This window comes from Delphinus delphis, chromosome 15 (genome assembly GCF_949987515.2).
Source record: "Delphinus delphis chromosome 15, mDelDel1.2, whole genome shotgun sequence".
NCBI classification, from domain to species: Eukaryota; Metazoa; Chordata; class Mammalia; order Artiodactyla; family Delphinidae; genus Delphinus; species Delphinus delphis.
The window spans coordinates 4189009-4331605 of NC_082697.1; the positions used below are offsets into that span (position 1 = coordinate 4189009).

The 142597-nt window shown below is 49.5% G+C and overlaps 2 protein-coding genes across 18 annotated transcripts; both read right to left on the minus strand.

The window, feature by feature from the left end:
- Positions 1 to 25509: 25509 nt before the first annotated feature.
- Positions 25510 to 79712, minus strand: GNAS (GNAS complex locus). Of its 17 annotated transcripts, none has more exons than XM_060033327.1 (14): positions 77831 to 79712; positions 40028 to 40100; positions 37032 to 37076; positions 33884 to 33886; positions 32815 to 32869; positions 32609 to 32728; positions 30791 to 30888; positions 27529 to 27583; positions 27318 to 27391; positions 27125 to 27183; positions 26896 to 27016; positions 26601 to 26731; positions 26311 to 26378; positions 25510 to 26034 (listed from the first exon to the last, which is right to left on the minus strand). In XM_060033327.1, the coding sequence occupies exons 1-14, from the start codon at positions 79710 to 79712 to the stop codon at positions 25888 to 25890; spliced, it is 2931 nt and encodes a 976-aa protein (XP_059889310.1). In that variant the 3' UTR covers positions 25510 to 25887. The 17 variants fall into 17 exon arrangements, with proteins under 17 accessions (XP_059889310.1, XP_059889319.1, XP_059889321.1 ...); XM_060033336.1 differs by lacking the exons at positions 33884 to 33886; positions 77831 to 79712 and adding exons at positions 46124 to 46147; positions 46325 to 46359 and having other exon boundaries at positions 32815 to 32872; XM_060033338.1 differs by lacking the exons at positions 33884 to 33886; positions 77831 to 79712 and adding exons at positions 46124 to 46147; positions 46325 to 46355.
- A 12020-nt stretch (positions 79713 to 91732) lies between these two features.
- LOC132438430 (neuroendocrine secretory protein 55-like) lies at positions 91733 to 92711 on the minus strand. Its single transcript, XM_060032639.1, has one exon. It carries the CDS (start codon positions 92666 to 92668, stop codon positions 91943 to 91945), a length of 726 nt encoding a protein of 241 aa, XP_059888622.1. The 5' UTR covers positions 92669 to 92711; the 3' UTR covers positions 91733 to 91942.
- Positions 92712 to 142597: the final 49886 nt, after the last annotated feature.

Here is a 142597-nt window from a genome sequence, read left to right on the forward strand (position 1 = left end):
CTAATTCTTTCAATCACCAATATTGTATTCTTTTTTTTTTTTTTTTTGTGGTATGCAGGCCTCTCACTGTTGTGGCCCCTCCCGTTGCGGAGCACAGGCTCTGGACGCGCAGGCTCAGCGGCCATGGCTCACGGGCCCAGCCGCTCCGTGGCATGTGGGATCTTCCCAGACCGGGGCACGAACCCGTGTCCCCTGCATCGGCAGGCGGACTCTCAACCACTGCGCCACCAGGGAAGCCCACCAATATTGTATTCTTGTTCTCCTGTGGTTTCTTCCCCCACCATCCCATATCCTTGTCCATATGGAATCCATCCTTGATGTAAGGAATGAGGCAGGGATCTGGCCTGGATCTGGCATTTCTGGGTTCTGCTTGTCCAGCATGTCTTCTCTCTCCTTCTGGCAAGCACCCCTCTTTCCTGTGGGGCACCCTCTCATTGAGTCTAAAGTGGCCCATCCACCACCCATCCTTGACCCGTGTCTGACCAATCAGATGACTCCATCCCTCTGGCCACAGTGATTCATTCAGAAAAGGGCATGTCTTGTAGGTTGGACCAATCAGAATTCTTCCCTAGGACTTTTTTCTACCATAAAGGTTAGGAAAGAACCAGGTTTTTTAGGCTTCAGTTGTTAAGGTACTATGTGAGTTTGGCTATTGGTGGCCACCATGCCCACCTTAGAGAGAGCTTATTGGAGAAATAGAGACAAAGATGGAGACCTGTTGATATTTTTGGGCACCTACATCCAGCTCTCCTACCCATTGGACTTTTGAGGTACATTGGACTTTTGAGGTACTTGAATGTATTTAAAAAATACCTTCCTTTTTAAAAAATTTTAATTAATTAATTAATTTATTTATAATACATTCCTTTTTTAAAACTTAGTTTCAGTTGAGTTTCTGTCTCTTGCAAACAAAAGAATCCTGATGGATACATGACCTTATTTTTTACATCAAATGCTAAGCCAGGGATCATCTATTGCTTTGTCTGCCCAGAAGAGCATCCCTTTCTCCCTCCCTCCCCCTGCAAACTCCCCATTTATACTGGGAAATCTTTTTCTTCTGTTCCAGCTTTGTGGTTTAAACAGAAGCTGTCATTGTATAGGCCCACCTTCCCAGTCACCTTTGATTGGCCCAGGAATGGCTTCTGATTCAAGCCTAGTCTATCTTCCTTTCTTTAATTTTTTTTTTTCCCCAAAGAGTTAGGAGATGAGATGCAATCCATTAAAATAATATATAACTTTCTGGGAGATCAGGAGTATATTCACATTCATATTGTTTAACATCCAAAAGATATTAAAGACTATAGAGTAAAAATTTCTACCAGAAACTCATAAAAATCAACAAGAAAACTATAGTAACGCTAATATGAAAAAATATAAGAAGATATGAACAGGCACTTTACAGAAGAAGACATGTGAAAGGCTGATAAGTATATGAAGAGATAATTAAACTCATTAGAAATCATAGACTACAATTTAGAACAATAACAGCTATCACTTTATACCTACTGGACTGGCAAAATTTTAAAAGGTGGTTATTCCGCAATGAAGACCTGGCGCTGCCTAAATAAATAAATAGATAAATATTTAAAAATAAATAAATAAAACGTGGTTATTGCCAAGCATTGGAAGGATGTGAGGATATACACACCTTTGTGCCTGCTTATAGCTCAGACTGGAACAGGCACTCCTTAGTGAAATGAAATATACGCTCTACTGCCCAGAAATCCCACTCCTGGGTGTATGTCCCAAGCAGTGGCTACATGGGCCTGTAGGGGACGCATATAGGTATGTTCATCACGCCATCGTTTGGGGGAACATGGAGTTGAAGGCAGCCTGGGTGTCCATGGTGGTCACTAAGACTGTCTACAAATATTCCAGCTTTCTCTTTCCACAACCACGTGGTGAGAGTGAACTTCTCTGCCACGTAAGGTAGGGGGGACCATGTGAAGTACTTTTGCCATCAGAATGTGGGCAGGAGGGATGTGTGTCACTTGCAGATGGAAATCAAGAGTCAGCGCGTGCTTTGCTACATTCTTTTGTCTACAGTGGACATGCAGCGTCTGTGAGAAATAAGCCTTAGTGATTTTAAACCATTATACAGACATACCTCAGATGCTGCAGTTTTGGTTCCAAGCCGTAGCGATATAGCAAGTCACATGAATTTTTTTCGTTTCCCAGAGCATATAAAAGTATGTTTATAAGTGTGCAATATCATTGTAGTCTATTAAGTGTGCAATATCATTATGTTTAAAAAAACAATATATGTACCTTAATTTTAAAATACCTTATTGCTAAAAAATGCTAATATCATCTGACAAGGCAGGATTGCCACAAACCTTCAATTTGTTTAAAAAAAAAGCAGTATCTGCAAAGTGCAATAAAGCAAAATGTAATAAAACAAGGTATGTCTGTAATCTGGGGAGTATTTGTTACTGCAGTGTAACCTACTCTGTCTGACTGATACAGAGGCCACAAGTAGACATGGGAAACCATGGAGGAGGCACATACACAGCATTGTGGATAGATATTAAAAACAGTGCTGGATGACTATTCACAATAGCCAAGACATGGAAACAACCTAAATGTCCATCAACAGATGAATGGCTAAAGAAGATGTGGTGTATATATATATATATATATATATATATATATATATATATATATACACACACACACACACAATGGAATACTACTCAGCCATTAAAAAGAACGAAATAATGCCATTTGCAGCAACATGGATGGACCTAGAGCTTATCATGCTAAATGAAGTAAGTCAGAAAGAGAAAGACAAATACCATATGATATCACTTATATGTGGAATCTAAAATATGACACAAAGGAACCTACCTACGAAACAGAAACAGACTCACAGACATAGAGAACAGACTTGTGGTTGCCAAGGGGGAGGGATGGGTTGGGAGTTTGGGATTAGCAGATGCAAACTATTATATATAGAATGGATAAACAACAAGGTCCTACTGTATAGCACAGGGAACTGTATGTAATATCCTGAGATAAAGCATAATGGAAAAGAATATGAAAGAGAATATCTATCAATCTATCTATCTATCTATATATATATATAACTGGATCACTTTGGTATACAGCGGAAATTCACACAACATTGTAAATCAACTGTACTTCAATAAAATGAATTTTAAAAATTGCTGGATGGGAAAAAATACTGAAGGAAGTCTATACCATCACACCATTTATATCAATTAAAAATAATGTACCCCATGTTGCTGAGTGGGGTCAGAAGCAGGAATGATTGTCACATCCTTATATCAATATGTCAAGGGCAGGGACTTCCCTGGTGGTCCAATGGTTAAGAATCTGCCTTCCAATGCAGGGGATGCGAGTTTGATCCCTGGTCAGGGAACTAAGATCCCACATGCTGAGGGGCAACTAAGCCCGTGTGCTACAACTACTGAGCCCGTGCACCACAACTAAAGAGAAGCCTGCGCTGCAGCTACTGAGCCCACACACCACTAGACAGCCCGTGCGCTCTGGAGCCCACGTGTCACAACTAGAAAGAAGCCCATATGCCACATCGAAGATCCCGCACGCTGCAACGAAAGACACTGTGTGCTGCAACTAAGACCCAACGCAGCCATAAATAAATAAATAAATATTTTAAAAAATATGTCAAGGGCAGTTGTGGATACAGAATTCAGAGAGGGCAGTTCTGAAAAGCTCTTGCTGCAAAAATATTTGATAAACTATTCTTGGTTTGATGTGGTGAAAGTTCTGTTGAAGATTCCTGGAGATAAATATGAAAAATGGAATTTAAATATTGTAACTGCTGCTTCTCAGCAGAGCAACCAACTTGCTTCTCTGATGAACAAAATTGAATGACTGAAGGGAATGATACTTGATATTTTGTAATAACCTATAAGGGAGAAGAATCTGAAAATTTATATATATATATATATATATACACACACACATGTATAACTGAATCACTTTTCAGTACATCTGAAACTAACACAACATTGTGTATTAACTATACTTCAAAAAAATCCTAAAAATTAAAAATCTGGCCAAATCTGTTTTTAAAAATTGAATGCCTGAAGGTAGGCAAGCAGAGCTCACTGGGATTATTGGAAACTGGTGCACAGTATACTGTAACCCCCGAAGGAGGTTAAAAGAGCAATAAGAGAGGGTTGAAAGTAAAATTTGAAGGTCTAATGAGTGGTGGGTGAAGTCTGGTATGTGTCTGTGTCTAGTTTGGTGGTTAATCTGAATCCAAGTTTGTTGGTGCTGGTTGATCATCTAATTATTTAGGGACTAATGAGATACCATAAAAGTACCCAGCACAGTAACTAACACATATTTAATCCTAAATACATCATTTCGCTTGTTGTTGGCATACATTTTTTCACTTATTCTTAGAATTATCACATTTGTCAAATCCAAAGTTATAAACTCACTGGACAAATACAAATACTGATTAAATGCATGTGATCTCTTCAAAATATTGAAATCATATCTGTATGTTAAGAAGAAACATGTTCAGGGCTTCCCTGGTGGTGCAGTGGTTGAGAATCCACCTGCCAGTGCAGGAGACATAGGTTCGATCCCTGGTCCGGGAAGATCCCGCATGCCGCGGAGCAACTAAACCCGTGTGCCACAACTACTGAGCCCACGTGCCACAACTACTGAAGCCTGTGCGCCTAGAGCCCATGCTCCACAACAAGAGAAGCCACCAGAATGAGAAGCCCACAAACCGCAACAAAGAGTAGCCCCCGCTCACTGCAACCAGAGAAAAGCCCGCGTGCAGCAACGAAGACCCAACGCATCCAGAAACAATAAATAAATAGAATAAAATAATAAAATAAATTTTTTAAGAAAAAAAAAGAAACGTGTTCAATATTAAATTCACATGCAAATTCAAAATAGGTAATGACATCTGATATGTCTTTTTCTGTGATTGTACTGTTTTAATATATAAACTTGTTTTAATTTAAAAAAAAATGTGCCCCAGGGACTTCCTGGCAGTCCAGTGGTTAAGACTCTGCGTGTCCACCGCAGGGGGTGTAGGTTGGATCCCTGGTTGGGGAACTGAGATCCCGCATGCTGTGAGGTGCAGCCAAAAAAAATAAAAAGAATAGGTAAAAATGTGCCCGGAACAATCTACACATTTTCCCAAGGACACATACACACAGAAGGATACACATCAAACATACTGGAATTGCCATCAATGGTGGGAAGGGAATTGCAGCTAAAAGGGAATAAGTAGATCAGTAAAACAAGAGGCACCTTGCACAGACCAGTGACGGCCTGGCTGCAACCTGGGGACCATCGTTAACTCTTTTCCTGAGGTCCAGTAAGGGGAAAAAGATTCTCGCCTTGTACCTCCTCCCTAGAGGCATCCAATAATAGCTGTTTACTATGTATCCTGCTGGGGTGGGTTAAACATATGCAAACAAATATATGTGCTTCCCCCAACACCACACACGCATGCAGCCTTTTTATACAAACGGAAGCACGCCAAAGGGTACACTGCTTGGCCCGTTGCTTGTTTCTCAGTCCATTTTTGATGGTGAAGTTGGAAGAGCTGGGGCATGGGACAGGGTTGTCACTATATGAGAAAAAAAACCTGGGAGAATAAATCCATGATGCAGATATCCACCCTTGATCTTTCTAGAGTGTTATGAATCTCCATTCAACCCCCCTTTTGCTTAAGCTATTTCACATTGAGTTTCTGTTACATGTAACCAAATGAATCTTGATCAATACAATCAAATGCCACTTGGATCGTATGTTAGATTTCCATACTCTTGGGCCTCTTTTCTGGATTTCCCGTTTCGTTCCAATGCTCTGTTTATAACATGTTTATAATATTTAGAATGTGTTTTATAGCTTTTGTTCCAATGCTCTGTTTATAACATGTTTATAATATTTAGAATGTGTTTTATAGCTAGTCAAGCAAGTCTGTCCACAACCTCCATTTTCAGAATTTCATCTGCTTTTCTTTTATATGATTCATTCTCCCAGATGAACTATAGCATAATTTTGCAGCTTTCAAAAAATCAGGGGAGGGAATTCCCTGGTGGTCCAGTGGTTAGGACTCTGCCCTTCCACTGCAGGGGGCATGGGTTCGATCCCTGGTTGGGGAACTAAGATCCCACAAGCTGTCTGGTGCGGCCAAAAAAATAAAAAATAAAAATAAAAAACCGGTACTCTGAGGTTGCATTACGTTTAGAGGTTGGTTTAGAGAGAATTGTCATCTTTAAATGTGGAGTCCTCCTAGCCAAGGAGAGATTTTTTTTTCATTTATTCTAATTTTCCTTTCTGTATTTCAGTAAACTTTGTTTGTTTGTTTGTTTTTACTTTATTAATTTTTGGCTGCGTTGGGTCTTCATTGCTGCGCGTAGGCTTTCTCTAGTTGCGGTGAGCCGGGGCTACTCTTCGTTGCGGTGCGTGGGCTTCTCATTGCGGTGGCTTCTCTTGTTGTGGAGCACGGGCTGTAGGTGTGCGGGCTTCAGTAGTTGTGGCTCACAGGCTCAGTAGTTGAGGTTCGGCGGCTCCAGAGGGCAGGCTCAGTAGTTGTGGCGCACAGGCTTAGTTGCTCCGTGGCATGTGGGATCTTCCCGGACCAGGGCTCGAACCTTTGTCCCCTTCCTTGGCAGGCGGATTCTTAGCCACTGTGCCGCCAGGGAAGTTCCAACTTAGTTTTTATCTAATAAAATCCTGCACTTGTTACGTTTATTCTTAAGTATTTTATAATTTTTCTTGCTGTTGTGACTGGTGTCTTTTTCCAGTTTTACTTTGTAAGAGGTTTTTGTTAGTATATATGCTGTAGGCTCGGAGTGTATTTATTCTGTACCTAGTCCATCAAGTGGGTTTAGGGTGGGTCTAATTGTTGCAAGAAATGGAGACTCCCTCAAAGTAATCAAAGTGTGTGTGTGTGTGTGTGTGTGTGTGTGTGTGTGTGTGTGTGTGTGTGTGTGTGTGTGTCGGGTGTCGGGGAAATTGAGTGGTGGCCGAGGGGAATCCAGGTAAGGAGTGAGGCCGACCGCAGAGGCACGGGACCTGGGAGGCGGGTGAGAACCGAGAAGCTGCTTGCTCGCCCTTCCTGCTGGAGATCCTCTGCTCTCTCCTCACGGCTCCTCTGCTTACCTGCCTATCAGCTCCGTTCTACCAGCTCCGCCATCTGGCTCCTCCAACGGGCTCCTGGTTACGATTTCAGCTCCACAGTGGTCCAGCTGCCCCTACCTGGGTCCCCTGTAATGCTTCCTCTGCAGCATCCATTACCCGGTGGCTGCTTCAGTTGGTTCTTTCCTCACATCCCTGAGGGAAGAAATCTGATGGCATCACCTCCCGTTTCTGTGCCCGCAGGTGCCCTGCGTCTCCACCTGTTCCTCCCTCCTTCAGTCCCCTGTAGCTGGGAGAATGGGACCATTTGGACTTTTTAAATCACACACAGACACACACAGACACGCTCATGGAGCTTTTGGCCGTCAGCAGTGTTGAAAACAACACACTTGCTTTTTTCAAGGCGCGGAGGGGGCAGAGCAGGCAAAGCTTCCCACAGCCGACGGAGAGCTCCGCCGGTTCCAGAGAGGGTGGAGAGGCGAGGTTAAGAGCAGGGATTCTGGGGACCTCCCTGGCCCAGTTGTTAGGACTGGGAGCTTCCTCTGCAGGGGGCACGGGTTCGATCCCTGGTCGGGGAACGAAGATCCTGCACACCGTGCAGTGGGGCCAGAAATAAAAGAGCAGGGATTCTGGAACCAGAGTGGGATGGGAGCTCCAGGAGCCTCATAACCTCAGCCAGGCGACACCTCCCTGTGCCTGTTTCATTCTCCATAGATGGTGGCATTAAAACATAATGTAATGTAGTATAATGTAATTTAGTTCACGTAATTTAATGTGTGATATTATGCCCCATCATACACATGTAATTATGATATAAAATATATAGATATGTAGTAATGTAACATGTCAATAGATATTAATCTATATCATAAAATATTGTGGTATAATAAATTATATATAACTGGTAATATACCACCTTATACATGTGTAATTATAATGTGAAAAGTTATATCAGTATGTAGTAATATAAAAAAATAACCATTACTAATAATCTGTAATAAAATAAAATTTATAATGTACAATATAAATTATATATAATTTAATGTATAATAGTATCTAATATGTAAAATTCACCTATAGGTGTGATTATAATGTAAACTATATTATATAAATATATCTAGTAATATATTGTTAAGAATCTAAGTATCTTATGACACAAATAGGATTTAAAGCCTCTTACAATTGTTACAAGTATTGAAGTATTTTGACAAGGCCTAGCCCATAATCAGCACTCAGTTAGTATAAAATTTTATGGTTATAGTCGTATAGTTTATGAGTAGCAAAGTACTAAACAGTGCCTGGCCCATGGTGACTACTCCATTGATGCTAGCTTTTACTGGTATATAGTAGGTGAGTATTAAATCAGTGCCCAGTGCTCGTGTTAATTTTATATTATACTGCACTTAGTAAGTTTTCTTTGAGATTTTCTTAAGCTATACAATCATGTCATCCACACATAATGACAATATTACCTTCTACTTTCTTGTGCTTTTAATTCCAATTATTATTATTATTTTGTCTAATTGTACTAGAAGTGCAACCTTTCAGAGCAATATTAAATAACAGTGATGAGAGTAGATTGTTTTGTTGTTCCCAGCTTCAAGAATGTTAAGAGTATTGCTAGCTGTTGGATCCATTCTCACAAACAATGATATTAAGGAAGTGTCCTTTTATTACTAGTCTTCCAAAGCCTTAAAAAACAAACAAACAAACAAACAAACAATCAAACAAAGCAACCAGGAAGGGACCCAATGCTCTCAAATGCCTTTTCAGTCCCCAACGAGCTACTGAAGGTATCTTCTCTTTTGACCTGTTAAGTGGGAATCATATTGACCAATTTTGTGATACTCATCTTTGCATTCTGTCCCTAAACCCATCTTGCTCTGGTCTGAATCCTGGTTGCTATGATTCAGTTCATCTCTCACTTTGTAAAATACATCAAGCACCAGGGTCAGGAGGCAAAGGATCCATATCATTCTGGGGAAGAACCAAGGGAGCCAGAACCAAACCCAACATGACAACGTTCCCCTAAATCCTGTCAACTGGTGGAACCAGCTTTGACAAACCCAAAGCAAACTCTGTCATAATTGCTTATTTTGAGGACAAGGGCAGAGACTAACTCTCAAGGCTCATTTGAATTTAAACTCTTACAGTGAAGGTTAGAGTTTCAGAAGACACACTAAGTTGTACCTGGAAAAGCTCTTGATCAGATGTGAGTATGAGTTAATTCTATGTCTGAATTTAAAACTACTAATTGAAAAAACAAAAAGTGACATCAGTTAAATTTTTATTTGCGGTACATAGGTGTAAAACAAATCCTTTTTTTTTTTTTTTTTTTTTTTTTGTGGGTACGCGGGCCTCTCACTGTTGTGGCCTCTCCCGTTGCGGAGCACAGGCTCCGGACGTGCAGGCTCAGCAGTCATGGCTCACGGGCCCAGCCGCTCCGCGGCATGTAGGATCTTCCCGGACCAGGACACGAACCCACGTCCCCTGCATCGGCAGGCGGGCTCTCAACCACTGCGCCACCAGGGAAGCCCAACAAATCCTTTTTTACAGAGAAAGAAATAGAAGACAGTTTTACTTTGTTTCGGTTTTTTTGTTTGTTTAATTTTATTGGAGTATAGTTGATTTACAATGTTGTGTTAGTTTCAAGTGTACAGCAAAGTGATTCCGTTATACATAGACATATATTCATTCTTTTTCAGATTCTTTACCCATATAGGTTATTGCAGAATATTGAGTAGAGTTCCCTGCGCTATACAGTAGGTCCTTGTTAGTTATCTATTTTATATATAATAGTGTGTGTATGTTAATCCCAAGCTCCTAATTTATGTCTCCCCACCCACCCGCCGCCCACGTTTCCCCTTTGGTAAACACAGGTAAGACAGTTTTACTTTGAGCCCACGACAGGTTTCATTGAGGATTGAACCTTCATTGATTGAACTTGTTGCAGGCACACAGCAGGGACCTCATGGTGTCTCAGCTACTATTACTACTCAATAAAAGTAAAAGCCTTAAGACAAATGATAAACTACTATTATGACTTCAATTAATTGCTGAAACTGTTATAAGAATATTTGAACCTCTATATGATGATAATGGAAATGTTTATAGTTGTGGATAGAAGCAGTTATGGAATTCTTTGTGGGGTAATTTGTCAACTGATTGTACAATGAGCTATAATTTTATGGGTAAAGGTTGAATGCTTTGCTAGCATGTGCTGTCGCTTGAATTTAACCTGGCTTACCTGCTGATTTTTAGATTTTCCAGTTACTAATTAAGGAAAGGCCTCTTCGCTTTTGTGAAATGTATTCATTTCTTCCTTCGATTCTGGTTCCTAGAGACAAATAAGAATGATTCTAGCTGTTTCCGTGACAATAATTCTGTTTTTCTGAGAAGGCTAGAAAATTTGAATTTTTCCTTAAAACCAGTCTGATTTCTCCCTCACCTTTTTACCGTTTTTTTCTTTAGGGCCCCTATTTTTCTGATCTACAGCTTTTTAGTGGCCATTCTATTTGCGATCTGATACTAAAAGAGGTTTTGGTTTGAAATTAAGAGAAAAAACGTAGCGTCAAATCACACGAATGAAACTACGTAAAGGGTTCATCAAACCTAAGGAATCTAAGACCTTACAGTCTTGAGAGCCATCAGAAAAATGTTGTCACTGTGGACTCTGCCACCAAAGGCTACTTGATAATTGGGAAAGAAAGAAAGAGGGAGAAATATTGAATAACTAAAGATTTACGAAATGCAATGGGATTTAAAATGGGTCTTCAGATGTTTGCTAAACACTAAAACATCATAAAACCCCAAGAACATAATTTAGAATGCCCCCGCTGATCAGTTACTACGGTATCCCCAGTTTGCCAATCTATAAAATTCTAAAGCAAATGCCAGATGATCAGGGAATAAATGATGAGCATACACAAAAGCATTCTTAACCTTTGCTTCGGGGGCTGTTCAGTAATCCCAACCCTCTGTGTGGTTTTCCATTCCTCAAAGACCTTGTTCCCTGAAACCCAACTCAATAGAGACTGTCTTTCCTTCGAGGTACCCCGACCTTGGGGAACAGGGTCACAGTACATTTTTCGTTAGCTATTTCTCTCCTCTTGGAAAAAGAGCAGAACCAATTCTTGTTACTGGTCCACAGATCCTCATTTCTAGCAGCTGATCTCAGTTATTCTCAGACCTGAACTTCATCTCTGAAGCAGCAAAGTGGAGGAACAGTATTGGTAGCTGGGGTCAGGGGGCTCCTACACTCACCTTCCTATTATTGGAGGAGCCATATTGATGAGCTTGTCGATTTCAAGAGAAAATGGACGCAAACGCCCTCCTGTCTCTCCAGGTGTTTCATCCCCAAACTCATGACTTCGTGCCAGGTGCTCTTCTGGGCTCTGTGGTGAGGCCATTGATTCCAGATTCTGATATGTGAGTCTTTCCATCTTTCACTCTCTTCCTAACCCCAACCCCAAGTCCGACCTCCTCTCGGCCAGAATCTTAGCTCTTCGTGTGTATTTCTGTAGAACCTCACTTAGGAAAGGAAGGAATCTGGGATGCAAGGCCATAGTAAGTCCCCAAAGACCCTCATTACAAAAGCGCATTTGTGTCTCAAAATGTGTGCTTGAAAGACATGGAGGGCACTCAGCCTTCCTTGGGGGTGTGCCCAGCGGCTTGAGCTCCTTCCTCAGACGCTCACACTCTTCTTACCCTTCAGGTCTCGGTTCCAGTGTCACCTCCTCCAAGAAGCCTTCCCCGACCACATCTTTCTAAGCAACTCCACCAGCGCATCACATCCTGTCACTTTACATAGACCTTGTGACCCTCTGACTCACCTCGATTATTTATTAGGTTACCATTACTGTCTCAGTCTCTAGAATGACAGAGCTTTCCCACTCTGTTCACTCCTGTCACTCTGGAGCCCAGCACAGCGTTTGGGGGATAGTAAGTGTTCAATAAACATCTGCTGAGTGGATAAAATAGTCTGTGCTGTGACAGAGAGAAAGTTACTCTCAACAGATTTATGCAGAGAAACTACCAGAACAGCATGGCGATAAAAAGCGAACCCAGGAATTTATATTAGCAATGCCCCTGCCCCGGCCCCATTGAGCCCCATGTCAACGAAATCCCCATTTTGGAAATGCACTTTGCCTCTCGGTAGAGAAGTACTCCGTGGGAACAGGGGCCAATCTGCCTGGTCGCCATCAGCAGGTCCAGCACTGGTCTACTGGAGGCATTGGGCGAATCAGTGATGGGGAAAGCGTTTCCTAGATGGCGGATTGTCTATCATTCAGCAATATCACTGAGTTTATTTCCAATACGACAATTTTGGGTGTTTTTTTTGAAGCAAGAGTCTTGGGTAAGAGTTTAAAATCGCAGGCTCTTGAGTCCCATTATCTGGGTTTGAATCCCAGCTCTGCCACTTACGGCCGTGTGATTGTCGACCAAGGAAGTTGTTCAGCTTTCTACTCCTTGAGTTCCTGTAAAACACAGATAATAGTAGCCCCTCGAGTTATTCCTTGTAAAGCACTAAACCAGGTCAAGCAGGTAGTAGGCACTCAACATTGTAGCTCTTCCTTTTGTCATTAATTTACTTTGGCATGTCTCTCGTGGACCACTGATGTGATTACATCTAGTTCTTTGTTTAAAAGGATATTTATTTATTTATATATTTGGCTGTATCGGGTTTTAGTTGTGGCATCCGATCTTTCATTGTGGCATGGGCTTAGTTGTCCCACGGGCGTGTGGGATCTTAGCTCCCGGACCAGGGATTGAACCTGTATCCCCTGCATTGGAAGGCAGATTCTTAACCACTGGACCACCAGGAAAGTCCCTACATGTAATTCTTGTTCATCATTCTTTGCAGTGGACACTCGTAACACTGGAAGTTTTTAAAAATTTAATCTTGAGAATTAGGATTTTTTTTTCCTTGTTCTAAAATTTCTGTTACAAAATTAGCACATTCAAAATTAGATGGGTGTCATGTACAGCATGGTGACTGTAGTTAATAAGACAGTATTGTCTATTTGAAAGTTGCTAAGAGAGCAGATCTTAAAAGTTCTCATCGCAAGAAAAAAAATTTTGTAACTGTGGCAATGGATGTTAACTTATTGTGGTAATTATTTTGTAATATATACATGAATCAAATCATTATGTTGTACACCTAAAGCGAATACAATGTTATATGTCAATTACATCTCAATTAAAAAAATTAGGAGAGTATAATGAACCCCCATGGACTCATCCTCCAGGTTCAACCAGTATCAACTCACAGCCAATCTTGTTTCGCCTCTGCCGCCTCTCAATGTTGTCCTGGAACTGGCTTGCTCTGCCTGCCAAGACCTGATTTTCTTCCCAATTCCATGTTCAGTGACACACTGCTGGGAGTTTGCAACCAACTGTGATGGGAGTATTTACATCATGGAAATTGGCAAATACTACAAATCAAGCCTTCCTTCTCTCTGCCACCTTCGGGCGGGAGAGCCTGTTGTTAAGGAATTACCAGACTATCCACTGCTCCCACTCCCACCCCACTGGATTCTTTTGGAACCTCATATTACTTTGTTTCAGTGGGTACACCTAAAATACTAGAATTCCGTAAAAATTATCACTATAATTCCCCTGTCACGTACTAAAAAATTGACACCAATTTTTAAAATATTGTCAAATACCCATTGTTCAGATTTTCCTGACAATTTCATTTTTTAATTTTTTTCATAATTTTAAAAAGTAGTTGATTTGTTCAAATAAGAATTCCAAATAGGTCTATACTATGGGATGCAATCAGCAAAATCTAAACTATGGAAAACTGTAGAGGACAATAACCGTTTTCCTTCAACAGCTAAATTGTAAAATGTAAAAGAAAAAAGAGAGGGAGAAACCTACAAATTAAACAAGATTTAAGAGTCATATAGGGGCTTCCCTGGTGGCGCAGTGGTTAAGAATCCACCTGCCAATGCAGGGGACACAGGTTCGAGCCCTGGTCCGGGAAGATCCCGCATGCCACGGAGCAGCTGAGCCCGTGCACCACAACTACTGATCCTGCGCTCTAGAGCCTGAGAGCCACAACTACTGAAGCCTGTGTATCTGGAGCCCGTGCTTCACAACAGGAGAAGCCACCGCAGTGAGAAGCCGCCCACCACAACAAAGAGTAGCCCCCGCTCACCGCAATTAAAGAAAGCCCACACGCAGCAATAAAGACCCAACACAGCCAAAAATAAATAAATAAATATTTTTTTAAAAAAAGAGTCATATAAACCAACTTCCCTGGTGGTCCAGTGGCTAGGATTCTGTGCTCCCAATGCAGGGGGCTTCCCTGGTGGTCCAGTGGCTAGGATTCTGTGCTCCCAATGCAGGGGGCCCAGGTTCGATCCTTGGTCAGGGAACTAGATCCCACATGCCGCAACTAAGATGCAGTGCAGCCAAATTTAATTAATTTTTTAAAAAACAACACAAATACGACATGTGGGCCATATCCAAGCAGTAGTTTTCTACGCTTTCTCCTAAAAACTTTATTGTTCTACCTTTCACATGCTGATTTCCCCCATCTTTATTGAGGTATAATCGACAACGGAAAATGTATATATTTAAGTAGTACAGGTTGATGTTTTGATATATCACCACATTACCCTCATGAACATATCCATCGCTTCACATAGATAGCATTTTCTTTTTCTTTTTTTTTCTTTGTAGTGAGAACACTTAAGATCTACTCTCCTAGCAAATTTCAAGCATACAACACAGTATTAACAAAAGTCACATTGTCTTCATCAGATCCCCAGAACTTATTCATTTGCGTAACTGAAACTTTACCTCCTGAACAATATCCCCTCCCCCCCCGCCCCCCCATCACCCCAGCCCCTGGTAACCACCGTCCTAACTCTCTGCTTCTATGAGTTTGACTCTGTTAGATTCCACACATAAGGGACATCACACAATACTTGTCTTTCTGTGTCTGGCTTATTTCACTTAGCATAATGTCATCCAGGTTCATTCATATTATTGTAAACGACAGGATTTACTTCTTTTTTAAGGCTGAATAATATTCCATTGTATATACAGTATTTTCTTTATGCCTCTGTCCATAGACAGATTTAGGCAGTTTGCATATCTTGGCATTTGTGACTGATGCTGCAATGAACAGGAGAGGAGGGATGCTTGAGATGCTGATTGCATTTCCTTTGGCAGATACCCAGAAGTAGGATTGCTGGATCATATGGTATCTCTATATTTAATTTTTTGAAGAACCTCCATACTGTTTTCCATAATGGCTGCACTAACTTACATCCCACCAATAATGTACAAGGGTTCCCTATTCTCCACATCCTCACCAACACTTATATTTTGCCTTTTTGATAATAGCCATTATAACAGGTGTGAGGCAATATCTCATTGTAGTTTTGATTTGCATTTCCCTGATGATTAATGGTAGAGTGCCTTTTTATATACCTGTTGGCCATTTGTATGTCTTCTTTTGAGAAATATCTATTCATGTCCTTTGCCTATTTTATCATCAGGTTTTTTACATTTTTTGCTCTTGAGTTGTGTGAGTTCCTTACATATTTTGGATATTAACCCCTTATCAGATACATGGTTTGCACAGATATTCTTCTATTCCATACATTGCCTTTTCACTCTGTTGATTGTTTCCGTTGCTGTGCTGAAGCTTTTGGGTTTAATGCAATCCTACTTGTCTATTTTTACCTTTGTTGCCTGTGCTTTCAGTGTCATATCCAAAAAATCATCACCCAGACCAATGTCCAAAAGCTTTTTTCCTATGTTTTCTTATTTTAGTTTTATGACTTCAGGTCTTTATTTAATCCTTTTTTTTTTTTTTTTTTTTTTTGCGGTACGTGGGCCTCTCACTGTTGTGGCCTCTCCCGTTGCGGAGCACAGGCTCCAGATGCGCAGACTCAGCAGCCATGGCTCACGGGCCTAGCTGCTCCGTGGCATGTGGGATCTTCCCGGACCGGGGCACGAACCCGTGTCCCCTGCATCGGCAGGCGGACTGTCAACCACTGTGCCACCAGAGAAGCCCAATTTAATCCATTTTGAGTTTCTTTTTTCTTTTTTTTTAGCCATTCTTTAAAAATTGAAGTATAGGGGGCTTCCCTGGTGACTCAGTGGTTAAGAATCCACCTGCCATAGCAGGGGACACAGGTTCGAGCCCTGGTCTGGGAAGATCCCACATGCTGCGGAGCAGCTAAGCCCATGCACCACAACTACTGAGCCTGTGCTCTAGAGCCCACGAGCCACAACTACTGGAGCCTGTGTGCATAGAGCCAGTGCTCCGCAGCAAGAGAAGCCACCACATGAGAAGTCCACACACCACAACAAAGAGTAGCCCCCGCTCGCCACAACTAGAGAAAGCCCACGCACAGCAACGGAGACCCAACGCAGCCAAAAATAAATAAAATAAATTCATTTTTAAATATTTAAGTGTAGTTAATTTGCAATGTGTTAGTTTCAGGTGTACAGTGAAGTGATTCATTCTTCTGCTTGTGGATATCCAGTTTTCCGTATACCATTTAACCAAGAGACTGTCCTTTCCTCATTGGTAATCTTGTCAATAGTCAGTTGACCATAGGTGTATGGATTTATTTCTGGGCTCTCTATTCTGTTCCATTTTTCCTTATGTCCATTTTTATGCCAGTACCATACTGTTTTGATTACTGTAGCTTTGTAATGTATTTTTAAATAAGGACGTGTGTTGCCCCCAGCTTTGTTGTTCTTGTTCAAGATTGTTTTGGCTATTTGGTATCTTTTGTTGTTCCATGCTAATTTTAGGATTTTTTTTTTCTATTTCTGTAAACAGTGCCTTTGGGATTTTGATAGAGATTGCGTGGAATCTATCGATCATTTTGGGTAGAATAGATGTTTTAACAATATTCTTCCAATCCATGAACATAGGATGTCTTTCCATTCTCCTATGTTTTCTTTAATTTCCTTCATCAGTGTTTTATCATTTTTAGTGTACCAGTGTTTCACCTCTTTGGTTAAGTTTATTTCTAAGTATTTTATTATTTTTCTTGCTTTTGTGATGGAACTGTTTTCTCAACTTCCTTTTAGGATAATTTGTTTTCTGCATAGAATTGTGACTCATTTTTGTAGATTTTTTTAATCCTGCAACTTTACTGAATTCATTTACTAATTCTAACAGTTTTTTTGGTTGTTGTTGAGTCTTGAGAGTTTTCTACATATATGATCATGTCATCTACAAAGAGAACTAATTTTACTACTTCCTTTCCAATTTAGATGCCTTTTATTTCTTTTTCTTGTCTAATTGCTCTAGCTGCAACTTCTAGTACTATGCTGAACAACAGATGAGAGTGGGCATGTTTGCTTTGTACTGAATCTTAGAGGAAAAGCTTTCAGTTTTTCCCCATTGATTATTGTGTTAGAAGTAGGCTTTTCATATGTGGCCTTATTGTGTTAAGTTTCTTCTACACTGATTTTGTTGAGAGTTTTTATCATGAATGGATGTTAAACTTTGTCAAATGTTTTTCTGCATTGATTGAGATGATCATGTGATTTTAACCCTTCATTAATATGGTGTATCACATTGATTGATTTGCACATGTAGAACTATCTTTGCATCCCAGGGATAAATCCCACTGGTTCATGGTATATGAACTTTTTAATGTGTTATTAAATTTGGTTTGTTAGTATTTTATTGAGGATTTTTGCATCTGTGTTCATCAGGGATATTGGCCTGTGGCTTTCTTTTCTTATCTTTGCCTGGCTTTGGTATTAGGGTGATGCCTACCTCATAAAATGAGTTTGGAAGCACTCCCTCTTCTATTATTTTGGAAGAGTTTAAGAAGAATTGGTATAAATTCTTCTATGAATGTTTGGTAAAAGTTACCCAAGAAGCCATCTGGTCCTGGGCTTTTCTTTGTTGGGAAGGATTTGCTTACTAATTCAATCTCCTTATTTGTTATTAGTCTGTTCAGGATTTCTGTTTCTTCTTAAGTTTTGGCAGGTTGTATGTTTCTAGGAATTTATCTATTTTATCTAGGTTATCCAGTTTGTTGGCATATAATTGTTCATAATAATCCCTTATGATCTTTTTTATTTATGAGGCATCTGTCATAATGGCTCTTCTTTCATTTCTGATTTGTAAAATTTGAGTCTTCTCTCTTTTTTTCTGCCAGCCTAGCTAAGGGTTTGTTGGTTTTGTTTATATTTTCATAAAACCAACTCCTGTTTTTTTTCCTATTGTTTTTCTGTTCTCTATTTGATTTACTTTTGCTCTAATCTTTATTATCTCCTTCCTTTCACTAGCTTTCGGTTTAGTTTGTTCTTCTTTTTCTAGTTTTTTGAGATGTAAAGTTATATTGTTTATTTGAGGTCTTTCCTCTTTTTTAATGTAGGAGTTTATCACTGTAAACATCCCTCTTAGTGCTGCTTTTGCTGCATCCCATAAGTTTTGGCATGTTATAGTTTCAATTTTGTTTATCTCAAAAAACTTTTTTTTTTTTTTTTTTTTTTTTTTTTTGCATTACGCGGGCCTCTCACTGTTGTGGCCTCTCCCGTTGCGGAGCACAGGCTCCAGACGCGCAGGCTCAGCGGCCATGGCTCACGGGCCCAGCCGCTCCGTGGCATGTGGGATCTTCCCGAACCAGGGCACGAACCCGTGTCCCCTGCATCGGCAGGCGGACTCTCAACCACTGCGCCACCAGGGAAGCCCTCAAAAAACTTTTTTAAAATAAATTTATTTATTTATTTTTGGCTGAGTTTGGGTCTTTGTTGCTGCGTGCGGGCTTTCTCTAGTTGCAGCAAGTGGGGGCTACTCTTCGTTGTGGTGTGCGGGTTTCTCATTGCGGTGGCTTCTCTTGTTGCGGAGCATGGACTCTAAGCGTGTGGGCTTCAGTAGTTGTGGCTCGTGGGCTCTAGAGCGCAGGCTCGGTAGTTGTGGCGCACAGGCTTAGTTGCTCCACAGCATGTGGGATCTTCCCGGACCAGGGCTCGAACCTGTGTCCCCTGCATTGGCAGGTGGATTCTTAACCACTGTGCCACCAGGGAAGCCCTCAAAATACTTTTAAAATTTCCTTTTTTAAAAATTTCCTCTGTGACCTAATAATCGTTCAAAAATGTGTTATTTACTTTCCACATGTTTGTGAATTTTCTCATTTTCTTAGTGTTTTGATTTCTAGTTTCATTCCATGTTAGATGGGAAAGATACTTGGAATGATTTTGATCTTCTTAAATTTGTTAAGATTTGTTTTGTGACCTAACACATGATTTATCCTAGAGAATATTTCATATGCATTTGAGGATAAGGTTTATTCAGTAGTATATATCTGTTAGGTCTTTGTGTCTATGTGGTCTATTGTGTTGTTCAAGTCAGCTGTTGGATAGAACATCCAGAAAGAAAATCAGTTATTAAAAGGCTATGGATTTTTGTATGTTGATCTTATAAACCTATTCTTTTCTAAATTCTCATTTTTTAGTAACTGTTTTTCTGTGAATTCTTTTTGGGGGGGACTTATGGTATTTAATTATATCATTTGCAATAAAGAATAGTTTTACTTCTTTCTTTCCGACTCTCAGACCTCTGATTGCTTTCTTTTGTCTAATTGAATTGGCTTATATTTTCGATAAAATGATAACTATAGTATGGCAATGTGAGGCATCCTTGTCTTTTTTGATTCTTGTTCCTGACATTGGTGGAAAAGCTTTTAGATATTCTTCATTAAGTAAAATGTTGTGTTCTGTAGAAAAATATATTTTATATATGTATCATACATATATAATTTATATATATAACATTTATATAATATATGCTACATAGACTTATATTAAGGGAGCATCCACTAATCACGATTTTATTGGATTTTAAAAAACATAAATGGGTGTTAAACTTGGCAAATCTTACTATGTTGCCAATATTGAACCAGGTTTGAATTCACAGAATAAATCTTACCTAGACGTGATGTTTCATTTTTTTAAACTAATATTGGATTCTACTTGCTTATATTTTAAGATTTTATGATTGATATTCATAAATGAGATTGGTCTGTAATTTTATTTTTGGATGCAATGTTTGGCATGTTTCAGAGTCAGTGTTATACTTCACAAAAATACTTTTGAAAGTTTCCTTTCATTATATGCTGGAATAATTTTAAGTAGTATTGGAATTATTTGACCTTTAAAGGTTTAGTAGAATTCTCCTATAGAATTACCTGGGTCTGGTGCCTTTTTCCTTTTCCTCATTATAAAAAAAAAATTTTTCCCTCCTCCCCTCCATCCTAAAATTTTTTTTCAGTATACATACTGAAAAAAATAATCAAATCATAGGTGTACAGTTCAGCGGATTTTCTCAAATAGAGTATATTTGTTTAATCAGCATTTAGAGCAAGAAGCAGACCCTGGTGCCCCATAAGCCTCCTTCACGTTTCCTTCCACTCACTAGCTTCCCACAAGAGCCGGAAGCCCTTTTGTCATGGTGCTCTCTAGGCTCTGTATTTTTTCCCCCTATGTTAAGCGGTCTGCTTAGATTTTTTTGTCTCCAGTCAGTTTTGATAAACAGTATTTTTCTGGACAATTAACTATTTCATCTAGGCTTTCAAACTGATTTATATATAATTATGCAAATGAGTCCTTTATGATGTGAATGTTTTTACCTGTTATATTCCCTAATCCTTAAAAACTACAGGTTCTGGGTTGTATCTTTCTAAAGTTCCATCATGGTCCATGGGACAAAAAATTATAAATCTCTGTGTGTGTGTTTGTAATAGTGTTATTGCTCGCATACTTTTCTGTCTTGTCTAGCTAGCTAGCTATTTATCTCGCCATCTAACTATTTATCTTGCTATCCTGGTATCTGTGTATACTTCACATGGTAGAGAGAACAAAGGGCATCTACAAAGCATTTGCATTCCTGATGAGAGAATTGATTGGGCTGTCCTTTTCTTCTCCTTTCTGCCTTAGGCTAAGACATGGTACCATGTTGCAACAACAGGAGAGAAGCCAAGAGAACTGTGGAGGCATAGGCTCTGCCATTGATGAGCTGCTGAGATAACACCAGGAAACACCTACCTCCAGAATTCTTGGTAAGTAAGAGGTATAAGCCTCTGTTTGTGCTGCTCCAAGTCAGGGTTCCATTATTTGCAGCTGAATACATTCCGAACTGATAGAGGAAGTAAGATTTTTAGGCGAAACCAGACAGTTTTAGTTGTTCATAGTATGTAAATGTTTATATACAGAAAAATTATTGTAGAGACACCAAATTCGCCAACTCTAAGTTAGGAACTGGAGTAGCAATTTCACAAATTAAGTGCATATCGCATGGCCTTTTTAGTGTAACCATTGTTAAAAGCATGATTTGCATAAATTATTCACAATGTTTTAGATGTATTTTACCTTTTTCATTTTTGTACAATGGGATACAGATTGGTTACATCTTGTACAGATGATAGGGTATATCCTCCTAGGGTTTCAAAATGATTAAATGAGATAATCCATATAAAGGGCCTAGGACAGTGCCTGGCACATGGTAAAGTGCTCCATAAATGTTAATTATAATGTTTTAATAAGGAATATTGATTAAAGAATAGTGATGTTTGCTACTCATACTTAGATGACTAGCTCCTTGTCATCCTTTGCATTCCCATAAGAAAAGTCACCTCCTCTGAGAGGCCCTCCCTGGCTATTCTATCTCAAGTGGAATCCCTCCCCAAATAGCTCCCATTCCCCATCACCACCATCCTGTTTATTAGCCCAGAGACCTTTTCATCATTTGTAATTCTTTCAGTTATTTATTTGGTAAATGCATGTCTCCCCTGATAGAACTTACCCATGAGAGCAGAACTCCCAGTGGCTGGCATAGGTTCTGTACTCTCTATATATTTGTTGAGTAAAAAGATCACCAAAAATGTCCAAGAAACCATTATCATAAGAGAATACCATTTGACATAGAAAGGCTGTTCTGAGGTGGTCATTTCTTTGGGAATAATTTTGCCTACATTTAAATAAAAGTGAAGGTGGGTAAAATTTCTGCCCCATTCTAGACCCTCCTCAAACTAAATAAACCCTCAGGGGGCTTAGTGGTTTATTATTATTATTTTTTTTAATCTCAAAAAGATCAGAGAATAGGTATTTTTAATATTTGGCCTCTACAGCTTTATAAAGTGGAGCACAAATTGTTACTTTTAGAAAAATATGTTGTTTTGCATTTGAGTAGGGATTAAGATTAAGTAAGATTCAGCTAACAATTAAAAAACTAATGGTTTATTGTCATCAAATATTTAGATGAAATTCTTCATGATGTTTTGGAATTCTGAAGATCCTAGAATTTAGATTTTAAAATAGCCCTATAAGAGTTACGGTTTGGTACCAAGTCAAAGGGAAAACGAAAATGAAATTGTTTTAGTAGAAGGGATAAATCCCGAGGAGGAGAAGGGACCCTGAAACACATCTGAGTGACTGGAGGTGGCCCCATGGCAAACCTCTGAACTGGGGGTAAGGCAGGAGTGTGTCCAGTGCCATTCTCTGAGGGATGAGGATGTCCCTCTCCCCTCCCCGACCTGCTCACGACCCCCCACCCCACCCCACCATCACCACTGGATATGGAATCAATGGAGACATGCAGGATTTCCCCTTGGGGTCATGGGTCCTGGGCTCCTGGCAGCTGGCATCCAGGAGAGAAGAGCAGCAGACCTTCTCTTTTTTTCTACATCTTTTAGAACTACAGGATATTGTAGTAGCCAATGGGCTTTGGCTACCTGAGTTTGAAGCCCATTTTCCCTGCTTAACTCTTGGGGCAAGTTACCTTGGCCTCTCTAGGCCTCGTAAAATGGCAGTAATAGCTGAACGGGTCTCATTGGGCAGTGATTTAATTGGCACATAGTAGGTGGTGGATAACCGTGACTTTTATTACCCTCTTTCTGGACGTCATCACAAAGTCTCTGCCAGTTTTGACCAGCAAGGGCTGGGGGTTCTGGGATATCGTTTTCTATGTATAAATGTTCTATAGCCTGAGAATTTGCTTCCTAATTGTGATGGCTCTGTGGCTAGCACTATGACAATCTTACGTGAATTATTCAGAGAAGGCTCTAGAATTTCTGTGTGGGCGGGGCATACAGGCGGCCATATTGGAAGAGAGGCTTTGGGACTTTATTCGCAGCCAGCACTTTACCTGGATGGGTGTTTGTATGGTGGGCTGGTCTTGTACTTGTTGCCTAGGGTTTAGTTAATTGTGTTTATTTGGAGTACTTTGGACGATTATGGGAATTTGGGGACTGGTCTTCTGGCTATATTTGCATAGCAAGCACTCGTGTAGATTATATGTTAATTTGGGGGGGCGGTTTGAGGGTCATTTTGTAACGAAATCTACCTAGTAGGCCAACAATTTTTACGTGAGTGAATGTTACATAGGAAGCTTTGGGAAGGTTTATGGACATGGGGTATTTGCTACTTTTTCTGCCCCCGTGGGGCATGCTTTGCTCACCTCTGGTATACTCTGCTTGAGGATTAATTGGCTGGGATTAATTTGACCTAGAAAATGGAACAGGAAGTAGGTTTTTGGCCTGAATTACAGAGTCAACTTGATTAATGTCCCATTCGGCCAGTTTCAGAGGGTGCAATGATTGATGCTGGGGGCAAACTGGTCTCTCCCTCCCACCCCTCCAGGAAGCCACACCATGGGTGACCGTGAACTTAAGGGATGAGCCTGGGGGGGTGAAGGACTAGGGAGCCCAAGTGGACCTCAGGTCCAAGCCATAACCCACCAAGGATTCAGAGTTTGATGTGGGGCCCATGAGTGCTGGCGGCCACCCCCTCCCCCAACAGTGGTGGAATATTGTTTTATTTGTATTTCACTTCATTATGAGTGAGGTTGCATGGTTTCCCCAATGTTAATTAGTTATTTGTACCTTTTTAAAAAAGTAAAATTGCTTGTTCATGTACCTTGCCCATTTTTGCGAGAGGTGCTTGCTTATTAATTCTTCAGAGCTCTTTGCTTATTAGGGAAACTAACCCTTTGTTACAGATTTTTACCCAGTCTCCACCCCCCACCCCATTCATATTTGATATTAATTTTTGTATGGTCATCTCCCACCCCTTTATGTTTTTTTATAGCCTCAGGTCATGCTTAGAGATGCTTCTATAAACCAAGATTTTAATCATAAAAATTGCCATTTTTAAAGTAACTTTTTGTACTTAAACGTATGTGTTTGACCCACGTTGAGTTCATTCGTGTATGGAACAAGGTAGGGATAATTAGTTATTTGTACCTTTTTAAAGAGTAAAATTGCTTGTTCATGTACCTTGCCCATTTTTGCGAGAGGTGCTTGCTTATTAATTCTTCAGAGCTCTTTGCGTATTAGGGAAATTAACCCTTTGTTACAGGTTTTTACCCAGTCTCCACTCCCACCCCCATTCATATTTGATTTTAATTTTCGTATGGTCCTCCCCCACCCCAGCGCCTTGTTTTTTAAATCTTAGGTCATGCTTAGAGAGGCCTTCTATAAACCAAGATTTTAATTGTAAAAATTGCCTTTTAAAAGAATTAATTATTATTACTATTTTTTTGCGGTACACGGGCCTCTCATTGTTGGGGCCCCTCCCGTTGTGGAGCACAGGCTCTGGACGCGCAGGCTCAGCGGCCACGGCTCATGGGCCTAGCCGCTCCGTGGCATGTGGGATCCTCCCGGACCGGGGCACGAACCCGCATCCCCTGCATCGGCAGGCGGACTCTCAACCACTGCGCCACCAGGGAAGCCCTAAAAATGACCTTTTTAAAAGTAACTTGTATTTCAACATATGTGTTTGACCCACACTGAGTTCATTTGTGTATGGAATGAGGTAGGGATCGAGTTTTTTTCCCCAAGTCGCTATACCACTTCTTTCTCAACCCCCACCTCCCGCCTTTACTGAGATACAACTGACAAAATTTTAAGATATTTAAGGTGTAAAACGTGATGATTTAATATACATTGTACACCATTCCTTGAATAACTCTTTTCCCGATTGTAAACTGCATTCCTAAATTCCTCCCACCCAGCTGAGTCCCTGTCTTAATGCAGGACAGACAGCTGAAATTCAAACACCTCTTTGGGGAGACCAGATAAGCAGGCACACTGTGAGACAATACGTAAGGGTATAAGTCGATAGACTCTTTGGATAGGGCAGCAGTGATCAAAGCATAGAACCTTTTTGACGGGGCTTAGTGGTTTTCTATGGGGCATGGGTTCGAGAGGAGGACAAAGTGGACATTTTGTATCGTCTGCAAATTGTTTTCAGAAACCCAAGGTTCGGTCAACAAAAACATAGAGTGGCGATATTTTATACCCACTTATAACCCTGGGGCCTTGTCACCTCACCACGGGGGCCTCCCAACTTTTGATGCAGTCAAAACCCTGGACAATGGGTGTCTGCTCGAAACCACAAATAATTCACGGGAGTCACATCCTTTGCTCACATTTAATTTTTATTTTGATTTTTTTAATGCTGCACAACACAATATTTATTTCATTTGTTTCATTTATGTCATTTATTCTTTTATTTCTTTATTTCTGTTTGCTGCTGTTATTTTACTTACTTAAAGAGAGAGGGAACGTTTGTGGCCTTTTTTTCTTTTATCTTTTTCTGTAGGCCGCCTTAAGCTTTCTAAATTTGGAATATTTAAGCAAGCTGAAGGGTAAAGGGGGTTTCGCAAAATCACTTGAGGGAAAGGAAAGGTTGCTTTGTTAATCATGCCCTATGGTGGGTGATCAACTGCGTGTACAATTACGTTTCACTTTTAATTAATTGTGCTTAAGGCCTTAATTAAATTTGTAAGTTCCCTTCTTAGAGCAGCTCATACTGACGGAGGTGCATGCGCTGGATGATGTCACGGCAGTCGTTGAATACACGGCGAATGTTCTCTGTGTCCACAGCGCAGGTGAAGTGAGGGTAGCAGTAGTGGCGCCCGTCTCCACTAGCAGTGCTGATTCTCTGTGGGCAAAGAAGGAAACTCGGTCAGTGCCGCCTCTCCAGTAAGTCCCCCTGTCGGCAGTGGGGTCACCTACCAAGGACTGCCCACCAGTCACTGACGTTATGTTAAAACAAACCCAAGTCGAGGGGCACAAAGGCTAAATTCATACTGACTATTGGTGAAATAACACTGAGGAACTGGATGGTTTGATCCCCAAATTTAGAAGTAAGGAAACTTACGCCCCTAAGGATAAGAGAACAAGCAGAGAGAGGGAACCAAAGACAGTCTCTACTCACCAGAAATTCATCTCGAATGAAGTACTTGGCCCGGGTCACGCGTGGGTCCTCTCCGGGCTCGGGAGTCGCTGCAAAGAATATAAATATTTTGTTACTTAAGTGATTAAAAAAATAAGGTTCTTTGGCTCCTCCCTACAGATCCCTTATAGTGTGGTGGTGGTTGAGGGAGCGGGGGGTTCCATTCTTAGAGGATGTTCATTTTAAAAATCCAGAACAGAAATTTTTAACATATGCAAGACACCCCGTAGGACCAAGGGGGCACTAATCAACTTGCAGAAGGCCACACATACCATCCTCAGGAGTCGTGTAGCGAGCAAATTCTGGAAAGTAGTCCTCAATCTTCGATTTTCCAGCAAGGACTTTCTCAGCGAGCAGATCTTGCTTGTTGAGGAACAGAATCACAGAGATGGTGCGCAGCCATCTGAGAGAGAGAGACACAGGTTTAATGCTCAGGAAAAGAAAGGATTCTTTCTGCAAGGGGTTCGAGATGCTTGCCCAAGAACTCGCACAAGATTCTTTTCTACCAGCCACGCAAATACAGGGCCTTGAGATCAGTGGGGAGGAGACCGGGGGTCACGCCCAAACCTGTTGTTCCAGATGCTCTTGAAGAGGTTCAGCGCCTCCTGCAGGCGGTTGGTCTGGTTGTCCTCCCGGATGACCATGTTGTAGCTGCTGCTGGCAACCACGAAGATGATGGCAGTCACATCTTCGGCACAAGAAAGCAAAAGCAGTGCACGTTAGAAGAGAAAATGATCCTTGACGATGAAAAAACCAAAATGTCCTTAAAGAGCAGAGAAGCCCATGGCTTCCGTACCATTGAAGCACTGGATCCATTTGCGGCGTTCATCACGCTGGCCGCCCACGTCGAACATGCTGCAGGAGAGAAATGACACCTGGTCACTCCAAGGGCCAACACTGGTCCACCATTCTCCCTGCCAGAGGGAACGTCAAGAAATCTCTCTCTTTCTCTCTTTTTTTTTTTTTTTTAAAGGGAGCCATTTACTTACTGGAAGTTGACTTTATCCACCTGGAACTTGGTCTCAAAGATTCCAGAAGTCAGGACGCGGCAGCGCAGCAGGTCCTAAAACAAAATCTTAGGTCAAGGGATTTCACCCAAACCAACCAAAACATTATTAATAAATGACAGTCTGGAGCAAAATTCTTGACTAGTTCGGAAAGAGGGCTCTGCGTCCTCTGCTTGTGAGACCGTGTGCATACCTGGTCGCTGGGCACATAGTCAGCCTGCTTGATGACGTCAATCTTGTCCAGGAAGCTGGGAGGGAAAGAAGAATGCACAGGGGTGAGCACACACTCACGCCACTTCGCCCACTATTCCTGCCTCTCTGCCAAGTCCAGCTAAATGGAAATGATCACCCCACAGTTACCTGGCATTAAGTCAATGCGGAGGTTGCTTGTGTTCATTATGAGTCCAAGCTTATGCCTTAGAAAAGGTTAGAGCAAACAGAATTTAAGATAAATGTACCTGGCTGACCAGTAGGTCTAGGAACCAGGAACTAGGGGTGGGCTCTCAGGACCCCTGGCCTACAGGTACAGCACAGGCCAGTGCAGAGCTCTGGTCTTGCTTTAATTTTAAAAGGCTGGTTCTGTGCATGTCAATTAACTGAAGGCCCAAAATCAGGTCTGATTTTGTGCCATTTGATAGAGACTGAGTAAAATATTCAGATTTTCAAATTGTTTGCCTTTGACTAAAATGGCGAGTAGTTTGAAAACTGTACCCTTCCACGTCACAGTTTTTTTTTTTTAAATGAAAAAGATGGCATACTTTAAAGAAACAAGGATTCCCCCCGCCCCCCCTCCCCAGCGAGGGACTAATGAAAATAAGATTGAGTTACTCAGAAAGGGTATCCCTTCCTTCTACTTTTAAGAAGGGGCCCTTTTGGCCCTTACCACAGTGAACAGGAAACAGACACAAAGTTCCCTTCCGTTCCACTTGGTCCATGAAATAGGACAGTCCAGATATTAAACTTTGAGTTTTCAAAAAACCTCACGGCCATCCAGGTTAGGGGCCCTTATCTGGGCAGGGAGCAAGTACAGTGGAGGGGCGGGGGCGGTCTCAGGGGCCATCATTAGTGATGCAAAAGCTTTAGGGGGAAAAGCAGTGTTTTCTATCTCCCGCTCCACAGCCATAACTGTTCCCAAGGTAAAAAGTATCTTGCTTGTGTTGCCTGACTAGATACACTGTTAGGAAAAATAACTTCTAAAAGACTGGACTAATTTAATTACTGTGAAAAGTTAATATTAAAACCAGCTTTTTGGGGGGCAGGGGTCTGGATTGTTGTAAAGTGGGCTAATCAGGAAAAAATCACAAAGAGAGAAAAGTCTATTTAAAGAAATTCTATAAGGTTCCCCCCCCCCCCCCCCCCCCCCCCCCCGCCCCTTCCTTTTTACCAGTTTAAAGTTAGTCTGGCTTAGAGGATATACCGACTTGCCCAATCAGTCTTACATTACAGCACCGGGCCAGAAATAGCTCCCCAGCCGCCCTGGCCTGCAGCACGTTGCCATGGCAACAGAACCACAGTTCTATAAATAGATCATCAGCACCAAATCTTGTGAGAGAGACATCTGGAGTAAGGCCAGCCAAACCCCAGCTCAACAAATAAAAATAGGCACCTTAAGGAACGGGCAAGGTACCAGGAGCTCAACTTTAACATAAAGGCCGTTAAACCAGAAACACGTTGGTCACTGCAAAGGCAGGGCTACTGTAATCATCGGGCTGGGGAAGACATTTTCTAAGACTCAAGCTATGTTCCCTTTTTCCCTGGAGTTCCCTTGAAACTTTCCATAAATTGTGTAAATGTTGCCATTTTCAGATAAAGTTGCAGGAGTAACTGAATTTTGCCTTAAAAAAACAACTTTTAAATGGTGTGAGATTCAAAAAAAAAAAAAAACAAAAACTGGCTAACTGTTCATCAATGAAGTTGTTACACCCTCCCCACTTCCAGAGCGCTCAAAACTGGGACGGTTAAACCCTCCTAATCTTGTACCTGTACTTCTGACTTGGATCCAAAATACAAAAGGCAAACAATTCCAGGATTTCCATTTGTTTTGCGTTACTATAATTAGCACTTCCAGCTTTAAGCTCAAACTTTTGAGAAAATCAGGGGCTTTGTTGAAGAAGGGGTGGGGGTGGGAGGGTCACAGGGACCGGCCCAGATGGACTGTTTTTCTGCTCCTTGAAAAAATATACAGATTTGCTTGTATATTAAAAAAAAAAAAAAAAAAAAAATCACAAAATAGCTACAGGTGTGACAACTGAAAAGAATCAAATGCATTTTCGACGGGAAAGCAGGGCCAGGGAAAGATAAACTGATAGGTTTCACAGCCCCTAACATCAGCTTGTGTGATGTGTCTCTAACAGGATTCTGGGGAGCTTGCTTTGCGTTTGCTGTTTGAGCGCTGTCACCTCTTCCTCCCTCCCGTTTATTCGAGTGGTTTTCACAATAAGGTCCTCCGGCGTGGGGCTCCTACGTCATGCGATTTTAGCTTGTTCTGAGCCAGCCGGGGTACCTTGGTCCTGGTTACTTAATATTTTCAATAGCAAAACTGTTTGTGAGTTTCAGTTACTTACATGAGAGAGGCTAAGACATCACAAATCTCTCTTGCCCTTCCCCCGGTCATAAAAGACAATCCAACTTGAGAAAATGATAACTGAGCCCACTTAGTACATATGTGCAACGTCAGCAAACAAACGACACGTTTAAAATATTTTTGATGGCTCTGAACCTCACGTATTTGCTATGTTATGTACAGGATAAGGAGGGTCATAAACTATTTAAAAGGCAACTTTCCAGCTGTGTTATCACATCCACTGGAAGGCAGCCCATGAAAGGACAGAGCAAGGACCCCATGGGGGGAGCATCCTTGAATTAAGGCCCAGTGTGAATGAATAAATAAGGATAGGAAGTGGAATTCAACACAGTCCCCAACTCTAGATGAACCAGAAACATGGCACTCTGGCAGCTACTGTAGTCACCTACCTGATAGCAGAAATAGCAAAGCAACTTATCAGTCACCCAGGAGGAGGAGGCATATTTTTGTCCTCACTGTTCCTCTTTGTCAGGTTTTTACATTACAGCAATAAAATAGAATATTTCTACCTGATGCAAAGTGTGAGAGCTGCCCTATCTCCCTGAACGCTTGGAGGTCAATTCAATTAATTACTTCAAGCTCATTAATTATGAATGTCACTTTATTGCAGGTAATTATCATTTTGCTCTAACAGGCATTAATTGTTTGTATAAAAATAATGTCACCGCACTAAAAAGTGCAATTAAGGGCTTTATAAAACAAATGAATCAGACTAGAACTTTCTAACCGCAGGTGGGAATAACCGGCTGGCTTCTATGAAAAGAACTCATTTACAAGTAACTTGAAAAGTGGGAGTCGAGGTTTGTAAGGTTCTCTCCGTGCGCCCGTGTGTGCCTCTCTCACACGCGGATGTGGAGACGGGGTTACTCACTACTGGGCGCAGTCGATGAGCTGGTACTCGTTGGAGCGCTCGTAGCAGGCACGCACCCCCTCGTCCTCCCACAGAGCCTTGGCGTGCTCGTAGAATTCCTGAAAGTGAACACGAGAGGGAAGGTTTAGACGCGGGAGCTGCTCCAAGTCAATGAGACCGGAGTTCACTCTGCCACCAACCCTGGGCGCGATTATTCCCAATTTCGGGGCGAACGAAGGAATGGGCGTTCATAAAGACTTTCAGTGTGCTAAACGTATTCAGAAATTGAATCCAGCTGTCCTCTTATTGCGAATTACTGTTCTTGGGTAGTTTTCAGCCTATATTTTTTGGAGTGGGGGGCGGGGCCAGAGTAGACTACTGAATAAGTTTGTTCACCCAACGGCTCATCTAGGAGAACTTTTAAAAACTCATTAGGAGGCGCCGCCAATGTATGATTCCATGTCGTGGAAACAAGACGTTTTCATTTGTGAAGATGTGGTGGGATCGAAATTTTCCTTCCAGGAAAATTTGAATTTTAGAAAAAAAATATTATGGTTGGGACTTGCTGGCAAATCCGACCTTGTCCATCAATGCCTGTCGATCAAACGAGCAAGTGACCTCGGCGTGGTTTTAAACTGCAGCAGGTCATGATTCACATTTCATTTGAACAGAATAACATTTTTAATTGTATCGGGGCAATTCGTCCCTTACAAGGAAAGAGGAGGTTCTTCTGCAATGTGAATGCAGCAAGAAAAGGGTCAAAAGTAGGCAGGAACGTGAAGTTCAGCTAACAGAAGACCCTCTTAAGAGGTCACCGTCCTGGTGTATTTTTAACGGGCTGCCTTTTTTCTCCTATTAGAAACACAGAATCACGTCTCATGAAAGAGTCTGTGTCTGGCATTATGTGTGCTGTGTTTACTGCTCGACTTCTTTTCCATTTAAAAGAATTTACCTGGCCGTACTTACTAATACTGCTTCCTTGCTAGGAGAAGTTTGCAGCCAAACCCATTTAAAATACACAAACACAAATTCCCACGAAAGCCTGACAAAAGGCAACAATAAGTCATTGTTTTTGCTGTAGACAAGTCTTTTCCTTCTGGGCCTTATAAACTTGCCCATCTTTCCATCTTGTTTCCTGTTCCCCTCTTATAAACTATTCTTCCCCCACAAAGGGGTCAAAACATATATGCTCGGGCCACAGGCAATCTTGTGTTCCCTAAAAATAGTTCTTTATGGAGCAGACAGATCTTTGTAAGCAGTGTCCACGCCAGCCAGGGTGCATAGAGGACGGTGCCTGGGTTATGATTTATTTAGGTGAAGGTCTTTTCTTTCCTTTTTCTGAATAATGAGAAAAGACTTCATTTGCCCCAAGACAAGGACTGACTTTAGAAAAACCTTAATAAAGGTTAAATGGCAAATTGTTTCAAATGAGAAGACCTTCCGTTTATAAAACTCAGAGCTGGCTCCTCATTTCTGCATTCCTTGTATCTTAGGATATCTTCGATTAGCCAGACAATTAGCATTTGTGTGTCATACGTAACAGTTTGTCACAAGATGTGTATAAGGGAATAATTAAGGCTGCCACTCAGGACTTTTTCTCATAAAGATTTACAGTCTAATACAGCGAGAGCTGTAGTACTGAACTGTGATGTTTACTTGTGGGGACGGGCGAGCCAAGACTCACGAGGGGCGACAGAAAGTCGCTCATCCATCTTGACCAAAGCTCTAACGATGATTTTTCCTATCAATATCACAGAAATGGGTTTTGCTGGCAGCGTGCCTGTGCGGGGGACAGCCCAGGGGGTGTGTGGGGTGGGAAGGGGCACGGGCTTAGCTTACGGGAGGGAAGTCAAAGTCTGGCACGTTCATCACGCTCAGAATGTAGTCCACTCTGAACTGGTTCTCGGGGTTGGCCAGCTCCACAGGGGGCACCAGGTTGCTCATGGCGGCCACGATGGTCTGAAAATAACGGAGCAAAGCGGTCAGGGGAACAGCGCTGTCTGACAGGGAGGCTAAAAGAATGACAAAAAGGACCAGGCACGTACTTCAATGGCCTCTTTCAGGTTGTTTTTGATGTCCTGCACTTTGGTTGCCTTCTCACTACAGTGGGATTGAAAAGGAAAAAAAAAATCATATTGCATCACGCTGACTCACAGTGTCGCTTCAATCACGATTTTCCAACTAAAATAGTATTCTGTTCTTGAAGGAGTGGTGGGTTTAGATTGGTGCAGAGGTTGGAGAATAAAGGTGGTTTCAAATGATAACCTCCCAGACTGTGTCCTGAGGACACGCCCAATTGGGGCAGATTACCAAGTCGGCATCTAGATAAGGATCAAGGCTACTGTACCAGAAGTGGGGGCTGGCTCCTCACTATTCAGGGGTGCTTCCATTTTCTTGAGGCCCACACCGCACACCAGCACTTCCGAAAAGGTTCCTACTGGCCCTTGCTAGCATCCCTGCTTTGGGGGTGGGGTTGGGAGGGGGAAAAGTTCAAGGTGTGCCTTGGGGCTTCCCCAGTCACTGGATTAGCACACGGACAACCAGTGGATGAAATGCAGGTGGTGGTGTTAATTACAGATTTGAGGGCTTTGGGGCCCTATTTATTTTTGTTTATTTCAATAGTCACTGCAGCCAGCAGCAGTGGATGACATTCCTAGTTGATGATGTTAATATAGATCGATCCCTCGATGTGAATAAGGTAAAATAACATTCTGCCCCCGGAAGGCTTTATGATCTGGGGTTTATTGGGGGGAGGGGAGGGAGGCGGTGTGGCTCTTGTCCCTCCGTTAAGTAGAGGTTAGCGTTTGTTGCTTATTAACTTGGGCGCCTGGGACGGCCTGTGTGTAGATGTGGAACCATCTACGTTCAGGGTCCCTGGGACCACAGATAAAGGCCACGCCCTTTGGCTCTGTGGTCCCCTGACGTTGCTTGTCCCCCTGTGTCTTTCAGACACTGTCCTTCATCACAGGCACAGCCAGGGAACATTCTCGGATTTGTGTTTTTAGGGGTTAAGGACCTCTTGCTCAGGGTGTAAATCTTGCCACTCTACTGCCCAGGCGTCACCTCTTGGTTTGGGGGGTGGGATGGGGTACTGAACCCACAGCCATGACACACCTACTGCGTATTGGGCCCTGGGACGCGACAGCACCGTCACGAGGACCTAACGTGCTGTCCTCACAGAGGAGGGACCTGAGGCTGAGGGAGGGAGGGTCTGAGTGACAGAGGCAGGACGACAGAGGGGGAGACAGAGTTTACGTTCTTCTTGCCGGGATTTTTAAAGAAATGTCTTTAAAGAGAGTCCCAATTTTTGACGTATTCACGGGGTTAATTGCCCAAGAGTCGTGGGATGGAGGTAGAAATTAAACACGTAGCCCCTCAAGGCACAACACGACAGGACATTAATGCGGAGGACACGCGGGGTGGGGGGGGGGGGAGGGGGGCGGGTAACAGCAAAGTGCAGCCCACGGGGGAGGTCAGCATGTGACGTGGGAAGGCGGCTCTCGGGTCGGGGGACCACGGCGGTGGGGGATGGGGGATGTCACGTGCTCTCCTGCAAGAGAGCCCCGTCCCTCGAGAACCTGGCCTTTCCTTGCATATTCGTTTGAGGGGTGGGCCCTCGTTTTCTGAATGATCTCATCGCATTTCATCCCTACCCCAGGGGCAAACTAGCCTTTGAGACCCCGCCCCTCTCACACCGGAATCAGGAGCTGGTTTAGAGGTGCTGTGCTCATCAGGGGCTGAGGGTGTGGGGGTGACAGATGGTACCAGGAACCCCCTCATGGTCGGGAGAACTCCAGGCACGGATATGAAAGCTGTGCTGCCAACCAGGAGAGTGGGATCCGTGCCCCAAGCCCCCAGACTCTTAACGCAACGACCCTAGGCTTAAAGGGCGAGTGTCCCGACCCCTCTCTGTGGGGCTATTCTGCTTCGTACGTTTCTGAAAATTACTAATTGTGTCCAGACTTGGTGCTACAGTCTGAATCAGGTATTTAAGACGTTGGAGTTTTAAAAGGACACGTGTTTGTCCCTAACGTTCACCCAGGAATTCAAAGTCAAAACCCCATAGGACAAATCCATTCCCATTCATTAGATACAAGCTCCACTTTCATGGTACTGAGAGCCTTTAACCTGTTTTTATGGTCCCACCAGAGTTAAAATTAGATATGTCCGGGTATTTAATACCCAGATGAACAAAGAGCAAGAGCAAAGTTATTTCCAGAAACCTGATTCTTTCATTCAGTTTGATATTTTGGTCTAAGTAGTAGTATGATAATTGGAAAACTTCCAGTCTTAAATACGGATATTCTGAGAACGTGTTCAGTATTCATCTACGTATGTGAATAGGTGTGGGAGTATATCAAGTATAAAACAGCTAAAATAGAAATCTAAAATCTAATTCGGGCGTGTAATACTAAAACATAAAAATTCCTCCATTGAAGCAGTTACTCTGTAGATGGAGCTATGATTCTGGGGGCTGGCAGGTTTATCATAATTTTTACTATCGCTTAATGAACTTAATGTTGATTGTGACATTCGGAGAAAATTCCTCAGATGTCTCTAAGCTACTTAACAAAGCCAAATTGTATATCAATTGCTAGAATTCTGATGGACTGAAAAATGGGGGCTGGAAGTACTTATAGGATATTGTAGCTTCTCCCCCTCCCCCCCACGTATAAAGCAGATCAGGGCTGCTTTCTATGCTAGGTTTGAATTCTAAGAGCTGCCCACCCCGCTCCCCGCTTCAGCTAAGTATTAGGGGAAGGCTATGTCGTACTAAGTTCTATACCATTTTTATCTTTATGCCTTTCTTTTTTCCCTTTGGTGGGAAAAGACAGAAGACAGACGCAAGATACAGGGATTGCTGAGACATGCAGATAATTTTTATTTATCACATATGTTAATACTTATTTCTACTTGTAGAACAGAGTCACAGATAGACGAGCAGGCTGTTAGTAGGTATTAGAAGGGTTCAGGGGTCTAGCATAGCATCTAGTACACAGTAGGTGGCTCAGTAAAGATGTGTCGTAGCTCTCAAATGCCAACTTTTGGTACAGTAAACTGTCAATCACTTTTTATGTAGATGCCTTGGATAGTTGATACACTACATTTTTGTCAATTAGGGATTCTTTTTTTTTTTTTTTTGTTTTTTTTTTTTTTTTGTTATCTTTAGAGGTTAGGTGGTAGGGCCCCCTCCCCGCTCCCCAACAGAATAGTATTCTTATTAGAAGTTCCTAAGACGGGCAATTCCAGCATGCAAAGTGTGATAGGACATAGCCGGGAAGATGAGACACTGAAGCCATCATCTAGGGGTAATGTTGTCTAAAAAAAACAGATGAACAAACATGTGTCAGTTACTTGGTCCCGACCCCCCGTATCCTTTGCCCCTCCCCTCCCAGGCCACAGAAGCTATTTCTTTCAGATGCCCTAGACTAGGTCAGTCGGCTCTGCAAGTTCTCAGGAGAAATAGCTGCTCCCCCACTGCAAGCTGAATAAGCAAAGCAGTGCTCAGAGGGTTACCTGGCATGCGTGTGTGTGCGTGTGCGCGCGCGCACGGGCGTGATGGGCAGTGTGGATGCAGGAAGTGAAGAAAAAAAATAATTTGATAATGAATGGAAAAAGATGGAGGCCATCATTAATTTCCTGTCCACTAGCTAGCATAAAGTGCCTTGGGTTAAAATAAAGTTGACAATTTTAAAAAGACCAGAGGCTTTTCGAGATCATTCTCAACAATGACCTCCCCTCCTCCTCGGCATTCTGTTTTCCCAAAATTAAGGACAGTGGCACCACGTATTTTAATAGAGGTAAAAAAAAAAATCCCCCCCCCCCGGGGGTCTGAAATTTTACAATCAGACCAACCACTGGGTAGATGGAATTTAGTAGTTTTAAAAACAAGCAGCCAGTTTTAAAAGCAAGTAGCCAATTCAGATGGTGAGCTGGGGGGTTGGGGGGAGGATAGAAACCATATGGAAAAACATCAATTGTAGAGAAACCCTAAACTGATCGTCTGAAGTTGAGATCTATAGCCTCCCCCCAGGTGGATCTAATTATACTTTAAGGTTGGCCAAAAAAAATTGTTTTGCACTTCACTTGCTCTGAAATGTTAAGAAATGATGCTGTTTGCAGACATACACCAAGATGGCTGATGGCCCTTAAATGATTTTGGTTTTCTTCCCGGGTCTCTGTGTCCTCAGTTTCCCAGTATGACCCTCGTGTGTGTCAAATGTGCGTGTGAAGAAGTTTCTCTGGTTTTGAATGTGCCTACCCATCGCTGTTGCTCCTTGCGGCCTGCGGGTCCTCTTCGCCGCCCCTTTTAAAGAGAGATTGAAAGCTCACCTAATCTGCAAGGCACCGCAATTTCACAAAAACCCCACACAGCCTCTCTACATTCCTAAACAAATGGCCACCATCCTCCCGTTAATTCTTAGGTCGCCTTTCTGGCTAAATTGGAATGTCTACTGAGACTGCAGGCCGTAGAGGGAAGAATTCCACACCTTCGCTGCAGTATTAGCAGAGTCCTCTGGGGACTCCCGTCGGGTACAGAAGAGACGGATAATTATTTTCTTGTGCTTTCACTAAAGGTACGTGCATCAGGGAGCTAAAGCAGTGATTTATCTCACAATTCTTTGGAGAATACAGCAGCGCAAACGGCCCCTGATTGTCCCAGACCTCAATCTTCACCATGTTGCATCTGAACACAGACATGGGTGCTTTTGGCCCATGATTTCCTGGTGCCAATATTAATTTCCTCCCTTTTTGTAGTCGGGAAACTACCTATGTTATTTCGATATAATTGCTCCCCATAAACTGTCATCAATTAAAAGTGTGCCTGGACCATAAGGCAACGAAAAATAAAAAGAATAAAACCCACCCACTACCACCAACCCTCCCCACCCCCCAAAACCCAATCTTCATGAATGGTAGGAAATCCTCCTCGAAGGTGGGACGGGCAAGATGGCTTAAGCTGTCTACGTGGGTTTGTACTTGATTAGCTTAGTAGCTCAACCAGTGTTAACGGCACTTTTTTTTTTTTAATGTAAGATAGAGAGTTAGCGTTGAGTTAGGAAAATCCGCACTTGACCTCTGTATTTCTGAAGGTCAGATTAATGACATGTTACTCTGCAGATGTACTTGGCACAGCAGTCTGCGGACAGTTAAGGCAAATGTAATAGCTCAGCCCAGCCCTGACAAAGCGCACATTTATGGAGGAAGGAGGGAGAGACCCTGCACCACACAGAACACCCTTTCGTGGACGGATGTCCCCACTTCACAGGGGATTCCTAGTGGAGAAGGAAACCGCTTTTGTTGCAATACCACAGCGAGGAAAAAGAAAAAAGGAGGCTCAGTTGGACAAGATAAAAATAAGGTTTCTAAACTCACGTAAAGAATTCCCCTGTATGTCACTTTCACGGGCTAAATTTAACGTCCTCGGAGATTACCTATGGCTTCCTCTACAAAGCAGGCAAACTGGGAATGTCGCTTCCTCTTTTGAAAAAATAGAAAAGAGAAGTTCTGGTTTAAATGCCTCGTCTGCATTACAAACGGGCTCACTTAGGGAGGAGAATCCTTTCCCTAAAAAAAAATTTTAGGGCAATCTGCAGAGTAATAAAAAAACTTTAAGTGAATTATGTCAAGGATGTCCTATCTTCTATTGGACTCGAGCTAAGGTAAACAGTGGCTGCTGCATCCTTTTAAAAAATTCGAGCCATGTCCAGTTTTAATCAAAATATTTATCTAGAGGGTACATGGTCAAATTATTTTTGCTTAACTAGCCTCATGAAGAAGCTCTCCCCAGCAAGTTGCAGGGGGGAAAATTATGCAAGATTTTTCTTTAGATTACAAAATCATAGCAAGGAGCCTATTTCAGGTTTTTTGTTTTAATTGACGGATGGCAACTCTGGTGGCAAGGCTTTAGAAATTAAGAATTTCAGAACTGGTTTGTGACAAGTCAACTGACTAACAGCATGTATGTGCGTATCGGTAACTCACCAGGAGCCATTCATAAAATTAATAGTCCATCCCTCTGAATTTTAAAGCTTAAAGCATCCTAAACTAAAATGTCCATTTGTATGGGTGATGTCATCCTTTTCTCCACCCCCCCTTATTTGGTCTAAGAAATTCTAGAATTTTCCATAAAGAGCCTGTTTTCCATAAACTGCCTTCAGCTCAGCTCTTTTACCTCTGAAAGGTGATAAAATTCATCTTTGTCATGTCCCCCCCCCCCCCCGCCCCGCCCTTAGTAGGCGACAGTAACTTTTTTTTTAACTGGTTTGTTCTGGGTGCACAACTTAATTAAACTATGCCCCTTTGACTCAATCTTCCCTTTTGAAACCAAGGGGGAAGGCAACTTTCAACTGAATCCAGGTTTAAGAAAGGGAATAGGATTGCTAACCAACTACTAACTGCAGACTAGTGGCTTCAGGTGTTTGTAATCTAGTGAGGTTAACTGCTCTCACCCCCGTGAAAACAGAGGCTGGGTCTGGGGAGACTTGTGCCCCTTATTTGCATCCTTCCTGGCAAGTAGAACGCCATGCCCGTCTTTCACATCCCTGATATAGGCACTCTCTCGTTTCATCTTTATTCTCACTGCGGTATTGTCACATTGTCCTATAGCAAAATGCCCTGAAGGACTTTTCAAAGGCAAAAGTACCTCTTGGTCTGGCCGGAAGTGCCCAACTCCCAGCCTTTCCATCATTTAAACGTCTCCTTTTTCTTTTCTTTAGGCAAGACCATCGATTTTTAAAAAGGGAAACAATGATCTACCCATGATAATTCCAAAGGGGGTGAGGGGTGGGGAATGAGGAATTATGAACAAGGGCTGACTCTTCCAACTTAGTTCTATGTGAGAATATTATTGAAACCATGTTTCCCTAGTAGTTTACAACATCCTGCACTGGTGCATTGCGCTGAAATGTGCCTGGGGGCGGGGGGCGTCTCTGCAGTGGTCAGCGTCACCAGGCAAAAGGGTGGCCACGGCCAGAGTCAGCTATGTCTGAGACCCACTGCACCAAAATCTGCCGCAGACCCGTCACAGGGCCAACACTGGGGCTTTATTATTATTACTGTCTCGTTGCTGCACCAAAGAGTAAAAGGAGGGAGAGGAGAACAACCCCTAAAGAGCTCTTCCCTGGATTTTCTAACATGTAGGCTGAAAAAATTCAAGCGGACGTTGCCCAGCCCCCAAAAGCTACCTGAACTTCCTAAAGGTTAGCATCCAATGTGCTACTCTGCCTGTGCCCTTGCCACAGATTTGACACTTACTCTCCATTAAACCCATTAACATGCAGGATCCTCATTTGCTTCACGATGGTGCTTTTACCAGATTCTCCAGCACCTAGAAAATGAAAGTAAGTCTCAGGTTAAGAGGGAGGCATTTTACACACTTTGGGCAGGGAGGAGAGAGAAGGAGGACTGCCGTTTTCTCCATAGAAGCAACACACAAAAAACAAACAAGAGACTTGCAATTTTCCTTGACATTTCGACGCAGAGAAAATGAAATAAACATCCAACTTTGTGTGTACCTGCAGTATTCCACCGTCAGAACAACAAACAAGAATGAAAGGTTTTGGTTTGTTTAGGTGTTTTGTTTTCTTCTTTTTATTTTTCCTTTTGGTTGCCTTAAGATTTGTGGGGTGGGCAAAGGGGCAAAGAAAGAATGACGCAATTCTGTCATGGGGGGGGGTCAAGAAAATTGCTGTTAAAGCCATGAAACTGGATGTTTGAACTATGAGCGTTCACTGGTAAAAATGTACACATTAATGTATACGGCCACATAGTTCACTGCTTGTCAGATATTTCATGGTTAAAATACCCCAGTATTCACAAAACAATGCCCCGGCCCTGCAGGCGCCCCCAGATCACGTACTGACGCAGCGACTGCCTCTTCAACATTTTCTCAAGGCTGCTGCCTTCTCTGCAGGGTTCTCGCCCCCCGGGCTACTTAAAAATCAACCCCTAAGCCCCATACTATTACATTTTATCCACTTCTCCACACCCCTCCCCCTTTTCCTGCTAACTTTGTTTTTCTAAAGATAAACTCTGGATACAACAACCATGGTGGGGGGGACACCATTGATTTGCTGTCACCTTCTCGAAAAACATTTAAGTATTAAATACAGGGCTTGAGAACTACCCTATTAGCATGTTAAAAGGGCAGGACTTTAATCAGAAGGGAAAATATTCCTGGGAACCACTGAATTTTCAAAGATTCCAAGCCCTTCCCAACGAACAGAGCTTAGAAGGGGCACATGCCCCCATTTTAAACCACCTTTCATTTGTAAAAACATATATTTTATGGAAAAAACACAGTTCCACCAAGCTAGAAGGAGGATTGCTGGTTTCTCATTTTCTGTTTTTGCAAATGGATACTCTCTCCAACAGCTAACCCTGAGGGGACAATTTCTGTCCTCCTCAAGCACAAGCCTGTTTGGTTTTTTAGTCCTCTTTTTCACTTTTAATTTTATTAATTGTTTTGTTTTACTGCCCAGAGAGCAAAGCATTCCTCCTTCTCCTGCCTTTTCACAAGGCTGTAATCAATATCTGTAAAAAGTTAAAATCAGTTTCCACAGAAACATTGATTTCAAAGCAAACATTCTATCTTAATGAGCCTAACTCTCATAAATTAAAATATTAAAGGTACGATTAAGAGATTCCATGAAGAGTATACATAGTGTTAATCAGAATCTCCAACACTCTCGTGTTAAAGTGTGTATCACCTCTCTTTAGGGCACAAACAGGTCCGTGCCTCAGTTTCCACATTTAGGAAATTGGAGAATCGGACTGAAAAATTACTGCCAGATCTTTTGTGATACTGTAATTCACTCAGATTTCATATCATTAAATTAAAAAAGAGGATTCTGGGCATCACTACTTTTCCTCTTTTGCGTGGGGGGGCATCATTTGGTGAGAATCACGATTTAAAGATGCAAAATGTGTGGCACTGCCTTGGGCTGCAGACCCCCACATGCCAGACCCTTCAATAAATTATGGCAATAGGGCTAAGACACCTGGGAAAGGTTAGGCCAGTGATGCCAGGTGTGTTCAGAGCAACAGTCTCAAGTGAAGACTTTGTGATGTCCGTGCAAGGCTGTTAGAAATTTAAGGTACCATTAACATCACACTTGTTTTAAATTAGTATTCAGATAGCAGGAGTGTTCCTAGGAAAGATTCTAGACTTTTCTAGGCTTATACTTTGAAATCAAATTACATGGCACATTAATATTCACATAGCATAGTTCCACCTTTGTAAGTTTTTGACGACACCTCAACATACGTACCATTTAATTACTGTAATTGCAAATGCATAAACACACACCAAAGGGACTTATTTTCACTTAATAATTTTCTGCTTTACATAAATCTGGACCCAGGAGAACAAAGACGTGACCCATCCAAAAAAAAAAAAAGCAAAGCAGACGCCACCACAAAGAAAAAACAGCCCTTTACATTTTATTCTTCATAATCAAGCTGTTCTGTTGATATGTGACCATGAACTAGGTCTTAACCTAGCAAATTCACAAATTAACTCAGATAGCCAAATTACTAAGGAAGTGGAAAACTTCCATACTAATTAATGCTTGTGTAATTCTTCTGGTTATTTCAACAATTTCTTTTATGCTTTTGTTTGATTTATTTTCCCAAAGCAGCACCTTTAAGACAAAAGGGGAAAAGGCCATCTCCTTAGAGTTCACACACACCCCCACCCGCGTTTTTTTTTTTTTTTGGCCAAAGAGGAAAAACCGCAATCAAAAGAGAAAACCCCAAGCCAAACAACCAAATGTCACTTGACAAACAACTAACGTAGTCTCATCTCCTTCCACCTGGAAAAAAAGTCTTTTCCTTAAAGCATTCTCAATCCCCCTCCCACCTTGAAAAGGACAAAAAAAACCACGCCATTTCCAGACCAAGAAGCCATTTACAGACAAATGTCATTTTCCAGTTCTGATCTGTGCATGTCTTTTTTTTTTTCCTTTCCATTTTTTTCACAAAGCACTCTCAATGTGGCCGACTAACAGGAAAGTGTGTGTGTGTGTGTTAATGGTTTGGGGGGGCGGCAGCTGCTACAGTTAATTCTCTTCTTTGCTTTTCAAAGAGCCTGCATATCTGGAAGGGGAAAAAAGGTCATACTGTAAAATGACGTGTCATTTGGCTTCACTGGGCACTTAGAGTACTAACTCCATTTTTTTTTTTTTCGGCCTTATTTTATTCGATTCTCCTTCTCTTCCTTCCACGGCCCGGCCCGGCCCGGGACACGTCTGCTCCGCGCACACAGTGTGTCCTGCCCGCAACGCACCAAGTCGCGCCCAGCGGCCGCCGCGCTCCCTCCTCCGCCCGCCCCCCCACTCCGGCGCCACGACTCGCCCGCGCCCCCTCCCCCTCGCTGCACCACCTTTACCACTCCGAGCCCTTCCGAGGGGCTGATGTCACCCGCCCCCACTCTCCTCAGCCACTTCTCCCGCCGAACCTCTCCCCTCGACGAGGCCCCCTCCGCCACCGCGGCGCCCCCCCCCCGCGTCACCCCCTTCTCCGCCGGCCCCTCTCGCTTTCTCCCCTTCCCTCTCCCAACAAATCACACACCCAACGGAGGCGGGTCCCCCTCCCTCGGCCCGCCACCCCATTTCCTGTCCCCGAAACCCTCTTTTTGTCGCAGTCTCCCGAGCCCTGTGGGACTCCCCCTCCCCCTCCCCAACACGCACCCGAACCCCTGGCGTCGTGTAGGCCTCGCGGAAAAAGAGAGAAAGAAGAGCGAGGGGGAGGGCGAGAGAGAGACAGAGAGCGAGCGGCCAGGGGAGGGGGACCCGCGCCCGCGTCGCCACGGCCCCCGGACCCATTTTGGGCCCCCGCCCGGCCGAATGGCGCCCCGGGGTCCCCCTTCCGGCCTCGCCCCCGAGAGACTGAGCCCGCGGGCGGGCGGCGGGCTCGGGAGCGCGCGCCCGGGGCGGGGGGCGGGCTCGGCGCGCGCGGCCTGCGGGGCGCCCCGAGGGGCCCCCGGGCCGGGCCGGGGCCGGCGCCCCCCGCCCCGCCCTTACCCAGCAGCAGCAGGCGGTGCGTGGCCCGGTAGACCTGCTTGTCCTTCTGCAGCTGCTTCTCGATCTTTTTGTTGGCCTCGCGCTGCGCCTTCTCCTCGTTGCGCTGGTCCTCGGTCTTACTGTTTCCGAGGCAGCCCATGGCGGCGGCGGCGGCGGGGCGCGGGGCGCGGCCGGGCTGCGGCGGCGGCGGCGGCGGCGGGGCCGGGCGCGGGCGGCCTCACGCGGGCGGAGAGGGCCGGGGCAGCCGGGCGGGCGGGCCGGGCGCGGGCTCGGCTCCTCGGGGAGGAGCGCGCGGGGCGGACTGCGGACCGCGCGGGGAGGGTGGTGTCGGTCTGACCGAGCCGAGCGCGCGGCTCCCGGCCCCTCGAGCCGAAGCCGAGGGGTCTGATGGCCGCCGCGGACCGAGGCGGACCAGAGCAGGAGCTGCGGGAGCTGCTGCCGCCGCTGCCGCCGCCGCCGCTCTTATTGCCTCGGCCGGGGCCCCGCCGCCGCCCCGACCCAAAGCTCCGCGGCGGGCGGGGGGAGGCGGGGGGAGGAGGAGGCGGCGGCGGCGAGGGGGGTGGAAGGAGGAGGAGGAGGAGGAGGGATGAGGAGCGGCCGCGGCGGCGGGGAGGGCGGGAGCTGGTGGAGGGAGGCGCCCCCCCCCCACGGGTACCCGGGGAGGGGGTCCCTCTGCCCGCGCCCGGGACGGGACGGGCCTGGGAGACGCCCCCTCGCCCCCCTGGCTCGGGCCCCAAGCGGGGCCGGCCACGGGGGGAGAGGGGGCGTCTCCGAGCCGGTGACGACCCCTCGCACGACGCCAACGCTCCACCCCCCGGGCCGCGTCGCCCAGCGGCCCCCGAGGCCGAGCCCCCTCCCCCCTCCCGCGGGCGCCGCCGAGGGGCCGGGGTGGGCGGAAGGGGAGGGAGCGCGAGCCAGAGCCCGGACTTAGGAAATTTTTCGAAAAGAAGAGAGAGACAGAGAGAGCTAGAGAGCAGGGAGTGTGGAAGAAGCGAGGCGAGCACGAACCAAAGGACAGAGCAACCGAAAAGGAAAATGTGTCCAAACACACACACACAAATACTCAATAAAACTCCACACTACACAACGATGGTGGTGTCTGGTGGCGGGGAGGGGGCGGGGGTCTGACTAGATGAGCCGCTCCTCGCGCCCCTGGCGCTGGGCGCCATGGCCCGAGCCGAAGGCACCCGAGGTCCCGGGGCGCCCATGGCCTCTGCGCTTGGCCCGGCCGCCCACGAAGGAGAAGAAGGCGCAGCCCAGGAACATTCGGAAGCAGCAGATCGCCCCGAAAAAGAAGCCGCAGCCGCGGCCCTGCTCCGGGCGCTTCTGCAGCAGGAAATCGAGTACCCACGCGGGGCTGCGCACGGAGAGAACCGGGAAGGTCAGGAGCGGCAGGTGGGCGCTCAGCGCGCTGATCTTCAGCAGCCCGGACCCCCACACGGCGCCCCTGAAGCCCCGCAAGGCGTCGAACAGGTCGTCCTCGTCGCTCGAGTCCGTGTCCCACTCGATCCAGATCCTACTCGTGGCCCCGGCGCCGGCGCCCACGCCGCCCCCGTCGGCGCCCTCCGCGGCGCCCTCGTCTGCGCCGCCGGCGGCGGTAGCGGCGGCGACCTCCAGGCCTCGGGCCTCCTCCTGGGCTTCTGGCACCTTCTTCTTCTTCTTCTTCTTCTCCTTCTTCTTCTTCTTCTTCTGCATCTTCTCCAACTTCTTCCTCTCCTTCTCCTTCTTCTTCTCCTCGTTTCTTCTCTGCTCCAGTAGCTTCCTCTCGATCTTCCGCCGCTCCTTTTCGGTCAGCAACTTCTCGGAGGACGCCTCTTGCTCTGGCTTCTTGGGGGGCTTCTCGGTGTCCCCTTTCTTCCGCGGTGCGCGCGGCTCGGCCAGCGCTGCAGCCACCGCCGCAGCTTCGGCAGCCACCTCGGCCGCAGCCAACGCTGTCTTCCTCTCGCTCTCCACCGCCCAAGCTTTGATCTTCATGGCCATCTTCAGCATGGTGGCTCGGCCACCTCGGGGTGCCTGGCTCTCGCCTGGCCCGGGCGCCCTGCTTGCCCCCGGCCTCGGGCTGGCCGGACCCCGTGCGCCCCGTGTCGGGGGAATCGGCTGCGATCCCCGCTGCGCTGCCCCGGGGCCGCGGAGCGCGGCTGCCGGGCTTCGTTCGGGCTGCTGGGCTGGCTGCCTAAGAGTTAGCGCCAAAAAAGGGTGAGCAAACGAAAAAGGGGCGAGAACAAACCAAAAAGCACCCAACAACACGAGAAATCAAAAAGCAACAAGAAACGTCAAACAACTCAAAAAAGAAAAGTGCAGAGGCGCGATGGCACGAGGTTGCTGTTACCCTCAGGCGCTCCTTGGTTAGGCTCTTGGGTACGCCAATGGAGAAGAGAAAAGAGAAGAGAGAGAGAATTGGAGGGTGCCCGGGAGGCGCGGGCAGGGCGGCAGTGCTGGGGCGCCCCTGCCCCGTCCCGGCCCCGGTGGCTATTTCCCCGCGCCGGGCGACTCGCACTTCCGCGGGAGGCCACGGTGCCCCCGGACTTACATGTGAGTGAGGTGCACTCACACGCAAGGCAGTGCCTGCCTGCCTGCCTGCCGGCCGCCCGCCGCCGCCCCGCGAGGGGACAGGAGTTCGCTCCAGCCGCGGCGCCGCAGCCCGGAGCCAGAGAGCCTGCGAGCCAGAGAGCGAGCCGCGCCGGGCCGGCCACCTGACGCAGCCCGCTCCGCGGTGCCGACGCGACTGAGTGTCCCCGCCGGAGAGCAGCGCTCCTAAGCAGCCCGATGACGCCCCAGCCTCTTCAGAGGACGGACCCACCGTGGCGGCCCCTATAAACCGAAGGGGAAGCCGAAAAATCGGCCCGCCGGGGACGCGCCCAAACGGGCCGCCGCGCACCCCGGAGGTGCAGGCCGGTGCGGGGGCCACGCGGGAGTGGGCGCGGGGCGCGGGGGACGCGGTGGCGGGGGCCGAGGGGGCGCCCAAGGCGGTGGGCGCCGGACCCCGCCTCCCAGACCTGCCTCCCAATTTTCGGTGAGTGGTGTAGCCCTGGGCGGCGTGCAAAGTGTGCGACGGCGGCGCTTACCCCTGCTGCGCGCCTCCTTACCTCCAGCTTCCCGGTTAGCGCGCGCGGAGACCGCCACCCACCCCTCCCTCCCGGCGGCGCGTGCCCGGCGGCGGGTCGTCCGATGAGAGGTGTTATGTGAGCGCGAAAAACGAGCATCGCAAGAGCAAGCAGGCGCCGGCGACTCGAGAGCCGAGCGGTGGTGGCCGGGGCCGCGAGGTCTGCGCCCCCGGAGTCCTCCTGGGCGGGCCAGGTGGCGGGCCAGGGCGTCCCAGTTATACGAGGCCGGGCCGGGGTGCCGCGGGGGGATGCTCTGGAACAGACGGAAAAGTAGTTTATTGAACACGAATTTGTTTGAGAATTGTTTAAAGACTTGCAAGTGTCCCACCCCAGCCCTGTCCCATGTGAGGCTGCGGTACAGCGTGGTGGGTGAACGGCAGTCACACCAAGTTCTCAACGACTCGGCCGCGGCTCTCTTTTCCTGGGACCTTGGTTGAGTCTCCTGGTTGAGCCCTGCGCGTGTCTGCTTGGGTACAATTCATTCATTCAGTCAATAAAAGTTTGGTCCGTGCGGCCCACCTTGGGCCCAGGTGAGTCAAGAGTAGCCCAGCCGTCAAGCTAAGACTTGGCAACTGCCTTTGGTGGGTCGCGGCTGCCTGCCGGTCAACCCCAGTCCATAAAGTAGTCGTGAACTCTCTCCCGCCTTTAACTTTCTTTCACTTCGAAACAGTAAAACTTTGGATGTTTGGGGGGATAGAAAGAAAGGAAGAGGCAGCCTACTTGTAAATGGAAACACAGGTAACATACCTAGGGGGTGGGGTGATTGTTCGGTTGGGTCAGAGGCCTTGAGTAAACTGTCCAAAGAGTGTTGTTTTCTTTGAAAATAGACACTGTTAACCATTCAACGGGACTGCTGCAATCCCCCGCTTCTCCTCAGTTTGCTCAACTCAAAGTAAGAAAAGTTGTGTCAGATGAAGATGTCCGCTATTACTGTTCTTGGCCCCATCCAGTACACCTCTACCCTCCTTCTACAAGGCCTCACTTTATGGACCTGAAAGACAGCGGAGGGCAATTCAAAGCCAGCAGAGAACACTTGGAATTAAGAACAGGAAGCGAAATCTTCACGCCAGACCCTCATGATCTACATCTGCTACCTCGCCTGACTGCGGGTCTCAGACTCTCTCGAACTCTGCAGAAAAGTTGCTGTGCTTGCCCTTTCCTCCTCACATCCAAGTAAGCCAGGTCTTGATCACACTCTGGATATGGTCTCTCCTTCTTACACAAAAATACACCTTCTTTCGACAAAAACTCAAAGGAACTACCGTTCGTCTAAACAAAAGCCGATAAAAATATTTACCCTATAGACGGGAATGTTGTCCTAAGCAAATTCGACAGTAAGGCTGTTTGCAAAGATCATGACACAATCATTCACCAACTAGATTAGAAACTACCTAAAGACGGGGCCCAAGTTTTATACCTTTATATCTTAAATAAAAACCTGTTGGTTGAATTTGATTCATCAACTGATTGTCATTTTTAAAAATTGGTGAAGACTTATAAGGAGGAGGAATAGGCCAGACATTTTCTGCTCCATTTGTTCCAAAGCATCTTTCCTTCCTGCTTCTAATGTGGCAAAGCGCAAATACATCGTATTTAAGAGCAAGGAGGAAAATAGTAACCAATACAACCTCGATACTTATGCCAGTAGCTACACATTACTACAATGAATATAATGAAGGCTCCTTATTTGGAAATCCCTGAGTTGGGTTACCATCTCCCCCCTTTTAGATAAATATCACACCTGAACTTTGAAAGGAGTGAAGCTGTCCCATGTCATATACTGACATATATTCCAGGCAAGGCACAATCGGGACTACTGTCCTAGAATGAATAAAGCAAGGTCTGGCTTCAGTCATTTCAACTTCTAACCTGGCAGGCCATCCTTGAAAAAAAAAATTGTGTGAAGTGTAGGTTTCAGCTATATTTTATTATGATCAACCACTGATGGACAAATAAAGCATTTACTTTGTAAATAAATGACAGCAGGTGGAATCAAGGGTTTACAGGTAAGCAAAGGCCACTGAGAGCTCTGAAACACAAGCTCGTTTGTGGTCTGTTCAGCTTTCTGTTTTCACCCGACACAAAGTGAAAGATGAGATTTTTACTTAATTGGCGTGGTGAGCTGATACCGTCTACAGTTTTCAGTCTAGCATTTGACCTACCTGGGCCTTAAACATTTTAATAAAAATAAAAAAAAAAAAGGCTTTCAGGTTTGGAGGCCACCATGCGTGACCTTTTCATATGAATTAGTAATTTATTTTAATAGGTTGTTACCATTTTAAGCGCCTGGTTTATGCTTTGCGAGTGAGCAATCCATTAGCATAATTCTTGGAACAGTCCAGACTCTAGAGTTTTCCAGTGGAAGGGGCCTCTTTTTTGGCTCAGGGAGAGATGGAAGTTGTGGAAATTTTAAGCTCCAGAGAGGGGCAAAGGGCCAGAATGTCCTGGGTGTAAAACGCCTGGTTCAGGTGACTTGCTTCATGCCAAAGCCGGCAAGTTGGGACAATAACACAACCGTAACCTAAAGCACTAGGTCACCTCACGATACAACTTGGTAAAACAGATGGGCGTCCCACCGCTATACACAGGGCCGGCCTAGCAAAAGCTCTTTCCAGCAATGCAGACTTTACAACAATGGATGCATTCGCATGTCATGCCGGGGTCTGAATTTTGTGGTCTTGTAAGCTTCGTATTTATGGGTGGATGTGTTCCCTGGCTCTTTTGCACCTTCCTGTCTGAGAAAGAATGCCTCGTCTGCTCTTAAAAGAAACAGACTCGCTATAGCTTAGTATCTTGAAAACATTTTTACACTTAATGATGTAATTCAGTTTTTGGACAAGGGTGTTCTTTTTGGCCTTTCATTAGATGGGGTCACTGTAAGATCCCAGAGAAAACAGAATTATAATATTATTTTAGTAGCCTAGGGAACAATAAATAGGTTTCCACTGAAACAGAAACCTTAGCTGTAAGGTTTTAATAATAGCGCTTAGCACTTCAATGGTGCTTTCTGTCTTTAAAGCACGTTTCGCACTTTATTTAACTAGAATTACTGAAATTGTTGCAACTGAATGTGACTTGAAGCCTGCACGATACCGATGAGGAAGCAGGTATTGTAAAAAGCGTTTTCCTAGTTCCAGTTAATCCCCCGTAAGAAGGTTCTATTACTTAGGACCATAAAGTTCTTAAAAATCTAATGTCGTGATTACCTAGGGCATTTTTTTTTCCCTTGTCATATTCACTAGTTAATAATGGCAACCACAAAGTAATCCAAAACTGGCGTTCAGAACTAAACATGGTGCTCAAGTTAGTACAACTTCATTTCAAAAGCCCTGACATTAAGGGACTAACTACAAGGCCATATGAAATCTCCCGATTTAATTTCTATCAACTAATTTTAAAAATAATTTGTTTTTAATTTAGAACATACTCGAATCCAAACAAAATATAGGGGCGCATTGGCCAATGTGTTTGGACCCAGTGGCTTTGAGATACCAATCAAACGTCTACTTAAAACCACAGTTCACAAAACGAGGGCAGTTGCGACTTCTGTGCCTTTATGGATCTTCCTTGACTTTGATGTGTGGACACCATCGAAGAGAGAAACTTCCTGGTCTCCATGGATGCCCAGTTCCCAGGACGATTAGTGCCCTTCTCACAACATCCCCAGGAGCCCCAGAGTGAGTGGGAGTGGACTTTTACCAAAGCCAGCATCTACTTTAAAAGGGGAAACAATAAAGTAGAGACGACGTGCATTACAATGTTCCTTTTAAAAACTCAAACCTAAATAATATGATACATATGGTAGCCCTGAAAAGATTCTAGATGGATAACTCGGATTAGGGGCTTACTGATATCAACCACAGACCGATGGACCCGCTTACTGGAGATCTTGGGGCGGGGACAAAAAGATGTAAATTTGTTACCACTCTATAGCAGGAAAGTTAATTTTCCTAAACTAAGATACCTTTAGCCTCCCTTGGGGGCGGGATTTCACGAGGACTAAGGTGATGGGAAAGCCTGTTGCTTAGAACTTTTAATTTGGCCTTGAGGATGGGAACTCATCCAGGATGGGGAATAATGCAGGCAGGACTAGTTAAAAACAGGTGCAGGTCAGCTAACTTTTGTTTTTATTTACAAGATGCCTTATTTAAATGACATTTTGATCCAACATCTTACTTAACAAGTACCAACAGGAAAAAATAAAACAAAAAGCAAGTTGGCGCGATCAAGAGAGTCTCCAAGTCCTAAGGAGATCTCTGTAGATAAAAGAAGCTCTTTAATTGCTCTGATTTTAAAGATTTTCCTGTTTTTTTTCCTTTTCTTTTCATTGCATTCAATTCTTCAAACTTAGCCCCATACGATTAAGAGTTCAGAGCGTTAAACACTCTGGATGAATCAGGTAATACATTTCCTTTCATTAAATGCTGCTTTGTGTATACATATATACCTAGGAAACAACTGCTCAATACAACTTTTACATCTTGGGGTTTTACTTTATTTACCTACCAGCCAAGCATGGGTGGCCGTTTTCAAACAGGCTTGCACTTAGTTACTAGCCTCAGTTTGGGACAAGTGAGATTCTGACAGGGCTGTAGGTGTCATCTGCCCTCGTAGCTGAACCCTCCTCTCTAAACCCACTTCCGCCTGCTGTTGGTAAACCCGGAATTAAGCAATTAATGGGACATAATTAGTCACACGTTTAATTTATCTAAAAATGTAGGTACCTTTTCATCTGTGTTTACCCACACACGTTGAAATTGAAAAACGTGTAATTATAGTTTAGCTCCTCCTCTTTCCTCGGGTCTTTATTTTGAGGGGGCACAAATGCTTGGCTCCCAGAGGATGAAGGGCAGCCTCCTCCTTTGCACGTGGCTACACGTAAGTCCCAGCCAGAGGCTGTGCCCGCCACTCCCTCCCTCACTCAGCACTTTATGGAGGGCTTGGCAGCCCGCACGGCCCCCTCCCCGACAAGTCAGGAGCCCACTCGACTCAGCGGAGCCCAGAGGGCACTGTGGCTTCCTAAGGTCTTCGCCGACCTCTGGAAGTTAGGAGGAGGAGAAGACTATCCAGCCAAAGCATCAGGCATTTGCAATCAGTCTGGGGATCAGATGAAAAGGAGATGTTTTTATGAGCTACAGACCTCAGCTTTACCCACACCCACGTCCCGGGGTCTCTGCCCGCCGCCCAGAAAGGGGAAAGAGGCCTCTGCCCGCTTTCTCCAACATTCCTGTCTCTCAGTCGCTTAAGTCTCTACTACCTTCTCAGATTACGGCTCCTTTTGTGCTAATTACACTGAAAAAATTGAAAGAATGTCGCTGACTTTACAAAGAACACAAAGCAAGGCTTGCTTTAAAAACTAAATATAGCCAATTTCTTTCAGAAGGCAGACAACTCAGCTTTCAAACGATTTGTACTATGTGGATGAACTGCAGATGGACAGCTACGAAGACCCAGGTAACAGAAGGGAGGATACGTCTAACATGTGTGTTGCTCCGGGGGGCCATTTACATCAAATCCCAAATCTGGTTAATGATCAACTTTCCCCATCCCACCCACCAGCACTTCATTGTAAATTAAGACTTGCCACAGGGACTTCCCTGGTGGCCCAGTGGTTAGGGCTCCGCGCTTCCACTGCAGGGGGCGAGGGTTCGATCCCTGGTTGGGGAACTAAGATCCCACATGCTGTTCGGTGTGGCCAAAACTTAAAAAAAGAAAAGACAATATTTGTCAATGATGGCAGACTAATATAAGCTTACCATGAAAAAGGAAAGGGATGGAGTGCCAATGTGTAGAAAGCTATGTATTACGCAGGTAAAAATATAAATGAAAGGAAAAGAAAGTCTAACTTCTCACTCTGGGAGGCTGTGGCTGCCAGAGAATGAGAGGATGCTGTTTCTGCAGCTCCTGTTCGCCATTATATAAGAAATGGTCTTTTAAAAGGAGAACTGGGAAGTGTCTGTTACTGGCCAAGAAAACTATGGATGACACCCCCGCCCTCCCTCTATGAAATCCTCTGAGGGTTAATAGGTGAACAGTAGCAGCTTGGAATGATTTATTTTTCTAAGGAACATTAAATACTGAATTGCTCATGCTGAAATAATGCCACAGCTGTGACCCTTAGGGCTGAATTTTGGACACGGGCACAAGTGACAGGTGTGCTCGATGTATGCCCAGCTTGGCTGAAGCGATGCCTAACTCAAGTCACCCCCCCCGCTCACCCCACCCCCCCGATTAATTGGTGGGGACTCTGGAGCCAGCCAGGAAAGGGCCTTTTGCCACGGAAGACCATGTGTGCTCAGCCGTCAACAAAAATGCCAGCCTTTGAGGGGGATGGAGGCCCTGCTCCCTGAATAGAAAACAAGAAAATCAAGACAGACCTCAGAAGACAGGGGAAAGAGGAAGTGGGAGCCGAGAGGTCTGATCAAGATCAGACCCTTCTAGGTTTTAAAGCAAACAGATCTGTCCTATAATTGGCTCTTGAAGGATTTTAGCAAACGAAGCAAGCCCAGGATTCTAGGAAATGTGTCACCAAAATTGGTATTATTAGAGGAAGTGGCACAAAGCTAGAAATACAGAGTCTAATCTGTAACATACTAATTACACCTATTTTTATCCCAGGGTTGCAGTGACCTAACGCCAAGAAATGAAAACTCTAGAAAACTAGCCCTTCACGTATACAAGACATGAACACCCTGAGGGCAGGGGCCACAGGGCAAAGGTTTCACTGAGTCCTTTAATCTGACCTGCGGTTAGAAATCAGCAGTCACGAAGGTAGCCAACTTTCGAGGGAACTTGGCAACAGTGGAGGAGGGCCCGTGAGGCTCCAGCCCAAACCTTGGGAGCTCCGGTATGAAGTCAGCATGCTGGTAAGAGGACGACTCTGGAATGTCAAAGTCCGGCCTGAGCAAAATGCCTACGGGGTGTCCTGGTCTGCAGAGGGCAGAAAGAAAGCTCTGCTGAGCCGAAAAGGAGCCTAGATGAAAAAGCTTTCGTTGGTCCATCCCACCAGCCACACAAAGGCCCTGGGTCCCTACCCTCCAGCAAGATGATGCCAGATGGCTGACGGACAGAGAACCACCTCCAAAAGTGGACAAATCTCCCACTTTGGGGACTGGTTCCAATAAGGGTGCTTCTCACTGTGACGGTTGAAGGCATCAAGCAGCTTAAAGCAGCACTAGGTTTTTTGCTTCCTCATCCTGAAAAGACAAATCTCTGCCTTCTGAGTACCAGGATATTTTCATAATTGTACTCTCCGCTTCAAAAAGCCTAGCTGTGAAAGAATCTTTCAAAGGAAGTTGATATAAAACTTAGTTGGGACCCAAAGACATCTAATCTGCAAGTTAAATGGATATTCCATGCATTCATAACCATTCAAAGCATCCTAATGTCTAGAGAAACCTAACTGGCCCCATCCTATCATGATGTTATTATTAACCCGGGCCTCAGGGGGGCGCCCTAGAGCAGGGGAACTTAAAGTCATTCTCAGCCTTAAAAGTGAATTTCTTAAACGGTTTTCTATTAGTTAAATCAGTAATTAGTCTAAATACATCATTTCAGTAATCTGCCATGAGTCAGTTGAATGCAAAATGGGGGGAAAAACTGTGGGCTAACTAGGGTGATCCCCAAGGACACAATGTTTTAATCTTAGATATAAAATAACTTTATATTTCATTTGCCTTGCACATTCTTAAATGTGTTAAATAGATGTGTATTCCTCAACCTGGCATAACTACATATCCTCTAGATTTACTGAGCGTACAGAAGGCAGACAGGGCGACTTTGTGGGAAAAAAAAAAAAGAAGAAGAAAGAAGAAAACTAAAGAATAGAACTCTACAACAAAAATGTAGTTTCTAAAATGGATGCCAAAGTAGAAAAGATATTGAGAGAAAAATATATGTGTATTTCAGCAAAACTACAAACACACCAAAACAGGTACCAGCAGCATGAAAACCCCAGGGGAACAAACCCAAAAAATCACTCTAATTTACAGTAACTGAACCCTTGGCTTTACCTTCCTCCCAACACCTGATAATTCTGTGAAATCACCCAGCTGTCACTCTTTTCCTTTTAGAAACATGACACTGATTTGTCTTTATTAGAATTCAGAGGTCTGCTTGATGGGGCCCCTAATAAATGTAAGTCATCATCACTTCTTGACCTTTTTTCCCCTGAAATTCTCGGTACGCGGTTAAACTGCTGAAAACATATTTGCAAGGTTCTGTGACTGTAACATAAAAATAAAGGATCAAGGCTGGGTGGCTTTGGAGGTCTGAGCACATCTGGGCTCCGCCCTGCCTGCACCCCAGAGGGAAAATAAAGCAGATCGATTGGAAACAGCATCTGGGGGTAATAGCAACGCTCTGCTTTGGGCTGAGCTGTCTGCAAATAGGAATGCTCTGCACAAGACTGAAGTACAGGAGGGGGTGTGCCAAGGAGCCCTTGCCCCTTCCTCTGCCCCTCCTAGCATCCCCTTCCTCCCCCACCTGCCTGGCTACTGAGTGCCTTGAAAGAGCAGGAAAAAACCCTGTAGCCCAGAGAGCCTCAATTAGCTATCCACGTGAGAAAGAAAGAAAAAGATTGATGATGGAGTCCTAGTTATGGTGACTTTGAGATAAAAGGATGGGGGGCGGCTTTTTCAAGAAACTGAATCATGACGCTTTTTTTTTTTCTTTTTCTATAAAAGCAACACTTGTCGTCCTTATTTGTTCACTGGCTGCACTGGACTGGTGGTACCCTAAAACAAAATGAGGGCAGGTGGTCTCAGCCTTCACCACATCCTAAGATGGCCTCAGGCACCAGACAAATCTTGACCCTGACCGTGATGTTGCCAAGAGCCTAGTCATAAAGACTCCCCCCCTCTGCACGCCTGCCTGTGAAGACTGGGGTCCCCCCCTCCCCTCTACTGCAGACTTCAGATGGCCACTGCAGAGAAAGCGAGAGGGTCTATGACATCTTATTCGTGTCCCCTCTACTTCCTCATTCCTCAGAGAGCAGAGGAACGGCTTCTAAGGTCTGTTCCCTCCAATTCCTAAAAATAAGTTTCCCTGCAGCATTGGGTTGGGGGGATGTCAGGGTAGGTGGTCAGATAAGCTGTTTCTCAAATATTTGACAAACCGGCTGTCTGTGGACAAAACAACCAGTTGCTTTTCCACGATTGAACTTTCGACCAAATTGATTGGATGCTTTGGTGTCAAGACGACAAAAACTCAAGTCAAAAAGATCAGCAGAATAGGAAATTGTGGGCGACAAAAAAACAAAACAAAACAAAAACCAAACAAACAAAAACCATACTACAGTAGGAAGCATTACTTTTTCTAGCAACAAAAATCTGAGTTTTCAGGTTGTGCTAAATGACTCCAAATTCGCCAGTGAAGAGACGGCAGAGAGAATGGATTTTTAAAAAGGTTATATCGTTCCTATTTATTTGGGTTCGCTGCTGCCGGAAAGTGGCTCGGAGCCCTCTTTTTTAGCACTCTATGAGATGTAAATGGTCTAAATTAAGAAGCCATCTAATCTCCACCAATATTAATTCTGACATGAAAAATGAGACCAATTCTTCAAACAGGATTATGATCCCCACCACCCGACATTAACCGATCACCTCACCCTGTTTCTCAAAGAACGGGATATTTTCCTTTTCCAAAGTGCCTATTTATTTCTAAGAGTGGATCCTCACAGACCTCCCTTATTCCGACATTGAAAAGGTACAGCCTCCTAACGTGGGCTGCTTTGATACCCCCCTCACCCCCAACTCAGCAAGCTTTTTTGTCTTATTTGTCTTTTTTTGTGTTTTTTTCCCTCCAAACTAAAATCCCTCTAAAATAGCTAAACACCCCAACGGTCGTAAGTTGGGATGCTGCCCCTTCCTCCTTGCAGACTGAACTGCCGGATCCTAAAATTGTTTTCCAAGCAGAAAAGGGAAAACTGAGAAAAATAAAGATTTTTTTTTCCTCATGTTTTCTCCTCAACCGGTCCATTGAAATCAGCAGGATCACGGTTCCTCCGTCTATGCAGCAGGCAGAATCACCGTGCGTCCAGATAAAGAATTTGCCTTTTGGCTGGGCTCAGATGGGCACACTGCAGTTGTTCTAGAAAAAGGAGGCATCTCTGTATCCCTGCAGTACCGCCTCAGCAGCCCAGGACCCCGACCCCCTCCCATAAGATCTCGCAGATGCTGCATTTGGCTTGTGAGTCCTCTTGGTACGTGCAAGAAATAAAGTGGCTTTACTCGGAAATGTCCATCATTCACCTACCACACAAAGCCCTAAGTCCCTGCTGTTTCATTATCCTCTGCCCGGTAATAATCATCAAAATCAGAAGGGTCTCCAGCAGCACGATGATTCAGTCAGGGGCATAAGGGATCCCGGGAAAATCATGGATTGTTTGGGAGAACTTGCCACATAGAGAGCCTCCCTGGGGAGAGGGGAATAAGGCCCCTCGGTGTTTATCGCAAGGCTGCGGGGTGCTCTCTCTGGGCGACATCACTTTTAACAGAGACATCGGGTAATTTAGTTACACAAGAGCAGCGGAGGTGAGCAGGGTCAGATCATCTCTCCTGTTCTGTGTAGTTCTGTCCTAGAGGCTCTCCAGCAGCCTGCACTTGGTGTTTGCAAGGCATGAAAGGGTCCTAAAACGGAGGAGGGGGCTGAAATAATGCACCTTCTATGCCTTTTTGTCCCCCCCCCCCCCCCCCGCTCCCTCCATCCCCGGGGACCCGCGGGCAATGTGGATGCATGTGGGTGCTATCTTCCTCACATTCCCAAGCCCAGGAGCTAAGGCTCTTTTCAGCTGAGAGACACTGCCAGCACGAATCCCAGGGCCACCTTCAGGGGCTGTTAGCAACCCAGTTGGGGGCGGGGGTGGGTGGGGGTTCCTGAGGGCTCAATGTCTAAGGTCAACGCAGGGTGGGTGGAAGGGGAAATGGGCCCTTTCCCTGATTCTCGCTTGAGCTGAAAGAAACTGATTAACATCTGCTTTCCACCTCTTTTCCCATCGCTAAAACGCCGCCTCTGCCCTCAGAACAGCAGCCCCAGGCCTGCAGGGCTCTCTCTGGCCTCCTCTGCAGCTCCAAGGCCCTGGAATGGCCATTTGAACCAAGCACCTGACTTGACTTAAAAAAAAAACAATAAAAAAACAACCCACCATTTTCAAGAATGAGACGTACGGCCACTGAAAACCCCTCGGCTGCTTTCAAAGCCGATGGAGCAGAACACAAGCTAGACCCCCCCCCCCACCCCGCCCTCCAAGGCTCGGGGTTAAAGTCACAGCTCACCCCACAGAGGGGAAGGGGGAAGCCGGCACCCAGCAGCTGGCTAAGTTCTGCCCTACCGGCCCTTCCTATGCCCGGCTCAACCCTGCCTGCAAACAGCGGGCCTGACCGGCGCAACGGGGGCCGGGACCCAGGACCGTGCGGGGGGCGCTTCCCTCCCTCCTTCAGTGTATACATCAGCCCGCGGTGACAGCCCGCTTTGCACTCCACTCGCATCTCTTTCAGAGCCCCCTCCCCTTCCCCCCACCACAAGCCTCCTCGGTAAAAAACCAAAAACCATCTTGTTCTTTCATCATAATTAAAGTGCTGTCAGGGAAAATGGCATGGCTGATTTTTGCCGCAGCTGAAATGACCCTCTGCTTTCCTCTCCTCTCATTTGCTAAAGTGGTCCTTTCTCTGCCTGAAATCAGGCCCTTTGGTGATGGAAATTTTAGCAGGAAGCAGAGAGTTCTAAGCAGAATCCTAACCTTGGGAGGGTGGGGAGAGAAATCGATGTTTCTGGAGCTGGCCCCTCTGCGGCAGCAGCCTAGGTGCTGCAGGGCGATCCTCCCGGCTGCCGCAGCCCTCAGCTCCATCCACGCCCGGCTCCCTAATTACCAGACATTGTCAGGGGTCGCAATTTAGCCACATTTGGAGGTCGATTCTCCCCGTTGACTTATCTAAAGGGCAGGAGGAAGCTGCTTGGAAGGAAGTAAACAGGTTCTGGATCTGGGAAGATAAAATCCAAGCGCCTTCCTCGCTCGGAGGGAAAGCGTGACGGCATATTTAACATCCTCGCCAGCCTGCGTGTTTGTGTTTGAAATAAAGCTATAACTTAGACGCATAATGAAATGCCCTCCTCCTCCCCGCCGAGTGCTACCGAGCCCCTGGGTGACGCTCCTGTCACGGCCACTGCAGTGCCCAGGGCTCTCTCTGGAAATGGCATCTCATCTCATTTTGTGAAAACGTCACTCTGTCCTGTTAGCTATCAGAGAACTTTCTAAAAAGGACATTTCAGGTGAGCAATGCAGTAATGTTTAAGGGGGGAAAAAAAAAAGGAAAAAAAAAATGAAAAAGAACGAAAAGGAACCCAGGGCCCTGAGTACTTTTCAGCTGTGCCTTTGGAATCCATGACATATTATTCAAACTCGTATCATGTGAGGAATTCATAATATTCATCCCAGCCTTCAACTACTTCGATTTTAAGGAAACATTTCAAAATTAGCTTAATTTCCTTTTCCTAAATATCGTGCATCTTGGAAAGGCCCCTTCTCAGTTTCACTGGGGAGCTTAACTGGCAGGCTTCCGGGTTTCTAGAAGGGTATGCTAATATCTGGCAAGTCAAAATGGCAATCCAGGCCTCCCTCAATTGAATCATTAGTTGTTAATGCACCTCTGAGTAACTCCAAGCTCAGGTGTGAAACCAACCCAAGTGTCACTAAAGCACCACTTTTTCCTCGGGCTGCAGCGCGGGGTGGTGGGGCTGTTTATGTAACACGCCAGCAGCAACCTTGTTTGTGCCGCTTCGTTATTTGCTGGCCTGGACTCCTGCCTCCTTGCTCCTTTCTCCCCCCAACCCCCGACTCCCCCCCCCCCTTTTTAGAGAAAGCAAAGCAGCTGTATAGTACTCAAATCTTTTATTTCCTGACTATTCTGTGTGTCAGAGCCGTGGACGCTGGAGAAAAACATGGGGCTTGTTATTACCGGCCTGAGCCGGAATGAGTCAGGCACCCGAAGCTTCCATCTGGACCTGACTCTGCCATTCGGATGGGGGCCCCCTCCTACCACCCACTAAGCTGTACCTGGAGAGCTGGGGTGGGGGAGAAAGTCCTGGGGTCACGGGGGCAGGGGAGAGGGAGCCAATTCACTGCACTGGGGGTGCACAGAGCTGGGCTGGGGAGAATGGGGCTCAGGTGTCAACTGCCCTAACGCCCCCTCCCCTGTCTTCCTCCACCGCCTCCTGTTAGAATTCTATTCCACTATTAAAAATGTGACTCTCTCAGCTTCCTGGCCTCGGAGAGCTCTTTATTAAAATGCAAACGTCCCTTAAGGGTAGCTCCGTAAGCCACTGCCGGCTAATGGGATTAAGTGAACAGAACACAGCCACCTGCAGGGAGGTAAGGAGGCCTGGGGGCCAACCCCACCTTCTCAAATTTGCCAAAAGCTCATCCCTGAACAGGCAGAAAGCAAAATTCAGCCTTCCCCGTCTCAGATGTCTTTGAAAGGGGACTCTGTAGCCAGAGCCTGAGTCCCAGCAGTGGGATCGTTTGCTCACTGTAATTCTTGGCGCCCTGGTGGCCCCATCTCTTTCCAATCATTTCTCTTAGGATGGACATCGTTTTCAAGGTATCCTAGCAGAGTGGTCCGGATTCAAGAGAGGAGCATCAGGCCAGCGGTGGGGAAGTAATTGCACATAACTAATTCATTTACAGAGGCAGCCACTTGTAATAAAGGACGTTTTCAAAGTGACTTGGCAAACTGATTTTTTTTCCTGAGCTGGTAAACAAGCTTCGCTTTATGCCCTGAAAATGGGTTTTCACTCACATTGATTTCTTAGTGTGCCTCTCAGGTGAAGGGCATGAAAATGTCACAAACAAGGAGAAGCCCAAACTTAATAATTCTGTAAACCTGAATTTTACTCATGGAATCAAACCAGTCCCTGTCGTCTGGGAGTTCCCTCAGTTCAGTAGCCCTCACAAAAGCACTTCCCTCATCGTATAGCTAAAATAAAAATTCTCCATCTACCTATCTGTACACACACACATATTTTATAAAAATCACATACCATGTGCTGAGCATTACAGGAGACCTTTAGATAAAACGACTCTTCCAAGGCTACTGAAGAGATGACTGAAAAGTTTGTGAAAGAAAAACTGGAAATTAAATTCTGGAATTAAGAGTGCATTTTTTTTCCACAATGACCGGGAATTGATTATACTATTGAATATCGCGGATCTCTATTTGCATTAGGAAACAGGAAAAAGAGGCCCAGAGCTCAGGATCTAAGATGGAGGACGGAAGCTAAGATGGAGGACAGGCCAGGACCTAAGATGGAGGACGGAAGCTAAGATGGAGGGCAGGCCAGGACCTAAGATGGAGGACTGGAGCCAAAATGGAGGGCAGCCCAGAAGCTAAGATGGAGGGCCCAAGCTAAGGTGAAAACACTCCACGGCACCTCAGGACTTCTGGCTGCAAACTACAAACACTCCCTCACCCCACCCCTCAGAGTACAAACCCTAGACACAGAAGATTCTAAGGTTCGGTGGAAGAATGTGGGGCTACCCCAAAGAGAATTCTCAGTCCTTGAAGATCCTGGAAGGCATAGTTAGGCTCCAGACAGATCAGAAAATGAAGAGAGATGGGGCTAAACGCAGTTCTCTCACCAGCCCAGGGCCAGGCCTCTGGAGTCCCTTCTGAAAGCAAGCCCACGCCTCAGCTCTCCCAGGGAGCCCCAGGGCAACACCTCCCGGAGAAAGGCATCCTTCCGTAGCATCTCTGAGGCCCACACTGCACCTGCAGAAGGCCCGTCCCCGCTGTTGGCATATAACTGTTCAGCCCCAGACTGGCATGGAAATCTGAACTGTATGCCCGTCCAATATCTACACACAGGTGTTAGTTTTGAGCCAAGCAGATCCTTCGGGGTTTTCTGCAATCTCATTATCAGGACTCAACAATAATTTCATGTAACCACTGATCTGCTTTGCTTAACTAGGTTGGAGTCGTGTCAGAAGGCCGCTAAAGTCTGTTTTTTGACAACCTTTCCATCTTTTCTTAGCTGCCATGTCTATTCCCTTTTTAATCACCGGGTAGCGACGGTCCACGCTTAACTTCCTGGGGCTGTTTTGCTCAAAGGGAGCAGCAATGTCTTATACCTTTATCTTCCCCACGCGGAAGGGCACATATCAGGTGTATATTGAGTGAATGAATGAATAAATGAAAATGCCTCAGCGAAGGCCAACTCACCGACCCGGCAAGGATTTCATCCTTCTGGGAGGCTTGGCAGACACGTGAGCAGCTACTGCAAGTTAAGAGATGCTACTAGAAAGGCAAAAAGGAAACAGCCATTTCGACATCCCACTTAACCCCCAAATTAGGAAAGAACTTATCGGTGAGGGAAAATGGGAGCATTTGCACCGAGAACTGGGCAGTATTCCATGCTCTTTGCCAAGCTGGACACAGCCTACTTATGAGGTAAACCTCAGATCTGCCAATAGTCAGAAACTTGAAAAATTAATTCGTGACAACTGTTTTCATTTGGAACCATGATTTCCCTCAACTAGGCGTGTCACTTGATGCTAAATTCCCATCAAACACTTCCCAACAACTTTTTCTTTATTTTTTCTGAAGAACAGCCATGACCCCCTTTCCCCAACGATTCTTAAAGGTCACAGAAGGTCCATTTGATAAGCATATTGGTGGCAAATCCCCTTTCCTGACTCTTAGGACAGTAATTGTTTTTCCCCCTACTGGCCCCTAATGGGCAATTTTGCTGGGTTTCAAAGCAATGCACATTTACCTCCAATCAATTAGTAACACATTTCTAACTTCTGGGGGCTTGGGAAAAGTGTGAACTTTTCCTGGTGGAGGGAAGTTAAACCTTGAGAACAAACCAAATCCTGGTCAACCTAGCAAACCTCTTCTGCCTCAGTGGGCTGTGTTTTTGTTGTTTTTTTTTTTTAAGTCCCAAACTTGGGAGAATGGAGCCCTACTTAGGACAAGACTTTGTTGGGTTTTTTTTTTTTTTTCACTTGAGCTAATGAATAAGGCACAGGACACAGAGGCAGCTGACGGAATATTTTCCCCACTCATGCCAGGAAGCTGAAATCTGCTCTCCTGTTGTGCTTTTTTTTTTTTTTATAGCCTGAGAGATTTGCATCTGGGTGTGATGTGCACTTGGGGCCCCCCAGCACAAAGCAATCAATCTTGTCTCCTGCTGCAGAATCCCCCTCCCCCTTCCTCACTGAATAGAGCTGTCTCCCCTCTCTAATGAACATACCCAGGAGAATAAAACTTGTTTTTCAAAAGTGTGGGGAAGGAAGAAAGGAAGGAAGGGAGGAAGGAAGGAAAAAAAAAGCACACAATGCCTATACTGGGTCTGGCCGGAGCCAAGTTCTCGAGGACGCTAACCTATAAACTTCTAAGGATTTCCTCAACGTCTGAGATGTATACGTAATATACAGGGTGTTTGCTTTCAGCCTTCAGATTTGCTTTGCTTTGTTTTGAGTAATTATCAAAGAACTCATAAAGATTGACCTTTTTTTTTTTTTTGAGGTCAAAAAGGTCCAAGGGTGCCAGATTTCTTAAATTCAAACCACTCAGTGGGGTAAGGCTGGTGAAAACACTCGGAAAGTTAGGTCATGCTAGAAGGGGGCTTATTACTAATTTTTTTAAAAAATTGAGCTATCATTTTAGGGCCAGGAGAGGAACATTCGGGAAACTGAAAAAGGGCCGACTGTGGGAGAGAGGGCAGTAGTCAGAGCTCAGGGGACGGTGGGGAAGGGAGGTGGGGGCCTTGGTCCTGCCGCTCTCCACCAGCCCTCCAGTCCCTGTACTACTCGGTGCGCTCCTGGGACCCACATGGGCCCATGGGGCCCATGGGGCAGAGGGACGGGGAGGGGGCGATGCCCCCCGCCGCCAGACTCCTGGGCCTGCCTCCCCAGTCCTCCGGTTGAGGGCAGCCTGGCTCCTCAGCTGTGCCGGCACTGGCACCTCTCCATCCTCTGCCTGGGGCAACTTGCATTCCTTGCACCCCACACCTCTGCCTCGTCCCTTCCAGACTCTAAGTTCCTAGAGGGCAGGGACCACGTCTAGTGTCTAGAGCTAAGTGTAGCAAAGGCACTTTTTCTTTCCTTCTCTTTCTCTCTCTCCCCCTTCTTCTCTCCTCCTTCTCTCCCTTTCAAACTTTTCATTTCATCTCTGTGTTTCTGTAGCTCTTTCCTTCCTTTTGTACCTTCTTTCTCTGTCTTTCAACAATAAAGAACTGGCTTGGGGGGAGCTGGTTTTTAACTTTGGAGTAGTTCACAAAAGTTCGGGGGAGGAAACACAAAAAAAGGAATTCAGATTCCTTCCCCCCTCCCCCCATCCCACCCCAGGGAAAGCGCTGAGCAAGTAAAAGAACCCTGAAAAGACACAATGGAGAATGTGGGAAAGGCGCTCAGGAAGTCAGTGTGTGTTGGCTGGGGGGTGAGCTAAAGGTGAAGTTGTTTGCACACCGCGATTAGTACCCTCTTTAGAAACATCCATACGTCTGGGTAAAGAACAGGAGGAGATAAGGAGATATAAAATCCTGACAGGATAAGGGCGGGACGGGGGGGATTTCCTGTAATATTCTAATGTCATTTTAACAATAAGTACGACTTCTGGAAGAAAAAGGGAAAGGGGTCAGGGAAAGTATGGGCTGTGGATTCCCAGTCCTGTGGGCAGCGAAAGTGGGCGGTTTGGCCCTGTGTGGGAGACCCTGAGTTCTAAGAGGGCATGGCCCCCTAGAAGGTAAAGATGTGCGTGCTGTCCGGGGAGGGGGGAGTGGGGAGTGGGGGGTGCGGGGAGAAACTGGCAAAGAAACCCATCAAATGAACAGACCAAAGCCCCCTGTTCCCCCAAAGCACAGAATGGCAGGATTGGTGTTAAAACTAAACTCCCAGGGACCCAGCACAGGATGAGACCGCAACCTGAGATATCCCCTGAAACCTGGGGCTTTTTTCCATAGGGCTTTCCTACATTTCATCTAGAAAATTCTAAGTGATCCCACTTCCTGCGAGCATCCCAGCCATTCTGAGCTCTCTGCTGACCTCTGGTGGGGGAGGAGCTCTACTGGCCCAGAAAAGGTGTTAGAAACTGGGCAGCGCACCTGCCCTGCTTTCCCAGGGACCCCAGCACCCAGAGGAACCCCCTTCCCCAGGGGGGGGGGAGGGGCTTTGTTAACCTGCCTCGTCCAAGGTTCAGGGCTATAGGTTGGAAGGTGTGAGGAGGAAAAAGGTCAGAAAAGCTTTAAAGGAGCCCCAGGTGATTAGGAGCTTAAGAGAAGCATGTTGGAATAAAGTTTGTTGACTTAAAGAAGAGGATTTTTTTACTAGCAGGGCGGGGGAAGCTTTTGCCCAAAGTTAATATATTTTATTCAGTCCCTTTGATTTTGTTCAACTATAAAAGAGGGAGGGAAGAGAACGTATCTAAGAACAGTATATGGAGGGTAAGTTTCGTTGGAAAGGAATAAACTCCCATGACGGGACTTGGTGGGTCCTGGCATGGTAAGTTCACGTGGCCCTTCTCAAATAGATGACTTCATGATTTTACAGCTGCTGCACGGAGGGGAGGGGAGGTGGGGGGAAGAAATGGCAAGGATGCCTGTTCTCTTCGGAACCAAGGAACTTGGCCCCAGACACCATCAGATCTCACCTCCCCTCCACTGGAACTTGGCCTAAACAAGACAGAAGTGACCTTCCCCCAAGTCCAGGGTTGGGCCTGAGATGGAGGGTGCGGGTCCCATCCTTAGATGGAGAAGACTCTTCTTAGTAAGAATGCCCCTGAGTGCTCAGCGGGTTTGCAGCCCTGAGAGGTAGAGAAGGGTTGTAAAGGGGAGAAAATTAAAACTAGCTCTGAAATCTGAGACCCTCAAAAACCCAATGATGCTCCCATGAATGAAAAAACCATAAGGATTTACTCTCAGCCAGTATCTTCTCTATAAGACAGCACCGAGCATTCACCCCAAAGTCTCCTCTCTCATTTCCCTGCATCTTCCCATACTGTCTCAGATGCTAACTCCTCCAGGAAGGCTCCCTGGGTTTCCCTGATGGAAAAAAGGACCTCAATCCACCTCTGAATTTCTTTTCTAGCCCTTGATTGGGGTGAGAAAGAATGTCCCACTCTCCTCTGCATCCTGCAGAGATTCTCCCAGGGATGGGTTCTCAGAAATTATTAATTATGTGCCAAAGGGCAAAAGATAGGCCTAAAATTGCCTGTACAAGCTGCCATTTTGAAAAGGATACTTTTAAGAGAGAGAGAGTGTGTGGCGGGGCAGGGGGGTGGTTTGGCATACCAGTTCTACTACAACTTTTAATAAGAGAATTAAAGAACTTTTAAAGTGAGAAGGACATCTCTCTCATTTTTCAGATGAGAAAAACTGGGACCCAGAAGATAAAGCAATTTGCCCAAAGGTCTCAGAAACAGGTTCCCAGAAGACCTAGGGCACACACACGGCCTAGGAAGTTAGAGGTCATTGTGATAGTGTGTGTTCCTGCACTGGCCAGGGTCTAATACAGCCACTAGTTAAAAGGGACAGGATTGGGACTTCCCTGGTGGCGCAGTGGATAAGACTGCGCTTCCAATGCCGGGAGCCTGGGTTCGATCCTTGGTCAGGGAACTAGATCCCACATGCATGCTGCAACTAAGAGTTCTTGTGCCAAAACTAAGGAGCTGGAGAGCCGCAACTAAGGAGCCCATCTGCTGCAACTAAGACCTGGTGCAACCAAATAAATAAATAAATATTTAAAAGATAAATAAAAGGGACAGGGTTTGACCTCAGATATCAATTGTTCAACTGGAACACCTTTAAAACTATCCCTGGGCCTTGGGGGTGGGAGCTGCGTCCCTGGGAAAGAGGATTAGGGGAGGGGCCGTGGAATTCTGCCTTAGGCACCAGCACATGGTGAATTTTGAAAAGCCAGGCTCTCAATAGTAAAAGCCGAGCGCCATCTGCCAGCCAGTTCTGAGCAGCCTTGCTTTATTTTATTGTCTCTACTTCTCAGCCCTAAGTCCTTGGTGTTCTCGTCTCTTTCCCTTTAAAAAAAAAAAAGGTATTTCTTGCTCAGAAACCCCCTTAAAATAAGAATCTTATTTAAAAAAAAATCGCAAGAGAGAGAGAGAGAGAGAAAAAAGGGGAAAGCAAGGAAAAAATGAGGGAATCTCTTAAGAGGCTGATTTCTGCTCCCCCATTTCTGAGCTGTGCGGACCTCTGGGGAGAATGGGACAGAGCACCCCGCTTTCTCCATCAAAGGCAGCCCTGGTGGTCTGTCTCCTGACCCTTTCTTCCTGACAGGATGAAAGATCAGTGCCCAGCTTGGAGCCTGCCTTAATATCAGAAGTCAGACCCTATCTCTGGGGAGTCAAGGTTCTAGGGCCAGAAAGAAAGAGAGAAGTGAGGCCTCTGCCGTCTGGCAACTTAAGTCTCAGGATAAGATGTCTGCAAGGGTTTTGGATTTGTCCCTTGGGTCATTACCTCTTTCTACATAAAGGTGAACACAGAGAGATCCCCCCTGGCTTTCTGTTGGATGGCCCACCAGACTTAAGCCTCTATCTTGACCGTGGCAAAACCATCATAACATGGAGTCTTGTCGGTACTTTTAAGAGTCAAATTTTGCGGCTTCCCCGGTGGCGCAGTGGTTGAGAGTCCGCCTGCCGATGCAGGGGACGTGGGTTCGTGCCCAGGTCCGGGAAGATCCCACATGCCGCAGAGCGGCTGGGCCCCGTGAGCCATGGCCGCTGAGCCTGTGCGTCCGGAGCCTGTGCTCCGCAACGGGAGAGGCCACAACAGTGAGAGGCCCGCGTGCCGCAAAAAAAAAAAAAAAAAGAGTCAAACTTTGGCCTTTTCTGGATGTCACCTGGCAAATTCATGGAACCCCTGAATAGAGCAGTGCAATCAACCAAGGTTCTGGAAATGAGAGCCGGCTAACATTTACCCAGTGTGCTCTTTCCGCCATCCTGGGCCCCTCTGCCCGCCCCCTCTACAATCAAGGCAACGTGGAGAGACAGCGAAGGATGATAACAAGCTCACCCCATCCCAACCGCCCAAGGATAAAGATTCCTGAGAGCGCTCCAGAGTGACCGGATCCCATCGGGAAAAGGCCCAAAGACTTGCATTTGGAAAGGGCAACCCTCCCTCAAGTGTCCATCTTAAAATCAGCCCTGGCCGTTTGTTTGCAAAACAAAATGATCTAATAGGCTTCCCTTTTAGCAGCTAAAAAGGAAGAAATGAAATCACCTAAGTGTTGAATTATAAATAGCTATTATTTTCTGGCAATCCAACTTTTAAAAATTTTCCCCTAACGTCTGGCATTTGTTTTTGGGTTCTGCCTGGAGCCTTCTAAGCATTTCCTTGGAAAGATGCTGCACTTGGTCCCAGGCAAAAAGTCAAAATCAACATTCAAAAAACATGCCTTGGGTCGTTCTGAGGATTCTGCAATAAGAAGATCTTAGTTAGGGGCGCTTCACTTAACTAAACTTGAAACCTATAAAAAAAAAATGATATTTTAAATTTAACATGTCCAATATATCATTGATCAAACTACCAATCAGTTTCCACCCTTTACCCTAAAGTAATCTTAACAGTAAAAGCAAAAGTCCAAGTTCATATAGGTGTCTGGAGTGGAGAGTGGGCTTTTTGTTTTCTGTTTTTCCTTCTAGACTTTGCAATTAACTTAAAGGCCACAAATTCCAAATTCTCTAAGGAAAAAGAAAAAAAAACTTTTTAAAAAAAAAGTTAAATCTCTGATGAATCGGTAATAACCGTATTGGAAGATCAGAAGGGGGCAAAAATATAAGTGTTTTAGGCTCAAAATATAATAAAGAAGCGATAAAGTCTCCTTCCATAAGGGATGCTTGGGGGAGAGACTCATTAGGTGCAAGCTGGGGGCCTAGACCACTATTTAAAAGCAAAATGATTTATTCAACTATACTTCCGTAAAAAATTTTTGTAAAAAATAAAATTAAAAAATGATGTATTCCTGTTGTGATTATTCCAAGATATTGGTTATAGAATCTGCCCTAGGATGAGGGGGCGGGCAGGGTGCATCGACCATCTTACCAAAAACCAAGTGCAACTCTTGATCAGGAAATGTCCCTGGGTTCTTATTCCTGTTGGCACAGGTATGTTTTATTCCTAAAAGATCTCATTTGACCTTCCTCAGTACAGTCATTCAGAGGCATTCCTTCCACTGCCCCCTATCCCACCCCTACAGCTTCCTGCCTTGAAATATCAGTTGCTATAGGTTAGGGGGCACCTCCGTTCAGTGGGCTGGTTCCCTGTGGTCGTGGGGCTCAGGTGACCCAGTTAACAGGGCCCACGCCCATGGCAGGCGTGTACGCACTGCCAATCCCAGGCTCCATTTGCGTTTTGTGGGACACACGCAAGGTGGGTCCCCAGCCATCCCAGAGCTGATATATGACCAGCAGCCATCAGAGTATCAGTGCTGATTATCTCGGCCACCCTCCTCCACGACGCACAGTGAATGAACGTACGCACACCAGACAGGGAGAATTCCCTGCCTGCTGCAGACAAAGGCCCCTAAAGAACCCCTAAGTGGTAGATGTGATCATTTAAGGGTTAAAGTCTATGTAAGCCCCGATGTATCCTGGCCCATCGATTAGCTATGGGACTGACTTGGTTAATCAGAGTCTTAGACCGATTTATTATTTCCACCCTTTTCTATTCTATTTAGGGTCAGCTGGTGACTTTTTAGGTCACCTTCTTTTCAGAGATTTTTGGAAATTAGTTCTACCCTGGAATGTAGGCTCACCAACACTGGCATAAACCTTTCTGACTGGTTATTAGTAACTGAAGTCAACAGCCTTTTCTCTGAAGATAATTTTTTATTTTAAGGTGTTCAAGTTCTGACCTGTATGATCTCTACCTTCCCCAGGATTTGATGTTGATAATGTTAGGGCAGTGGTTCTCAACTGGGGATGATTTCTGCCCCCGCCACCCTCCACCCCAGGGGATACTTGGCAATGACTACAGGAAGTTTTGGTTGTCACACTGCGTATGTGGTGGTGCTTGGTGGGGTAGGCTGTGTGTGTGTGTGTGTGTGTGTGTGTTACTGGCGTCAAGTGGGTAGAGGTCAGAGAGGCTGCTAACACCCTACATTGCACAGGACGGTCCCCATGGCAACAGAACGCCTATGGAAGACCCCTTTGTTAGACAGAGCACCCTGAAAATGCTAATATCCCAGCACAGAGCCAGCAGCGAGAAGTCAGAGCTTAAACATAAAAGGCTAGGTCTGAGTAAAGCTCTGGGGCCTGTTAAATCCCGGCTTTGTCCTGGGGTGGGGTGGGAGGGTGCAGTTGGAGTGGGACCCTCCTCTGTCTCTGCTGGCTCTTCCCTTCCCCTCTCATTTTCACTACAGATGTGACACCTTTCTTCTGCCTGTGCCGTCTCACCATCTAGTGGCCACCTGAAATATCAACTCACCTTCACCATCTCTGCGCCATTCTAGATTCAGTCATTAAAAAATTCACATTGGGGGGAGGCAGTGGGTGGAAGGACCCTGAACGACGTATATGATTTTATGAATAAGTTAATTAAGCATCTTGTAGGCCTAACAGACCTATATAGAGAACAGCTATAAGGAATTAAGATGAACACTTTCTATGATTTCAGCAGCCCACAAAGGCCAAAAACCTTGGGAGTTACCTTATATAACCACAGAGAAGCAAGCGGCATCTACTTAAAGGGGGTGTCCAAGCGGCCTCAGCAATTTAAGTAGCTATACACTTCCTAAGTAACACTGCCTATTCTCCACAGATCGGTTTTTCTTTGTCAAAGGTAACCATCAGCTACTTTTACAGCTAAAGAAACAGGCCTAGGCATGTGGTCCCCAAGATCAGCAGGGTGCTGGGATGGACACTAGCTGAGATGTAGGACCTTGTTCCTATTTCCCTGGGTTGGGCCCTGGCAAGCAGCCCTTCTTGGCCCTGGACTCCATCACAATGCCTGATTTTAGTCTGTGTGCCTCATCTTACGAATCATTCTTTCTTTGCAAAAATCCCACAGCTGCGAACTTACCTGAATGGAGGTTCCCTATAAAAAAAGTCTCCAAGGTCACTTGCAAATTAGCAATCAGTTTGAGGCAAGGCAAAACTGTTCAACTAGGAAAGAGGAGAGAGGTACTCTGGTCTTTGGATGGAGGGGGAGAGTCAAGAGCTGGACACATCGAGTTCTTTTTCCCTTAGAAGAATCGACGCTCCGTGTTGACACGGAGCTCGTGAAAGCTTGACTGTGCCACTCCTTCAGAAGTGGGTACGAGAGATTTTCCTTCCCATTATCGACTCATTAAAGGAAGTTTAAGGTGCGTACTCTGTCCCACACACCAAGTATGTGTGACAACTTCAGAAACATTGACTGACTCATAATAAATTCGGGATCCGGTAACAATTTCTACCTTTATACCTCTCTCCTCACCCCAAATTGAATCATTAAGAAACATTTAGTAAGATCTAATGTTCAAGTTCTGTGGGCAGAACTCCAGGAGTCGAAATGCTCGGGAATTCTCCTGAGGTTTAACAAATTACTCTGCAGTGCAACGTGGGATTTTCCTTCTAAGTAAGGACGGCAGAGGCGCACGCCCTTGATTTTCGTTGCTCTGTCACAGATCAGTTACCTAACATCCTTCTCTATTACAGCCCCCAGTTGCTGTCTGGGTAAAACTACTCCAGTAATTCTGATTGGAGGGGGCTACACCTCTCAAGTGTTTGCTGTCTGAGAACAGAGCATCCCATATCTCAACTGAGCGTGTGATGAGCAACAGGAAAATTCAAACATGGGTTTTTTTTGTGTGTATGTTGTTCCCTACCTCGTTCTTGGAGGTCTCTCCTCATCTTCCATTCCCAGTGGCTGGCCTTCGTCACCATCTGGCTGTCGGGAAGGAAAACTAGAGACAATCTTTTTTTTTTTTTTTGCATGTGTAATAAGTACAGAGCAGTCTGTGCTCAGGACCCCGGGCTCAACCATCGTATCCGGTTGGTTTATAGATAGGAGCTAATAAAAGGAGGGGGAGTGGCAGAGGGGGCTGTGGGCTCCGAGAGAGGGGTAGGCGGCACTTTCTCAGGACAGGTAAAAAGTAAGTTCCCGCCTCATCCTGTTGCACATCTAACAGTGACTCCACACGATCATAAATTTGGCAAAGAGTCGTCAGTCTACGGCTTGGGTTGACCCTTCTTTATAAAACGTGTACAAAGAGTGTACTCTGAAACGTCGAGACAGAAAGGCAGGATGGGTGCCTGGGACTTTTAGAACTTTAGGTCTCATGGGGAATACAGAAAACAAAAAAAAACAACCAGGGACTTCCCTGGCGGTCCAGTGGTTAAGACTCCACGCTTCCAATGCAAGGGGCATGGGTTCGATCCCTGGTCGGGGAACGAAGATCCCATATACCACATGGTATGGCCAAGAAAATATTAAACAAACAAACAGAAAACATCAAAAACAAAAAAACAAACCCTCCCTTGGACCAGGGAGACAGAAGTCCAGGAAGAAAAGTAAATTTCTAAACATAATGGCTACCATTTATCAGACACTTGCATGTGCCAGGCCCTGGGTTCAAGGCTTCTCTCAATTTCTAGTATCTGGCCCCCATTTTAGAGGAATGAAGGAAAAGGACACATCTTCCTCTGATTCTTCTGCAAACGCCCCTCCCCTCCCTTGGCCTACTCCAATGGCCAGTTTGTATCTGGGGCTTCCCACTAGCCTTCCTCAGTTTCATAAAGGCCACTTTGACTTGCTGACTCTTCAGCAGAATCCCAAAGAGAGAGACTCAGGCCCATCTTTCTCTCACTCCCTGAAGAGATGAGGATCTTATGCCCAGGGTGACCACAGGCCACAACAGGAATCTGATGGGACAAAGACCCTTTCAGTCTAATTCAATGAAATCTGTTGAGGTTGGTGTTAACAGGGCCCGAGTCTGAGTTCCTCTTACTGGGGGGGGGCCACCAGAGCTGGAGACGGTTAATTAGAATGACCTGACTAACTGTTTTAATTGCTGGTGGGAACCCTGTCACAGCAACTGGCCCTGCCCTTTCTGTTTTGAAAATTGCTACACTTGCAGAGGAATCCGATTTTGAAATGGACAACTGGCATGTTAATTTCACATTCCATTAGAAACCCTAGGAGGCACAAGGTGGGTTGGGAAGAACCCTGCCTTTGCCACAGGTTAGAGAAACAAGAAGTATAGAGACCAGTTTTCATTTGCTATTTACATGCCTCCTAAAAGTCACTTAATGGAGAGGGATTTGGAGGGCCACGGTTTTGCTGGGGTGAGGGGTATGTTTTATTTGGTGGGAAAATTAACTCTATAAAGAAGACACACGGTTGGGATGGAGAATTTCAAATCTAGTCAATTAGGTTACCGTCTCTAAAAAAGTTTTTTTTTTTTTTGCTTAATACCAACCTTCCCCCATAAAAGTCAAAGGTGATTTCCAAGATTATGTACTGACACTCACTAAGGAGGAATTGGCCCCGACTGAAAGGAAGGAATACTTTTAAGAAATAATCACTATGAAGAATATTGAGTAAGAGTTATTTTAATAGGGTCATTAGATCCAGGCCAGGAGATTCTAAACAGTCTATTACACTCTAACACTAATAATGGAGGGGCTATGCATAGAAGCAACTGTACTTTTAAATGATGATGATAATGATGTTTTAGTGGAAACCTGAGTAAAGAAAAAAGCTTTAGACCTTGCTCAAGAACACTTCTGGGGGATTTTTTAAAGACTTTAAAGAAAACCTGCATTTAAAAAAAGAAGTCCAACAAACAAACAAAGACTGCAGTGTTGGCAGATGAATGACAGCAAATGTGGAAACAAAATATCACCACAGCAGTGACAGGTATCCCAGCAATGAGGAGGCTCACGTTTCACGTACACTCAATGGACATTTATAACCAAGGGTCTGTCTGGTTCTGGTTATTATTCAGGAGGCAGAAGACTGCGGGACACCTGTCATCTGACAAGGGATTTTAAGAGCACATAGCGCACTTAACAGTAATCATGCCTCGCACTGAAATGACGCTTTATAACTTATTACCACATGTTGGGGGTAAGCACCGAATTAGAAACTTCTGATTCCTTCACTTACCTTGCAGTCTTTGAGCAAAAGTCCCTGACATTTAATCTCTGAGCTTTTGGTTTACTTGCCTATGAAATGGGGTCCCATCACATTTTTACTGCCCAAGGCTGTTGCAAAGGAGAAATGTGACTGGATAAAAGGCTTTTAAAAATACGGTAAAAAAGTGCTATCATTATGTGTAATCATTACTCTTGCAGGTTACTAACAATTCTGAAGGCAGTGAGGCTATCCCTCTCAAGCTGGGGGTGGGGAGAGTAAGGGGGTGGGAGGAATGTACAAAAAGGTGACAAACCCCACTTTTTTTTTTGCTTAATACCAGTTTTCCATGGTATATGTAACGTAGGCAAATGATAAAAATTAACATAGCTGTATTGAAAGGCATTTTTTTTTTTTGAGAAAAATCTATGGAAATTGGATTTTAAAAGGCAAGGAAGAGATTTTTGGCCTGGTAAGCCATGCCCTTCCCACTGTAGCAAACAGCTCAGTGGAGGCATTTTGAATACGGAAAAATGGCTGAATTAAAAGTAAATAAAAAAGCAAAGCAAAGGGCACTCCAGCAGGATGAGATGGATGCCTCACTGTTGTACCTGGTGGCATAAATAAATTATCATACAATTAATTGAGATTCACTGTATAAACAAAGTGTCATGGCAGAATAGCCATTATTATATATAGCATTTGCCTGCACAATTTTAATACAGTCAGCAGCTACTAAGAAATTCTAGCCTAGCAGTGCCTTCAATTCTCAACAAAAATGAGGGAATCACCCAAATTAGGTTTCCAAAACATGTTTAAGCCACCAAAATTATTCAGAAAGGCAACAGAAACATGGAAATAAGTCTATTATTGGCTAGTGTTGAGTAAGAAAAAGGCTTCAACTTTTTAGCTATTCTAGAATTTCAGTCATGTTACTGATTGTCTATCTATTTCTAACTATTTATCTACCATTTTCCTTTTTAAGAGTCCCTGTAATGTGGTTAAGCTGTTTGGGCAATAAAAATGGAGAGGGTATGTACACAGAAACACATACAGTTTTAAAGCAACAGATGAATCTGTATGTCACCAATTATCAAAGGATGGTCATTTGATCTTCCCTTTTCAGTGCTCAGCGTATATGGATGTCTTGTTTTATATGTTAGGATTTAAATGTTAGTGAAAAGGCTTGTCCTAAATGGAAGTGGGTCTTCATCCTGCCTCCTCTCCCCCTCTGCAAACATGGAAATAATTCAGACCCAGCGGGGTGCCTCTCTTGTCACTTTGGCAAAATGAAACCTTGTCAGATTGCAGCCTGGCTCAGCAAGCCACACTGCCACAGCAGGCAATCTGGCTTTCTGAATTCAGGTTCATGCTAGACAGGGCCCACGTTTCACTGGACTACACTGCATGCAAACGGGTTTGACCTGGGTGCAGGGCCAGGATGATGGCAGGGTGACCCCAGCTAATTTCCTTTACTTAAGGTGAATTTTTCCCCCTGCATATAAAACATGGGTAAGCAAGGGAAACTTCTAACATTCTTAAGGCTCAGCCCCAGACACGGGCTGTTTGCTACAGAGTTGATGCGTGCATAACCTATGGTTTAAGGCTCCAGTCCTGATTTAAGTGGATGGTGCTCCCCAACCCCCAGAATAGGGGATTCAGGCCATGGAGCAAAGGAGAATTTAGTGAAGATCTGCTTGAAAGTTTCATTTCACAAATGAGGCAACTGAGGCCCCGGCATATGAGGGGCACTGGCCAATTAGGGCTCAAGTGCACACCGTCACTTGGCTCTCCTGTCTGCCCCCAATTATGGCCGCCTCCCCCATCACAGGTTTGCTACCCAGAGCTATGCTTGGGATATTGAAATGGGGCTCTTGTGGCAAAATCAGTCGTCTGCAGGAAAACAGCACGCTGTCATTTGAGGCGCTGTGCCTTCCACGCAGTTGAGGCATCTGAAATGTAAAACTGTCTCCCTCCTGTATGTTTTTGGGGAAATGATGTTGTCTGTGTTTCCCTGGGTGGGCATAAACAGAATGACCATCACATGTAAAACTGCGATGCGTGAAAGGCACATATCACAACAGCAAACAGTGATGCCCATAGGTCATTAATAGACACCATCACACATTATAAAATATTTAGCAAACAAACATAGCACCGCCTGAAAAGTTGTGATCTTGAAATCCCTTGAGAGGTCTTAGAGAACAAATAAAGAAATTAAGATTGTGGAGTTTCACATCTGAAATTTTCACTTAAGCCCCACATTCAGACCTTTGCTAATTGCTGCTTTGATTAGCTGTGGCACGAGAGTCACGCTGTGGGGGGGAGGAGGGAGGTCCTGGAGAGGGGAGAGGACCCTGAAAGCTGGCATAGGTGAAGGGAGGAGGAGGGGGAAGGCCGGGGCCACCAAAGGTACCCTTCCAATGGGATTATTAACATCTTTTTAATGTTTCTGTATCCCAAGCCCATATGCAGAGGATCTTCTTACCTTTGAGCCTCTTTGCCCCCAGCTAAAGCTGCTTGAAAGAATTCACATGCAAACATTTACATGTCTCACAGTTTTATCACATTTTGTCCACACACTTAAAATACACTGGAAGCATTTTTTAAAAAGTTTTATTTTAATTGCATTTCAAACACAAGATGGGCATTCCACTCCCAACGCATAAACCCTCTCTCTTTACACCAAGCCCCTCCTACTGTATTCTGTAAAAGGGTAAATGATTGGCTTACCTCAGGCTCTTCCCTAGGAAGAAAAATGATTTCATATTTTTTAAACATGGCCACGCCCCCTCCCACCTCCCCAGCCCCTCCCCCCCGGAACCAGCCCCGTGTGGTTTGGGATACGGGACTCGCCTACAGCGGGTTAAGTGTGTGGGGGGGTTTCTCCCCCTCCTCCCTCCGTCCCCCGCCAGGTGAGCAGAGTGTGTGCAGAATACCGAATTTCTGCGCGCAGCCCCGGACGCCCCAGATACCTGAGTGTCTGGTTTTTCAACCGTAAAGGCGGGAGGGTTGGGCGAACGAATGAGAAGTGAGGAAACGCTTAGCGCAAAGGGAGAAAAGAGAGAAAGACAGACAGAAAACAGGTTACGGAGGCCGGCCGGAGGCGGCCCCCTCCCCCCGCCCCGCCAGCGGCCCGACATCCTGCCCAGCGTCTCCCGCTACCTTCTCGGGCGTTTTCGCGCCGCCCACTGCACAGCGCCAGCGCACAGGTACCACCCGAGTGTGCGATCACGGAAAGTTTTTGCCCGCGCAATGGCGCAAAACACAAGACAGCCCGTTCCCCGGTACAAGTACACAGTCGGCGGGTAATCTGGGGGTGCCAGGGGCGGGAATGGAAGAACGCTTGAGCGTATCATGCACAGGCGGACACAATATGGACACCAACACACACCAACAACAAGCCGTCTTACTCCAAGCAGCCGTGCCAGGCGAGGCGGGGACGCACCTGCTCCAATGACCCCAACCCACCAACGGCCCCAGCCAGCCCAGCCTGAGCGACCCCGGAGCCCTCCCCTGCAGTTCCTGGCTCACCTGAAGCCCCCGCCTTTCTTGCCGTCCCCCACCCCACGACTCGGCGACGTCTTACGGTCGCTGGCGCTGGTTTGTCCAGCTGGAAACGACCCTCAGTGTTGCACGGCACCACTTTTCTCCCTAAAGGGCACACACTTCGCCACCCAAGCCCACCCGAGGCCCCCCCCGCTCCCGGGGCAAAGTTAGGGCCCCCAGCTGGAACTTTCTGGCAGGTTCTTCCCGCCTTTGCCCAGACCCCGTCCTCCCGCCGCCGGGCCCCAAGCCCCACCGGGCAGCCCTGCCACCCACTCCCGGGGCCCCCGGGCGGCCCTGCTCCCCACGGGCAGAGTCCGCCGCATTACCTAGAAGCAGCAGGCGGTGCGTACACATGTAGCCCATCTTCTCGTTCTGGAGCTGCTTGTCGATGAGTTTGCTGCGTTTCTTCTCTGTGCGCTTCTGGGCGCGCATCTCCACGCTTTCCTTGCGGGTCTGTCTGCGCTTCTCCTCCAGGGCAACCTTCTTGACCTTGGGGCTGAGGGAGCCTCTGGACTGGGGGCTCTCGGATCTGCAGAAGCAGCCTCCGAAGGCCTGAACGAGGAAGTTGCGGAGCAAGTTGCGCCGGGTCTTTCGGCGGCGGCGGTTTCGCCTGGACTGAAACCAGCGGTGGCATCCGAAGGTCCCATCGTCGGATTCGTCTCCGCTGTCGCTGCTGACCGATATGTCGTCGTTGTCGCCGCCGCGGTAGCAGCTGCGCTCAGACCTGCCCCGCCAGGCATATGCGCGAGGAGGCTGCGGAGTAGGCGGATCGGCAGCCTGGATCTCGGGGCTGGGGGGTCTAAGGAAACTGATCTTGGGTCGGGCTCCAGAGGCTGGGGTTGCCCAGGCGGTCGGAGCGGCCCGGGGGACAGGGGTGGCCCGGGCGACAGGGGCGGCCCGGGCGACAGGAGCTGCCCGGGCAGCAGGGGCTGCCCGGGCGGCAGGGGCAGCCCCGGCGGCTGGCGTGTCAGGGCCGGCAGGGGCTGCCCCGGCGGCAGGAGCATCGGGGGCTGCCCCGGCGGCTGGCGCGTCAGGGGCTGCTCCGGCGGCAGGGGCTCCGTCTCCGGGATCAGGGACTTTGCCTCTCTCCGCGGCAGCGTCGGCTGAGCCTCCTTCCATCTCGGCTGCTTCTCCCTCAACTGGGGGTCTCTCTCCCTCTGCTTGCTCTCTCTTAACTGGGGCTCGGGAGACCTCGATGGGCGGGCCGTCAGGCGCGACTCGGGGGCTGTCCACGTTGACGGGAGCGTCGTCGACCCCAACGGGGGCGCTGCCAATCTCGCGCGGGGGTCCGGAGATCTCCATCGGGGGGCTGTTGCCCGCGAAGTGTGGAGAAGGTCTGACAGCCTCTCGAGATGGGCTGCCGATGATGCCTGGGACCCAGAGGGGGGGCTCGTTCGCGGCGGGAGCGAGGAGGACCGCACTCGGGGCCGCGACTGCCGCGATCTCGTTGCCGCCAAGGCCGTCGATTTGTGGGATAGCTCGGGGGAGCCCAGGGGGTGGGCTGTCGTCCCCAAAGCCTGCTCCATCAAACTCAAATGGCACATCCTCCTCACGGGGAGGGCTGCATCCTCCTCTGAAGCGTGCGCTTGCAGGTCTGAGATCTTGGGGCTCCTCGGGAGGAGCCCTAAAGACCCCCGCACCTGGGCCTCCTGGAGCGAGGTCTGAGACCTGCAAGAGAGGTTGGTTGCAGCTTCCCTGCGCAGGCTGCTCAAACTCAAAGGGCATAGCTTCTTCGGGGGGAGGGCTGTAGCTTCCCAGGCTTGGCCTGGCCTCACCGAAGGCTCTGGGCTCCACGATCGGTGGGCTGAAGGCTTCAAGGCCTGCATGGGCCCCAGTGGTGTCTCCAGGGTGCTCCAGGGTAGGCCAGAAGCGTCCCAAGCTGGACTGCTCGACCTCGAAGGGCATGGCTTCTTCAGGAGGTGGGCTGTAGCCTCCATGGGCTCCGGCTTCCTTGATGGCCTGGCTGAGGTCCTGGAACTTGGGCCTGGAGACTTCTGGGGGTCCACAGGCCTCGCCTTCAATCTCGACGGGGACGGGCTCGCTGTGAGGCGGTGGGGTCTCCATCTCTTCGGCTGCGCCAGGCCCAGCACCGGGGGCAGCTGCCCCTGGGGCCTCCAAAGGTGGTTGCTCGGGCTGTTCGCCGAGTTCAAGGGGGATATTGCGTTGTCCTGACATATTATTGCCGTCGAGGCAGTTGCGCACGCCCATAACACGGTGGCGGTTTCTTAAAATAAACTTGGGGCCCCGTAAGACGGAGCACCCGACCGAACTAGGGTGAAAAAAATATTCTCAAAAAAAAAAAAAAAAAATTGAAGTACCAGCTGGAAAGTTCTCCAACCACACTTTCTAACCCCAGTGAGGTCTAGGGGTTCAGGACCTCAAACCCCAGACCATGGCAGAAGCAAGTCTATTGTTGCTGGTTGAGTCTTGGCTCCTTTCTGGCCACTTTTTATCCCCTCAGGCGGCCCCTGGCCCCCCCTTAGGCCTGCTTCGTCCCCTCCTCTCTCTCTCAGCTCCAGGCCAGCCCCGCCTGCTTGGATCAGAGGAGCGTGCCGATTCGGTCCGAAAATCGCTCGTAGTGCTCTTTCTCTGCCACCAGGGGACACCAGCCCCGGCCGAGGTGGCTCCGGGAGCCGGCTCCGGGAGCCGGGAGCCCCGGACTTTGGGTAAGGGGGCTGATGAGCGCAGGCCTCGCAGGGACGTTTTGGTTCCTTCCAGTCCTCTCCCTGACTGATTTGGAGTCTTTCTCCTCTCTTCTCCCCTGGCCAGAGAGAGAGCTCTCCTGCGTTGCGGGACACGTGATGCAAGACGTGGGCCCCGGGCTGCTTGAGCGCAGGAGCTGAAACCCTCCCTCCCAGACCCAACAGACTCTCCTCGAGGGGAGGGGGGACTGCAGGAGTGTTTCATAACCCCAAATTACCCCTGAACCCCTGAGCCCCAGCCCCCAGCCCTGGGCAGCCTCGGATCCTGCCCAGGTCTGGAGCGCAAGGCTTTGGGCGGGTGCGAAGGGGGTGCAGGCGCGCGCGGGGATGCGACAGGTGGTCGTGAGCCCACCGGCGGAGCAGGCAGGAGGCGAGGGGCAAGGGGTGCCGAGTGTGAGCACGCAATTTGTTTTTAAAATGTGTTGGGGTACTTTCCATCGCTTCTGCGTTTTTGTTTGCCGGTTGCCGAGGCTGGCTCCTGTAAAGCACCTCTATGTCCCCCATCCCCACCACACTCTGGGGTCTCAGCAGTGGCCTGCGGTGGCGCAGGCAGGGTTCCTCCTCGTTTATGGGGACTATGATAAATACAGGGGAATAAGAGGGTCTCGGGCATCTACCACCGAGACTCTCTAAGCGGTAGCTGCCGCGGCACGGAACGCGGGGGCGTGGGACGCACACAGGGACCCCACAGACTGTAGGCCCCGGAGTTCCGGGGGTCCTACTGTGCGGGGGGAAGGGCTAAATGGAATTTCAGTTGAAATTTACGGCCGGTTTAGGGTGGTCTCAGAGACTGAGAAACCCCATGCGCACCAAATCCAAAAATACACACCGTGCCGCGCGGGCAGCTGCGGCCGCTGTGCGCTGCTCCCCGCCTCGGGCACCGGCTGCGGGGGTGGTCAGTCTGCTCCTCCAGCCCCGCTCCAGCCCTCCTCCAGCCCCCTTCCAGTCCTTCTGCTCTCGCTGTGGGTCTCCCAGAGCAGCAGCTTTACTTTTCCAGCGCTTGAGCCCGCTGAGGAGGCACACAAGTCTTGCCACAAACCCGGCAGTCGCCCGGCTGCATTCCCGTCGCCGTAGCGCGCGGTGGGCTCCGAGCCGGCGGGGATCAATGCCTACACCACTTGGGTGGGCTCGTGCGTGCATGCACACTGATCTGGGTTTGGGGTCGGTGAAATCTGGCTTTGAGCCCCAGGAAAGATTTGCTGTTTGCGGTTCGCCTAAGACCCGGGACTCGGGCATGGAATCGTATCTGACTCGCCAGTGGGTGACAGGGACCTGTGAGCCACTTTTAGGTGGAAGGCAGCTGGGCAAGAGTCAGGTGGGCGCCTGGCCTTAGGGCGGGGGGAGGGGCGGCGGGATGCGGCAAGCGGGGCGCATCGCCGGGATCGCACTGCCTGGATCGCTGTATCTGCCAGCCGCAGTCGAGCGAACCACGTACGCACGTATGCTCCAACCTCGTGAAACCTAACGCAACCCTCTTCAAACGAGGGGGTCACAGCCAGAGCGCCTCACTGCCCCCGCACGTGGCCGCGCTGCGAGGAGGAAGCTGACCAAGTTGGACCCCGGGTAGCGTGTGGAGCCTCCCCAAGGGCGTCTCCTCTCATCTCTTCGGGTCTACACACTTCCAAGTGCCAACACTGAACTTTGGTTCAAACTTTGGACAACTATCCCCACGCGTAACGGCTCAACCTTTTGGGCATCCACTGAATGGTCCAACTGGGTCGCAACAGTCAACTCGCTCCCCTCCGACCCCAGCGCTGGGTCGGCCATTGGGCTGGGGTCACGCCAATCAAGGCTGCCTGGCGAATGAGCGGGGGGCGTCGGACCGGAAACCGGATATGAGTGGGAGGTCCAATAGGGGGCGCCGCGTTGGAACGCCCTAAGAGGTTATGCGGCCGGGGTGGTTAGAAGCGGATTGGTGGGCGGGCGTATGGCGACCAGGCCTGGACCGCCACGAGGCTGGGTGGCGCCGTGGGGTCGCTCTTCCTGGCGCCCCAAGTCACCAAGGCTGAAAGGGGAGGTGAGGGCTCTCAGGGACCAACCCTTGTTCTCGCTGATGGCGGTGGGCGAGCCCACCTAACAGGGATCCGCCGCCGGGGTGAGGCGAGGAGCAGGCTTTCCAGGGCCTGGAGGTAGAGGGCCCAGACCCTGAGGAGAGGGGCTCGCTGCCCCGCTGCAGAGGAGCGGCCCCAGATGGATAAGGAGTTGAGGTCGCGGGGGTGCTGAGCCCTGCCGAAGTGGAAGGTTAGTAGACGTCGCGGTTTGGAGCCTCAGGGAGGCCACGGTGGGGGCCCCAGAGGGACGGTTTGCTCTCGCCAGGCCTCGCGTGCCGCCCACGTCAGCAAGGAATGGGCACAGGGTCTCTGTTTGACATCCTCAGGAGCCGGTAGCATCCTGGTGGTTTGCCAGGAGAGCACAGGCATTGGCGGGATACAGATTGGGCAGAGAGCAGCCCTCCCTCGCAGAGGCTAAGCAACATAAAAATGAAAGAAAAGACCTGCAACTGGGGGGACCTTGTTGGAGAAAATAGAGTTTCACGTGGGCCTCTGTGGAGGGATAGATGTCTAGGCTGTGAACAGAAGGGGGGGGATGGGAGACGTTGGCCTACCACGAACAAAGATCCAACAGTGGGAAACGTGGCACATGGCTGGGTAAAGAGAACAGGCCACCTTGCCGGGTCTGGGAGGACCAGTGGGGGAGAGAGGCAGGAAAAATTGGGTAGGATTTCTCAGGGCAGGCAGTTTTGAGGCTCTTTTGGTAGGAAATGGAAGAGATACTGAATTTTTTGTCCTGCAAGTGAGGATTTGAGCCTAGTTTTAGGACAGGTTTGAGGCAGTGCGGAGGATGGTCCTGTGGAAGAGAACAAAGGAGGCTGTGTCTGGTCATGACCTTTAAGGGAGCGAGAACCACGCACAGGGAAGGAAGCAGGAGGGCTGGAGGGAGGGACTCAAGAGGGATCCCAGAGGACCCTCCAGCGACTTCTGTGCAACGCACAAAGGGTGGCGGAGTCAAGTCTGGTGCCTGGATGATGGGACACCTGTGGGATAGCGACGTTGTGGAGGATCTGGAGAGAAGCTGGCATGGTGGTGGAGCCAGTCTGGTTTTAGACATGGCAGAGGGGAAGGAAGGATGTACAGTCAGGGTGGAGATTTTCTTCAGCTTATTATTTAGGAGGAAGGGACCAAAGTTTAGAAGGAAGGTAAAGACCCCGAATTCAAAGGGACAGTTATCCTTCTTAGGATATGAAATCACTAGATCAGATAAAACCTTCAAGGGGAGAAATATGTTTGGTGATAGAAGTTCCAACACCTGGAGCCCTGGAGAAGAAAAGGGGGGACATTACAGGAGAGAGCAGCGGGCCTAGGACGGGATGGGCGGGAGCACGCCGGAGTGAAGAAGTGAAGAATTGGTCAACAGAGCTCATCTCGATGGTGGTTTCTTAGCCTCTGCACTGGTGACATCGGGGGCCAGGTAATTCTTTGCTGTGGTGACTGTCCCGGGCACTGAAGGACGCCTAGCAGCGTCCCTGGCCTCTACCCACCAGATGCCAGTAGCATCCCCTTAGGTGTAGCCACCAAAAATGTCTCTAAATTTTGTCAAGCGTCCCCCGAGAGGCAAAATCACCCCCAGTTGAAACTGCCCCACTGCTGTGGGCTGAGAAAGGACCCTTAGACTTGAGTAGGAACTGCCTTTAACGGTTACAGATAAGTTGGACCAAGGAGAAAAAATGCCAGCATTTAACTCCAGTGTTCCCCTTTTTGTCCACTCCTATTTTTCTCTAGTTACTGGCTACCAGAACCTGAAAACCCCAAATCACTTGGATGAGTGAGGATCAGAGCTGAAACTCCACCACAGATCAGCAGTAGGACCTGAGAGGTGGCAGCAATGTGGCCGATGTTTGAAAGGCAGCTGGGTAGCCTGACCACAGGGACCCGAGGAACGGGTATGGTAAGAGCTGGGGGTGGTCAGCTGGTGGGCTGACTGGGGGCCACCCTGGTTGGTGGGACTGTCTGGCGAGCCCATTCGGGGCTGGCGATCTTGGCTGAGACGGAAATGTGGCCTTCACCTGCATGGAGATGGCCAGAGGGCACAGTTTTTAGGATCTGCCATTGTAATTTTATAATCGCAGAGTATCTGGGGCATAGATTTCCAATTCTGGATGGATTTCTATCGGGGAAGAGGTGTATCTTTTCTAGGAATGAGCAGGAAGGAGGAAGAAAGTTAGTTAATGGGTTCACGCAGCCCAGGAAGAAGGCGGCAAGATAGGCTAGTCAGGGTGCCTGAAGGAAGGCTGAGCTGGGGTGAAGCTGCGGGCCAGGGTCTGGACCCTACCTGACGGGGAGTGTGCGAGGGGCTGCAGTGAGATGAGGTGTCCGTGACAGGAGGAGAGGATTGGCTCTCAGTATCCAGGTGAAGGGTTCTTGAAAATTATAATATATTCTTAGCTACTTGGAAAGGGTAACTTTTCTCCTTGATGCATTAAGAAAGGATGGGAAAATTACTCGTTTCAGTTAAATGCTGCACTTCTAAGGAAAGTCAGTCTGTTCAGACCAGACGGTCCAGGTGCCACACAGGTAGCAATCGGCTGGCTTTTTGTAAAGAGGTAACCCCAAACGGAAGGACGGTGTTTCTTCACTGTTGACTCTGAACGGCACCAGTGCCACCTGCAGGGATGTGGCCCCCTTCCTTGGTGGCTCCACACGACTCCCTGGGCCTCCCCAACTCCATCTTGCGCTATATCGACGCCTCCACGGCAGCACACGTCATAATCAGTGCACGATCTCAGGGTACTTATGTTCGGGGACTCTTACTCATTGCCCAAGGCACAAGCCCCATCCAGATTTTAAGTAGCTGCCTGTCAGCTTCCTTTTTTAGTTCATCCCTTTATTCAAGAAAGAGAAAGTGAAGTGGAAGAGGGTCCCTTGAGAGGGAGGGGGGGTAGGCAAGAGAGAAGAGAGCAGAAACCAGGAAAACGTGATCTTGGGTGGCGGCGTTTCCCCCTAGCAGGGCGTCGGGTGGGGGGCAGTTTGCAGAAGAGCCTTCTCTGCAGCCCCCTCGAGTCATTAGCTGCCAGTGGGTTACTTTCAAATGAGGAGGAGAATCTTTCCACCGGTTGTGAGGAAAAGGCAAAAGCAGAAAGGGGAGGACAAAGGGCAGCGAATTCAGGCTGCGATTATGTTTCTCAGCCTCCCGGTGACAAATGTTTTCTGAGTGCTGACTGAGTAGCAATAAGACTTTGAAGCTGTTCAATTAATTACTGTTCAATTAGGACTCGCTGCGCCCATCCTTCTCCCTTTCAGCATCTCCTCGGCCAGCCATGGCCGGTGGAGGTGGCAGCAGCCTACTGCTGTCTGCAGAAGGGTCTGCGTGACCGGGCTGTTTCAGGCAAATGCTAAGTGCAAGGAAAATGCCTCAAGTGGATGAGGCTTAGGGGCAGATGCAGGGCTCATGGTGCCAGACAGTGGCAGCCAGATGTATGAGAAGACTTGACCTGCTCAGAGTAAAAAGCCCCAGGCTGGAGCCCCAGAGGCCAAGGGTTCCCACTATGAACTCAGACCCCCTCGTTCAGCTCACTAGCTGTACTCAGCAGCCCTCGTCTTGGACCGGCCCCCCGGGTCTGGCTGCAGACCCGCAGGCATCTCACCCCCTGCGCTTGTAGGGTGGGTCCAGACATTCTCCAGTCACCTGGATGAAGCTGTGGTCTCCACGCTGGCTGGTGGTGCAGCAGAGTATTTCAGGGGGAGAAGTGGTGGTTCCAGTGCCACCCCAGGAAGGGGACTGAGAGGGGGCAAAAGTGGGGGGCTGGGATGGCGGGAGGGAATCCCGGAAGAGAAATTTGGCTTTAGAGGCACCCCGGGTGATTCTTGGCATAGTGATTTGAATTTAAGGGGAATGGTATATTTCACCTTCGCGCACAACCTCAATTACCCAGAGTGCAGTTTCCTAATGAAATCTAACTGAGACAGCAACATAAGCCAGGACACTCAGAAGCCGGCTCTCGCGTCGGGCAGGAGAAACTTGTCTTCTTCAGCGGGGGCTGGGTGGGGGAGTCTTTGGCCCCGCACCCCCTAACACCGCTCAGGTTTGAGATTCGGGGACTCTCCCTGAACCAGAATCCAGGCCTTAGGATCTGAGCCACATGAAGCAAGGTTTCCTAGGCTGCGAATCTTTCCATTTAGTTGAAGCAGCTGAGGTCATACGTATGACAACTCTACCGCACCTAGAAACTGAAATTTCTGGGCCAGGCCTGTAAGAGACTCTCAGAGGGACGGTGAGGTTAAGGGTGACTAATCTGAGACCCCCATTAGCGGCCATCCCTTGTCATCCTTGTCTGTGAAAAATGCTCTTCCTAATGCTAAGCTGACGTTGCCCCTGCTGCCACCACGTATTTGAAGACTGCCATGGAGTCTCCCCTAAACCTTTTTCTCCCCAATCTCGTGCTTCAACCTGTTCTCTCTAGCCCTAACATTTATAGGCTTTGTGATCCCCATCTCCAAACCTCATCTTTTCCTTGTCAGGTGTCTTGTCTCCCTCTTTTTCCTGTGATCCCCCCAAACCTTCTTTTCCCTTTGTCGTCCTCACGTCTACCCCCCATTACAGCCACCACCTGCCCTCTGTCCATGAAGCCTCCTCTAGCTATGGCCTGATATCTGTGCCCCCCCCCCCAGCTAATTGGCCACGTGCTCAGCCTAAAATAAGCCCAAAAAACAGGCCGTGTCCACACGTGAAGCTGGGGGAGGCTGCCTTCCCGGTTCTACCCTGGAATAGGGAGTTGGGGGGTGGGTTCCGTGGCATCAGCTCATCTCAGGTGTCCCGCCTCAACTGGCTGAGTGCTGTCAGCAGGTGATGGTGGCCCTGCACTGCAGACTCTTGGGCTTGGGAGAACTGAGTCACTAGGCTGTTTACTCTGGCTTCTCTGCCGTGTGAATTAAGTAGGCACTAGCACCAGTATCAGCACCAGGGGGCTTGGGGAAAAAACATGAGATGTAAGAAAGAGAAACCAAACATCAGTAAAATCCACCTTATATATAGCCTTTTAATACGTAGCCCCCCAAAAGTTTAAAATACAAAACAAAAACAGAATGTTAAATCACTTAATTTGACATAAACCAGTTCTTTTAAACATTTGCTTTCTTTATCTCATGCATTTGCAACAGAGACAAGATTGGTTTGGGGGGAATGCAAAAAAACCCTTAGCTATTACCAGATCCCGCAGTACAGAAACATAGACGATATATCTCTAACATTTCATGGGCGAGGACTAATTAAGAAAAAGATGTCTGAAGAAGCTCCTGGGAGGGAGTGATAAGAGAAAAAAAATACAAAGGTTGAGAAAACTGGTTTATCCTAACTAGCTGCAGCCTCTGGGCTATTTTTTCAGGTCTCACCTAATCAGGGCACTTGAACGTGTTACCAAAGAATATATTCAACACTTGTGGTCAGTTAAGCAGCGGGGCTGTTAAGTTTGCTCTCTCCCAAAGCGGCCAGCATCTCCTGGCTGCAGTGCTCAGGGCCAGGCTGGCTCCAGGGCTCCCTGCCCCGACCCTGAGATCAGGGAGGGCAGGTGGGAAAACCAGCACACCTAAGACAAACACTAAGTATCTGCTCTTGAGGAGGCCACCCCCCCCCCCCCCGTTAGTAATAGAACACAGTGGAATTCTGAATTCTCTAACCTGCCTGCCTGCTTACTTACTTACTTATCTATCGTTTATTTATTTCTAACTGGCCTCGAAACCATTTTTGCCCCCAATTCAAAACCAGATTTGGGAAAATCAAATTAGATCAACACAAAACGGATTTCTTCCCAACTGGCTTTTATTCTATCAAGCTTTAACGTTCGGGGCGGCGGTGGGGGGGGGGCTCCTTTAGCATTAAAATCATTGGTATGAGTCAAATTGGGCAACTCCAGGCTTCTTAATCAACCTCCAAGTGTTGGGAGCAGAAAGGGATGCTAGGACCATCTCTTCAGCTACTTCATTTTCCACGTGAAGAAACTGAGGCAGAGGCCACCGGGTCTGACCCGAGGCTGCTGGGCAGGGCCAGGGTGAGAAGAGCCTGAGGTCTTAGATCCTGCTGCCCACTTCTGGGGCATCAGGATTTAGAAAATAGCGTCATTAATGTCAAACCCGCAGAGCAGGACGAGGAATTCCATCCCTCATTCTGGAACATGGGGATTAAAGATGTAATATGAGAATCTCATTCCCCCTTTGCTGGACAATTTTTAAGAGAAGGGTAGCACTCGAGCTGGCATATGACGTCACTCTGGACGCTTAATTTGATTCTAGCGATTTGCTGTTATAGGTCACCTTTCTGTTAAAGAGACATACTTTCCCCAAACACCAAGGTTTCTGCTCAGTTTCCTCTCCATAGCCTCCCTTTACATGAAGAGCAGTAACAATACAGACAAATTAAGTAAAATCCATGCAGGTTATTTAAAACAAACAAAAAAACAAACCTCCTTCTTACCTACACTGAAGTTGCAGCTTTCTTTCTCATTAAACCCTCCATCACAGCTGCTAAAAATGAGGGCTGAAGTGTAAAGGGCTGATAGCAATTCCAAGGGGAAAAAGTTTCTAGCGTGTTAAAGAAACATTATCTTAAAACAATTCCAAACTTTAAAATTCCCAATTCCTGAATTCTGATAAACAGATTAGAAGTCTTGCTTGCCAAACCTCAGAAGTAAACCTACACCAGATTGTTGACACCACACAGTATTTGAACACTGCTGCATGACTTTCCAACTCAAAAAGTTCAGTTAGAAGAGCACCTTTGTCCAAGAAAAAGCACATTTCTATTAAGCAAATGATTAATGTCGCAAAATTAAAAATCCTGAATATCAGAGCTTACAATTTAAGTAGCTTTACCCTCCTTCCCCTCCTCTTCCCCTTTCTCTCCAATCGAAACCTTATAACTGGCTGGTAATTCACCCCAGTGGTCAACTCTTAAGGTCTGCTTTTTCTAAGACAATTTCCTAAGTTGCAAGGGCAAGTTAAGCCCATTCAAATGCTAACACCCCAGTTGAGCAGGGCGAGACAAAGGGCTAGTTGGGAGACTAGTGAGTTGGGAATGCTTGGAAAACTTGCCAGAAATGCCTCTAGAAAAGAGAGGCAGCTAAACACCAGTGCCTTAGGTAGAAAGAGTATTTTTTGAAGCGTCTCTGTAGCAAAACTCCCTCTCCATGGGGTGAGTCCTGGTCATAGGGGTTTGGTATGCTCCTCAGTTGTTGTGTATGTGCCTAATGACTCTTCCACCCCGGAATCAGGATGGAAGGAGAGGGGGTGGGGGAGGGGAACTGAGTGGGGGAGGGCTGTGGGGGTGGGTAACAGGTTTTCACAATCATGTAGCTCATGGAGGAGCGTCTGAAAGATGGCAAACTGTGTGTTCCTACATGGGCCCCCCCACCCCCGCCCCGCAACAACTAACCTGGTATATTGGTTACTGTTAAGAAAGACAGCCTCTCCTTATGCAGGCTTCAGGTTAAAAAAGCCCAAGACTGGGGTGACAGGTGTGGGCTAGGCACTGACGACTTAAAAAAAAAACTTGTATATTCATCCTGCAACAGGGCGATATGCTAATTTCTCCAATGAAAAACCCAGCTCTGCAGGAAAACGGGTCCCCCCAAACTCCCCAGCCTGTGAGGGCAGCCCTCACACAGAAAAGCACACCAAAAAAGCCAACCGCACCCCTGGCTGATTTTGCCTATTCACCAGAGACATTTTGCTGGGTGAACTCAGGCTGCTAAGACGTTAACAGAGAAAAAACAGAACACTTAATGCCACGGAAAGGAACACAGAACCGCTGTTTTTACACTAAGTAGAAATGTCAGCTTTGGGGAGCCCCATTTCACTTAGGCAGTTTTCACGCTTTCAAGCCAAAGCCAGGGCGCACCGGACCCTTCTACAAGTCCTCGGCAGTCTCCAGACTTCTGGACATTTCCCCGCTGCCCAGGGAAGCCCCCTTCCCGGTATTTACTAGTGAAGACCAGAACAGCATCCAACAGCCATTAGTCAGCGAGCGCCGCAGCCCAGAAGAAGTTCTGGGGCTCCGCGACGCCTTGCCCAGGGAAGAGACCTGGAAGGAAGACCCTTTAACGTGTGTTCCTTCTGGCCGCAACCTTATCTTAGGAGTCTAAGAACCTGACCCGTCGTCTTTTCAAGTCTCAAAACGTATCACTTTCCCCCCCCCCAAATCATTCTCATCAGAATAGCTCAAACCAACGCCAAACGAGACGCGCGCGCACCAAGATAAAGCCAACTTCCAAATCGGGTGAGGTTTTGTAAATACATTTCACTAACCAGTCTTTTCCCCCAGGACTGGTGAGAAAGGCACACTTTCCGCACCGAAGATGCTTTACCGGATTCAGGCCGTTTTTGTGCTCCGACACCAGGGCAGCTTCGCCTCCAGGTTACAGATTCCAAACTTAGCTCCACCGGAGCTGAAAATGGCCGGTGCGCGCAGCCTCCCCTCCCCTCCCCTCCCCTCCCCTCCTCAAGGCTGCCGTAGCCGCCGGCTCCTGCCCCCTCTCGACCGATCGCCCAAGGACTTGCGTCGGATCCAACACCTTTCCCCAGCTCGGTGGGTGCCGCGCTCTTTGGGGACGCGTTGTAGGGTTCCCTGGTGATAGGCGCGACTCCCTCTCCAGCTAGTTCCTTGTTCCGCTTTACCTTTCCGCTCGTGACCACCTCGCTGACCTCTTGGCCCCTCTCTTACATCCCCAGGCCCTTGAGCAAACAGCCCGGGACCTCTCCAGCCAAGCTGCACCCCGCCCCGCCACCAGACTAGCTGCGCCAAAAGGCTGGCGATGCCCCGACGTGACCAAGCCCACGCCACCAACCCTGGTAGCCCCTTGGGCACCTCCCAAGACTCCCGTACCTCCTCTGCCTGCCTTCCAAGTACCGGTGACTCGTGGGGAACCGCCGGCCGGCTCTTAGAGGTCGGCTCTGGGGCGTGCGGGCAGGTGCGCACGCTCTTTGCTGCGGTCTCCGGCCCCGCAAGCGCCCGGAGACGGGCGTTGGCGGCCAGGACCGGCGCGCAGCCGCGGGGGGCACTGGCGCCGAGGTCCGGCGGCTCCAAATTGACAGCGACGGGACCTGGGCTCTAGGCTCCGAGTGTCTTAAGCGGCGCGCGCGTGCGCGCGCAACTTTCCCCGGGAGCCGGCAGTCTCCGGAGTTGTCGCCCAATCCCAGCCTGGTTAGTATTCGCACATTGCAACAGTGTCGCTACCGCCGGGCGGCTCTGCTTTCTGAAAGTTGGCGCGAGCACCTCCGAACCACGTTTCGGGCACCCGCCAAGGCCAACTGGTTTGAGACTACTTACTCTAGGAGGGAAAAAAGCACGTAAAACAAAGTACTTACCCGTGCCTTCTGGGTGTGCAGCTCGAAACCTGGGGTGCTCCCGGAATTCAGTCGTGCATCCTGGACACCAGCTCGGAGACCTCAGGCTGTCTCCAGAGGGGCGCGAGGAGCGCCCCGCCGCCCCTCTGGCCAACAGGCCTTTGGCCACCCGGGCGCCCGCCAGCGCCCCGGGGGAGATTCGCGGAGCTCTTCCTAGCTCGCCCTGCGCCCCCGCCTCCAGGGCTAACTAGTTGAGCCCGCTCTCTTCCCGCCTTCCTTCTAACCTGCCTTTGCTTCTCCCTCCCTTCCTCCCACCGCTCCAGCACCGACCCCAGACTCCCCAGTTTAGCGGTTGGTCACCAACCTGGGTCAAAGAAAACAAGGAGAATCTGGGGCGCGTCCTCCATTAGTGACGCCGGATGGGGATGGGTCCCCTTTTGGAAGGAGACTCCGGAGATGGGTCGCGGCGGGTGGGCTTCTTCGGCTTGCAGCGGCGCCGTCGCTGCTTCTTCTCCTTTGGCTGCTCAGACTCCTCGGGGTCCCTCGGATCCTTGTCCTCGGGCTCGGGCTCCTCCCCTTGTCTGGGGCTCTCAGACTCCCGAGTGCTGGGCTGCGCGCGACTCGGGGAGGCGTCGGGGCTCTGCAACCTCAGGGCGTTGAGACGCTCAGTGAGAGACTGGTCGAAGGTGCGGCGCTTGGCCACCACGGGGCCGCGCTCGTCCTCGGGCTCGGTCTCGGGCTCAGTGGTGGGGGCGGTCTCAGGGTCGCTCTGGAAGTCGGTCTCCGACTCGATTTCAGACTCGGTCTCGGATTCGTAGTCGAACTCTTCCTCGTACTCCAGGCACTCGGGGAGGGAGAGCTCGAGGTCTGCCTCCTCGTGCTCGTGGTCGGATTCGGGGGGCTCGGGGAATACCTGGGCGGCGGAGCGGTGGTGGGCGTTAAGGAAGCTCCGGCGCTGGGCAGCCGCGCGCTGCTGGGCGCGGGCGCTGGAGGTGGCGAGGGCGCGAAGGAGAGCAATGGAGCAGGAGAGCCAGAGGAGTGCGGTGGCTGCCCGGCGGCCTAGGGGTGGGCACAGATCGTTGTAACTGTGGCGAGCTCGGCGCCCTTGCTGAGCTCGGGATCTGCGATCCATCCTCACACACACTCGGCGAATCCGACCCACCCTCTGGCTCTGCAGAGAGCAGCTCCGAAGAGCATCGGCTGCTAGAGCCGGAAAAGGTGCTCCTCGCGAGGTTAAGAAGCTGGGTCCGGAGGTCCCAGCCCCACCTCGGCGCGAGGAGAAAAACGAAGCACCTACCTTCTTGACCACTCAACTTTCTAAAGCTCCGCGCCTCTATTTGCCTCTCTGGGCAAAAAGAAGGGATGGGAAAAGGGGAGAAAAAGTCTATCTCCTCCCAGGCTCCTCTCTCTAAGTCTTAGACTCTGCAGCCTAAGACTCGGGGAGAGGTGCCTCCGCTGGTCCTCTCGCCTGGGAGAGGAAAGAGGAGACTGAGGCGAAGACAAATGGGGCGGAGAGGTTCTGCAAAGTTGCGCGCCCGGACTTCTGCCGGGCATGTGCAGTAGGGAGGCGGGGGCGGCTCCGCGTGAGTTGCGCAGTGGCGCCGAGCCCGAGGCGTAGACCCTAATGGGCCGGCAGGTGGCAGGAGGGAACCTTGTTTGAAAGGATTTGGGCGATGGGAGCGGCTGGGGGCCTGGCGGGTGCCAAGGAGCGAGCGAGCGAGCTAGCTACAGGTTAGAGTGCTTGCGCAGCTAGGCATGGGTTCTCCGTGGGGTCCGTACCGCTCCCCAGCTTCTCCAGGGTTATCGATAAGTTGAACAAAGCCCGAAGCAGCTAAAAACCAGACCGCAAAATTGCGGATATTCCGGAGGAATGAGCTTCTGTACGTCAGTATTAACGGTGCGGTTCCGGGCATTTTCCAGGGGCTCAGTAGTGTGAGCATGGTAACCTCAGGCAATCATTAATTAATCGTGAGATCACCTTTGGCAGACCTGGTACAGTGACCGTAATCTGAGCAGTTTCCAATCCCCCCAACCACCAATGCGGTCTCAAGAGACTAATTAGTTACCTAATGGATAGATGAGCATCTTCCCTAAGAAGGACCCCCACAGACAGACGGAGTGATGGTTTGCACGTCCCCAAGCCCGTTGGTGGACCACCCTGAGCTCTAGCTGAGAACATGTGCCGAAAGTCTAATTAGCTGGAACCACTAGGTAATATCTGTGCTCTTCAGTAGGTGCAGCCAATTGTCTGCCCCTGGGGGGCGCTGCAGGGCGATCAGCTATCAAGGAAACCGCTGGGTACCACTCAAAGCTCTTTTCATAGATAGGTTTTCAACGAAGTGAGTTCATTCAACAAGTGAGTTCATTCAACAAATGTTGAGTGCCTAGCACATGCCAAGCTCTGTTCTAGGTGCTGAAGATAGAGTAGGAAGAAGAAAAGGAAAGAGAAGAAAATCTTACATCAAGGAAAGGATACTTAGGATTAATCTGCTGTTACTCAGAGCATTAAACCACTCAGGACTCCCTCCTTACCCACCAACATTGTTTAACCCGGCGTGCATTCTAGTGAGAAAATTATTGGATCAACCAGAGCATTAGGGCTAAGGGACCCCTCGACACCCTAGGTCATGTCGTTGAACCCCAAAGGAAATGAGTCCATCTCTTTCTCAGCCCTGGAGAACCAAATGAGCTCCATGTCCTCCTGGAGGGGGATCCGTGGAGTGGTCGTTGCTCAGGCAGGATGGTGCTTCGGAAGCTCTGGGGTTCCACCTGTAACCTGACTGCTGCTTCTGGGTTGTGCATGCCCTCCCCGTTAAAATATGCAGCATCACTTCTGCCCTTGTGACAGGTCCACCGGTGGTATAACTCAGGGCAAAACCATCTTCCTAGAATCTGTGGAAGCAACAACAAGGCATTACAGGTGCGACAGGTGGTTTTTCTTGTCTTTGAGTCAACATGGGGGACACTTGAAGAGTCCATGAGGTAATTCTGCCTTCCCTTCTGAGGTGGTCCACCAGGTGTCCCCTCCTGGCACTGCTTCCTGGTGCCGAAGTGTCCTGCACCCACAGCTATTCCTCAGTGTGGTGTGACTCACCCTTATCCCTTGTGCACCATGCCTGCCTTAGAGCTGCTGAACCCAGAGTTAAGACCTTAGTGAGATCCTAGCGACTGTTTTGACATGTGGAGGTTTTGTTTCTGCATCTTCGCTGGGGATGGTCTTGAATGCTCCTGCCCTGTCTTCTTGGCTGTGTCTATCTTGCATCTTGTTTTCTTCGAGTTAGTTTGTAGCATTAAAATACTGATTGGTGTAATAAAGTGGGATTGATTGCAAACCTCGTAAAAAGACAGACGTCTGCATTCTCGTTGTGCTCTCCTCTTTACCACTTTGCAGAGTGACTGAAAGGGTTTTGTTATCACAGGTGTCTGGATGGCTCCAGTCATCATATGGATGGTATCAGGGGACACGGGACAGGGCCCTTTGGAGCTGCAGATCTCAAATCCTGGTCTCTCAGCCCCAACCTGAGACATTTCCAAAGGTTCTGCTCAGACTGACCCGCCCACTTGCTTTCTTCAATCAGCTCAGCCCCCCTGACAATGAGTGGAACATAAAGACATCGTTCAAGTGGTTCTCAGGGCACATTGGGAAAAACTCAGGAATATGTGGGTGCTGCTGAATGCCCTTTCAATGGAGACAAATGCCAGCTGTCAGCAACGAGGTGGATTATGATTCTTTAGTGTACATAAGAAAGTACTTCGTTTTGCAAAAGGAGTGCTTTCTGCCTATAATGGAGCTGGCAGCCCGGAGCCGATCCACTAATATAGATACACCGAGACTGCCTGCATTATTAGAAAATGTGCATTACGTAATGCATAGTTTTGGACTAGATTCTGCATTACTAATGCACTTTCCTTGCAAGATGCATTTTAGTCAGCAAATGAACATTTAACAAAGCACTGCATTTAGAGCCCCAGTCATGTATAGTTACCGATACATTTCTGGCGTACATTCGACACGGGCTCTGGGGGCAGGAGAACGTCGCTGAAATACTGTTCCATCTCGCACTTAGTGCCGGGGCTGAGCAAATGGCTCTGTGCAGAAAGCGCTCTTTAAATGCATTACGTGCATGACTTTAAAAGTGCTTGCTGCAGAGTGAATTTCGAAAAGGAGCAAGTGGGTGATGAACGGCCTCGGGTTGTTACCAGGCGAAGGAACCAGGGGCTCTGTCTGTCTGCGGTAAATAAAGTGCGGACATATATCAACGTATATCACCGGCGGGGCTCTGCCAGAGGGAGGCTCCTGGACCCATTGGACTGGAAAGCGCAGCTTCCAGTTCATTACGATCAGGGTCTTATTTGGACGAACTGTGAAGAATAACTGTCTTCAGCCCCTTAAAGGATTGTCCTGTGGAAAAGGCATTATGATGTATTTTATGTGGCTCGGCAGGGCAAAATTAGAACCTATGGGAGGCAGTTTCAACAGGCAGATTCCAGCTCAGCCCAAGGAAGGATATTCCAACAGTTAGGGCTCTGAAGTGGAACGGCTGTCAGGAGATGGTGGCTCTTCGTCAGAAGCGGCGTTAAATCAAAGGACAGGTGACCACATATTAGAGATGTTTTCCCTGGGACTCCTGAGCCAGGTGGAATTAGAACGCCACGCTCACCGAGTTCTTTTCAAGTCAGATTCTGGTTCCATGAAAGGGCTCTGGAGGCCCTGGGAGAGGGGCTGGGGGCTCTATTGATGGACATGCTCTTCCGACTCGGCTTCTATTGTAGAAGCATTTGAAAGTGCAGGTGGCTCAGCGGCAGGAAGGAGTGTCTGGGTGGCAGTTTCAGGACACGAGCAAACAGGTGTCAGTGATGGAGGCTCGGCCAGCGGTGGGCCTTTTGTGACCAGGGTGGGCTCTGTGACTCTCCGCTCCGCAGCTCATTTGCTGAAGCAGAGAAATCCGTCTCTGTCTATTAGTTGTATCGGGCCTCGTTGCCTCCCCTCCCGGAGCTGCCTCGGAAATTAACAATGAAATTGGCTGTTAAGCAGCCTCACCTTGAGTCACTTCTGTGACCACGACACTCTTCCAGGCATCGTGGGGAGACGGAGGTGATTGAGAAGTGACCAACCCCTGTCATCTGACAACATGCATGTCAATGTGAAATGCCTCCAACTATTAAAGAGTGGATTGCCAACAGGTGCCACATTCTAAATCCTCGCCAGGTGGACAAACCAGGGAGGGAAGCTGCCCGACGGTGGCTACAGTCAGGTGGTTACATCTGGTGGTTTTCTGAAAGGTGGGCTTTTACCTCGTCTGACTTTGAGGTTTTCTTTTCTTTTTTTTTTGAAGCCCATTAGAGCAGTGCTTTCAAGCCACCTGTTCCCGCATGCCTACTGTGTGCGAAGCCCTGTTCTAGTCACTCTGGGGGAGACATGACTCACGTGAATTCTCAAAAGGCTCGCCAGGCCATTGTCATGGGTCCCCTCGGCACCAACACGTTTTCCAAGATGAGACACAAAAGTTTGGTTCTGCTCCGCCAGGCGAGTGGGTACAATCACTCTTGAACACATTTTTTTGGACAGTCATTGATAAGGACTAATTTTAGAGATGGAGAGCTTTTCAAACTTCCCTTTGGGTAGAAATGAACTCAGGGAATATGACGTGCTCCCCACCACTGACTGTGGCAATCAGCCAGAAAGGCTCAAGCCCACTGGGAATTTGGCATTGCCTTGCTGCCTGCCCCCCCCCCCCCCAGAGGTCTGGGTACAATACAAGAGCATTTGGCTCGCTTCTCTGGGGCGCCACGTCGCTGTCACTCAGACGGCGCTGGTGTCTGTCAGCTCTCACCAGTAGAAAGGGCGACGAGCCCGGGCTCCTGACTTTGTGGCTGTGCCGTCTAGAGCCAGAAGCAAACAATAGGGGGAAATCATCATCTCTTTGACATGGCTGGCTTCTGTCCAGGCCTTTGTTGGGGTTACAATGTTCTATTTGTGCCCTTCGTTTTTAAAGGGAGATAGGATCAGAAGTGACCTGTGTCCCTGTGCAGAGCTGCTGGGGTCCTCCTCTCAGGAGTGGCCCTTCTTTTCTCTTGGCTTTGTGCGCTGTCGAGGTAATCCTACCAACGCAACACCCACCTGCCTACCTACCTACTCCTGTCATGGGAGGAGCAATTTCTAGGCTCCTAATCCAACAGGAAGTGTCTGGAAGGCCCCTCCCCCAGGCAGAATGTAAGCTTGGGTGGGCAGGTCCTCCTGGGGCGCGGTGCCTCCCTTCCTCTGCTCTGGCTCTGGCTCTCAGAGCCAAAGCTTTCATTTGATGTGGTCCCTGGTTCACCCTGGACTCTGGCCCTCTGCCTGGCTCTGTCCTGGAGAAATGGCGCCTGGATGCTGTCACCTGCCCTGCTCCAGCCTGCCTGGTGCTCTCTCGTGGCCAGCGCTGCCCATGGCCCCGGTGGTGCTGGTGTCAGCTGTGTCCTCTGCCCTGCAGAGCTGCCCCTCCTGAGGCTGGTGGGCAGTGGCTGAAAGCACTGCTGATTGCAGAGGACCACTCGGCTGTCGGGAACATCCTGTGGTGTGTGGTTTAGCTTTTGTCCACCCGGGCCCACGGCCACTAGACATTGACAGAGAGCCTCAGAGTTGTTTTTCTGTTCTCTGCTGAGGGTCTGACTCACCCCTTCAGACGTTGTGGGGGAGCGAGGCAGCAGCGGGGCCGAGGGAGAGAGGCTCGCTGGTGTCCTGGTTCAGGATGGCACTCGGAGCTGTCCTTTCAGCCCAAGCTCTTCAAGACGTGATTAGACCAATTTAACGTATCTAGTCACCGAGGCTTTGGTAGATTGCGACTGTTTCTATATGTGCAAAGTGAAGTGGAGAATTGAGGCAATTATCTGCGGACAAATGATGCCGGGCTCTGTAATCAGCCCGTCCTCATAACTGGGGAAATCAGCCTCATTCATCGTGGCAGTGCTTTGACTTGAAGAGGATTCTAAGGTATTTGTTACTTGCTCTCGGCTTTGTTTTTCCCAGTGGCAGTCGGGGAAGGGCCATCCTGCCCCACAGGTGTGAGGGTCTGTGGCACCCCGAGGCTGTGGGACCTGTCAGCTAGGCAGGGAAGGGGATGCTCTGGGTCAGCTCCCTCTCAGCAGGTCCACGGCCAGGTGTGGGCCAGGTGACCGACCTCTGCTTCCTGCTTCTGGCGGAGGCCTACCCCCCGCTGCTTCTCTTGTGCATGAGAGTCCTGAGATGTTGGGGCAGATGATGGACAAGGTCACCTCCATTGCCAGGATAATACAGGTCCCAGCAGGGCCCACAGTTAGACATGAACCACCCAAGGTAAAGAAAATGTCACAAAACTAGAAGAAAAAAGAACAGGTCTTCTCAGATCAGAAATGAAAACTCACTATTGTCTGGTGATGACGACTTCTGGAGCCTCCCACCTTCATACTTTTTTTTTTGGCTAAAAATCATTGTAAATTGGGAGTTTTTCCCTTTGCTGGTCTAGAAACTCCTTCGTAAAAGAGCCGTTACTTCCCTCCCACCTCTCCACTCCTGAGGGAAGAAGGAAGAGCAAGACTTTTGTTTTTCCAAATTGCTGAGGTCTGATTGATTCGCGGCAAGTGAGGACTTCAGGCCTAATTGCCCTTGAGAACCATCCGTGTAGTTGGGAAGCCGAGAACAGCAAGAGGGCCCTGTGGGGCCTGCTGGGTGCTGGGCCGGTGGGCCGCAGCCCCTGACTAAGGAGCCCAGAAGGTTCCCTGGCGCCCGCTGCCAGCACCTCCGCCACCCCACCCTCACACTCATAATTAGAGAACAAGATGAATCTAAGGAATTTCAAATTGTGTTTTGGACAGCCTCGGAGGTGGGAGCTTGAGATGGCCCTAAGAATTCAAAACACAGGAATACGAAACACACGGGAATAGGAAACACACAGGAATACGAAACGTTTTTCTAGATTGTCAGGAAATCTTCATCTTTATCACTTTGAAATTTTCTGATGTTGCTTAATTAGTTTTTTAAAAAAAAAACAAACTCTGAAATTCCTATTCCAAATTGAGATGGGAAGGTTTTGAAAAACATCAGTCTGTCCTCAGGACAGCGGTGGCGTAGTGCGGCTTCTGTGTCTTTTATTGGTAGCGAGTTTACTTCTGCCGTGTTTGTTAGGCTGTGGCATCATTCCCCATTGGTTTAGTTGGTTTACAGCCTGAATGATCATCGTTTCATGCTATATTTTAAGATCTGCTGGGGCAAGAATCTTCTTACTGCGTATTATCTCAGACTCCTCTGATGGTTTTGTCCATTTATTTTTCTATAGAATTTAAGATTCGGGACTTCCCTCGTGGTCCAGTAGTTAAGAATCTGCCTTCCAATGCAGGGGACGCAGGTTCGATCCCCGCGTCCATGTGGGAACTAAGATCCCACAGGCCGCGGGGGAACTAAGCCCGCACACCACAACTAGAGAGAAGCCCTCACGCCACAACGAAGACCCAGCACAGACAAAAAAAAAAAAAGAGGGCTTCCCTGGTGGCGCAGTGGTTCAGAGGGCTTCCCTGGTGGCGCAGTGGTTCAGAGTCCACCTGCCGATGCAGGGGACACGGGTTCGTGCCCCGGTCTGGGAAGATCCCGCATGCCGCGGAGCGGCTGGGCCCGTGAGCCATGGCCGCTGAGCCTGCGCGTCCGGAACCTGTGCTCCACAACGGGAGGGGCCACAACAGTGAGAGGCCCGCGTACCGCAAAAAAAAAAAAAAAAAGAAAAGAAAAGAAAAAAGAGTTTAAGAATCATTCTTGTCAAGTTCCGTAATGACCCTGGTGATGCCTTGACTGGAATTTCATTTAATCTATAAGTTAGGAAATAGCGTCATTTTTTTCTGTGTTTAGCCTTCAGCCGGAAGTATGGTCTCTCTCTTCGTTTGAGTTTCTATTTCTCCCATTAAGGATTTGTGTTTTCTTTATATAATTCTGATGTATATATGTGGAATTTGATATGTGACTATATATCATGTATTTCCCAAGTATTTGATGTGTTTATTGCTACTGTGAATGGACCCTCTTTCATCATTATATTCAGGCTGTTTCTCTTGTGCTTATAGGAACGGTATTGATTTCTGTGCATTTTTCTCCTATTCTGCTACCGTTAGAATTGGTTGCTTTATGAGGCAACCAGGAGCCTGCTCAGGCCAACGCTCAGCGGAGGTTGCTGCAGGAGGATTTTGTAGAAGGGAATCCCGCGCAAGGGAGCGACTCGAGCTGAGTCGGTGGTTGCCAAATGCCGATGCGCAGTGAAGTGAGAAACATAAAGCTGATGTAGTGGGGTTTTCACCAGGTTAGATTTACTCAGGGAAGGGGCTGTCCTTGAGACGGAGGCTGCGTAAGCATCCTACCTTTTGGTATTTCAGTGTCATTTCTTTTTGAGTGACAATAGATAGTGATATCGGTTTTCTGGTTTTAAGATTTTGTTTTTAAATTTTGTTTTTATTTAGTTTTTTTGTTTTGTTTTGTTTTGGGTTTTTTTGCGGTACGCGGGCCTCTCACTGCTGCGGCCTCTCCCGTTGCGGAGCACGGGCTCCGGACGCGCAGGCTCAGCGGCCATGGCTTACGGGGCCCAGCCGCTCCGCGGCACGTGGGATCTTCCCGTACTGGGGCACGAACCCGTGTCCCCGGCATCGGCAGGCGGACTCTCAGCCACTGCGCCGCCAGGGAAGCCCTTATTTAGTTTTTTAAATGACTTTACTTAGCATATTAAAAAAAAAAGAAAAACTGGGTGGCAACCCAGGTTGGCATTCCATATTTATTTGGAAATTTTAGCATTGTCTGAAATCTCAAAATCAGGAACTTCCAACTCATGTCCTTTCCCACTCCACAGTTTTGTGATATTTGGTAATTCTGGGCTTTTTTAAATTTTAAAATCATTTTTCGTTTATTCTTTTGTCTTCTAGTTAGCCATATCGTTTAGTTAAATTGGTGTTTTTATTCTTTCGTCTTTTTTTGGTTTCTTCACCCTTCCTTTGTGTGTCGCCATATTCTCTGAAAGTATGTGAGAGACAAGAATCTTTGCTCCTTTTCTAAATGAGATGGGTGCAGTGGCGCATCCTCATTGTGTTTCTTTCTTTAAAGGGCTTTTCTCTTAATGTCTTTTCTCTGATAGTATTTAGGTGGGTTTTAAAAGGAAACAAGATGGTATCCAATGAGAGGAACTCAACAGAGGGAGTTGGGATGAGAAGGAAGAAGCCACATTTGGGACCAGCTGGGCTGAATATACACCTTGCCTCCTTCTGCTTCATAGCTACCCAGTGGCATTACCTGTCTGGTCTTCTGCCTCCACAGTTGCAAAATAAGATCCTTCTAGGGTCCAAAGAAACCTCCTTCCAGGGTTGTGGAGGTGATCACATGAGGAGAGAAATAGGAACTGCTTAGTAGTGGTTGATGGCAAGCAAACTGGTACTGAGCTGCTGCAGTGAGAGTTCGTTCGGTCAGTGGTAGGGTAGCTGTCACTGATGGTGGTGGTAAAGGTGAAGAAGCAGGAGGGTGATGGTTAGGATTGGCAGGAGCCCAGCGAGGCAGAAGGGGCCTAACGGAAAGTGGGAGAGGCCAGTCGTGTTGGGTCTTGTCTCTTAGTGGCCTCTTAGATACCACATCTTCTTTATCCACTCATCTGTCATTGGACACTTAGGTTGCTTCCATGATCTGGCTATTGTAAATAGTGCTGCAGTGAACATAGGGGTGCAGGTATCTTTTCAAATTATAGTTTTGTCTGGATGTATGCCCAGGAGTGGGATGGCTGGGTCATATGGTAGCTCTATTTTTAGTTTTTTAAGGAACCTCCATACTCTTCTCCACAGTGGCTGCACCAACTTACATTCCCACCAGCAGTGTAGGAGGGTTCCCTTTTCTCCACGCCCTCTCCAGCATTTGTTATTTGTAGACTTTTTGATGATCCATTCTGACTGGTGTGAGGTGATACCTCATTGTAGTTTTGATATGCATTTCTCTAATAATTAGTGATACTGGGTATCTTTTCATATTCCTGTTGGCCATCTGTATGTCTTCTTTGGAGAAATGTCTATTTAGGTCTTCTGCCCATTTTTTGATTGAGTTGTTTGTTTTTTTGATAGTAAGCTGTATGAGCTCTTTGTGGCCTCTCGATGGAAGGTCTTAGAAGCCATAGTTTGATCTACAGAAATGCACTGAGTACCCACTATGGGCCATACTCTGTATTAGGCATCAGGATATGAAGGTGAGCTCTCTCCGACCCTGTCTCTCCACCTGGAGCTGGGGATCTGGAAACAATGCATCACCACGTGAAGGAGGTTCTCATTACAGCCCGACTCGAGCTAAGGGCACTGGAAAAGAAACGTGCTTTTTTTTTTTTTTTTTTTTTTTTTCCAGAGTATATGGCGGAGGAAGCTGCCCTCGATCTGGGCATATCAGGGAATACTTTCCTGGGAAGATGATATGTGCACACTTGAGCTGTGAACTGAAGGGTGAATGTGGGGTGGGGGTCGGGCGTACAGTTCCAAGGTCAGGAATAGCGTTCACGAGCCCTCTAGTGAAAAGGATGACGGGTTAGGGGAACCAGCCGAAGGTCAGCGGAACTGGGGCACAGAGTGAGCTGGGTCTGGAGGGTGGGCAGGGGCTGCCACGCAGGGCCTCGTTGGCCTGGCAGGACGAAACGCGGTCTTTATTGTGTCTTGAACAGGGAAGCCTCTGTCCTGATGGACGGGAGGTGCCGTCATCAGGTTGTCGGTTTCAAAAGTCTCTCTGGCCACGGGGTAGGGGGTTGGAATTTGAGGCGCAGAGAGATGGTGGTGGCTGGGAGCACGACTTTGAGAGTTATTTAGGAGGTTGACCAACAAGGCCTGGCAGCAGCATGGATGTGGGGCATTGGCTGGGTGAAGGAAGACACCTGGCGGAACTGGCCGAAGTCAGTGCCTTTCCCTGGGCTCGAGGGGGCGTGGGACCTCGAGTTCTGATGGGGTGAGTGGGGTGAGAGGCGGCCATTCTAACTAACTTGTGGGGTTGGGGTCTTTTTTTTTTGGGCCGTGCTGCGAAGCATGCGGGCTCTTAGTCCCCGACCAGGGATCAAACCAGTGCCCCCCACAGTGGAAGCACTGAATCCTAACCACTGGACTTCCAGGGAAGTCCCTAACCTGTGGAGTTAGAAGTGCCTTTGGACCACGTGTGAGGAGGAGTGGACTAGGCAGAAAGAGGTCATGGGTCTGGAGCTCGATGGAAGGGCAGCCGTGGGAGCAGAAGGAATCTGGTGCTAAGGGGGGTACCAGGGAGGGGCACCCCGATGGAGGACAGAAGCCATCCCAGAGCTGGAAGGGACCTGGGAGATCAAATCTTAGCTTCTTGGCTGTACAGGTGAGGAAACAGGCTCAGAGGCGGGTGGGACCTGCCAGCTAGTGGCAAAGCCGTCTCTCAGACGGGATCTTTTGTGGTCCGGGTTCAGTGCCTGGTTCGCTGTGCCAACTGGGGGCCTTCACGGAGACACTGAACGCGAGCCAAGGGCTCGGATGTCAGCCCCCTGATTCCAGGTCTATTTCTTGTCAGCACCCAAATGGACAGTTCAGAGCTTCACATTCTCTTCTTGATCCACTTTAGAACTGACGTTCTGCCGGCTCCTTATTAAAGAAAGAGCAAAGCAAGAGCCGGCTACAAATGTTGGGAAGCTAGAAATAGAACTATACCAGGCCCTTAGTAATCAAGCCTGGCAAAGTCCACACGGCAGCCAGGAGAAGGACTTGGGCGCGGTTAACGCGAAGATTGTTTGGCGACGCTCTCTTTTTCTGCCAGTTATTCAAATACCCAGCCAACTCCAAAAGCACCAGTTACTACCTAAAGCTCGTCCCTCAGATACGGGAATTAGGTACAAGAAAGGCAAGTTAATCTTCCTCAAGACCCTCTCTCAGGATGTCTACTCCATGAGACCCGTGGCATATTAGCAGCTTCTCCCAGCCATTACTTTAAAAATTTCATGTTTAATTAGACGTGGAACATAGGAATTAGATGCGTTACATAAGAAGTTAAAAATCCTACCTAGAGCTAAGGCTAAAGGCTGCCTTAGTGACCCTCCACCAGCCGCGGGCTCCATAACCCACCTCTCGAATCCCCCTGAGGTTACCGGCTAGTTTCCACAGAAAAATGGCTTTTTAAAAGAAACACAAGCAGCATCTATGCCACCTTGTGGCTTTTCACTTGGCCCCGTATCTTAGAGACCCTTCTGCACTGGTTCCCGTAAGCTGCCTGGCTCCTGGATTGTCACCCGTCGTCTCTGGTCTGAATAGAAGATACTGACAGTCACCTCCCTGTTGACGTGCGCTTGGTCCCTGTTGGAAGAGCGTTGCCCCCCGTCCCGGCACCTGCTCCATGTGTGCGTTCACAGGGGTTTTTCTCGGGTCGATCTCAAGCGGTGGGACTGCTGGGTCCCAGGTAGACACAGGGCTTTGGCTCAGCCACCCTTCAGTACGAGGCCACCAGTTCGTCCCCACCAGCGGTGCATGTGTCCCCAATCTCAACACCACCCCGTTCCTCTGACCCAGAGAACCCAGACCTCCCTGGGTTGGGAGTGAGGGCTCGGGGCTGGGCCTCTGGGGCTGTGACCTTGGGTTCATCATTCTTGTCTCTAACCAGTCAAGAAAAAACGTTGAACTTCAGTGAAGTTCGTTTCAGAGATCTGCCACGAAGGCAAGGGGCGGGAAACCTCACTGAAAGATCTGAGAAGAGAGAGGCCAGGTGTGCTGGGGTCGAGGCCACTTTTAGTTCTTCCTGAAGGTAACTGAGCTCTTTTAGAAACAGCCCCGTTCACACCACTACCTCGGGGTGGAGAGCTCTGCTGCGCTCTGTTGATTGCAGCCCTCATCGCTGCATTGTTTTGAACCTGAGCGGTAGACCTCCTGTCCTAATCCCGGATCTAGACAGTTTAAGTTGGGAATGGCCACAATTTAAAGAATGCCCTCCAGCCTTTGAAATCCAGGTCTCTGTCCTCCCCCTGCTTCCCACCCTACTCACTGCAGACACAGACAAGTTAGTCATGGTGCATAACTAGGGTGACCTAATCATTTGTCAGCCAACCGGGACACATTTGAGTGTGCAAGGCAGTGCTAACTGCGGGGGGATACTGGGATGACAGGTAAAGCAGGACTTCCCTGGCAAACTGGGCTGTATAGGCACCTGGCTTTTCCTTAATAATAATAATACTGTTATTAATAATGTGACACTACAAATAAATAAATGAGGTAATACAGTGAACAATAATATAATTATTTTTAACATGTTTAAAAGAGTCAGTTCCCATTTGAAGTATTTTTAAAATAGACTTGTATGTGATGAGAGCAAGGTCTGCCATTGAGAGCACCTGTTAAGTTGGGTGAACTGCCTACACGAAGAGTGACATTTGTTCATCTGTGTTTCTTTCTGAAGTCATTGTGGAAACTTGGGGAAAAGAACAAACTCAGGAGAGGAGAAACAGGAGCTTCTCCAGGGGCTCCTTGGGGTTCATGACCGCGAGCTGAGCCCAGCGACCCCCCTTGTTGGGGCTTCCTTTGGTAGCAGCTGCAGTGGGTAGGGGGGCGGGCTCTGGGCTGGCAGAGCCGTGGAAACGCCCCGAAGCACAGGGCCTCGAGCAGAGAAGGCTCAGTCCAGGCTGGGCGGCCGGCCTGCTGTGTGCAATGGCCGTTTTTAGGCAGAGAACATAGTCGGAACTTTCTGAGCTCAACAGTACCTTAGAAGTTAGAGAAAATTTACAGCCTCTTAGAAACATCGAGATCATTTGTGCTCTGAGTTCGCTTATTTCTGTTCTACCTTCACGATTTTTGCCATATCCGCATCCTCTAAGCACGTAATAGTTTTCTTTAAACCGACTTGCTTTCTTCTCGTAAATGAGTTTGGTTTTAAAGGAAAATTATATCAGCGTCACTTAGCTTCTGGCTGAGTATTTTTTAAATACACGCCAAGATCAGCGAGTAGCTCTAAAACGGACAGCCCCTCTGTTGCCTCGTGCCCCTCAGAATCGCCTCGGCCACCGCCTGGATCTAGTCCAGCGCCCTCTTCTCCGAGACACATACTCACGTGGACCCCAGGGAGGCTGTGAAGACAGGTGGTCTTCCTGTCTCCCTCTCCAGTGACTTTTTGCCATCAAAGGGGACAAATTAGAGTTGACCCCAGTATGGAGTAAGGCCGCTCCTAGCGGAGGCGTGGTGGGAAGGATTCTGGTTCCAGCCAGCTGCACCCTGTGGAGTTTCAACAGGACCGAATGGCTCGGGGCGGATTTTCTTTCCATGACATTTGCCTTCTAATAATAAATCGACAGATGTAGTTGTCTCGCTCTGCCTTTACCGTGACATTTGCCGTCACTTCGCATGTTTTTGTTTGCAGACACAGCCAAGAAACACGCTTCTCCGGGAGGCTTCACCCTGTGCCCTTGGCCTCGGCAGAGCCGCGCTGCAAGTAGCGGCCACTCGGGCTCGGGCCCCTCTTCCTTCCCGCCCGGCTTCTCGCAGGGCCGCCCTCTCCCCTCAGAGCCACGGCCACTCCTCTCCTTCGGGGCTTTTCCGGGAATTCCGTGGGGCAGTGGGGTCTTTCCTTCCATCGCGCTCTCTGTTCTCGACTGGCTGCCAGAAAATGCCAGAAAAGAGCCCGTGCCTGAAAGTCCATATTCAGACGTGGTAGGATCCACGTTTCATAAAGTTCAAAAGCAAGCAGTATATGCACGAGGAAACCGCAGTGATGTTCACGATAAGCACACAATAAACCCCAGCTGACATCTTTGTTGCCTATGCAGAGAAGGTGGGCAGGGCAGGGGAGCAGGGGGTTCTAGTCCATAAGGTTACCGATTGCGCTTCCTTGGGTCGGCTGGAGGGTTACAGGGCTCATTGTAGGATTTTTAAACACTAAATTTAAAAGGTCGGCATCAGTGGAAGGGACATCTGACACCAGTCCAGGGCGTGCAGGGAGTGGACCCGTCGTGCTGTGGACTGCCAGGGCCTGCTCGCTTCTCTGCTGCTTGTACAGACTGACCGGTGCCCGGAGAGTTCCGGTGCGCGCTAGGCCCTCAGCAAACTTTTGCTGAATATTGTTTTCACATGTGTATTTGTAAAGTTGCAATGGGAATTTCCAAGCGCGCCGAGGCAACGATGAGGCAGGTGGAGCTGAGGTCCAGGGCCCCAGCACAGCTGCGTGGCATAAGCCCCGGCGCCCTGCTTCCCTTGTCACCCCCAGCCTTTTCTCCAGCGGCCTTTGAAGCGTCTAAATCCCAGAAATCATCTCATTGCTCCCACTCTTCCTGAGTTCTTCTGGGGTCTGTTGAAGCCGCCCTCCTCCTACGCCCCTGGGGAGAGCGTGTCAAGGTCACGGGCCCTGCTTTCCCTGCCTCTTCCCCACGGGGCGTTTAATCACTGCACAGACCGAGGGGAGCCTCGCCAGGGGAGGGGACCCTTGCTGCTGTGAGCCCCAGGAGGCTCCTAGAGCCACCCCCCATCGTTTGGGTTCCCTTTGAAAGGCCCCCCGATTGCTCACTGGAGATGTCCCCAGTTCCCAAAGCAAAGGTGGACACATTTCCAGTGACGAGGCAGGTTGCAGCCATGGTCTTTCTAAAAGAATGCCTGTTTGGAACATACGGGCCCCAAATCAGTGTGATGTCAGTTGTCACCGTCCGTGTGGAAAGATTTTGCCACGGCCAGCTGCTGGTCCTCTTTGTGCTATATTAATACAAGGGCCACGGGGCCCATCGGGGTTGGAAGCCAGGGAGAGGGGGACAGCTGTGGCAGACATCACACCATGCTCCCGGCATGTGCTCCGTGTCACGGGCACGCAGATGGCTCAGAGGCCCCCAGCCCGCGCCTGTCTTCTCCTTGTAGGGCCAGGAATGGGCTCGAGCTGGCAATACACTCGATGCAGGAGCCAAGCGAAGAGTGGCGGGATGGGGACGGAGGGCTCGGCCGACCCCGTGTTCTGGGTCAGCTGACGCGTTTACTGGAAGCGGAGGCATGTGCTGGCCGAGTGAGGCCCCGGTATTCAGACAGCTGGGGGTATTGGGTTCTATATGCCAAGGCTGGACAGATATTTTTAAATGTCCCAGGACAAATGGAAGCCCAGTCGGCAGCAGGGTAGAGGGGCAGGGGGATTTGGAGGACACCACTTCACCATAGCTAGATTTGGTCGGGAGAGCTGGGCAGGATTAGTGTCTGGGAAGAAGCCCAGCATGTGAAGAGGTAGCAGCAGGGTCCTGTGAGTGAGTGGTAGGCCCTGGCAGGCAGAGGAGGGCAGGTGAGGGTGCAGAGCAGGTGCAGGGGCCAGGGGACGTGCCCAGGACAGGTCTGGAGGTGGGAGGTTGGCAGGACTGAGCCCCCAGCTCAGAGGGACGGGATGCGGATGCAGCCTGTGGTTCAGGCCCCTGGTTTTGGCTGTCAAACAGACCAGAGCACCAGGCCTACCCTGGTCCACCCCACGCCCCTGGGCGACGGCTCATCTGCCCGGGCGCTTCCTCCCTCCCCCAGAAGGCCCGGGGCTCTGGGAGACCAAGCCGCTAAGCGTCGCTGTTACCGTCAACAGCAAAACCTCATCGGTGCACACCCGCCACCCCAGAGTGGCGGTGGAAGCTGCCCCCGGGCCTGAGCCCACCCAGGGACGGGTTGTGTCTCGACTGCACAGATGTTTTTAGGTCCGACTTCTGATAGCCGCCAGCATTTTGGTAGTAGGCGATCTGACCAAAGCTTTGGAGATTTGACTTCTCTTGGCCTAAGGGAGCCTCTGGGTGTCTGGGGCCCGCCATCCACAGGCCCCCGAAGCTGAGGGGGTGGCCGCCCCCTGTCGGCGAGCCTCACATCCGCCACCGCACCGTCACCTGGCTCCGTCACTCAAGGCCGAGCAGGGCCTGGCCTCTGTAGGCATTTTCACTTGTCCTCCGGCAGTAAAGTGGAGCTATTATTATCTCAGAAGGAACGAGGGCCATCAGAATTAGCCTCTGAGCTGCTGGCCGGGGCCTCCTTGACTTTGCCGTGACATTGGGCTGGGAGACCTGGGCTCATGGACAAGCCCTGAGTGGCCCAGCCTGGGGAGGAGCAGGTAACGGAAGGGGGCAGCGAGCCCCTCACCAGGCCTCGGCCAGGCCCATGGGGCCAGCGAGGTGGCCCAGTTTTCTCCCCATGGCCGCTTCGTAGCCTGAACAGACACTCCACAGGGTCAGGGCAGTTACCGCGGCTACACTGGCATTTGTGTGTCTCTGGGCCTCTCGGCTGTGGCCAGGCGGGGGCTCAGGAAGGTGCTGAGGAGGCCAGGGCAGGGCCGAAACCTGGGTGTGGCTCCTGGACACAGGGGAAGGAGAAGCGGAGGGGGCCGGGCTGCGGGTGGGGTTCTCTTGGGGCCCCTGGGGCCCTTGGCTGGCGGCGGGCAGCCCTTGAGTTCATTCCTATTCCTGTGCAGAGTTTCCTCCTTGTCCTCTGCGGGTCAGACTTCTCTGTTGCTTGTCCAGGCCCCTGGGAAGGAGCCACGGCAGCCATGCCTGCGGCTGGGCCTTCGGGGCCACCTCCGTGGACGCTTAGTCGGAGGTCCCTCCTCTCCCGTTTCTCCTGTGGGAGAAGCGCTGGGTTGGCTGCCAGCACACGGCCTGCCCCACGCTCGGTCTTTTTGTGGAGCAGCCCTACTCCTGATTTGTTTGTTTCCCTTAGTTTGATGTGTCTCGTGGTGCCTGCCCTCTCCCAGACACGAGGAGAATACATTCATTCACTTAGTCTTGTAACCTTACGGGGAAGCGGAGGCACAGAGAGGTCAAGTAACTTGCCTGCGGCTGTACAGCTGGCAAATGGGGGAGCCTAGATTGGAAGTCAGGTGGTGGGTCAGGCTCCAGAGCTCACTCTCCAAGCTGCTGCCTTTGAATGCCTCTCAGGGCATGAGGGGGCTCCAGGGAGGGGTCTGAGATGGAGCTTGGACTGAGTCAGGAGCCTGCTGGGTCACAAGCTGGGGAAAGGCTCTGGCGTGGGCAGAGCTGGCCATGGGCCGTAGGGACAGCAGAGTCCAGCTTGGCTGCAGGAAGTGGGGGGGCGGGCGTGAGAGGAGGGCAGCAGGCTGAGGGGTCTAAGCCGTGGTCTGAACCCACGCCTCCTAAAGTCCCCCTGCTGTGACCTCCCTGGTGGCGCAGCGGTTAAGAATCCGCCTTCCAACACAGGGGACGTGGGTTCAATCCCTGGTCCGGGAGGATCCTCCATGCCGCAGGGCAACTAAGCCTGAGCTCCATAACTGCTGAGCCCACACGCCACAAATAGAGAAGCCTGCGCACTGCAACTAGAGAGCCCTGCGTGCCTCAGTGAAGACCCAGGGCGGCCAAAAGGAAAAAACAAAGCCTCCTGCTACCGCGGAGGAGATCGTCGGAGGCAGGAAGGAGCAGCGGGGGACCAGTCAGTCCAGATGAGGCCTGGCCGGAGCCACCAGTTGGCGGGGAGAGTGTCTGAGATGATCTGGGGGGCTCACAGCACGGCTGGTGGGCGCATGAGAGGGGTCAGAGGTGACTTGGGGTGGCTGGGGTCTGCTTGCCAAGGCCAGTCTCAGGGCGGCTTTCCCTCTGGGTCCTTGTTTTTGACAGTTTAGAAGAGGGTCCCTGGTACATCTGGGCCCTTCCTCAGCCCTTGGGCTCAGCCTGTCCTCGGAGCTGGTTCCTTCTGGCCTGGAGCCCACGTGGTGGGGAGGTTGTCCTCGTTGGGGAGATGGCCGAGACTGGCGAAACCAGTGTGCACGGTGACCCAGCCTCCGGCAATGCCTCCCTCCCACCGGTCCCCTTCTGAAGGGGCCACCCATCTTCATCCTCTTGCCAGGGTGTTACAGGGGTTTTCTGGGGTTTTTGGACCAGTGAGGAAAGCGATGCTGGAGAGAGGGTCAGTGCTTGGGAGCCGCTTCTCCAGTCCCCTGACGGGAACAGCAGGCTGGGTGGGCTGCGTGGGTGTCTGGTGTTGCGGGTCCACTGTGAAGGGGTCTCTGGGACACCCCCAGGCTCCCACTGGAGCCCCACCCGGCGTCCTGCTCTCTCTGGGTGATTGACCTTCCCGGGGGCCTGAGCCTTGGCACAAAGTGCCCCAGGCCCCCGCCAGCAGATGGCGCAGCTGCAGTAACCCAGCTGGCCGTGCCCCTTTCTCAGGAGACACCGGGGGTGGGGCTCCCGCGGCCCCCGCACCCTGGACACCTCCTGGACCTGCTCTTGAACCTGGCTGTGTGGTCACAGGTAAGTGACACGACCCGCGTGGCTTTCCCTGTCCGTACCATGGTTGGGTGCAGGGACCACGGGTTCCACCAGCTCTGTCATTCCATCCCGAGCGCCACACGGTAGGGCTCCCCACCCCCGTGCCTGCCCTGCAGAAACAGCAGGAGCTCGCAGCCCCGACTTCTTCCTCCGGCCACGGGACGGGCTCAGAGAAGCTCTTCTGAGCCTGGCTAGGGCCCCGAAGGAGTCAACTCCAGGCAGGTGATTTGTCTAAGATCACAAAAAAGGCCTGGGGGATCTCGACTCAACCCACTTCATTAACAACCTGCTCCCCTTCATCTGAAAAGGGGCCCCATTTTCAAAACCATGACCGCTTCTCCCTTAAATCAGCAGCGGACGACAGCCTAAAGATTGCCCGTAAATATACGTTGCCCTGAGGGCTGTTTTGGCCATTAGAAGAAGGACACCAAGTCAAAGGTCTGTCCGAGTGTGTCCTTGGGGCGTTGTGGGGTGTGCATGGGGGCTGCCTACACCCTGTTAACCCTCTGCCCCCTTTCCTCTCTCTCTCTACCCCAAGCCTTTCTGCTCTCGAGCGTCCTTGGAGCCGTCAGCAGCGGTGTCCCCCCTTTGAAGCCCCGACACGACTGTGTGGTACCCCTGAACCTCCATAATGCCACCTCCTTGATTTGAAACCTCAGTGCTTCAGCCCCTCCTTGATGGGAGTCTAAGCTCGCCCTCTGAAGGAAAGGTTTGCTAAGAAAACAGAATTTTATGCACAGTCTCGGGAGGTAAGGCGTGGTCTTCACCCTCCACCAGAACCTGCCTGCTCTTAAGGGTTTCCATGTTGCATGATCTGCAGGTTAGAGTTGGGTCACGTCTAGCTTTGAATAAAGGCCCAGCAAGTTGCCTCTTAGAAATACCTTGTCACAGCTGACCTTAGGTTCACTATGGGACTTCTTTAAGATGGTCTGATTAATTCATGGTGGCCACCCCACGGCCCGTAGCCACCTGAGACGAGAGGATTTACTGTACCAGTTTATTGCCAGGCCGTATCAGCTGATAAGCAGGAAACTATAGACCATCTGTTTAAAAATAAAAATAAAATAAAAAATTAACAGCGGCACAGCCCTAGAGCAAACACTTTGTACTGCTGCATAGTAAACGAGCCTGTTGGATGTAGTGACCTTGGCTGAGGTAGCCACGGGCTTGTCCCTCCGTCCCTGTGTGTCCGGGGCGCTGGGCTGCTCAGATCTGTGGCCTTCCGGCCCCCAAGCAACACCCTGGAGGGCAGAGCTCCCCGCCCCACAGAGCCCTGGGCATCACTCCCGTCCTGGCTGCACCAGGCTCCCCCCTCCAGCTCTGGCCACATTTGCGGGTCTCTAAGTCTCTTTAGGCCACAGCGACTGTCCCCAGGCAGGATGTCCAGCCCCATCAGCCGAGAGCCCCCACGTTCAGTCGCGTGGACCCATCGTGGAGGCCGGCCTGTGGGGTGGGCGGGACACGGGAGCGTGGGCCAAGGAGGGCTTCCTGGGGCCGCGAAGGACGGGCCTTTTGCTTGGCTTCGCGGTGAGCTGCCAGCCCCGTTTTGATTTGCAGCTTTTGTTCGGTACTGCGCGGGGTCTCCTTCGCCTTGGCACTGGCTGGGCGGGGGAGGCGTCATCACGGCTCTCCTCGGGTCCGCACGCAGGACGACATCGTTGGCGCGGCCCGCCACTCAAATCAAGGCAGCAACAGAACCTTCCGAGAAAAGCCTTCAGAAGTGAAATGTCGAGGCTGCCGTTATGCGTGAGACGGTGGCAGAGCCGCGATCCGCTTCTCTTCCTTTCCAGGGTGCCCTGAGGCTGCTGCCGAGCCCACGTTCAAAGGCTGTTTCTTCAAAGTAAACGGTGCTGCCTTCGAACTGGGAGGGGAAGCGGGCGGTTGGGAGGCAGGTTTCCACGTGCGTGTTGAACGGCTGGGGCGTGGTCTTTGGTCCATGATCGTGTGAGAACTTGGGGTGCGGACAGGGAGGTCCAAGTCCGTCTGGGCCCCGGTGTTGGCAGGGCCGGGAGGGGGCATCAGGCACAGCCCTGTGGGAAGTGACCGTGAAGGACCCTTCCGGAGGGCCCCCCCCAATCCTGTTGTGCTTGGTTCAGAGGGTTGGGCGGAGGCTTTCCTGAAGGCTCTAGGAGTGCTGCACCCACAGGCTGTGTGCTCAGGCGGCGGGACGTGGGCCCTCGGACGAGGGAAAGGCCGGCCCGGCCACGTTGTCTGCCTGCTCCCCCCAGGGAGGCCCCAACGCGGTCAGCCGCCCCGTGGTGGCCAGTGGGCATCGAGATGCAAGCCCGCCTGTTTTTCCGCTGCTCCAGGCCTCTGGTGTCTCCCCACCGCCTGGAACGCAAAAGCCATGCCAACCTTGGTCTTGAGCATCTGCAGCTCCCCAAAGGCCCCCGATGCTCTTCAGCCTGCACCTGGCCTGTTCCTCCCCTCCTGGGGGTCTTCCTCGCTCTCACCCTGGCTGCCCACCTGGCCTGGCCAGTCCTCCCCACCCTTGGGAAGCCCCCTGACCGTCCAGCCCTCGCTGAGCGTCACAGCCCCTCTCGTCTCGGTTCCTTTGCTGGGTGCTTGTTTGTTGCCCACGCCTTCTACTTCTACGTCACCCCAAGGTGACGGCCAGCTCCGCCACGCAGACTGTTACGCTCTCCAGCTTCTGTCTCCACGCGTGGCACAAAGTAGGTGCCTAATAAATTTGTGTAGAACGAATAGGTGGGTCTCTTTGTCTTTGTTCTTTCTCCACCGAGCTCAGCTCCGCACGTGTAGCCTGTGTATGTGCACTCGTCCCTATCGGCCCTTCCCAGTGTGCCCCTAACTCATGGTCGATGCTTTAGGGGTCCCGCGGGAAGCCTAAAACCCACCTACGCCACCCCAGACCACGTCGGGTCAGTTTCGCTGCCATTTCTCTTGGTACAGTTTGCTCTTTTCCTTCATGGCATTCAGCACAGCAGGGAATCGTATGTTTATTTCCTTAATGCCCGTCTTGCCAACCACACTGAACCCCGAAGGGCACACGTAGAGCCAGACAGGCGTTCAGGTGATTGCTGGATGGGTGGGTGGGTGGGTGGGTGGGTGGATGGATGGATGGATGGGCAGAACAAAAAGATTCAGACACTTGAGGGTGTGGAAAAGGCAACCGAACTTGAAGAATGTGTCACAAGTGCAGAGTGGCTTCCCGGCAATTCCTGGGACGCGCTGGGCACAGGCGGGTGGTGTGGAGGCAGGACGTGTCCCCAGGGAGTACTGAGAAGAGGCAGTAGGAAGACACCTTGTTCCCAGTAGAGCCGTGAATTCTTTAAGACAGATTCCTCTGAGAAACTGACCCCCCCATCCCAATGGCAGCATGTAGTTGATGTACAGCTCCTGGGGCCCGAGGACCCCTGAGGCCCGTTTGCGGACCTCGCAGGCTGTGGCCTGGCTCCACAGGCTGGGGAAGGGGAGCTGTGGGGGCCCCACAGGAAAGGTGCCAGGTCCACAGTGGCTTTGCGCTGGGGAGCCGGGCCCTCAGAGACGGCCGCCCCTCTGCCTGCCCCAAGAGTTATGCCATCCGGGCTTGGGTGCCTTCCGCAACAGGGTACCGGGCAGAAGAGGCCTTGGGTGAATAGGACGGCGAGGCCAAGGGCTCTGGGGAAGGCCAAGAGACGAGGTTTAAGGTGAGGCCCTTGCTCCGAGGCCACCCTTAGAGCAGGGAGAAGCAGTGTCGTGTGGCTTCGGGAACTGTGTAAGTGGTTGGTCGCGAGCTCCACGGCGAAGTCCGCCCGCCCCAGCCGTCTCCTCTCTCCTCCACGCCCAGAACAGGGCACAGAGCTGCCCGCCTCGATCGCCTGCTCCCCTCCCACGCGCCCCATCACTGCTCCAAACCTTTTCTGTTCTGCAGGCCCATGCCCGGCACTGCTGTGGGCTTGGCCTCCCTCCTTCTGTAACACCAACTGCCAGCCGTTTCTCACTGTAGCCCTTACTTCTGTCTCAGGGAGAACAATGCGACCATCCTCTCCAAGGCCAGCCTTCCTTCTTGTGGCTTCCACCCCACTCCCACCTCCCCCTTCCCGCCACTCCAATAAGCCAGTGGGCACGTGGCCCGTCGTGGGGCTAAGGTCCCTTAGCACGCAAGAGAGGCCAGCATCCCTTCCATGTGGAGTTTCCTCTGGTGGGAAGAGGAAGGCCTAAATGAGAAATAGGAATTATGTAGTGTATTAGAAACTGATAAATTCTGCAGAGAAGTGTAGTGGGGTAGGAGAAACAAGAAGGCAGACTATGCAGAAACAAAACGAAAAGACAAACCTACAGACTGGGAGGAAATATTTGTAAACGATGCAACAGACAAGGGCTTCATTTCCAAACATACAGCCAGCTCACACAACTCAGGATCAAAAAACCAAACAAACAGCCCAATCAAAAAATGGGCAGAAGACCTAAATAGACATTTCTTCCAAATGTGGTCTCTATGGACTGCATAGTCCGTACAGATAGGCAACAGACACATACATGAAAAGATGCTTCACGTCACTAGTTAATAGAGAAATGCAAATCAAAACTACAGTGAGGTATCACCTCACACCAATCAGTGGCTGTCATCAAAGAGTCTACAAATAACGAATGCTGGAGAGGGTGTGGAGACAAGGGAACCCTCCTACACTGCTGGTGGGAATGTAAATTGGTGCAGCCACTGTGGAGAACAGGATGGAGGTTCCTTAAAAAACTAAAAATAGAACTACCGTATGACACAGCAATCCCACTCCTGGGCAGATATCCAGAGAAAACTCTATTTCGAAAAGATGCACACACCCCAGTGTTCACTGCAGCGCTATTTACAATAGCCGAGACATGGGAGCAACCTGAATGTCCCTCAACAGACGAGTGGACAAGGAAGATGTGGTACATGTGTGTGTGTGTGTATATATATATATATATATATATATATATATATATATATATATAATGGAATATTACTCAGCCATAAAAAGGAATGAAATTGGGTCATTGTAGAGACATGGATGGACCTAGAGATGATCATACAGAGTGAAGTAAGGCAGATAGAGAAAGACAAATATGCTATCACTTACACGTGGAATCTAAAGAAATGATACAAATGACCTTATTTACAAAACAGAAACAGACTCACAGACTTAGAAAACAAATTTATGGTTACCAAAGGGGAAAGGTTGGGGGAGGGATAAATAAGGAGGTGGGGAGTAACATATACACACTACTATATGTAAAACAGAGAGCAAGGACCTACTTGTAGAGCACAGGGAACTATACTTAATATCTTGTAATAACCTGTAGTGGAAAAGAATATGTATATGTATAATTAATTTACAACGTTGCATTAGTTTCAAGTGTACAGCAGAGTGATTCATATATATATGAATAACATTTTAAATGTTTAAAAAACTCATAAAAATAAACAACCCAATCAAAAAATGGGTAGAAGACCTAAACAGACATTCCTCCAAAGAAGACATACAGATGGCCAACAGGCACATGAAAAGATGCTCCACATTGCTAATTATTAGAGAAAAGCAAATCAAAACTACAGTGAGGTATGCCCTCACAGCAGTCAGAATGTCCATGATCAAAAAGCCTACAGATAATAAATGCTGGAGAGGGTGTGGAGAAAAGGGAACACTCCTACACTGTTGGTGGGAATGTAAATTGGTGAAGCCACCGTGGAGAACCGAATGGAGGTTCCTTAAGAAACTAAGAATAGAGTTACCATATGATCCAGCAATCCCACTCCTGGACGTATTTCCAAAAAAAATGAAAACTGTAATTGGAAAAGGTACATGCACAGCAATGTTCATAGCAGCTCTATTTACAATAGCCAAGACGTGGAAGCAACCTAAGTGTCCATCAACAGATGAATGGATAAAGAAGATGTGAGATACATATATATATATATATAGAGAGAGAGAGAGAGAGAGAGAGAGAGAGAGAGAGAGAGAATGGAATATTACTCAGCCATAGAAGAGAATGAATTACGGCCATTTGCAGCAACATGGATGGACCTAGTGAAGTAAGTTAGACGGAGAAAGATAAATATTATATATCACTTATATGTGGAATCTAAAAAAATAACACAACTTATTTACAAATCAGAAGCCTACTCACAGACATAGAAAACAAACTTATGGGGGAAAGGGGGCGAGAGGGATAAATTAGGAGTTTGGGATTAAAAATACGCACTACTAGATATAAAATAGATAACAAGGACCTGCTGCAGAGCACAGGGAACTCTATTCAATACCCCGTAATAACCTATAATGGAAAAGAAGCTGAAGCTGTCCACTTGAAGCTAGCACAATGCTGTAAATTAGCTATTGTTAAATTTAAAACATTAAAAAATCAAAGGATTAGAATATCATAGATGAGAAAGTATCACGCATCACTTCTATTAAATTATGTATTATTTCATGAGAAGAAAAGAAAGCAGGTTACGACTTTAATGGGGGCCGCTCAAGTGTTCCTTCCCACTTGTATCTGCCCTGGAGGCGTCTCCACCTTCAGCACCGCGGACATTGGGGCTGGATCATCCTCTGCTGGGGGCCGTCCTGGGCACTGTGGGCTGTTGGGCAGCATCCCTGGCCTCCGCCCACGAGGTGCCGCCCTCACCAGTTGTAACAATCCAAAGCATCTGCAGACAGTGTCCAGTGTCCTCCTGAGGGCATTCATGCCTAGTGAGAACTACTGATGCAAAAGTAGCTTAAACAAATTTTACCTTGACCTGCTTGGCAGGGAAAAAAGAAAAAAAAAAAAAAAGATTTAGCACATCACCTTTTTCCCTCTTTAAACTTGACCTAGACTCTTAATGTACCAAGGCAGCTGAGTCGTAAAGAAAATGCCCTTCAAGGGTCCTGATGACTGAGGATGTTTAGCTCAATATAGAGACTGATGGATGGATGAAGAAATGGTCCTCGGGCAGTGTGTCTACAGGGGCTAGTGTGTCTACACGGGCGAGTTACCTACATAAGTTTCCCATTTCTATCCAGGGCTCTGAATAGCAATGACACCCAGTAGCAACAACCACACCCCACGCTCAGAGTTTGGTTTCTAATTCCACTTTCCAGTACAAGGAACCAGTCTCCTTGCAAAAAGGGCTTAGTGCTGGGCTGGGACAAGGACTGGATCATCTGACTACCCAAGTCATAGCACTGGGTCATAACCCAGTGTGTAAAATCAACATCCACGAGACCACATGGATATCATAACTCCAAGGAATTCATATAGATGCCCCTTCAAGGAGGGGCAAATAACTCCTCAGCCCTGAAGTCTGGGCAGCACGCCAGGACTCGCTTCCAGAGTCCAGTGTAGAAAGGGGGGGAGAGGAAACATCACAGCCTAGAACCACATCCCCCGTCAGTGGTGGAGCCTTTTTGAGAGCATAGACCTGAAGGGACATGATGAGAAGGCCTGCGCATCCGCGGGCTTCCCCCAAACCCATGACCCAGACGTCAGGGGCACCCTACAAAATACCTGCCAGCACTCCTCAAAATGGCCATCGGAAACTAGGAAGACGTGAGAAACTCTCGGCCAAGAGGAGCCTGCGGAGCCGTAACAGCAGAGTGTCATGTGGGGTCCCCCGGGGGGGTCCGGAACAGAAACGGGGCGTCAGAGAAAAACCAGTGAGACCAGAATGACCAGTGGAGTTCAGGTAATAATAATGTATCAATATTGGCTCATTAGTTGTGATGAATTACCATGGCACGTGACAGTGGCAGAAGCAGGTGCTGGGCACACAGAAACTGCTAACTGGCAACTTCTCTGAAAATCTAAAACTTCTGAAATACAAAGTTTACTGAAAATAAAAGTGTACAGGGCGTTCCCTGGTGGCCTCGTGGTTAGGATTCCGGGCTTTCACTGCCGTGGCCCAGGTTCAGTCTCTGGTCGGGGAACTAAGATCCTGCAAACCGTGTGGTGCAGCAAAATAAAATAAAATAAGATAAAACCATAATGGAAAAGAATATGAAAAAGGATATATATATATATATATATATATATATATATGTATAAAACGGAATTGCCTTGCCATACAGACGAAATTAACATGATATTGTAAATCAACTATACTTCAATTAAAAAAAAAGAAATACAGAGAGGAATGGATAAGGAAGATGTGGTATGTATATATATACACAATGGAATACTACTCAGAAAAAGAACGAAATAATGCAGCAACATGGATGGACCTAGAGATTATCATACTAAGTGAAGTAAGCCAGACAGAGAAAGACAACTATATGCTATCACTCATATGTGGAATCTGATTTTTAAAACATGATACAAATGAACTTATTTACAAAACAGAAATGGACTTATAGATATGGAAAACAAACTTATGGTTACCAAAGGGGAAATGGGATTGGGGGGAGGGGTAAATGAGGAGCTTGGCATTAACATACACACACTACTATACTATACATAAGAGAGATACCCAACAAGGACCTACTGTATAGCACAGGGAGCTCTACTCAGTATTCTGTGATAACCTATATGAGAAAAGAATCTGCAAAAGAATGAATATATGTATTCATGATTCTAACTGAATCACTTTGCTGTACACCCGAAACTAACACAATATTGTAAATCAACTCCAATAAAATTTTAAAAAGAAAAAGGCACTCCAAAATGGTAAAAAAAAAAAAAGGCAATACAGAAATAAAATTAGGAGATGACACCATAAAAAGTTATACAGGTGTATACATATGAAAATGGTTTGGGCCTAGCCTCATGAGAAACAGTAACAAAGGACCGGGCCTTCCTAGACGGAGCTGGGCGCTGCAGAGAGAACCACTGCGGGGCCCTCGAGTTGCGCTTCGTCCCAGCCCCACCCGCTGAGGCTCCTGAGGCCCCTTCCCTGCATCGCACTGTTGTGTGCGTATTTACGGGCTTGGGGCCCTCTTCTGCCAGACGGCGGGGCTCGGCTCTGCTCTGCCCACTGGGTCTCCCAAGTCCCAGGTGTGCTGGCACCCAGCAGGTGCACAGCCGACATCCAAGTGGAAGAGGTGAGGGAGACAGCCCCTTATGAGGGGATGTCTGGGGGCAGGAAAGAGGAGGTCAGTGAGCAGGAGGTGCCTGGGGCTTCGGCACCAAAGACAGGCAGTGGGCAAGTGAGGGGGTGGGCCTTGGGTCTGAGTTTAAGGCACAGGACAGGTGTGGCGGGGTTTTGCTCCCTGGAAGCTACCACATGCCCCTGACGTGCGCACCAGGACATCCTGGGGGAGAGGCTGCAGCCTCCTCGGGCCAGAACCACTAGTTCCAGAGCCTCCCTGGCCGGTTGCCAGGCAGATCCTGCCCTGCGGCCCTGAGGCTGTGTCGCGCCAGCCTTCCTAGCAGCAGGCAGTGGTTTCCACAAGGTGAAGAAAACTCAGAGCACACTCTTGGGGAAGGAGATCCAGGGAGGCCCCGTCTGCCCCAAATATCGCCCCCCCACCCCGACATTCTTCCCTTTCTCAAAAAGGCAGGATGTTCTCGTCATCTGAGGTGGCTTGGGACTGATGCCATCCTCTCAAGAAGAGAACGTGCCCGTGTCCTGGGCACTCGCACCCGCGTGCGAACGGGAGCCACCTGGAGCCTGTTCCTTCACATCTCACTGTGGTGTCTGGGCCTGCGGTCCAGGCCCAGGGCTAGGAGGAAGGATGCAGCCTTCTGCCGAGTGGAGGGGCTGGGATGGGGCAGCCAGGGATCTGTGGAGGGCAGGTGGGTGGGAACAAGGGCACCCCTCAATTTTCCTGAGGACCAGCTCCCTCTGGGAAGAAGCCTGAAAGGCCAGGGGAAGAAGAAGAGCAGGGGGTGCCCAGTGCCATCACCAGCTCTCTGGGGCCAGTCACTACCCACCTCTCCCTACAGACAGTGTGAAAAGACATAAGTGTACTTACTGCAAGCCAGGCCCTGCCGTGGGCCCCAGGGACACAGGGGAGGACAAGCTAGACACGGGCCTGTCCTCATGGAGCATAGAGCCCATGTCTGACACAGACCCTGGCCATGGGAATAGCAGGGTCTTGGCCAGGAAAAGCAGGGAGGACTTCTCGGAGAAGGTGGCATGTACATGGGATGAGAAGCCAGATGACTAGGTAGAAGGGAAGTGTGCCCATGGGGGGAGGGGGCAGCGAATGGAAAGGCCTTGACCTTGCAGAGCTCCCCCAAGCCCCACTCCTAGCTTGGATTTGACTGAGGGGTCAGGGAAGAAAGAGCCATTGAAGTGTTTCAGGCAAGTGATAAGCCATTTGCATTTTGGAAAGTTCCTTCGAGAATGCCATCTGAGACCAGAGGGGAAGTGGGGACACAAGTGCAGGGGGAGGCTGTTGGAGCCGCCCCTTGAGAGGTGGACGCACTGGGCCGGGGAGGAGGGCAGAGCGCCGGGTGCAGGTGGCCCTGGTCGCCGGGGGCTGCACAGAGGGGTCACCGAGGACGCGGCAGGGATGGGCAAGGCCGGGGAAAGCGTGCTTTGGGGCCAGACGCCCCGTGAGTTTGGTGTCTCCCTCCGCTTTTCGAGTCCCCATCTGCAAAATAAGGGAGCTGCCTGGGCTACTGGCCAAATCCCCTCCGAGCCCAGGAGCCCTGAGATGCTGCAGATGTGGGACTGTGGTCACCGGGAGGGGCTCAGACCCCTACCCCTACCCCACCCTCCAAACTTCGGGAACCGTGACGGCGCGCCTTCCCTCCATTGCTTAAACCTCCAGCCGTCCTCACCCGCAGCCCACGTCCACAGACGCCGGGTGCCCTTTCTGCATGGGTGACTCACCAGCATTAATGTTCATTTGGTTTTTACTATAAATGATGCCTCACATAACTTCTCCATTACTGGCGGGGACGGCTGCCCGGGAAGGCTGGCAGCCCCGTGCTCACCCGTGCCGGGGAAGCGCTGAGTCATGGCTTCATCCACGTGCTGCCTGGAGGTGGCCGGGCCCTCACAGGTGGCTTCATGGCTGTGACTCCCCGATCACTAACGAGAGACGCTCGTCTCGGCCCCGGGGGGGGGGGGGGAGGGGGTATCCGAGAGAGCTTATGTTCACGTCCCACCTGAATATGGAAGAGTGAGATGTTGAAGGTGAAAAAGAAAATCTCTCTCTCAAAGATGGGAGGGTCCCCTTCCCTCCTTCCTTCCTTCCAACTTTATTTATTGACAGTGCCTGGCATTGTGTGAAATGCTGGTGGTGGGATAGTGAACAGAACTAGACAGGGCCCCAGCCCCCCGGGTGCTTGCGGCCGAGCGGGAGACAGACATTAGTTGGCTAATCACAGCAGCACCTGCAAACCGCTGCAAATGAGGGTGTGTACCAGGCTGGTCCCCCCACCCCCTGCCCCGAGAAGAGGATGCGGGGCTGAGAGCCAAGGACGGGGAGGCTCGGCCAGGAGGAGGGGTGTGCCAGCAGGTGCAAAGCCCCCGCGGGAGAGACCCCGGGGGCAAACAGGGGGCGCCCAAGGAAAGCTGGGCTAGCTGGTGGAGCAGCGGGCAGGGCTCAGAGCTCAGGGCTCGCGGGCCCCGAAAAGGACTGTGCTTAGTGTCCTGAGAGGGAGGGGATGTGCTGATGCTATAAGGAGGGGGTGGGACATAATCAAATCTGTCTCCGGGATCATTTCATGGACGAGGAACCATAGGCCAGTGCAGGCAGAGACCCAGACAAGACCACCGGGGGCCGAGAAGAGAGGGTCCCGAATGGGCCAGTGGACCCAGGGGCCTGACTTTCGTCCAACAGGAGGCTGCAGGCCTCTTCTTCATCAGCATGGAAATCATACGCCTCTTGGTAAAACGCCGACAAACCCGGGATGGTGACTCATCCACCCCAACTCCCCCGGCAGTGGAATAAACCGATTTGCTTAAACCTCCACTGATCTAGTACATTTGTCTTTTTTTTTTTTTTTAATCTGAAGCTCAAAAGAAACCAAAGTTTACGTGAAAAGAAAAAAACCCAGCACGCTAGATCGAAGCAGACGTGTGCGTATCTGTTTCCGAAAGAATTGAATTAAAAAACAAAGCTCACAACAGAACCTCACGACGCCATCTGCGCCAGGCCCCTCGCGGTGCCCCTCGCCTCGGTGCCTGGACTCAATCACGCTGCAGCCCGCCTCTCCTGCCTGGGCAGGGGCCAGCCTCCTTCCAGTCCTGGGATCCCTGTGACAGGAAGCACAGAGCGAGGCATACGTGGGCCAATCCTGGCAGCATAGTCTTTGGGCCCCGTGGGATCATTCCTGACACACACGTCCCATCGCTGTCCCAGTCCGCAGACCGGAAACTGAGGCGCAGAGAAGTCAACTAATTTCCTAGAGCTCTTACCTTGTAAATACCAGAGCTGGGCTTTGATGCCTAGTTCTGACGCTAAGGCCAAAGGACACAGAAGTCCTAAGCCTCACCCTTCTCTCTTTCCAGACCCTGGATGTATACAGAGCAGTCGGTTCGGGATTCTGTTATTTCAGTGGTTCTCAACTCAGGGCAGTTTGCTCCCTCCCCCCGCTGTCCCCCCGCCACCCCGGGACATTTGGCAATGTCGAGGGACATTTTTGGTTGTCACAGCTCAGGGGTGGGGAGATCCCGTTAGCATCTGGTGGCCAGGGATGCTGCTATCCTACAAATGCCTAGGACGCCCTACAGCAGAGAATTATCCAGCCCAGAATGTCAACAGCACCCAGGTTGGGAAACCCTGATGTGGGTAAAGCGGTGTGGGTAAAATACACGCATATGCTCAGGAGCAGAGAAAGGGCTGGAAAGATGAGCACCAAAACGTCGACATTTGTTTATCTCTCGGTGAACAGGTTTGGGTAATTTTTTATTTTTCTTCCTTATGTTTTTGGTGCTGTTTGAATTTTGTAAGGAACAAGGTGCATGTATCATTTTAATAATCTGAAAAGAAGAGCTGTTTTCATTTTGTAAAAAGAAATAAAAGGATCCAGGACTTATCGATTCTGATCTGGTTCCCTCACTAACTAGCTGTCAGGAACAGCTCTCTGGAAAATATGTCTATCTGGAAAGTGAGAAGAGCAATCCTTCTTGCATGATATTGTAGGAATATAAAGTAACATTGTCCTGGGAGGAGGCTCTCCGAGCTCAGAGGAGAAAAATTGTTGAGAGCACTGAGATATTGCTTTCCCCATATATTTCCCCTCTGAGGTGATGTGTACATTTTTGCAGCATAGAAATTTAGGAGATTGGTATTCAGTGAGGGTCTTCTACATGCCAGGGACTGGGAAACAGAGCGGGGTCCACGTGCTCTTATTCTCAGGGTGGGTGGGATGGGTTCTCCCACCTTTCCAAGATAGCATTTAGCTCCCAGATCATTTTGATTTCATCTCAAGGCCGGGCTAGGGCTGGGTTTCTCCACCAGGGCACTGTTGACATTTGGGGGTGGGGGTGAGCAGGGACACTGTAGGGTGTCTTGCAGTCTCCCCAGCCTCCACCCACAAGATGCTAATAGCACCCCTCCTCCCCCAAGTCGTGATAACCCCAAATGTCTCCAGTCAAGGCCAAATGGTCTAGCCGGGGATTGCCAAGATCACATTGGTACAGAGCCACTGGCCGGGCATGCATGGTGTTTTAAAGAGAGGACCTCAAAGCAATGGTACAGGCTCCTGAGTCAGGACGCTCGTCTGCTGCATTTCTGAGTCACTGCCCCTGTTTTCCATCTTCAAAAGTCTTCCCTTTGTGGCTCTCCAACCTGAGACACAGCCCCTCACCCAGGCAGGGACGCGTGGTGGTCCAGGAGCCCCCGAGTCCTTTGGACAAGTCCCACCAGGAGGTGGTGAGGTCTGGGGCTCCGGTTTCCCTACAAATAATGACAGTCAGACAGGCTGTGTTCCAGCTGAGTGACAACAGAGCAAACCGGCTGGCCGTGTACAAAGCCCCCTGCTAATTGGGAGAGGGCCAGGACATGTGCCACTGCGGCCACTTGGTATGCCAGCACCTACATTAGAATCAAGAGATGAAGTTTAAACTAAGATAAAACCAGTTTGGAAATTCAATATCTCACCTCCCTTCCTGTGTTTTTAAAACTCCATAATTCATAGAGAACCCAGTCAGGGGGTGTGCAGCTCAAATTGAATTATCTTTTTTTTTTTTCTCAGACTGAGGCTAGGAGAAGCATTTTCTCGAAATGGAGAAAATAAAAAGCAACTCTTGGAAGCTCATGTCCTCTGGTCTTGACCTCCTCAGTCCAGGTCTCCATCCCATGGGGATGGGAACATTACAAACACCTGCGAAGCAGCATTCTGAAACACATGCTAATTGCACTGCCAGGAATTTGTCCTGCCTCTGTCCTCGCTCGGTCTGGCAGTGATGAATATACAGGTTTATTCATTGCGGAGTGGTTGGTAATAGCAACAGACTGGAAACCACATAGATACCCGCCATAGAGGACCAGTCAAATAACCCCATTCCTTCCCTGCAATGGAATTACCACGTCGTGCTAAAAACAGACCAGGAGATTCATTGTATAGTGAGAGGAGATGCGTCATCGTCATTGCATTGTTGAAGAACGGTGGGGAACAGTGTTTATAGCGTGCTACCATCTGTGTTTATAAAAAAAGGAAAAAATACACACGTATGCGTTGGCTTGTATATACCTAGTGTGTATATACTAGGGAATCGAGCTGGCTGGGTCCCAGGAGGGGAAGGGGGAGACCGGGGTGAGACCCTGCACACCCTTTTCTATGTTTTGATTTTTTGAACCAGAAATAAGGCTCAGAAATTAATCTATAACATTTCAAGTTTCCTTTAAAAAGAAACAACAACCACACACCGTGCTAATTTGTTCTGAAAAACGCGTCACGCAGAAGGGATGATGAGTTCCTATGAAACCAACTCCAGCGTATCCCCTTGGGCAAACCCGGGCCCCTCTCTGGATCTTGGAATGTCTCATTTTGCTGTTGTTTTCCAAGACTCTTTGCTTTGCTAATATGTTGTGATCTTTTGGTGTCTCCAAATTACAGCGTGCTGACAACAGTCTCCAGTCACGGGCCACAACTTACTCTAGAACCCTTGCCTCTGAGCCTCCTTCCTCTAAGCGAGGTGGTGAGGCGCTGGCTGATACCTGCTGCGTTATTATGCTGATAAGCATGGACTTGTTTTTATGCATATTTCCTATGGGTGGCAAGTGAGATGGATTTTTCCATTCACTATGGGACTGTAAAATTTCCTTTTCAAATAATTTGTTTAAGTAATGCAAGAGCAAAGCAATATTAAGTAAATAATAGCCCAGCTAAGCCTGCAGCTATGCACAAGCCACAGAGCTGGGCCACTGGGGGCTGCAACTGGGGACACACAGCTCTGCACAGCGTCACCCCTTCTTCCCCTGCAAATCGACTTGACTTTCGATGACCTGGTCTCTTGGACTCTCTCACTCAATATGATCAAGAAAAGAGGAAAAGGGCTTCCCTGGTGGCGCAGTGGTTGAGAGTCTGCCTGCCGATGCAGGGGACGTGGGTTCGTGCCCCGGTCTGGGAAGATCCCGCATGCCGCGGAGCGGCTGGGCCCGTGAGCCATGGCCGCTGAGCCTGCGCGTCCGGAGCCTGTGCTCCGCAGCGGGAGAGGCCGCAGCGGTGAGAGGCCCGCGTACCGCCGCCCACCCCCCCAACCAAAAAAAAAAAAAAAAGAAAAGGAAAAGGGCTTCCCTGGTGGCGCAGTGGTTGAGAATCTGCCTGCCAATGCAGGGCACACAGGTTTGAGCCCTGGTCTGGGAAGATCCCACGTGCCGCGGAGCAACTGGGCCCGTGAGCCACAACTACTGAGCCTGCGCGTCTGGAGCCTGTGCTCCGCAACAAGAGAGGCCGCGATAGTGAGAGGCCCGCGCGCACCGCGATGAAGAGTGTCCCCTGCTTGCCACAACTAGAGAAAGCCCTCGCACAGCCATAAATAAATAAATAAAGCAAACTGTCAACAAGTAAAAATAAAATAAACACTATTAAAAAAAAGAACGAAAAGAGGAAAAAAGAGGCATTTGCAGTGAGCTTTCGCTGACGGTGCCTTAAAGCAAATCCAGGTGTCCTGTAATCAGGCAGGTGGGTGGGGAGTCTCCCCAGAGTGCCCCGTGCTCTTCTGCTGGGTCTGCCCACCTCTGTCCAGAGACGGTGAGCCTCGCTTTCTATTCCATTTTAGAATGTATTTTCCGTTCTGTTCTAGAACATATTGTCCATTCTCTGATGTCACTCTTGCCTTAAGTGCCGCAAACCCTCAGCTGATAAGGGAAGCCTAATGAACTCCAGCATCTGGCTGGATCGACATTCTCAGAGAGACTGCAGACAGAGAGGGACAGAGATGGGTCCTGGGATAAAGCTCCCCTCAGAAGGTCTAACAACTGGGTAACACGTGAGATGGCAATATTGTTTTACAAGATACTTAAATGCAAGTGGGGCTCAATCCCACCGCGGAATCTCAGGGAGGGTTCCAGTGGAGAAGGGCTTGTCCTGATTAGGGCAAAGGGCATTCCAGCAGAGCGGGCCAAGGGCACCCAGAGGAGTCACTGCTACACAGAGGCAGCACCTCTCAGGCCCCCAGCCCTCCCATCTGCCTTCGGAATACCCAAAGTGCTCGCTCACTGGCATCTGGTTACAGCCTGGTCTCCCGTGCGTGAACTCGACGTCATCTCCCCATTGGTTGGTTATTTTCTAGAAATCCTAGTTACTCTTTCTGCCCAACTTTGATTTAGGCTTGAGCTTGGGAAAGGCAGGTTCTTGGGGAGCTAGAGTTTCTGGCTGGTTTGTGGAGAAGTTTCTGGAAGGTCTTTTTGAGGTTTTAAAATGGTGCTGGAGGCCAGGAGGCACAGACAGACGTGAGTAGACTTCGTGTCGGGGGCCTCCAGCTCGCCCGTGGACAGCTGCGAGTAAACCCAGCTGGGTGCCGTGGCTGAGCACGGGCTGCAGAGGTGCGCGCGCCATCCCACGGGATCTAGCGAGGAAGGCGCTAGCGTGAGATCCTCATTCACAGACGGGCAAACAGCGGCTCGGAGACGTTGGGCGGCTTGCCCTTGGCCACACAGACCCAGAACATGGGGACGGGACTCAAATCCAGGTCTGAGTCCAGAGGCGGGAGCCACCTTGAGAGGCAGGATGAGGGAGCAGGGCCAGGCCAGCCAGGGTTCTCCTGAGTCGGGACCCAAGGACGGCCAAGGCCAGGGGGCCAGGGAGGTCAGGGCTGGCCTTCGTGGGTCAAAGACCACCAAACACTGGCGACTGCACATGTCGTCACCAAATAGATGGGTCTCCTCGGTTCCCTGCTCCAGTCCAGTCGCTAGGACAGTACCTGCCACAAAGTAGGTGCTCAGTAAATGCTGGTGAGTGAGTGTATACATTTGGCCGCCTCAGAGCCCCAGAGGGCGAGCCCTCCAGACTCTGAAGGTGCTCTGGCTGCCCCTCGGCGTTGCGGAGCAGCTGCTTCTCCCGTTCCTATGGGATCTTTCCCACGCACGTGCCCAGGCCCAGGAATGCAGTGACGCTCAGCCCAGCGCGATGCTCAGTTCACGGGAGCCTTTCGGGCAACAGGGGAGGCGTCTGGGGGGGGGAGGCGTCTGGGGGAGGGTGCACAGGCCGCGCGGGGCCAGCTTCGTCCCAATGCGATGTGCGGGGCAGACTGGGGCCGGATGCCAGCACTGCACTGTCGGGGGAGGGGGTGTGGGGTGGAGGGTGGGCAGGCAGGGCCACAGACCCAGGTGGCCTGTGTGCCGAGAGATGACTATTACATGCCCCCGGGTCTAATGAAGGTTGCAGGTGAGTGTGAATGGAACTAATGAAAATATAATTACCCAAGCCAGGAAGCCGCCTGGGCCCTGGAGGCTGCGACTTCGGTGCTAATGGTAACGGGACCACTCTTGGACTTTCCTGAGCTTGAAGCTTCTGGTTCCCGAGAGTTCTCGGGTAGGGGAGAGGAGAGAAAGGCCGGTAGGGGGGATCTATCTCAGCCTGTCTCAGAACCAGTCCCCTCCTTCACTCAGAAGTCGGGCAAAGTGGGGGGCAGAGGGGAGAAGGTAGAAGGAGCCATTCTTTCCACTGACCAAGCACTTGGGATCACGGTGATCTCCAGCCCTTCCCAAACTCCCCTCCTCTGGTTTAAGACAGGGCCTCGCTCAGGGAACGTGCCCAGAAGAGGACAGGCAGGTGGCCCTGCAGAGACAAGGGCGTCGGCCGGGCGGCCCGCAGGCCGTGGCCTTGGATGTGACGTCCCTGCTCATCTTCCGTGTCCTGTTTACCTGCTCTCAGGTAAGATGGCTCGATGGCTCCTAAAGGAGGAAGGGACATCCCACCAGCCGACATCTGCCACCCCGAGCTTTCAATAGCTCCAGCCGCCTCGGCGGTCCTCAAGCCATTGTTTCTGGCAACCTGGCCATCCATTTTGGTAAAGCTGCCGGGGGAGAGAAGTCTGACCTTGACACACGAGGGGGCCTAGCCTGGGCATTCCACCGCCATGTGCTGTCAGCCCCCGTCCGCGTTTCCTGGAAGCCAGGACAATGACAACAGACCCAACACAGGGTGATCAGGGACCCCCCGAGCTGCGCAGCCTGCAAACTCAGCCCCTACTCCCCATTTCTTGGGGATCCAAATTGCAACTGAATTTGTGCTGTGAGAGGGGAAAATCCATCTTCCCAGCCTGCAGCCTGGGGTCTGCAGCTCGCCCTTGGCAGGCAGCAGATAAGCGAACTTGCCTAAGTGAGCATTTTCTTCTCACTGTGTGTGTGTGGGAGCGGACCTTTAGAAATACAGCTTCCCAGGCCCCATCCCAGACCTGCCGGTTCTGAGTCTCCAGGGGTGGAGTCCAGGGCCCGGGTTCTGATTAGCCTCTCCCCGCCTCCCCCAAAACCAGCCTTGGAGACCCTGGCCTAAGGATAATTCCAAAATAGATTCTTCATTCAAGAGGGTTCAGGAGAGAGTTGGGGATGAGTGGTGAGCAACCGACTTGCTTTGCATGAGGAGGGAGGCCCAGAGACGTTTTCTACCACCTTGAGACTTGTTCCCTGAAGAACTTGAGGCTGTAATTATACATGCAAAGTGAAGCTAAAATTTCAGAGAAGTACCTGGAGAATTCAAGTCAGAAGAAGCACGTTCGTCTGAAATACCTAGATAATCAAAGGAATAAAATATATTCATTGCATAAATCGCTCATTAATTCACTCCTCCCTGGGGACACACAGCTTAAAAGCTGGCGCTTTGATTAATCCAAGCTACATTAAATCCTCAAGATGCTTTTCTTTTCTTTTTTTTCCCCCTCCCTGTGCCCAGATCTTCCCTTCCTCTTTATTCATAAATAAAGTTGTCCCTCTGCAAAAATGCATTTCAGACTTGGCTTGACAGAATAAGCCCTATGGTTGGGAGCACCAGTCTGGGTGCTCTTTTTTAAGTACACATTTTGAAATCAGATGCATTCTTTCCAGTTCACTGGAGATGCTAATTTTTTTCCCCATCACATTTCAGTTACATTGTGTGCGGCTGAGCGAATCACGCCGGGCACAATAGTACTTCTGAAAGATTGAGGTGGGGACGTGGCCCCAATCAGTGGAGGAGCCAGAGAAATGGTTAATTTCAAAGGCAGGCAACTGATTGGGGAGAAGAATCTGTACAAGTATTTATTTCCTTAAAGAAAGGAAAAAGAAAGAAAAAACCCGAGAATTCAAAAACCACTTGGAAAGAACAAGCAACTGATTCTGACAGGTTGATTTTCAAGAGGCTCTTAATGTAATGTCAGCACATCTGTTCCCCGCTCATTTCCTTGTTTGTCTTCATGTCCACTGTGGGGCTTCTAGGGCACCTTAGACCCAGCTCACTTTGCCCTCTCCTTCAGCTGTTTTATCCAGGTACAATGGCTTCTCAGTGGTCTACCTGGCGTTTCCGCTTCTGAACGCACTGCTCTGCGCGCCTTCGGCCAGTTCCGTGAGAGGTAGGCCACCTTCACCCCCCGAGGCATGCAGGTGGGTGGGGGGGAGTGGTGAACAAAATCACACGCCACGCTTGTAGATTCCACCGTCCAGCCTTTAGAAAATCAGCCTTTTTATGTGTTTTGGCTCCAGGCAGAGGGTTTCCTCAGTATCCTCCTAGGGGTCAATGTCAAACACTTTTCGATGCCTTGTTTGACAAAGCTGGCGGAGGAGCACAGAAGCATTCCATGTCAGAAAGTCCTTCGGAGGCAATAGGAGAGATGGATAAATATGGAATATTCTCAGAGGGTCTAGGGATACTCCTTTCCAGTAAATTAACGCACTGGAAGATTGTTTTTACTCTTCACTGAAGGCTCTGACCCCCAGATTTGGGATTTTATAGACTAGTAAAAAAAAAAAAAAATCAGAGGGGAGAGGACCACTTTTTATTTCATCAAGAAAGGCCATTAAGAAGCAGCCACCCTCTAAGGCCACTTCTCATAAAAGGAAGAGCTTCTGGACTCCCTAAGGGCGACGCGAACAAGAAGGGCTGAGTCTCAGGCCTGGTTAAATCACGTGTTCCTTCGACCAGTATTTGCCGGGAGCCTCCCAGGGCAAACCAGGTCCCGCTGCCGGCCAAGACCACCCTTTGAACTGAGGATATCCAGCCTGGTGAAAAGCTCACTCTCTGTCCCCGTTGGGCTCATGTCCCCGAAGAGCGGGACCAGCCTCGTGAGAGGCCTTGATGTGCTCGCCAGCACTTTGCCAGCAAGTTTGAGACCCCGCCCTGCCACGGGGAGGTCACGTGTCTCTAGACGGTGATGCCAGCACTGGCCACACACGGCGACACATCCAATATGGTCCCACCTTGGGGTCCGACGTGGCCTGGCTGGACACAGACCGGCTGTGAGTCCTGCCAGCAAACAGAGCAGCAGCAAAGGATCAAATAGCCCAAGGAGAGGGGCTGCTAGGGACCGGACGAGACGGCTCACTTCATTTCTCCTCCTGAACATCCCAACACCCCAGCGAGCCACCACCCGCTTGGACTCGCATCTCCAGTGACCCAGCTAGAGGTGAGGGCAGGACCTGGCCTCAGCAAGAGAGCTGCCTGGGGCTTCCCGGGCCGCATGGCCCCCGACCATCTATTCCGCACCCCCCTTCCAGGAAGGACCAAGCACTTCCTGCGAGCCGTGTGGGGCACCGGCATCCTCTTCTTCCTGCTGCAGGGGGCCCTGCAGGTCGCCTTTCTCTCTGGACCACCCGACGGTAAAGACCACCTTCACGTTTACCCTCCGGCAGCTGGGATACAGGGAGCCCCGAGGCTGCGGGCCCACATGTGATTTAACCATTAGAGAAAGACCGCACTGGAACCAGCCCGTATTCTTTCCATGACAACCGTCTCCCTAAAAACACCTCCCTGGCATCTTCCGAAGACTTCACGCTTCGTGGGGGCACCATGCACCGCCCTCTCCATTCAGGGAGCACCAGGGCTGCAGCAGGACCAGGAGGGCGCGGGGCACGAAGGAGGGAAACAGTTGGGGGCTCTAGACCTGGGGCTGGCAAACCACCGCCCCAGTGCCAAGTCCCGCCTACCAGCCAAGAATGGTTTTTATATTTTTAAATGGTTGGGCAGGGGTGGGGAGACATCAAAAGAAGGAGCACATTTTTCTTGACTGACGGAAATTATTTATGGGAACTGAAATTTGAATTTCCCGTCAAGTTTTATTGTTGTGCGGCCACGCCCCTTGGTATACACGTACGGTCTACGGTTGCTTTTGTTGAAGATATTTACTATCTGGTGCTTTGTAGAAAAAGTTTTCTGAGCCCTGGTCTAAACCCATGGATGGATTTGCGGAGGGTTCCGTGAGTTCCCTGGGATTGTTTGCAAAGTAGGGCCTGGACATTTTTTCGGAGGAAGGCCTTGGGTTTTCATCACGTTCTCATGGGGCCCAGGTCCCCAAAACGCAGGGCTGCCAGGGTTAGTAAATGTCAACACAGGAGACCCAGTTACATCAGAATTTCAGATAAACAAGAAATACCTTTTTACATGAGGATGTCCCAAATATTTCCTGGGACAGACTCGTACTAAGAAATTATCCATTGTTCATCTGAAATTCCAGTGTGACTGGGGGGGCTGTGTGTGTCGGCACCGCGACAGGAAGAATAAGGGGACCAGCCCCTAAGCATTCCCTCCTCACGGCCCCCCACCCCCAAGCTGACGCCTCCTTCTCGCCTCTTTCCTCCCACCCGCCCACCCCCAGCCCCCGTGTTTCTTGAGTCATGTGTTTCTCTAGTCCGAACATGAAGCTACCTTTATTTCCTCTGAATTGATTTTTATATATTTTTATGGCATAAGCTCTGTTCTGATTACAACAGAAATCCATGCTCATCGTAAAAAAATTAAACCCTGGATGAAATGGATAAGAAAGGAAGGGAAAGCATCCATGATCTGGCCACGGGGTACCGCCCGCCTCCCTCGGGCTGTACGGGGTGGACCCTCCGTGTTTCCGCCACGCGAGGTCACTAAGTCCATCTGCTCTGTCATCAGTACATCGGATTTACCTCATTCTTTTTAACTGCCGCGTCCGCGCAATTGATGGCCTCACCATCCTGTAAGTAACGACCCGCGGATGAACCTGGTGTAACCCATTCCCGTATCGCTGCATTTCGGAACCGCTCACTCTGATGATATGAATTAAGGAAATCTAGTACTGCTTTAACTTTTCCTTTCGATCAAAGTAATGCATGTACATAATTTAAAAGCCAAAGAGTTCCATACACTCCCGAGGAAAAAGACAGTCCCTTGTCCCACCCTTGAATCCCTAATCTGCTCTTTTAGCCACTTCTGCCCACATTTCTAAGGAACACGCTTCAAGAGCTACATCTTTTTCTTTCTTTTTTTTGTTTTTTGCGGTACACGGGCCTCTCACTGTTGTGGCCTCTCCCATTGTGGAGCACAGGCTCCGGACGCGCAGGCTCAGCGGCCATGGCTCACGGGCCCGGCCGCTCTGCGGCATGTGGGATCTTCCCGGACCGGGGCACGAACCCGTGTTCCCTGCATTGGCAGGCGGACTCCCAACCACTGCGCCACCAGGGAAGCCCCTTCAGGGGCTATTTCTGACTTGCCTATCTGAGACATCATGCACGGGGATGACGCTGGGCTCCTGGGAACCCACCCCTTTTCCCCGGGGGGGGCCCCCGCCCTCCTTGTCCTCAGGACTCAGACTTGAGGTACCCCTGCCTGCCCCCCACTTCAGGCCCCTCCTGCCTCACCCTACTGAGGCCCTTTCTGGACCTTGGTGATGCCTGACTCTGCTTGGCGTCAGCAAGGTCATGGGCAGGGATGAGGGCACGATGCTCCCCTACCTGCAGGGGGCACCAGGAGGAAACGTGGACAAGGCCGTCCCCACCCTCCTGTGGAGAGCCGTGGTCTCCAAGTGTCCTGGGTCTGCCAGGGGAAGACCAGCCCTGCCCTTGGCCTTCCAGCCTCTCCACAGCCCTGAGAGCGCCTCGGTGGCCAGAGCCTGAGCTACTGCATCTTCTGCAGGTACCATTTGGGAGGAGGCCCTCCAGCATCTTGGGGTCGTCAGGCGAGGGGGACCTGGGAGTGGGGGTGAAGCAGCAGAGCGAGGCCTGGTCCTTCCGCAGAGAAGCTGACCCTGGGCAGGACGTGGGCCCCACACCCAGGAAAAATAACCAAGGTCAGGAAAGGGCCTGGGGGGTCAGCGGGTGACCGCCACAGTACCCACTCGACCCCATCCTCACGCCGCGCACCTGAAATAATCCACATAAATGCACCGTCTCATCTCACGACAGCCCTGGAAGTGAGGAAAAGGGGGCGGGGGGGCAGGTGACTCGCTGGCCACACAGCTTATACACAGTGGAGCTGGGGGTTCAACAAGCAGTGGACCCCAGCACACCCACTCTTCACCACACGCCCAGTTGTTCACTGTGGTTGGTACCAAGCAGTATCACAGCAATGTTGCCAGTTACAGTGTTGATAACGCTAATATGTCTGTGTAATTGTCACCACACGCACAGGATGTAGATTCTGTTACATCCCCGTTTTGCAGATGAGGAAATTGAGGCCCAGGGAGGTTAGGAGGGGAGGGGAAGCCTCCTAGGGTGGGGGGCAAGGCAGCTGCCCTTCTTGGGAAGCATGGGGCTGGGGGATGGGAGGGGGCAGGGCACCAGGCTGGACACTCTCCCCTGCCACTCAGGTTCAGCCAGGTGGACGCGACGGACACTGTGTGCCTCATGGCTCCATACATCTGGATGGCCCCTGTGGGCCTCGTCACCTCCAGGCTGGGCCACGAGCTGGCAGAGTCTCCTGGGACCACAGCACCTTCCCCTTTCGATACCATGGGCCACGCAGAGGACGAGACCACGGGAGAGGGGGACAGCGTGAAGGTAGGTAGGAGAGGGGTTGCCAGGAGGCGGGTGGGACCACGTGCCCCACAGGATGCTGAGTGGTCTTCACGAAAAAGAAACGCCGAGTTCCTCAAAGTTAAAAAGGGTCAACCCTGCAGGCCTTGTCAGCACTTCTTACGAAAAAAAGAGAAATGCAGAGTTCCTCAAAGTTAAAAAGGCTCAACCCTGCAGGCCTTGTCAGCACTTCTCAGGGCTGATAGGCGCCCTGACCCTCCCAGGAGGACGTGGCTCCCAGGCAGCCGCTTCGACGGCTGACCTCTGTGTCCCCAGCACCTGGACAAAGCCAGGTCTGCCCTAGCTGCTCAGTAAGTAGCAGTAGAAGAACAGCTTCCACTGAAGTGAGGCTGGAGCACGTGGCAGGGAACCCACCCTGGGGGCCCTTCCGCAGCCGGCAACGCCCACTCTGTGGGGCGGGGGCTGGGGAGGGACGCTTTCTGGGCTGCCGAGGCTCCCTCAACGCCCCCCACACCACTGCCTGAAGTTCCCACCATTAGGGATTCATTCTTTCAGCTGAAACACCAGTGCACACACACAGGCGATTTAAGTGCAGGTGTCCCTGGAAGGACCGGGGAGACTTTTGGGCTCATCTTCCTCAGTTTGGGGTGGAAGCAGAGGCCCAGGTGGATGGTGGATCTGTAAGGTCATGGTACCTCTTTTTTTTTTTTTTTTTTTTTTTAATATTTACTTATTTATTTGGCTGTGCAGGATCTTCGTTGTGGCACGCAGGATCTTCGTTGTGGCATGCGGGATCTTTGTTGTGGCATGCGGGGTCTAGTTCCCTGACCAGGGATCGAACCCGGGCCCCCTGCATTGGGAACATGGAGTCTTAACCACTGCGTCACCAGGGAATTTCCATAGCACCTCTTGAGAGTCCCCAAGGCCACCCTCAGGTTCAGGAATTTACTAGAAGTCCTCCCAGAACTCAGCAAGGCTTTATCCTCACAGGGTTGTCACCATGAAAGGGCGCAAAGGAAGAGTGCAGGTCAAGTGCTGAGACCGGCGTCCCAGTAGCGTGGGCTCTTGCCTGGGTCTGGGCTTCGCTGTGTGACCGTCAGCGAGTCACTCCCCCTTCTGGGCCCCTTGCACTGCAGATGCTCGTTCCAGACCCTTTTGGGTAGGAGAGCCGCTCATCTGTCAGGCAGGGAAGGGCTTCTCCTTTGACTTCTCCAGGATCACGAGAGCGACTTTGAGGATGACATGCCCAGCTCGTGCTCTGAAGTCAGTGACGAGAAGACCAGGCAGGCCGAGGGGACGAGCAAGGACTTGGTCCTAAAGTCACTGCCTTCACCTCGGGCTTGAAAGCCATCCTGGAGCCCTTCCTGCCCGCCTCACGGAAGGCCCTGGTGACCCTTCTCCTGGGCGCGGCAGGTACCAAGAGGTCCCCTGGCAGGGCCAGTGCTGGGCTGCCTGATGGGGTGGACGGACCACAGGGAGGCTGGGACGGGCTGGGGGCCCTCACGGAACGAGGCCACGGCTGTGGAGAGAAAGGGGACGCAGAGGCGCAGCTGAGAACTGGACGGTGGGTTCCCCGGAGCAGAAGACAGATGGAGAGACAGCGGCTGCTGGCTCAGTGGAACAGGGATGGAGTGACATGGCCATCAGCTCTCGCTGCTGTTCAGGTGGAAGGGCTCAGGCCACCCCATGGAAGCCCAAGCTTGGGTGTCTACAGGGCCCCCCCTTCTCTCTGGGACATGTGGCTGTCATGGCCAGTCCTGCAGGCTGTTTCCAGAGCTGGCTTCTCCGGCGCCGGGTCTCGGAGCACTGGCTGGGACTCCGGGCTGGGCGGGGCTGCCCGTCATGTGGGTGGGGGCTGTCTCCCTAGGGACGGTCTCCCCTTCCGTGACCTCGGCCGTGTACTCGGGGGCCTTCCTGGGCCTGGGCTCCTGGTGGGCCTATGCCGCCAGGCCCTGAGCACCGTGGCCTCCAGCACCCTCTGTGTCTTCACGGCCACCTTCACCATCGGCCGCCTGGGGGTCCTGTGCCGCTACCAGCTCCCCTTCTTCCAGGACCTCGTGCCGCCTGACAACATTTACACCAGGTACTGGCCCGATCGTCCCCGCACCATAGATGGTGGAGGGCCTAACCTCCCTGGGGGGGGGTGTGCCGCCCTTTAGACGGCCAGGGTTGCATTTTCGTGTCCCCCAGAAGGACTGGCTTCGGGCTAGCAAAGCCTTTTTCTACTGGTATTTTCTTGACCGCATGAGGGAGAATGAGGACGAGAGGTATCTACCAGCTTCCACATCCTGAAAGCCGAGGATAGGGCCATGGCCAGCTCGGGAGGAGGCCACACAGGGACGGGAAATCTAAGGTCTGTGCCCACAATTGCATCCTTCCAGAAGGAGAGAAGCCCCGCCTACGTCCACATTGGGCTACCTGCTGTCGTGTCATTCATTCATTCAACAAGCCTTATCAAGGTCCTATACTATTCCAGGTACTGGCCCGGGGAATATAGGAGCAAACAGGAGAGATATGGCCTTGCTTAGGTTTCCCACCTATAGATGGGCTTCCAGTGCCCTTCAGAAGGGACGGTGGCTGACAGCTGGGGGCCAAGCACTGAGGGCAACAGGCGAGGCAGACAGCTCTCTCCGTCCGACAGCGGAGGCAGATGAGCTGCTGGACGATGTGACGAGTCCCATCCCACGGTAGGGCAGGGGCAGGGGGCTGTGGGAACCCACAAGGGAAACTCCTGGAGTTGGCCCTGGGGGCACACTGGGGAGGAAAGTCCGTCTAAGCAGGGTTTGCTCCAAGGTAGCCAGGGCCCCATGGCATGCCCTTACTCTATCTCCACCCTCACCCTGAGTCTGGTCATCTACTCCCCAGGCTCCTTGGGGTGGAGAAGGCTAAGATGCAGGCGCTGCCCGGAAGGGGTGCCAGACCTGGGGGTGGTGGGGGGCGGTCCACGGCAGCACCTGGCGACTTCCCAGCTGGCTCTCTCCATGCAGGCTGCTGGGGATGACTGCACACATCAAGACCAACCACACAGAGTTCTGGAAGTTCCACCTCCATCCCAGCCCTGACTGGCCAGAGATTGTAAACCCTCTGATTCTGTTGTTTTCCTAGTACACGCTGGTCCTCTTGCTGCCACAGCGGGCCCCACAGCCTGGGGTAAGTTGTCCCCAGAGAGCTGGGACCATTTGTTCGCCTGCCCACGCCTACAGAGGAAAGCAAGCAGGTGAGCAATTTCTCACTAGAGTGTGAATGACCGATAGTTGCTTACCAGGTTTCTCCTCCCATGGAACTAAACAGACGGGGTGTGACAGTTTAAAGCAGGAGCAGAGAAGATTAAGGAGATGTGATAGATGCCTTAGAATGTTTGAAGGGCTATCGTTTGGCCAAGACAACTTGTCTCCACTCAGCTCCAGGGGACAGAAGGAAGGTGGGAGGGTGTAAGGTATAAAGAGGCATGTTTCAGTTTAATGTGCAAAAAATTGTAGCTGCCCATCAATGGAGGCACAGATCCCTGAGCGAGCCCTGTTACCTTATGACTCACAGAAATTCTGGGAGGTTTTGCCAGCCCTGATTTACAGAGGGTCAGGAGCCCCGGGGAAGTGTGGCGGGTAGGCCGCTTTAGTAGGAGGCAGGGCCAGAACGGGATGCGTGCTTGTCTCCAGAGCATCACCGCTCCGAACCTGGTCCATGAGCCTGCAGCACAGCCCTGGCCGGGAGCTTGTCAGGACCCCTGCCATCTGCTGATCAGGGTCTGCATCTTCGCTGGGCCCCGCAGGGCATTGTTCTAGAGCAGAACAATGAGGCAGAACTCTCTATGATGATGGAGGAAATGTTCTTTATCGGCACCATCCAACCCACAGCCGCCACCAGCCACGTGTGGCTTTTGAGCACTTGAAACGCGGCTCCTGAGACCGGGGAACAGATGCTTCATTTTACTTAATTAAAATGAAAATTTAAAAACTAACACTTGACTCGGTTATTGGAAAACTTGAAAGTTTGTTTGGAACAACTTGGGTGCGTGGATCTGTTTTCCACTTTACATTTTATGAAATCTAAATACAGATCAAGTACTTCCGATGAAGATTTAGAATCCAAATTGCAATATGCTGGGAGAGCAACACACACACCAGATTGTGAAAACTCGCTACAGCAAAAAGAATGAAAGCTCTCACTCCGCATGGCTTACCTGCTGAAGTAACAGCGTTTGCGTGTTTCAAACAAGCACGTGGCTCACCGCCCCACCCCCTGCCCAGGGGCTGAGCAGGGCGGGGATCTGGGGGAAGGAATTCCTACCCAACGGTCTGGAGTCCTCAGAGGCAGGGTTTCCGGGGGGCCCAGCCTCAGTTTTGAACATCCGCACCGCCCTCACCCCGTGGTTTCTTCTTCCCCTGGAGGGAGGGCATCTTAGGTACCCAGCAGGCTCATAGGTGGGATTCGTCAGATAACTGGGGATTTAAAAGCCCTGTTTTCCTCCAGAAGCAGGAAGAGAGGGAGGTGCTCCCCACGAGGTGGCCAAGCAAAGGTGAAGCCCAGGAGCTGCGCTCTGTGCCATGCACCTCGGGCAGCGAAGAGGAACAGGTAAGACACCCCGAGGGGCACCCACTACAGCAGCCCCGCGCAGCATCATGATAACAGTAACAGCTACAGTAAGAAGGGAAGTTACGGAGGGTTTCCTCCGTGCCCGGTGCCGTTTCATGTGCTTTACGTTATCCTTGTCCTTGTTCTATAGACAAGGAAACTGAGGTGGAAGGAGTGTCACCCACTCAGGTTACACCCGTATCAGGTGGTAAAACTGGAATTCGAACCCAGGCAGTGCAATGCCGGAGCTTCTTTTTTTTTTTTTTTTGGCTGTATTGGGTCTTCGTTGCTGCGCACGGGCTTTCTCTAGTTGCGGCGAGCGGGGGCTACTCTTCGTTGCGGTGCTCGGGCTTCTCATTGCGGTGGCTTCTCTTGTTGCGGAGCATGGGCTCTAGGCGCGTGGGCTTCAGTAGTTGTGGCTCGTGGGCTCTAGAGCACAGGCTCAGTAGTTGTGGCTTGCGGGCTTAGTTGCTCCACGGCATGTGGGATCTTCCCGGACCAGGGCTCGAACCCGTGTCCCCTGCATTGGCAGCTGGATTCTTAACCACTGCACCACCAGGGAAGCCCCGGAGCTTCTGTCTTAACAGTAAAAAGGTGCCAAAGTTGAGTTAAACCACCAGGAAAATCGCAAGCTCAGCAAACCAAGATGGTGCCAGTGGGCAGCACAGCCAGAGGTCCAGCCTGGGCCTGCAAACACCGAGTAGGGAGTGCTGCTGGCTGAGGGGAACCAGGCAAGGTGCCAGCCCCTCTGCAAGGGGCGAAGCCTGATACCCATGCATCATTCGTCGCTTCGCGTAATAGATGTGGGTAGGAATACTCAGGCGGCAGGCATGGCGACGGCTTCCTGAGACAAGGGGGACTGGTTGGCAGGTGCCTCTCATCTTCGGGGTGGGGCTCCCAGGAGCAAATAACTTGCCCAAGGTCACCAGCCCAGCCTCCCCAGCCCTGATGAGAAGCTGTCCATCTTCAAAGAAGTAGTCTGTATCAGTCATTGCCCACACCACTCGCTTCGGGGTGATTACATTCCTGCTTGCCTTGGCAGGACGAGCCCATCCTTTACCTTGGATCTGTTTCTGTGCATAGCCGCATGACAACTCTGAGTGCCCAGGCCCAAAGGAACCCCGGGAACAGATTTGTATCTGCAAACAGCCGGCTGCGTTCCCTGAAGTGAAAGCAAACCTCCCCGCTCTGCCCTGTCACTCCTGGACCAAGCACCTTCCTGAGTTTCTCTTCTCAGGGTCGGGCCTGTCACTTTGGACTTGGGGACGTGCAGCTCTGTGACAGCATCTGTTTACAGACCCCGAGAGCACTCTTCCTTCTCTCCCCACCGTGCCTAACCCAGTGCTCTGGGCACAGGGTGTTGTTAATAAAAGATGCTCATAGCTCGCCCTGGATTTAATCTTGCAGATAGCTCCAGGAGGAGGGGAAGCAGAAGGATGTCGTTAATATACTACAGATGAACTGTAATTTCTTGCTCCACTAAGCCAGGCTAGGTTAGAACTGCCCTAGATCTATCTCATAGCGCTGCCCAGGATGGAAAAGTTCAAACATAGAATCTTCTGGATTAACTGAAAAACAAAAAGCAATCACACCTGTTTGTCCATGCCTTGAGGCAGCCTCTCAGAAGTTCCTCTCTGCATAGGAGCCGTGAACCTAAGACCCTGCCCCCCATGAGGGGCCAGGGGACACCCCCCCAACTTTGGAAGTGAAATGCTTTCACATTTCATCCAAGAGAAGAACCTGATTGTGTGATGCTCGGATGAGCTGGGAGCTGCGCTTTCCCGTCCAGTGGGTCCAGGAGCCTCCCTCTGGCAGAGCCCCGCCGGTGAGATATGTCGCACTTTATTTGCCGCAGACAGACAGAGCCCCTCGTTCCTTCGCCTGGTAACAAGCAGAGACCGTTCATCACCCACTTGCTCCTTTTTGAAACTCGCCACAGCGGGCCTCTGTCTCTTGAAACTCCTGCACACAGTGCATTTTAAAGAGCGCTTTCTGCACAGAGCCATTTGCCCGGCCTGGGCTCTGCGCGAGCAGGAGGGGAACGGTGCTTCAGCAAGAACTTGCTGCTCTCTG

Excerpts from the sequence above, each read along its gene's own strand:
- GNAS (XM_060033327.1), bottom strand. The coding sequence starts at position 79,712 with ATGGGCGTGCGCAACTGCCTCGACGGCAATAATATGTCAGGACAACGC. Across the intron at positions 30,889-32,608 it reads CAGACTTTGACTTCCCTCCC|GAATTCTACGAGCACGCCAA; the intron begins GTAAGCTAAGCC and ends GTTCACTTTCAG. Across the intron at positions 27,017-27,124 it reads ATGGATCCAGTGCTTCAATG|ATGTGACTGCCATCATCTTC; the intron begins GTACGGAAGCCA and ends CTTGTGCCGAAG.
- LOC132438430 (XM_060032639.1), bottom strand. The coding sequence starts at position 92,668 with ATGGATCGCAGATCCCGAGCTCAGCAAGGGCGCCGAGCTCGCCACAGT.